This window comes from Daucus carota, chromosome 2 (assembly GCF_001625215.2).
Source record: "Daucus carota subsp. sativus chromosome 2, DH1 v3.0, whole genome shotgun sequence".
NCBI classification, from domain to species: domain Eukaryota; kingdom Viridiplantae; phylum Streptophyta; class Magnoliopsida; order Apiales; family Apiaceae; genus Daucus; species Daucus carota.
The window spans coordinates 50,535,965-50,638,017 of NC_030382.2; the positions used below are offsets into that span (position 1 = coordinate 50,535,965).

At 35.1% G+C, this 102,053-nt stretch overlaps 10 protein-coding genes and 3 long non-coding RNA genes across 24 annotated transcripts; 9 read left to right on the forward strand and 4 right to left on the reverse strand.

Moving 5' to 3' along the window:
• The first annotated feature begins 575 nt into the window (after positions 1-575).
• LOC108205797 (zinc finger protein CONSTANS-LIKE 2) lies at positions 576-3,124 on the forward strand. Its single transcript, XM_017375872.2, has 2 exons — positions 576-1,675; positions 2,578-3,124. The coding sequence occupies exons 1-2, from the start codon at positions 854-856 to the stop codon at positions 2,935-2,937; spliced, it is 1,182 nt and encodes a 393-aa protein (XP_017231361.1). The 5' UTR covers positions 576-853; the 3' UTR covers positions 2,938-3,124.
• Positions 3,125-5,186: 2,062 nt separating this feature from the next.
• LOC108205798 (uncharacterized) lies at positions 5,187-6,272 on the reverse strand. The gene is made up of 2 exons (XR_001804019.2): positions 5,994-6,272; positions 5,187-5,629 (listed from the first exon to the last, which is right to left on the reverse strand). It is a non-coding gene; the product is annotated as an uncharacterized LOC108205798 (long non-coding RNA).
• Positions 6,273-6,937: 665 nt separating this feature from the next.
• Positions 6,938-15,457, forward strand: LOC135150814 (uncharacterized). 2 transcript variants are annotated; one of them, XR_010289138.1, is made up of 3 exons: positions 6,938-7,229; positions 11,523-11,588; positions 11,843-15,457. It is a non-coding gene; the product is annotated as an uncharacterized LOC135150814 (long non-coding RNA). The 2 variants fall into 2 exon arrangements; XR_010289139.1 differs by having other exon boundaries at positions 6,940-7,229; positions 12,368-15,457.
• Positions 9,277-10,234, reverse strand: LOC108206484 (basic leucine zipper 43). The gene has a single exon (XM_017376799.2). It carries the CDS (start codon positions 9,992-9,994, stop codon positions 9,404-9,406), a length of 591 nt encoding a protein of 196 aa, XP_017232288.1. The 5' UTR covers positions 9,995-10,234; the 3' UTR covers positions 9,277-9,403.
• Positions 15,458-19,892: 4,435 nt separating the features above from the next.
• LOC108209264 (disease resistance protein RPM1) lies at positions 19,893-23,979 on the forward strand. The gene is made up of 2 exons (XM_017380084.2): positions 19,893-20,021; positions 20,777-23,979. The coding sequence occupies exon 2, from the start codon at positions 20,886-20,888 to the stop codon at positions 23,580-23,582; it is 2,697 nt and encodes an 898-aa protein (XP_017235573.1). The 5' UTR covers positions 19,893-20,021; positions 20,777-20,885; the 3' UTR covers positions 23,583-23,979.
• A 1,502-nt stretch (positions 23,980-25,481) lies between these two features.
• LOC108209265 (WPP domain-interacting tail-anchored protein 1) lies at positions 25,482-30,686 on the reverse strand. Of its 2 annotated transcripts, none has more exons than XM_017380085.2 (5): positions 30,534-30,686; positions 29,385-29,929; positions 27,724-28,895; positions 26,971-27,117; positions 25,482-26,040 (listed from the first exon to the last, which is right to left on the reverse strand). In XM_017380085.2, exons 2-5 carry the CDS (start codon positions 29,899-29,901, stop codon positions 25,864-25,866), a joined length of 2,013 nt encoding a protein of 670 aa, XP_017235574.1. In that variant the 5' UTR covers positions 29,902-29,929; positions 30,534-30,686; the 3' UTR covers positions 25,482-25,863. The 2 variants fall into 2 exon arrangements, with proteins under 2 accessions (XP_017235574.1, XP_063944086.1); XM_064088016.1 differs by having other exon boundaries at positions 25,827-26,040; positions 26,946-27,117; positions 30,534-30,673.
• A 674-nt stretch (positions 30,687-31,360) lies between these two features.
• On the reverse strand, positions 31,361-32,771 carry LOC135150210 (uncharacterized). The gene is made up of 2 exons (XR_010288491.1): positions 32,592-32,771; positions 31,361-31,499 (listed from the first exon to the last, which is right to left on the reverse strand). It is a non-coding gene; the product is annotated as an uncharacterized LOC135150210 (long non-coding RNA).
• Positions 32,772-34,471: 1,700 nt separating this feature from the next.
• On the forward strand, positions 34,472-44,751 carry LOC108207925 (uncharacterized). 10 transcript variants are annotated; one of them, XR_001804242.2, is made up of 14 exons: positions 34,472-34,984; positions 35,147-35,232; positions 36,276-36,355; positions 36,494-36,549; positions 37,035-37,083; positions 37,484-37,630; positions 38,341-38,436; positions 38,980-39,093; positions 39,284-39,426; positions 39,989-40,236; positions 42,840-43,667; positions 43,843-44,106; positions 44,232-44,313; positions 44,442-44,751. XR_001804242.2 is itself a non-coding variant. In XM_017378358.2 (12 exons), the coding sequence occupies exons 1-12, from the start codon at positions 34,623-34,625 to the stop codon at positions 43,890-43,892; spliced, it is 2,259 nt and encodes a 752-aa protein (XP_017233847.1). In that variant the 5' UTR covers positions 34,472-34,622; the 3' UTR covers positions 43,893-44,230. The 10 variants fall into 10 exon arrangements, 1 of the variants encoding a protein (XP_017233847.1); XR_010289141.1 differs by having other exon boundaries at positions 44,473-44,751; XR_010289140.1 differs by having other exon boundaries at positions 44,476-44,751.
• A 2,805-nt stretch (positions 44,752-47,556) lies between these two features.
• On the forward strand, positions 47,557-55,190 carry LOC108207923 (pleiotropic drug resistance protein 1). Its single transcript, XM_017378355.2, has 23 exons — positions 47,557-48,302; positions 48,395-48,515; positions 48,619-48,707; positions 48,812-48,896; positions 48,999-49,158; positions 49,263-49,339; positions 49,724-49,777; positions 49,865-49,955; positions 50,044-50,345; positions 50,432-50,713; positions 50,817-51,133; positions 51,261-51,421; positions 51,513-51,616; positions 51,702-51,858; positions 51,935-52,098; positions 52,214-52,546; positions 52,676-52,966; positions 53,186-53,269; positions 53,355-53,488; positions 53,618-53,845; positions 53,930-54,101; positions 54,211-54,465; positions 54,571-55,190. Exons 1-23 carry the CDS (start codon positions 47,944-47,946, stop codon positions 54,832-54,834), a joined length of 4,284 nt encoding a protein of 1,427 aa, XP_017233844.1. The 5' UTR covers positions 47,557-47,943; the 3' UTR covers positions 54,835-55,190.
• A 1,215-nt stretch (positions 55,191-56,405) lies between these two features.
• Positions 56,406-64,247, forward strand: LOC108207922 (pleiotropic drug resistance protein 1-like). The gene is made up of 23 exons (XM_064088017.1): positions 56,406-56,831; positions 57,136-57,256; positions 57,367-57,452; positions 57,521-57,605; positions 57,698-57,857; positions 57,974-58,050; positions 58,523-58,576; positions 58,664-58,754; positions 58,841-59,142; positions 59,241-59,522; positions 59,621-59,937; positions 60,048-60,208; positions 60,310-60,413; positions 60,505-60,661; positions 60,782-60,945; positions 61,040-61,372; positions 61,539-61,829; positions 62,130-62,213; positions 62,437-62,570; positions 62,855-63,082; positions 63,169-63,340; positions 63,447-63,701; positions 63,780-64,247. Exons 1-23 carry the CDS (start codon positions 56,533-56,535, stop codon positions 64,041-64,043), a joined length of 4,221 nt encoding a protein of 1,406 aa, XP_063944087.1. The 5' UTR covers positions 56,406-56,532; the 3' UTR covers positions 64,044-64,247.
• Positions 64,248-68,664: 4,417 nt separating this feature from the next.
• LOC108207924 (pleiotropic drug resistance protein 1-like) lies at positions 68,665-77,079 on the forward strand. Its single transcript, XM_017378357.2, has 23 exons — positions 68,665-69,261; positions 69,356-69,476; positions 69,712-69,800; positions 69,915-69,999; positions 70,113-70,272; positions 70,380-70,456; positions 71,030-71,083; positions 71,171-71,261; positions 71,355-71,656; positions 71,729-72,010; positions 72,133-72,449; positions 72,568-72,728; positions 72,827-72,930; positions 73,025-73,181; positions 73,275-73,438; positions 73,534-73,866; positions 74,026-74,316; positions 75,051-75,134; positions 75,359-75,492; positions 75,625-75,852; positions 75,924-76,095; positions 76,175-76,429; positions 76,546-77,079. Exons 1-23 carry the CDS (start codon positions 68,909-68,911, stop codon positions 76,807-76,809), a joined length of 4,278 nt encoding a protein of 1,425 aa, XP_017233846.1. The 5' UTR covers positions 68,665-68,908; the 3' UTR covers positions 76,810-77,079.
• Positions 77,080-78,799: 1,720 nt separating this feature from the next.
• LOC108207920 (pleiotropic drug resistance protein 1) lies at positions 78,800-87,395 on the forward strand. Its single transcript, XM_017378352.2, has 23 exons — positions 78,800-79,318; positions 79,428-79,548; positions 80,210-80,298; positions 80,387-80,471; positions 80,580-80,739; positions 80,849-80,925; positions 81,568-81,621; positions 81,709-81,799; positions 81,893-82,194; positions 82,299-82,580; positions 82,688-83,004; positions 83,121-83,281; positions 83,373-83,476; positions 83,571-83,727; positions 83,809-83,972; positions 84,067-84,399; positions 84,566-84,856; positions 85,297-85,380; positions 85,607-85,740; positions 85,888-86,115; positions 86,201-86,372; positions 86,468-86,722; positions 86,837-87,395. The coding sequence occupies exons 1-23, from the start codon at positions 78,948-78,950 to the stop codon at positions 87,098-87,100; spliced, it is 4,296 nt and encodes a 1,431-aa protein (XP_017233841.2). The 5' UTR covers positions 78,800-78,947; the 3' UTR covers positions 87,101-87,395.
• Positions 87,396-90,058: 2,663 nt separating this feature from the next.
• LOC108210224 (pleiotropic drug resistance protein 1) lies at positions 90,059-97,527 on the forward strand. Its single transcript, XM_017381522.2, has 23 exons — positions 90,059-90,566; positions 90,896-91,016; positions 91,124-91,212; positions 91,293-91,377; positions 91,502-91,661; positions 91,770-91,846; positions 92,117-92,170; positions 92,257-92,347; positions 92,432-92,733; positions 92,824-93,105; positions 93,178-93,494; positions 93,590-93,750; positions 93,853-93,956; positions 94,074-94,230; positions 94,313-94,473; positions 94,580-94,912; positions 95,116-95,406; positions 95,495-95,578; positions 95,668-95,801; positions 95,920-96,147; positions 96,237-96,408; positions 96,501-96,755; positions 97,040-97,527. Exons 1-23 carry the CDS (start codon positions 90,202-90,204, stop codon positions 97,301-97,303), a joined length of 4,287 nt encoding a protein of 1,428 aa, XP_017237011.1. The 5' UTR covers positions 90,059-90,201; the 3' UTR covers positions 97,304-97,527.
• Positions 97,528-102,053: the final 4,526 nt, after the last annotated feature.

Consider the following 102,053-nt stretch of genomic DNA (forward strand, 5'->3'; position numbering starts at 1 on the left):
GCAGAAATTGCTTATGGCTTTTGCTTATCTTGACCTGTTTGTCTAAATAAGTAGCTAGAAACATTTTTAAGAAAGTGAGAATACTAGGCTCTCCCTCAGAGCTTCTACTTATTTTTCAAACACTTGATTAACTTGTTTTTTTTTTCTCAAATCTAATCTACTTCTTTATTTTATATAAAAAATCATTTTTTTTAAACTTACCTAAACGGCTTCTTAGTTTGTTGTATCAGCAACCCTGCAAAAAGAATTAGTCGTGTAATTTAGTTTGTAGTAATACTAAGAATCATATTAATGCAACTCAAGTCTTGAAAACGTGATTTATCAGATGAAGCACTTTACCTAATGGTGTCGACTGTTGACCATTTCATGTAAGTTGATGTATGGATACGATTTACAAAAGCTTCTGGCAACAATTAATATTGAAGCAACCACAATCAAGTAGTGTAGCTAGCCAACCAACATCTAGCTAAATTTCAGTCAGTTTGGGATACCTAAACTTAGGCAACACCAAGTAACCAACATTAATATAACTTGCGGCTGTACTAGATCGGTCCAGTTACAAGATTGACACCTGGATTGCTCTAGAGATTTTGATATAGTACTCACATACTTATGGTTTCATCCACATCAGACAATGCCAGCTTGGAAATCCGTGTCAGCAAAGTGGAAGGGTCCCGCAGCTAAACACTAGCCAGCCACAAGTTAATTGCGCCACCCCTATCGATCGCCACGTGTCGGTCGCTGGATTCTCTCCGCTCCAACTTGCACTTGCCTACAGCTACCCTCCCCCATGACTCGAATTTCCCACAGCCACAGATTCCCAAACTAACAAAAAAAATCAGAGTCCGAGATAATGTTTAAGGAGGAGAAAAATGGCAGCACTTGGGCGCGTATTTGCGATACATGTCGCTCGGCCCCATGCACACTCTACTGCCGCGCTGACCTGGCCTACCTCTGCACCGCCTGCGACGCGCGCATCCATGGCCCCACCGGGCTCGCGTCGCAGCACGAGCGTGTCTGGATATGCGAGGCGTGTGAGCGCGCTCCTGCTGCCTTTATCTGCAAGGCAGACGCTGCGTCGCTCTGCACCACCTGCGACGCAGATATCCACTCCGCGAATCCCTTAGCCAGCCGCCATCACCGCGTGCCGGTGGCGCCTATTCCTGGCTGTGTCTACGGGCCGCAGACGGCGAAAGGCGCGATTCTCGGGCTGGGGACGCAGCTGGACAACGGCTACTTGACTCCGGAAACGGATGAGGTCATTGCGGATGATGATGACGAGAGTGAAGCGGCTTCGTGGCTGTTGATCCATCCTGCTAAGGATAATCCTCAGCAGATGACTAATGGGCTGTTGTTTGGCGGAGAGGCTGTTGATGAGTATTTGGACTTTGTTGATTTTAATTCGTGTCAGGACAATCAGTTCACGGCTCAGCAGCAGTATGATGTTCCTCAGAAGGCCTATGGAGAGCAGTACAATGAGCAGCAGAAATATTATGTTCCGCAGAAGAGTTATGCAGGTGACAGCGTCGTGCCAGTTCAGAATCAACAGATGAAAACTCATCAGTTTCAGCCGCCACAGCAGGCTCAGCCGAAACAAAACCAGAATTTCCAGCTGGATGTGGAATATGAAACATCGAACCCGGGATACTGTTATCCCACTTCACTGAGTCACAGTGTAAGTTTCTCTTCACCATATCACTATATCATGACATTCATTCCTATGTTCATGTGTCCATCTAGTTCTGCTCCTGATAAGTTTGTTTCGAATTATAAGGCTGTTATGCTAGGCTTCTATATTACGAGGCTCTTAAGCTTAAAAACTTGAATTCCACATGCTAAGCCTAGAGAATCAGACACCCCGCTCCTTGTACAGAGACAAAAATAACTGTCTTAACGACGTCTAAGGTTTTAGCAACCTTCAGATACTTTCTGTAAAGTTCCCTAGTACAAGGACGACTTATTACTCTTGCTATATGAAGTGAAACATTAGTTCTGCCTAGCTAAAGTAAGCTCCATATGAAATTAGTTGCCAAATTCAACTGATCTACAAAGAAGTTGCACCGATTAAAATTTTAAATTGTCTGATACAACCTTTTGATCCTTGATAGAAATAACGACATGACGAAATTGGAGATTTGGAGGCATATCCCATATTTTACTTTATTTCGCAGTTTTCTCCTCAAAAGTTAGTGAGATTCTGGATAGTTGCTATCTTTTCTCTTCTGTTTTTAGTAGGAAAGATTCACTTTAGTACCTCTCAATGTGGAGCTACCTCACTTGCTTTAACTGTATGCTCGGGTATATTTTCTGGTTAGAATCAATAAATTCTGAAGAAAATGGTCCACAAACAACTACCTGCTTAGCCTTCAACGAGCTAACTTGCAAGAATACTAGGAGAGTAGAACTTTCGAGTACAGATTGCTATGCTAATACAGAAGTGTAGTTCTTAACATGATCCTGATTCCTGTGGATGCTAAATCGGTTTAATAGTATATGAACTTTCACTTAGTTTTTGACTCATCACTCATCTGGATGATTATGTCCTAAGCACAACTAAACAATTATTTCCGCTATCAGGTTTCTGTATCCTCCATGGATGTTGGAGTGGTTCCAGAATCTACAATGATGGATATCTCGGCCACACATCCAAGACCCTCTAAAGGCACAATTGACCTATTTTCCAGCCAGCCAGTTCAGATGCCAACTCCACTCACTCCGTTGGATAGAGAGGCTAGAGTTCTCAGATACAGAGAGAAGAAAAAGACTAGGAAGTTTGAGAAGACAATCAGGTATGCATCAAGAAAAGCCTATGCGGAAACCAGGCCTAGGATCAAAGGCAGGTTTGCAAAGAGAGCAGATGCTGATACTGAAGTGGATCAGATGTTTTCCTCAACTCTGATGGCTGAAACTGGATATGGCATTGTCCCATCATTCTAAATCCAAGTGCAGCCTACACAAGAAAAGCCCTAAGCAATAGAAATTGTTGTACTATTGACATAATCTACTTCTGCAGCAATCTAACTAGTTTTGCTCATATAACAAGAAATATATGCTTTGTAATATTGTTTCGAATCACCCTGCAGTTTCAACGTTTATATCTATAAACCAAAATGTTTTTACTTCAGATCAATAATATAGATATTTTGATCTAGTTAGCATCAAAAACTTTCTGAAGTGCCGAGTCAGGTAAGTTTCGCATCTACAAGATAAACATCACACACAAGCCTCTTTCTCATCATCTCAAGTAAGAGCATAATATTTCGACGTTTCAATCAGAATCAATTTAGAGAAAGCATGCCCCCAAAATTAGAAAACACGCAGTCAGTCGGGCATAGAAAACAAATTTATGCCTAGATGAGCATCAACTTGTGGTCACAAGTAAAAGGAAGATATCCTAGATCTGAACAACTAGATGGAGCTGTAAAGTTATGTTATTTTCTGGACCTTCCTCGACCCTGCATTAAAAGGAGGCTTGTTTGCCATGTCGATTTACAATTCTGCTGATTATGATGGTTCAAGCACATTTTATGTCGACTAGGTTAAGAATAGAAAGGTTCAAGCACATTTTATGTCAGACTTCATTGAAATTACAACGGTTCCAGGCTTCCAGCAACCGCAACCACACTAAAACGACAATTCTATGTCATTCTCAGTTACAAACAATTAGTATATTTAATTTACTTAAAAACTTAAATGAACAGAAAATGTTGTTCAACATATGCACAGACACAGATGACTGGCCCAACTATAACATCTGACTTTACTCATGTCAGGAAATTAAAGGCCCAGTTACTCTAACCAATTAGAGTAAAGCTTTTCCAGAACAATTACATTTCAAATTCGAAAATTAAATTTGGGCCTCATTCTATGTACATGGTTCAGACTTGTACTTAAGTGCTAGGATTGCTACTCTGTTTTCTGGAAGAAAAAAAATGCAAGTCAATTACAAATCCACAAATGTGTTTCACAGAATGGTTTTTTTAATTATCTGCAAAGAGCCAATATCCATAGTACATATCAATAAAGGAATCTCATAAACTAGCATATATTCTGTAATTTTCTTGAAGGAATATTTGTGATTATATTATTAGCAATAAAATAAACCCACAGAGCATACTTTATGTTAAAAGATGCACTCATGGGCAACTATTTGACAATATAATAACACGTGATTAGTGAAAAAAAGATGTGGATTAGAGCAACAAGGGGGCAGAGCTAGTCTGAAGATCTGACTGCATGGTTCTTGTTCTAATCTAAATGATCCCTCCCTCCACTCATACCTGCTTTGCATATAATTATTCTCTGCATTAATTCCTCTTAATCCTCATTTACCTACAGATTCCATGGATTATCAACTTATATACAAAATCTTGTCCTAATTCCCTATTGTTCAGATACAGTTCTCAAGCTTTTTAGTATGTTTTGTGATAAGATACTTTATTACTTTGACATCTTAGAAATTTTTTAGTTCTAGAAGGTTCAGTCCCAGGCAGAAACTGTAACATTTCCCCTCGTTATCTATGCTTAAATAACTCTAACATTTCCAAGATATGAACACTGTAGAATACTGATGATATAAACAACAAAGATACTTCACCATCCTTAATGCCCTGGGACAATGTAACAAGTCACTTTTGTCCTCACTCAGCTAACCTGTACCCCTATAAATACAAAGATCCGGAACCTTATCAAACCATTGCACTCGACAGACCAAACAATAGATACTACAAAGCCTCTACGCATTTAAACATCATGAGGCCAAACCCTAGCCTTACCATACACACCATGACCACTGGAACAACCATGGTTGCAGCCGGAATTCACAAATGGAATTCACCGCTGCCTTATCTCTTTGGCAGCTTAGCTCTTATGTTGACACTCGTCGCACTGGCTCTCATCATTCTAGTTTGTTCTTATGTAAAATCTTTCACGAGTAGATCATTAGAAAATGATGTTGAGGACGTGAATTTTGGGAAGGCAGCTGCATATGTTATGGAGACGGAAATGGAGCCAAAGATTGTCGTGATCATGGCCGGTGATAAAGTCCCAACCTTTTTGCTCAAGAAGTCTTAGATGTCTTATCAATGTTCTAGAAACGCAATACACTTGCTCCTTCTGCTTAAGAGTAATGTTTGTATATAAAGTTATAGTTTTGTTAGACTGCAGGAATAGGTAAAGTGCAGATCTTTATAAAACTGGAATTGTTTTTTTTAATTCTTATTGTACTTCAGATAGTAAATTGCAGGGTTTCCGCTTCACACGCATATCTTTGTCATATCAGTAATCTATCTATCAGTACACTATATGCTTATGCTTTAAGATACCGCCATAATGAGATGTATAAGTGCTAAAGACTACGAGTAACTCAAAATAGACAGCAGTAACTCTTACTCGTGTTTTCCAACCTCAAAGTAGATGACGACGGCTTTAAAGATACTCATCAAGAGGCCAAAATTGCACAAAATCCTCATTAATGGCAGCATAGTTTGTCCAGAGATGCGTGACCTGGTTCATGGCAACGTCCAGACAAGCTTCGTGTTTCCATTGTAAAGGATCACAGCAGAGAGCGCCACTGAACTCATCCATTGTAAGACTGGGATTATAACCAACTCCTGATACGATTATTTGCCTGCTTATAAAGAAATATAACATGATTTCTAACAGAGATTTTTAACAGATCAAAATTCAAAGTTGGAAACATCATATGAAAGTATGCATTTGCATGATGTGTTATAATTTCCCCACATAACATGATTGTTAAGAAATACATGCTAATTTCTTTATACCTAATCTAGAAAGTACTTCATCAATGTAAGCATAGAAACAGAAAGGACCATACAATTATTCAGCTTGTTCATGATAATATATAATTAAATTTCACATCATAAATAAAGCTGCCTCCCCTTTAACTTAATTTTTTTGAACAAAAGAACTATGAATCTTTGCCTGAAAAATAAACAAATTATTTAATCAAGAAATTGAAACTGCATTACCAGTAGAACTACTTCTGACTTCTGAGTCTTTCGTCAGGCTTAATATATGGATTCGAGGGATCGAATACTCATTAGCAGATGTAACTGCATCAATCATCACTCATATCCAGTCAGATAGTAGCACGCCCAAAATCTATCCGGGGACAAAGTGGTTGTTTGTTTAGGATTTATAAGTCTAGCTTCTGGATTATAAGTTAGGAGAAGTTATTCGTACTGTTTGTATGACAAGTCAAGAATCATTTATAAAAAGTTAGGAATGCTTTTGTTTCGAGGCTTCTACTTATTTCTCGAATAAATCTTATCTTCCTTCTAACTACTACTCTACTTATTTATTTTAGCCAAGAAGCGCTTATTTTAAGTTCACCAGACACTTTCTATCGTCAACCAAGTGCAGACCTTGCAAGGGGTTTTTCACAATTCTTAATTTTATAAAATTTTAGAAATGTACCCAAAAACTTTCAGAATATGTGATTGTATTCCCAAAAAAATATTTTCAATCCTGTGATTTAGCCGTATAAAAAATTATTTCTATAATTTTACTGAAAAAAAAATGAAGACATTTGTTTTTATTAGAATATAAAGTATTTTAAAAATAATATATAAAAAGACTTTTTCTGATAAATAATATGCACATAAAATGAAAGAGACGTTCCTAAAAAAAATAAAAATGAAAAAGACGTTAATTTTAGTGCCCTATCGAGAAAAGATACTCCCTCCGTCCCGGTAGATTGTATACATTTGGTCTGGATGATAAAGTGAGATGAAAAGTGAGTAAAGTGGTGAGACCCATTTACATTTAATGATAGATTTGAGATAGTGGAGGAAAATAGTGGGTGTAATAGTGTTTATATTATCATATAATGGAGATATTGGAAGAAAGAAATAGGTGTAATAGTATTTTATATTATTAAAAGTTACTATATTTGGAATGTATAGAAATGATGGGACGTCCCAAAAAAGAAACTGTATAGAATTTATTGAGACGGAAGGAGTAGATCAAATCGGATCCACGGCCCTCAAATCCGTTAATTTTAGTGCCATATCGAGAAAAGATAGATCAAATCCGATCTGGAATAAAACCCAATTTTTTTAACAATATCCCAAGAATTCAAATAAGGTTAGGGTTTCTATTCCCTTTGCGGTTGAAGTGAGAAATATTCGATATTCAAAAATCAAAGCCGGCGCAAAGAGCTTCAAATATGGAACTGTAGTCGGTTCCGGATGAACATTAACAAGGTTAAAATTTTGAGTTCTCTCTTGTTTTGTTACTTACGGATCGCTATGCTGCTCCTGTTGATATTTGATCTTATGTTTTTTCTTTACTACAGTAATTTTTCGATCACAGACTTTTTCTTTACGAATTTTTTAATCAATTTATTAGTTACGGTTTCAGTAAGTTTATATATTACTGTATGCTTTTACCTCCTGCGACTGCTAGTATTCCCTCTGTCTTATTTAATTGTATACGTTTCTTTTCAACTGCTCGACACGCATTTCAATGCTCTTATAAAATATAGTTCCGTAACTTATCTTTGAGATTTTCTTTTTCTGAATAAAAATATAACATACAAACTTTAATTCAGAAAAAAAAAAAATTTAAAAATAAATTACACAACTACACTTTACAGGAGCATTAAAGTCCGTGCCGCGTCCCCGTCCCCCAATGTATACAACTCAGGGGGACGGAGGGAGTATATTTTATGCCCGAGGAAAGGAATCGGTTAGTACAACTGGGAAGAATCAAGAATCTAACAAAAATAGGACCATTTCTCTCGGTTTGTCAAAGAAAAGGATACCGACGAGAGGAGTGGAAAATCTGAGATAGAAAGGATTTAGTTTTGATTTTTAATAAACAGAATAGAGAAAATAATGTCAATGAGTAAGAGATACAAACTGAATAGATCAAATTTCTTTTCATACTAAGTTAAGTTTAGTTGTTTTAACCAAATTGAGAATTATTCAGTCCGGGATAGAAAGATGGATTATAATCTAGTGGATATCTCTCGTTGTTGGTAACAAAATGATTCGAATATTGAAGAAGGCTTACCGAAGTAAGACAAAACTTTGTCTTGCGCTAAGCCGGGGGTCTCACGGAAACAACCTCCTTACTCTAAATGAGTAGGGGCATGGTCTGCGTACATTTTACTCTAAATGAGTAGGGGCATGGTCTGCGTACATTTTACCCTCCCCAGACCCTGCTCTAAGCGGGATATACTGGGTTTGTTTGGTTTGGTTTGGTTTTTATTGTTAATTATTTGGTATGATACTGTTAGCACATATTTTATTTGTCGAGACGTTTAACTTATTCAGTTAAGGAACCTTCGGCTGTAATCTATATATAATGCAGTGGATTCCTATAGAAATCAGGCAGTATCAGCTGAACAGCTTGTAGTGCAAGTATGCAACCCAGTTTGGCAAATAGCTATGACACCATCAAAGATAGTGCTTCTAATAAACAAATATAGATTAATAGTAAGATTGTGATCAAGTTATTGCTAGTTTTCCTCATAATATTATAGCTTGTATGCAAAAGCTGGCAAATGAACTGACAGCAATATTCATTTGGACTGAAATTGAATCAAAGACTAGGAATGATGTCAGGTGCATTATCGACTGACAAATTGTGATAAAAAGAGAAACTGTTTTCAAAGCTCAGGTAAATCTTCTTTTTGGTTCCAGGAAAGAGTAGTGGCCATCTTTCTGGCTTCTGCTGGAGTAATTGCATAATATTGTAGAGACATACTCTTTGCTACACCAATTAAGCAAGTCAGGCGCAAAAAAGCTTGTTAACATAATGCTCACTGTTTACAGTTTAGGCTTTTATTCAAGGATAGTTAGACATGTCTTTCCTTGTCATATGTACTATAAAGCTTCTACCTCTGCATGTACCTTATCCTCTTTAGGTCTTCCTTATGTACCGTAGTAATTATATAACACCCCAGTACTACTGACAAAAGATTTCGTGTGCTTCTTGCTATAATCGATGTGCGAAGTGATCCTAATTTTTTTCATTTGATAATCAGTGGTAGGATTGGAAGTTTTTGATCTGTTTTGTGCCTGATTAATATTTGTATCGTGACTACAAGGTGTATCTGCTTATATATCATGAATCAGGGATACGGTGGTGGGTGCTCTCTGATGGTTAATTTGCTTGTTATCCTGTATGTTTTATCTTTGCGTTGGTGACTGTAGACCTGTTAGATGTAAAGGAATCTTTATTTTGAAGACCTGCAATTACAATCTAAACTAGCTTATATATCTAAAGACATAACCCAATAACAGATTACACAAAAGATTTATTTTTACTATTATAGGATCTCATACAGCTCAAAATGAAGGTAAAAATCCTCACCGACTTATAACGCTCAAATGACCCATAGTACGGATATTAAAAGTCAAAGTGGGCTCTTTTAGATAAGCAAATCTTTAGAATTTGAGATAGGAAGGTTTGGGGATTCAGATTTGAGATAATTTGTGTCGCAAGGGATGTCTTCTAGATTACTCAGATTATGGTAAGGACTATTAAGCTGCATATCAGTGAGCATCTGACGAAGTTCAGATGTCTCTTCTTTAAGCTGGGCATTTTCTTGAAGGACCTGATCATGACGCTCAGAAAAATCATTCAGTTTGTCTATGAGTTGGTGATTTTCACTTCTGAGCCAGACCACCTGTGACCAAAGTTCATCCAGGTGCTTTTGTTTTCGCATACGAGATCGGCGTGCAGACTCTCTGTTAGATATCATTCTTCTCTGCTTCCTCTCATTGATTAGACTTATTTGTTGGTCATCTGCTTCATCGGAAGTGGAGTTACTGCTGAAACATGTTGTCTGAGGGTTGAACTCCTGAGCTTGTGCATTTATCTGCAGATGATACAGTGGATTAGATAGTCTGCTATAATCAAATGTAGGTATGTTGTTTTGGGTGTAGCCAAAATGAGCAGGGTAGGAAGTTGGATTGGGTGGAGCAAGATAATGAAGGTCAGTGACATCAGTGGACTGCATGATTATGACCTTCTTCAATGGAAGTGCAGGACTAAGGTTTTTCAGAGAGAGGCTGGGTGGAAGAAGTTGGTATTGGAAGGCAAAGTGAAACTTGTGATGAGATTGTTCTTATAGGATGAAAAAGTTAACCAGGTCCCACTTATATCATTTCTGATTAATAGCAGGGGTTTCTCAAAGATGAGACCATTACATTGTGATGTCAGTATGCATGGACTAATGTAGCTTCACACATATATAAAAATGTATAATTTCAACACATAATTCTACATATAGAAAATATATATACATTTATACTTTTTATGGTCATGTATGTAGTGCTTGCATGCCACATAACTGCAACTGGACATTAATAATTGCACTTGTGCATGCATGGAAAAGATGCAAATGGGATATCATATGCAATTTTTTTTATATACTGAATATCTTTTGGAAGCAAAAAACTTATATAGGGATGAGGGTGAAGAAGTCAATCTCAAAAGTGCTATATGTGGTGCACAGCCAATCCAAGGGTGTTTTACTGTAAGATGTAGCAAAGTATGGTGATGTAAAGATTTAAGAGGAAGGTGATTGGAGAAGGCGAGCCTTTTCTATAAGTGGAAAAGATTATATATGAAATTGATGACTCCACAACCACTTTGATGAAACCCTGTCCAAATAAACTATAGGATATTTAAGAACTCTTTATAATATAGTGATTAGTAAAAATTGCCTCTCTTATGACAGTGTTAGATACCAATTAGTGCCCTTCATGGTAAAGAGGGGTTTCTTAGTCATTGTTGCACTAGTATGTACATAAAACGTGAATGGCTACATGTCCTTCATCTCCCTTGATAGAATCACAATTAGACTTTTCTGCTGTGATTTGTGAGTGGTAAACTTGGATTTTTTAGTTGAATTGTAATGATCCAATCTTTACTAGAGTACATTTTTCAATTTATTAAGATTTGTGTGATTTTGGTGAAAGATGGTGAAAACAGACACTATCTGGTCACTAATCCTAACCTGCCACATAGGAACAAGAGCATTATGGTTGAGTCTCAGAAGAATGCAAGATAGTAATGCTAATGAAAATTGCAGTGCTGAGTTGGGTTATGTTAAAACCTTTTATGATAAAGGTAGTGAATTATGATTTCTGTCATCTCCATTTTTTATGTTTTTAATCAATAGCTAGAACATTAGTTTCTCACGCACACCTGTACCTAGGATATATGCAATCTGCTCAGTAAGAAAATGGCTGGAGAACCGTAAAATTGCAATGTTACCAACTCCTATGGATTATATCCAGCCGCTAAGTGGATAACTGTTTACGGTATTGAGTGGGAAATATGCAGCTGACAATTTCTTTGTCCTGATAAACGTGATAAGCTGATATTGTTGGAAGCAGTGGTGGAACCTCTTGAAACCAAGGGTATGCGTGGGTACACGGCACACCTTGATATTTCTAATAATATCATTTATATATGTGACATATGTTAAATGTCGAGGTCATTGATTCTGCTCTGAGTGCAACTCTTGTACCAAATTGCAGGTGTTGAAATCCCCCTGTCAGTAAAGTACTTCCGGCCTACTCTGAAACAAATGCTAGCTCTGTCCGGTAAGAATCACTTTTTTTATATCTTGATCAGTCATGATGTTCTTTCTTTAAATCATGTGTAAGAGAGCTTATATTGGAGAACTCTTATCTTAGTTAAATCTCAATATTTATATACCAAACTACTAATATTTTTTGATCAAAATATATAGATTTAATCATAAAACATGTTAGTGGGGATAGGTCATAAAATTGGTGAGATATGGATGTACTTTGAAATGCAGTCTCCCACTAATGAAAAGAACTTTATAATGCAGCTAGAATTAGGAGTCTATGGAAGCAAATGTTCTCTTCCTTCTTCATCTTAGTTGAATGGACTGGTTGGTCAACAATATAATTAGACAGATATTGACTCCTCTTTCTTGTCATGTCCCCCGATTTTTCTCTTTTAACCTGTGTTCTAATCAGATGGTATAAGTATTCTATTTACATCTTCTATATGTTTACACTTTACTGAAGTATTCTACAGATAGTATGAGAGCATACAAGTGGCTGATTTAGCCCAATACACTATGTTCATTCTCTTGTCTATGTGCGCGTTTAGATTAAATGACTTTAGAATATCACTATTGTCGGTCTTTTTCTTTATTCTTTTCTGCACTGACTCGAAATCACTAATGTATGACATACTGATGTATTTGATGCCACAGGGTATGTGTTTAGTTGCTGAATATATTTAATCACTTGATGCGAACTTGCACTCTTAAACAATGCTCTTCTTTCCCCTTCTCTAGGTAGAAATTTCATAAAGCAGTTAGCTAACTCAGTTATATATTATTCAGCTAGTATGAAACGTCTGGATTCATCAAACATGATGTTAATCTTTCCACATGCCGTTGCGGCATAGTTTGGAACCAAATTGTCGCAACTCGTGGTTGAGTGAAGGGATCTAATCTTATCTTATCTTGGGAACTTTTAAGTTCCTAGTTTGTTTAATATGACACTTCTCATTAATCTTTTTTTCAGTTTAAGAGGACCATATTTGCTATGTTCACTGCAAACTTGATTACTGTGTGTAAAGACAAGACCAAATACTAATTATTTTAGGTGTTAGGTAAAGGCTTAACTTTAAAATATGTTTACTTGGCCACGGTGTGCAGGCTATGCTATTATAATCCAACTGATCAACGTCTTTTAAAATATACCAAGTGGCATCTATGTTATCTATTTTATGCTTGTAACAGGTTTCGAACCAATTTCTCATTACATTTTCTGTTTCAGCTGAGTTGGTTTTGAATAAGACTTGCAACTTGGTATTTTATCAGTAATCAGTCCTTAAGCATGACTGTTATATATCACGAAGAAGCATGCTAAGCTAAAGATTATAATGTACAACCTACTTTTTACTTTTGGTTTTTATAGCTTTGATTCAACCAACTTTTGTAAAGGTTTTTTGAGATGGAGGAACCATATCTTTTTCTCCGTAGATGGTAGATTGTACATGACTAAACATATTGAAATAACCCATCAAATAACTTTAATATGTACATATATTTTTTTGTAAGTTAGCAATACTGTGATATTGATATATTATATATACTGGTTAAATGATTAGAAAAGGGGTAGTGGAGAGAAGGTAAAAAGTGGGGCTGTCAAAAATATATGTATGGAATTAAATTTGTTTACCACCAGCCTCTTTGGAACCTGGATATCATCAGCGTGTCTTATCTGGTTTAAAGCCCTTGCAAATCTCCTGCCACTTACCGGATATATGTACCCTTCATATCGTTCAATTCTATCATTAGATAATTTTTACTGGCCGGGAGTCGAGGGGGAAGTCGTTGGGAATCTAGTAGGGAGGACACTGCCCTAAACAAGCGGAATGTGTCATGCACGGCCGATTACTGATTTTGATTTAACATTTGCACTAGAATAGTATCAGGCTTTGCACACTCCACAAATATGGTTGAAACAAATTAAGGAAAGCGACACACACCCAAAGCGGCAAGCATTACATACTGTTCATAGAGTAGGGTCAAGACTCAAGGCTGCAGTGGTGCCTCGTGCACCACCACAATTTAGCCTACTGTGTTAGTCCCACCCATCAGCTCAAGCAAATGGCCCCCTACCCAACGCTCTCCACAGGAGTAAAGAGTAAAAGCCTTCTCTCAGGTGTTCTTTTTTATAAATGGGGCTCATATATCTCTTAGTACTGTCCTACCAATTTGTGATCCATTGATGTACCCCACTGACGAGACCTAACAGTTGCTCTTCTGTGGTAATGTGGCTATAATGTTTTCATTCATCAACAACCGTGTATTCAATCCAATCTAGCTGTTTATTTCTCTAATTTTCTGGTCTTAGTTTATACTTTTCCTTCACATAAGCCTCCCTTTTGAAGTTGTTGAACAATATTTACCGTTCTGAAGTCGAACTTCAAGCTCATGAGCGTTAAACATAAATTTAAATAAGTTGCACTATACAGATTTGTTAATATTCGGAATTGGATCATATATCTATGCACGACAAACACATCATGATTACGATGAAATCTGTACTTACATATCAAGTACATACACAAATGCATATATAAACATAATGATTTTGATAATTATCATCCATTCCTTTGTCGTTTTGCTGGTATGGCTTTTGGGCAGAGTAATCCAGAGTCCGTGCAAACATGATAGATTTTTAGAAGTTTTTGTTTTCTTTAACAAGAAGTCAATATTTGATCTATACACTTGTGGAACCACAGTCTTATTACCGTGATACCTAATACATTAGAAGTGGACAGTGAAATTACCTTTGGTGTTTCTGGTCTTTTATGAGGTCATGAGATGTTTTGTTATTGGTTCAATAAGGATAAGCTCATCAACACTACATCTTTTCTCCTCTTACTTTTCGTCACACAGATGCTTACACATCCTGCTGCTATAATTCTTAGTTGTACTATATCAGTCCAAGTTGCTTAATGTTATTGCTATGTTTTCGCATCTGAGTAATAGATTATTTAGCTCTGGGTGGTGCATGCGGAAAGTAAAGTAATGTTGAACGCATTAGTGTTAAATGGCTTGCGTACTTGTAGTAAGGTCTTGTTCCACTACATTGTGGATAAAAAAAGGTGTTAAATTTTGTTAATTAAATCTGAATCCTCTTTATATTGATTTGTCGTTAACAGAACATCGTCTTGATCATTCTAATCATGTTTTAGTTTTGGCATGTCGTAATCTTGATCACGCGGGTAGTGCCCCAGGGATACAGTTACTGTTCAGCTTCATTTAACGCAGTGCCGTACAATTGAAAGCGTCTCAATTATTGAGAACCAGCGAATTAGAAGGTGGTTTCATCACTACCAGAAGGGAAGACAATTGCCACAATAATACTCTGGGGGTTTGAACTCTGAAATAGTGGTATGTCCTTTTCTTAGTAACAAATAACGCTATGTGTCTGGTGCATAAGGTTCCCGTCGGTATCACCAGGGATCGAAATTTGTATATACTAATTTTTGCGGATATGTCAGAAACACGCAAACTAATATTGCGAGAAGACATGGCCAAAGGCCGCGAAGTGCACAGAAAATCATGCAAACTGAAAACCCCACCGTGATGAATAATGAGGCTAGAACACAATGGAAGTACTTTCAAAGTAGAGAGGGGTGATATGCACCCTCTCCTGCAGACACTGTAATCCTCTTGTGCCCAAATGTTTATTTGCAGCATATCTGGTTTTTTTAATCTCAAACTCTATGCACTTATTGGGAGGGTCTTATCCTTGTCTTAGCTAATTAAGGACCAGAATATCATCAATGACGTTGGAAATCTTGTGTCTGTAGCTGTCATGATTAGAATAAAATCAATGCAGGATCTTCATCAGGATTCAGGAGTGGAATGTCTTGATATAAAGAGTGAATGCTTGTTATTATATTTTGTTTCCTAATAAAATATAACATTAAGTTGCATGTTGTATTTTCCTTCCAAATACTGCTTATCAATCAAAAAATTGGTCATAACAGTGCGTTTTGATTAAGTTTGGACCAAAAACGACTGAGATACCATTAAGATTATAACAGAAAATCCGGATTTTTGAGGGATAATTGTTCAAATTTATTAACAATGACTCAATCATATTTAAAGAGTTTTATATCAAACTAACCACCTGTTACGTCAAGATATCTCAATTGATCCACCAATCTCATCGGCGACCCATTTAAGCCACTATAAACCAAATATATATCATTTTACCCACATCACTATCCATACCTCTTTACTTAATCATCATTTATCAAAAATTAACCGTTCAACGTTTTACTACAAAACCACTTCGAGTACCTTCATAATTGTATATAATATATATCAAAATAATTTGGGAATATATAAAGAAACATAGTTAGGGTGTTCACATAAATATATATTTATAGCTATATATATTTTTAACTACATAGTTATGTTATTTTAGAAATTCCCAAATTATTTTGATGAATACTAGGGACAATTGCGGTAAAAAGTTAAACGGTTAATTTTTGATAAATGATTAAGTATATAGGTATGAATAGTGATGTGAGTAAAATGATATATATTTGATTTGGAGTGGCTTAAATGCGTCGCCGATGAGATGGGTGGGTCAACTGAGATATTTTGACGTGGTCAGTTTGATATAAATCCCTATATTTAAAGTACGAGAAGTATGTTGCACAGTCCGTTGACACGAGCCTACGAGTGAACAATAACTTGTTGCTGTCCTTTATATCCCTCGGCTTATTGGCTAAGCTTCATCTACTGTTGTTCATTCTGCGTCGTCTGTTCTACCCCTCTTTGGTTAATTGTTTTTCCCCTGTCACTCTCACGCGTTGAAGCATCCAACTAATCCTCCCACGATATATTCACGAAGCTAAAATTTTCAGGCGCAAAATGATTGAAGCAGCAAATCTTTCGGTTATCACCCTCCCACAATAAGCCTTAAACAAAAATGAAATGAAACAAAATCCACTCACCACCAATCCGATAATATAATCACTCTTAGTAAAAATTTTAAACGACTGAGATTGGTGCTTTGCTTGACTTTTCCCTTCGCATAAATGATGTTCTCGACAAGATTCTGCAAATCATATGGGGACGGAACCAGAAATATTTTCTTGGGAGGTGCGAAATTTTACTAAAAAAATTTTAAAGACAAAATATTACAAAATCATGAGTTTTGGAAGAAATAAATACTACTCCCTCCGTCCCTAAATACTTTTCTTTTTTCTCCTTTTCACGTTTGCCAACACACACTTTTGATCATTAATATCTTTAATTTTATATTAGTATTAAATATAAAAATTTCACTGTATTAAAGTACTCGTAAATACGAACCCAACAAGATCACTCATGATTATATTTAGTATTATAGATTCGACGTAAATTAGTCATTTGTCTCATGTTATGAACAGTCCCGACATATCAAACGAGAAAAGCTTTTTGGGACGGAGGGAGTACAAATTATGAATTTTAATCATATAAATTGATTATATATAAGGGGCTGGGAAAGGTTTTGGGGGGCAAGACCATCCCATACCCCCTTTCCCTCCGTCCCTGAATTAATCATCGGTTACAACTTTGATATTTTCGTTCCTAAGTGTTGCAAATTACTGCAGCATGGATATTTTGATGCACGGTTAACGGCTACTTGAAAACTTTAAAAATGTTTGCGAAAAATTGAAACCGAAAGATAAACGAAAATGAAATACAACTAGATTATAAGATAAAAGAAACATCCACTGTAGCTATGTTTGATGGATGCGCCAAGTATATATTTGGATGATGAGGTTGGTGCCTTTGTTAGCTGGAATAGATGATGTTTCGATAATGAGTTTACTTTATGTCACGTTTCACAATTATTTTTCACACTTTTTGTGTGTCAATGTGTCAGCAATTTCGGCCGGCCGGGGGGTTTTCGACCAGTGGAAGCCTTTATATTCTGGTTTCTTCATAAATATGTCTCCATGATTTTTTTTTCCCATGGGGCTCATACCTCACAATACTGGATATCTATCGATTGTGTTTTGACTTGTATGATTTTGCAAAATTATCATTCAATTATCAGGCTTTTGCTGTAAGACTCGAATGTCAAAGCGGTCTTGAGAAAAAGATTAGTTTTATATTTTTGTGATTTCTTTTTACAGAAATTTCTCTGTAATTTTGCCTTGCAAATTACTTCATCTGTTATTAAAAAATTATCGGAGATCATTTCGTTAAACTAATGAATCTTATGTGATGGGATAACAAGCGGTGGTAAAGTTTTATTGTGATTTGTGTCGACCTAGACCTTGAATTCAATTCGTCCGTGCCCAATGCAACTCTCTGTTAGTTAATATATTTAAATTTTTTTGTTTAAAAATTTCTTGAAAAATCCTTTTCATTTTTATTTTTTATCAGCAAATCCTTTTTATTTAATTCGAAGAAAAACAAATGAATTAAAAGTTTGGGTTTCTGAAATGCACAGCCCAACATTCAGTACTTATATCAGCTCAAGGACCGCAAGGCCTTCAATTTTAGGCCCATAAATTCAGTTCCACCAAGAAAATACCAAGCGATACTGTATAGTGGCCCTACTTGGGGCGTAAAAAGCTCATAATTTAAGATTTTTTGTAAAAAATATATTATAATTAAATATTAAAAATATATTTTATATTCATTATGTTATAAAAAAAGAACTTATATGAGAAAAATATAATTTTATATATTATTTTTCAAAATTAATTTTTTTTAAGTTAACCAAATGGCACAATATAATCTATCTCAAAATTTATAATCTATCTCGAAGTTGTAGATTGTGGTTTTTTTGTTTTATAAACATACAAAATAATCTAGCAAGATAGAATCATAGAAACAAATACTTGTCAAAAATTAAATATACCAGAAACTTAACGTGAATTGTGAAAAAAAATTGTTTTTCACGTGGCCTTTTGTTTTTAATTTTCTTTTAAGGTTACAGGTGAATGGAAAAATTGGAGCAAAACATAAAAAAAAATAGATAAAAATGAGATAAAATGATTTAGCAAAAAAAAAAAAAAGAAGAGATAAAATGGTTTCAGATGATGTGCTAGATTTTTTTAAGAAATATTATGTAATTATTTAATAATTAGATGGTAATTGTGATTTTTTCGAAATAAAGAAATGTGTTTTGGAATTAGATGTGGGCGTGAAAAGTGAAAAATATCAGGATAATAATATGAATATGGAAAAAGAAACAAGGAGGTACGCAAATTTAATTTAGTAATTAAGAATTCACAAAAAATATATAAAACAATGGTTAATTATCAAAATGTGAACAGACGATATCAAACTCATCACTGATCTTTACGGGGTCTCAAGTGGCTCACTAAACTTAATGGTATCAAACTCATCGCTGTCGTTAAGAAAAAGTAACGGAAGTTTAGACGTAATGGTATCAAACTCATCACTGGCGTTAAAAAAAGTAACGGAAGTTTAGACGGAATGACACATTGGCTGTAGGGTTTGACATGCATGCCACATAAATTTACATGAAAATAAAGTATGCAATCTTTTTATTAAATTACGATATAATTATCTAAATAAATGTATGGAACTATATTTTAATATATAATTAACTAAATAATTAAGATTAACTTTTATGTTTTTTATTAGATTATAACTATTTTTGAATAATATTGAAATATTTTTTCTTTTAATAAATTTTATTTATGTGAATATTATTGTTAGCAAAAAAATATTTTTAAATTTTTTTTTGGAGTTTCTTGTACCAAACAAAAACATGAAAATAAAACATTAATAAAACATATATTCACATAAATTTTAAACAAAAATATGAAATAAAAAACATTAATATTTTTTTCATGTTTTTGTTTGGTACAAGAAACTCCAAAAGAAAATTTTAAAATATTTTTTTGCCAACAATAATATTTACATAACTAAAATTTATTTAAAGAGAAAACATTTCAATATTATTCAAAAATAATTATAATCTAATAAAAAACATAAAAATTAATCTTAATTGTTTGTTAATTATATATTAAAATATAGTTCCGTGCATTTATTTAGATAATTATATCCTAAAAGTAATTTAATAAAAAGATTGCATATTTTATTTTCATGTAAACTTGTGGCATTAAACCCTACAACCAATGTGTCATTCCGTCTAAATTTCCGTTACTTTTTTTAACGACAGAGTTTGATTTTGATACTATTTTTCCGTTACTTTTTTTAACGACAGAGTTTGATTTTGATACTATTAAGTGATGAGTTTGATATCATTTATTCACTTCAGTGATTAGTTTGATAATTAACCTTAAAACAATCAAGAATCTACAAAGAAAGTGCTTATAAGATTAAAAATTATTATAGTGCATCCAGATCACCTATTCTATACAAAAGAAAAACTAATTTGTGAGTACTGTGTAGCTGAGCTTATCGATTGCTCCGTTGATGAAAGATATATGTGTGGGTTCTTTATTTCTTCGCATTTATCAAATATATGGTAATTATTATCTTCTCATATCTTCGAATTTCTAGCATATAAACTCATTTTATTTAACTATATCTTTATTCAAGAACATACGGTCTTGACTTTAAGCTGCAATTGTTAGGGTTAATCTGTTTGTAATGAATTCTGTTGGTTTGTGTAATGATAATAAGTATTAAAAATGCAAACTTGGGGCTTTGAATGAGATTAATAGGCACTGTTTGATAGTAGACTTATTGAATTATAGTTTCAGGATTATATGTAGTCATGTTTTATGTTGTTTAAGGTATGGCATCTGATTGCAAATGGGACTTTTAAAGTTTGTGATGAAGAGGGTGTTAAGTCACTGTTATGAAATCAGTAAAGCAGGGGTAATGCCAATATTAAAATTGAAATCACTGAAGCTTGTGTGGCTTCGTGTCCTATATCCAAATCGAATTTTGAGAATATTGGGGTTTAAGGAATGGTACCGTGTTAATTGTTAAGTTACTAGCTCACTAGAATTATAATATGGTAGGAGGGAATGTAGGTATATATCGAAAGAGGATACTGATTACTAATGTGTACGGTATACCGATACAGTTCATCAGCTTTGCTTTGTGTTATCACAATGTAATTGTTTTCTTTGAATTTGAGCCATGAGCTACGTGGAGGAGTTGGGAACCAGTGAGAATCATTATTTGGCTGTGATTCCAGTAGTGTATTATCTTTTTTCCAAGTTAATATTCAACAAATGTGCTAATTACTTTGTTGTTGACTTGTTTGTTCAGTGGCAGATCTTTATAAAGGTATGTAAGTGATAATTGCGAGGTTAAGAGAAGTGATATCGTATCAGAATCATCTTTGGAATTTGCAACTTATTGGCATGTATATCACGTAATGGCTGAAATTGCAGTTGTATACCTTGTTGCAAGGTTGGAGGATTGTATTTATAAAGAGGCTAACAAGAAGAGGGCAGCTAAATTAACTAAACTGCAGACCGAGTTCAATAGAGTTAGGCCATTTCTCAAACATGCTGATTGGAGATGGATAATTATGGAAGACCATGTATATGAAAAATGGGTTACAGATGTCATTGATTTGGCATGTGAGATAGAAAATGCCATTGACAGTGATTTTTGTACTAAAAGAGATACAAAAGAGTTTTCTGTGACCTCTTTTATGGATCTTGTAGGAGAATCTATAAACTACTTCTCTGAAAAAAAGATTACTGATAATTCTTATTTGGACATCTCGAATTTTCTTGAGAGAACCAGTAAGAAGCTCAAGGAGGTGGAAATTATGAAAAGTCTTCCTTTTATCAGTTTACTGGAAGATGCCGGAGGTGAAGGACAAATGTGGCATACAGATAGTTTTACCCGCAAGTTACCTTTGGACTGTATGGTGGGAAGAGATAAAGAGATTAAAATACTTGAGGAGTGGTTGCTCAATGAGAATGTAGATACTGCACTTATTGTAGCAGTAACCGGCACTATTGGGATTGGCAAAACTGCTATGTCAAGCACGGTCTTTGATCATTTGAAGATACATTTTGACTGTGCTGCATGGATATATGTTACTTCTCGTCCCGCTATAGATCTGTTGAGGGACATGTATACAGGTTTTCACAGATCTTCATTAGAGATCTCGGGTAAAAAACATCTGGATGACCTGGATGAAGAGGAGTTGACAAAGATAATAAGTTCTTACTTGGTTGAGAAGAAGTTCTTGTTGGTTGTAGATGACTTGGATGCATTAGATGCCTGGGAATATGTCAAGCGTGCATTGCCTTTAAATTGCAAAGGAAAGGTAGTTGTGACAACTCGCAACCCAGAAATTTCTGCTATTCTGTGTCATCATGTTCTCCATCTTGAACCACTGTCTACTGAAGATTCCCTTATATTGTTGCGCAGACGAAGTTGCTGGCAGCAATATGACCTAGATGACGTGCTCTGGCCTTCTTCAGGGGAACTGCTAGTGGAGGAGATTTTGCAGATCTGTCAAGGTCAGCCCCTAGTGATTGCAACAATTGGGGGGATGCTCTCAACAGTGAACATTAAGGAACCAAAGGAATGGGATAAATTTCTTGGTATACTAAGGGCATCCGTTGGGAGTTTGTGTCAATTCAACATAATCCAAAAGGCTCTTTTAGTAAGTTACTTTTCCTTGCAACCTATGTTAAAGTGCTGCTTACTGTATTGTGGCATTTTCCCATTACATCATGAAATCTCATGTAAGAAGCTTATTCGGGCATGGGTTGCAGAGGGGTTTATAGAAAAACAGCTATTAGGAATGACTGCAGAGGAAATTGGAAAGCTCCTCCTAGATGATCTTATTCGCAGAAATCTGCTTGAAGTGGCAAGAGTTGGTGCAAACGGGGAAGTGGTATCATGTAGGCTCCTGCGGCTCATGCAACATTTCATTCTTAAAACGCTGAATAGAGACTATATATCCATTTTATCCAACGAACTTGTTTCGCCATCCAAGGTAACTCGCATCCTTGTGATACATGGTGTGATCAATAATTTGATGCCTGGTGTGAACACCAACTCAGTTCGGTCCCTACTTCTTGTTAGACAAAATGGCCTATCTACTCCTTCTGTGTTGCAGAACTCGTTTTCAAATATAAAATTTTTGCGTGTTTTAGAATTGCAGAATAGTCCGATTGATGTTTTGCCTGACTCAATTGGAGACCTTGTATTATTACGTTATATAAATCTAAGGGGTACCAGGATCCATAATATTCCCCCTACTATCAAGAGTTTGCGAGAATTACAAACCCTTGATATTAGAGACACTTGTGTGAGAGCTTTACCTGGCGGCATTGATGGCCTCAAAATGTTGAGGCACCTCCTCCTCGCAGATTCATTTAGCAATAGACTTGTGAAGCTTGATGGTGATGTCATGTTTTGCAAAGATCTTCAAACACTTGCAGGAATTAAGCTAACACAACAAATTGCCTATGGATTACCATACCTTCCCCAGCTCTTGAAATTATCTGTGGGCGATGTAGAAGGTCGAGCAACATCGTTGCAGCTCTCTAAATCTATTGACATGATGAAAAACCTGAACTCCCTGACCATAAAATGTGCTTGGAGAAAAGAAATCCAAATACAAGCATCAAATCCTCTAGAGAATTTGGAAAAATTACGTATTAGTGGCTGGATTAAAAACTTGCTTGGTTGGGTATGCAGATTAAAATCTCTCAAGTATTTGTACCTGCGGGATTGTATGTTGATTGATGACCCGGTTTCAAGCCTCCAGGGTCTACCCAGTCTCTGTGTCCTGTCATTATATAATGCCTACAAAGGAAGCCACATTCATTCTGTTGATGCATCAGGATTTCCTAATCTCAAGGAGCTCTCCCTTCAAAACTTAGCAGGACTCGAGGAATGGATGAGGATAGAGGAAGGATCTATGAGGAGCCTCTATACGATAAATATTGCAAAATGTCCACTACTGAAGTTGCCTCCAAAAGGTATGGAAAACCTTGCTAATTTACAGAAAGTGCAAGTCAAGACTATGCCTGCAGAATTTATCATGAAGACGAGAGAACTACTTCTGCATACAAATGTACACTTTTCTGTTGTCTGCTAATATACAGGTTGGTCCATCAAATGAAACTCAATATAGTAAACATTCTACGTTTTCCAAAAAGCTTCTCTTCATATTAAGCTAGTGATCAAAATGAAATTTTGTGGGTAAGAAATACAACTAAAATTTTAAATTAGAATTTCACTTCTGCGCAGCTTCTTTCCACTATTTTCCTATCCTGTATTTGTGTTTTAGTTTTCCTCACTCCTTCAAAACTCGTGTTTCCCTTCCACTGAAAGTTTGTTTGGGCTTGCAAAACTACTTGTTGGATTCAGATATATTGACTTCTTGTCTGAATGCCTATTGGTATGATGTGGCCACAGGAACTGCACTATTAGATATGTATGCAAAATGTAATATCTGGAAGATTTGAATAATTAATACAACCTCTTTAATGAAATGCCTAGAAATATTTGGGTTTCTTGGAGGACACTAATTTCTGGTTGCATCTAAGATAAGAATTTTGACTTGGTTTGAATTTGTTGGACAGATATGCAAATTGAAGTAACTGGGTTAAGTCGGTGAAATAAAGTTAGTTTTCTAAAATTATGCGGAAGTGTATCTGCCCTGAGCTTTGATATATGCATGGTAGTTAGGTCATTAGGAACTTTGGGTCTGACATTTTTGTAGGAATTGCCACTTTAGATATGTATTAAAAGCGTGGAAAGTTGTCTGATGCTAGAAAGCACCCACGTTTGTTTACAAATTATGACCTGCAATTCTATAATGTTAAAACCATTCTCATTCTTGAGGTGATCAGGCTTTGAAGTATCACATTTATCTTGTTGTTGGGTGAAGTTGGGTCTTCGTCGTGAAAATTTAGTTTGGCAGATGTAATTAGTGCTAGTTTAGCAGATGTAATTAGCGCTATGGCATTACCATGTGATGGCCTGCAACTTCATGCACGAGCTAGGAAGAGTACTTTATGGTCCGGCGTTTGTGTTCCCATGTTAGATATGTATTGCAAAATGGAGCTTACAGTTTGTGTTCCTACTTCCCATGTTTCACAAACATGGGAACATGTTGAAAGTTCTTAGGCGAACTCCAACCATGAATCCAAATTTGGATCACTTCCAAATTTGGGACGGGATCCAAATCCTATTCCAACCATTTGATCCAAATATAGATACAAATTCATCCATCCTTATAATATTCATATACTTTGATTTTAAATATTTTAAAAAATGATTAACTAATGTCATCATTAATTATATTATAATTAATGAATAGACAAAGATAAAATATTATAAAATAATTCGAAAAAGTTAAAATGGTACATAAAAAATAAATTAAAAATATTAAAATATCACATTAAAATACTAATTCTCAGAATTAGTATATTTTTCCCACAAATGCTCAATTAGTGCATTTCGAAGTTCAAGATGAACAATATTTGTCTTTGATTTTTCTGTAGCGATTGAAAAATTGTTGAAATTTTATGTATTCTGAAATTTTATTTATTTTGAAATTTTAATTTGTAATTAATTATTGTTTTATTTATATTCTAATCTTAATTAATCTATCTTTAATAACATGCATTAACAAAATCATCAAATGATAAAAGTAATAATATTTTAATGATAAAAAGATTTGGATCAGTAAATAGTAGTGATCCAAATTTGGAATCCAAATTTGGATCACTTTTTAGTTTACCGTTGGATTGATTTGAGCCTTTGAATTTTTGGATCACGGTTAGAGATAGCCTGACAGTGTACTTTTATGAACTAAAATGATAAATAGATACAAACATGAAACGCTTGTTCTTTGATGCCACGTATTTTACTTGTTCATGGCTGCCTTTTCTTCTTCTTCTTCCCACAGTCTTTTCATTGTATCAAAAAAATCATTTGTTTCCCCAAAAAGTCTTGCAATTCATGGAACTGCACTCAGGTAAGTAAAATATGACAGTGAAAATTTTAAATAAATTAACTTCGAATCCAAGTTGCACTAGATTACTCGTATGCCCAAGTCCCAACTACAACAGGAACATCAAACAAAGGCTAAATACACATTTGGCATGTACATCTTACAAGTAACCAAGAAAAGAAATGCTGAATCTCATTTTTTTTCATACAGGTTAAGACCGGGACTTCACTAAGATAATATACTAGCAAACTTAGAGCTTGCTGATATTGAAGGGGTCTCAGAATTAAGTACTGAAGGTAAAACAGTTGCATATGGAAGCTGGGATGTTCAACACGAATGCTGATTTCATAACGTGTAAAGGTCCATTTTTTCGCCCAAAAGCGAAGAGCAAGATCTCCCTTGAAAGATAACTAGTCAGCTAGAAACCGCTGTCAGGAGGTTTAAACAGTAAAGCTGCAAAGATGGAGATCACCAACACAAGGACCATTATTATCAAATATTTCACATTCAGCTGTCTTGCATCAATATTTTTAACAGTTTCGAAGTCCAATCTGCAATCATCTGGCTCACCATCAACATCGTCCTTTCTGTCCATCTAATATGAAAAAAGCAAATGTTATTACAGAAAAAGAATGACATAGTTTTCTTTCCTAATAAAATTAATTGAAACAATCAATACTGATAATTTACCAAGATAATGGCCAACAGACTGAGGGAAAGAAAATCAGAATAAGGGGCTTATATAAAAAAAATAACTATACTACACGGTAAATAAAAAATATCTGTACTACAGGACAATTTCATTTATTAACCCACAAGATCATAACTTTATGAATGTGGCAATGAACAGTCCTAGCAACTACAATCTCAAGCCTAAGCAATTTGAAATAATGTTTAAAGACGGGTTAGCAGCAAATCCGACACTCATATAATCATATTAATAGTCATGAGTAACGTCAAGTAGTACAACAATATAGGAAAGGTATTGTATAGTCAGAACTTATGACCTCGTCCTTGTTTACCCTGATAATGTTCACTAGGTATATAAACTTTACTCAGTGCAGAAAAGAGTTTTGGCTTCTACTTTGTCAGATAAAAAAAAATCATATCGAAGTCCAACAGGCATTACATGTAGTAACATTACAAGTCAGGTGAAGAATTGTATAGGTTATTTAATGACATTCATCGTCTCCGAAATAAGTAAATTCAAAAAATTCGGCTTCAACGTGGCCATTACATCAGGTACTAACTGTTTTTGGGAAATCAAACTCACGGATGCATCTCTTTGCTCATGTAATAGAAGACTACAAAATGTCATACAGATGCCTCAGAAATTGTGTAATATATATTCACAAACGCATCTCTGTACTCATTAAATTGTATAGTGTATAAACGACAACTGTAAAATGTGATCCAGATGCCTCAGACATCTCAGAAACAGAAGGCATGTCTTCATTGTGCTCAGAGTAATTTAACAACTGTGAATATTGGTTTCCATACCATATTTTTGGAGATGAGCACTTACATTAGCACTGTTGCTATTCCTCGTGTTAATTGTAGAAGTCAAATTATCAGTATCTTCTTTCACGTTATGGCTCATATTCACTTGATTTTTGCTTGTTTGCTGAGACTGGTTCACCAATATCTTATTCTGCTTTGTTAATGAAGATATCTGCACAGGGCAAAACTGTCAAATTTGAAGGGGGAAATGACAATAATCAAGTTTCAAACAGGTTAACTATACGATCATTGCCAAAATTTTGACATTGTAATATTAGGGTCTGGTTCAGCTCATAAGTATGGATAACATGGTTTAAACAACATTTAAAATTGTAATCGTGGGAGATGAAGTTCTTGTCTATTCATCCAAGTACTAATGCATGACTAGTGTGGAGGTATCTATGTATATGCATATAGTTAAAAAAATCTGCTTACAAAATTTGCAATTTATAAGATATAGTAGATGTGGATTCTGCATTTTTTTTGTTGAGCTGAAAGAAGAAAAGTGAACACCCTTGGAAATTCTAATTAGAGCGCAAAAGAATTATCTGACTCACTTCACAGTTAAAAAAATACAAGAATTTGCAAGGTAGTGTTCAACTTTCAAAATTGGTTTGAGCTGCATAAATTTCTAAAATTCTCTGCATCAAATTTCTATAAGATATGTGCATTTAAATTAACTAAATATTACCAAATAGGGAGTTGTTAATATGGGGGGCAAACCATGTTACAACTGATACAAATTTGTATAAAGATCAATAATCCAACAATTTGATACCTGCTTCTGAAGGCGCTCTCTCTCAAAGGCCAGCTGCACGACCATTTCTGTTATCAGTTTAGTTCGAGCTCTTATGTCCTTTGCAGTTGCCTTTTTTGATTCCTCGGCTTGATGCAAGGACACCTTCAAGCAATCCATTTTACCCTTGAGAGAGTGAAGTTTTTCAGTAAGTTCCGAGTTACGCTCTGACAGCTCGATACACTTATCTTCTGCACTTTCAGCAAGATTTTCAGCTTTCAGAACCTTTGACTTCAAATTTTCGATCAGATTATCCATATCCTTTATTGTAGAATTTAACATGTTTTCTTTCTCCTGACTTGCTTCAGCAGATGCCATAGCACGCTGTAGCACAATATCAGATTCACTCATCTTCCTTTCTAGTGAATCAACCATTACAGTGGTATTGCCACTAGCTTTCAGAAGATTCAGCTCTTCAGTCAGTTCAATGTTAGATTCTGTCAGCAATACACATTTGGACTCTGCCCTAGCAGCTCTGTCTTCTTCTTTCCGTATTTTTTCTTTAAGATCATCTTGTGTACTTCTCATTTCATGAAGCTTCTGCAATAAATTTTGGTCCTTGTCCCCTGCAATCTTCGCTGTCATTAGCTGCAGTTCATACTCTTTCAGCTCGTTCTCCAAAGAGCTTACTTTTTCCCTCAATGTAAATGCCTCAGAATCCACAAGAACCAGCTCATCCTTTACTTCTTTTAGATTTCCTTCTAAGATATCTTTCTTAGCTAAAAGATCCTCATTAATTTTCAAATTGCTGCTTTCAGTCCTCTGCAAAGAAGCATCCTTCTCTTTCAACTTGTGGATAAAATCCTTAAGCTTTGTTTTCAGTTGGTCCTCTCTGTTTCTTGAAGCATTAAGACTGAAAATCAGTTTCTGGATCTGGCCTAATAACTCTTTTGAAATTCCCATCAGAACCGCTGCAGCATTTTCTCCCTCAAACAACCTTTCCAAAACTACTATATCTTCCTCCTCTATGAACAAATTTCCATGATCTGAAGAATGCAGACTTAGCTTCAGAACTTCTTTGATTTCTCTTGATTCAGAGATGCTTTTGTCAAAGTCTAGTTCTTTTGCCAAAGATCTCTCAAGCATCTTCAAATCCTTCCTTGGAACAGATATATTATCATCTTCCAGCCGCTCTATGACTTTGCCGCCTCTCCCTAAGAATTTCATGCACAAGCAGATTATTGGTAACTACAGCTTACTACCTAGCAGGAAATATACACAGCACTTCTATTTCCACATACATTTTCCCATATAAACCACATTTTATGGATATGACGTTTAGAAGCATTCATTCGCATTACTCTGTCTACATCATCTGTTATTCAGTTGCTGTAGCAGGATTCCAGGTTTGGTGGACCAAACCTGATAGTTTCTAGTCCAGTTTTTGACAGAATAAGATGAGCATTGTAAACTTGCCATCTGGACACTAGTTAAGAAAAATATTCTTAACCTCAAAGTAGAGTGCATACTGCATAAATATATTATTTGTGCGTGCAACTATGAAACGTCAATTCCACAAATAAGATAATGACCACTTCTAGGATATCCACGCAACATTTTCAACCTTGTTTATAGTCAACTTCTAATTATTAGTTTAGGCATTTATGTGTTCAGAAGAAGATAATTTAAGAATAATAGCTTACAAGTATCTTCTCCAACAGATCTCAACAAATTCCTCTGGATGTCAGAAGATTGTGCCTTTATATCCGAGACCTGCTCCAGTGATTGCCTCAATGATCCTTCAGCGTCTTGTGACATTCTTTTTAGGCTCTCCAAATCATCACCCGAGTACTTGTATGACACCATAAATTTACGGGCCGCAATAATATCTGTCTGAACCATAGAAATGAAATGTTCTATTTCACTCACCTCTGAATCCAAAATACCACATAAGAGATCCAAATAAAGCACTTTTTCAGAAGAATCATTCAACATGAGCTCTTTGTCAAGAATGAATGCCTCGTATTCACTCTCCTTAGTTGCCACATGCATCATTAGCATGCTCAGATTATTTGACTTTTCAGAAGAATACGCTGCCAGTTCCACTATTGTACGAATATCGTTGACACTTTCTGTATCTTGCATGACATTGCCGCTAAATAAAATACTGCCAGGTACATTGTCATCAATAATACTAACCTCTTTTCCACCCGTATCCATTCCAATGGTATCGCTATTGCCCTAACACCTAAAAACAAAATATATTTAAAACAGAACTCTTACTATCACACGCCAATAAACAGCACGGAAAATTGTATTCATAGGCAAGTCCAAACTTTCCACACCCTCGAGATAAAGGCACAAACAAGTATACTAGATTCTTTGTGACAGAAAAAAAAAGTATACTAGATTCTTTCAATTCACCCACTGCCCATAATCCATAATGGCGAAATGTATAATGATCAAAATTACAAAATCAAACGTATATAATCCACTACATAGTAAGCATAGATGTGTTCAATAAATGAGAATTTAGCAAATGATAAATTTCCAACTTGTGACTTCATTAATTGTTACCAAAAAGTAAACAAAATCTAAGTAAATCCACTATATCACATGACTGAACAAGACAGACAAGAAACATACATACATATCCACGACATATTAACAATAAATAACATCATAGTCAAATATGAATAGCCCAGATCAAGATTATGAATTCTAGTAACACAACAATCATAAAAATTAGAACTTGTGAGTTAAACAAACATTTTGGGGTTATGAAGATGGAAGCAAGTATATATAAAACATAAAATTAAAGGTGAAGAAGAGGGTTTTGAAGCAGAGATTACCAGGATGAGTATGAATCTGGGGAATATGTGAAACGAAGAGACAAAGTAGAAATTACAGAGTAGAGTGAAAAACGGAAATGTTTGGAGAATCAAGAAAATGGTTGAGATCGAGATCGTGTTGGTGGGCCTCTTCGGGGACACGTGGGGCGTCGTAGGAAAGGCGGTGGGTCATGTTGGTCGGATGAATTTATGGTCCAATTAATGTTAATGGGCTTTACTCAACAGCGAGAACCAAGTATGGGAAGATTCTGCTCTTTGAAATACGGTTTAAAATTTGGCTTGAATCCGGAATTTCAGCCTGATTCGAAAAACTTTTGAAATTAAAATTTTTAGAAAAATGTTAAATAAATAAAAATATGTAATATATATTACGTATAATTTAATGGCGATATTTTTTGAAAAAAAAATCAATTGTATGGTCAAAACACTTTAAAATGTGTGTAGGAGATCAAGAGTATCTCCAATAGTCTCTTAAGCCCCTTTTCAAATATAATATAAAAAATTTGACTTTTAACAATTTAATGTACATTCATCTCCAACAACACTCTTTATATTCACTCTCTAAACAATATTCTACTTATAAATTATTTTTATTAAATAGGAGTACAGTACAAAAGTAGAGAGAGAAAGTGGGTCCTTGTATTACTTTACAATGAAATATAACTTAAGAGTGGCCGTAGACTTTTAAAAGAGATAAGAGAGAAGAGGCCCTTAAAGTTTTGAAGAGTCTATAAAAATCTGAAATCTGTTGGAGTTACAATTTTGTTAATACTTTTTTGATTTTTTTTTTTTTTTTTTTGACTGAAATGCACTTGCCCGCAACGAGATACAACAATACTCCGAGGAGTTTCTTTCATTCAAAAAGCTTATTATCTAACCGAAAGACATGAAAATGTCTCCGGAAGTTTAGACAATAATACTTAATGTCCGAAAAGAGAAACGTCCCATCTTGTATGATCATGCTACCTGAAACAAAAACAATCCATTAATAACATGAAAAGTAATTATAAATTAATTATTAAGATAGTATAGTTCGTCAAAAAAAGTAGTTGGATGAAATAATAAATATAAAATAATCTGTCAAAAATAGAAGATAAATATAAAAACAAAATATATCTAACCAAAGGGAGACCCTTTGGCTAGATATATAACAAGCTGAATAATTACTAAGAATATAATTAAATTAAATAATTAATAAGAACTAAAATATAAATATAAAAATATAACTTTGATATTCAAAATGATATTTAAATTTTAGATAACAAGTTAAATATAATAAATAAGCCAACAAAGTGGCACCAAATTGCCCCTACTAGGCCAAGAATTTACGCCATCAATCATGGCCACCCATATATGGTACATAAATTTAAATGCATTCATTTACAAGATTCAAAATTCAAAACACCCATAAATGGTGCAAATAGATTTAAATGCATTCATTTACCAGATTCAAAATCCGAATATTTTAATTAATCTTCTAATGAATACATAAAAGTTGAAATTAAAGCATGAAGAGAAAATTCAAATTTCAAAACCAAATAAATTAAAAGAGTCAACTTGCCATTTACAAAACTAAAATTAAGATTAACATTTACTACTATTAAAATCAAATAAAGCCAAATTTTCAAATCTAAACTAAAATAATGCAACAAACTAAGTCAATCAGAATAATCTAATCTAATATCAAAACACCCGCTAATTAGGTCACCACTACACCACCTCCGTCGTCACCGTGCAAGAACCGGAAAACTACAAACATTCATCATGGACACTAGCGAAAACTAAGAATCGAAAAGAATCGAGAATCAAAAAGTAACTAATCATATAATATAAAAATGGTTACATATACCCAATCTCCTCCAATTCAGACAAAACAGAATAAAAAATGACAAAAGAGGATACAAAACAACACATACACTAAAAGATTCAAGCACATTACATCAATATACTTAATCATGAAAAATGAGTGATGAGCCAAACTATAATAATATATACCGTGAATTTATAAATAATCACACAACCATAATCATGAAATTTTATATATTGGAAAGATCGCACCTGTTTTTCTTGTTTTTAATTGTATTTCTGTAGATATGAGCTTTGACAGCTGTGAGCATTCGGACTCATAACCTCCGTTGACTCGGACACCATTTCTAGTGATGCGTTGATGACTATACATATCATAGTTTTCATCAGAGAAATTGAGAGAGGAGGGAGGGAGAGAGGATTTCTCACTTGCGGGGTTTTAATACTTTTTTGATTTGAGAGCTTGTTTGAAGAGTTTGTTGGAGATACTCTAAGAGTTACATAAATTTAAAGAGATTTTGTATAGTAATATCGTAATTGGTAAAATAAATGTACATGTAAGGGTTTTATTACATTTAATGATTTAATATTGTATAAACACCAAAATCATGACAAATGACATTTGAATTTATTTTGATGATGAATTTGGACGTTGCAGCATTTTTCATAAAGAATAAAGAATGGAGAGAATATTTGTATCATGATCCGTGATATTTTTGACAAAATACAATACTAATTTATTATTTTGTGTAAAAGTAATTTTGTGACCCACAAATTTGAATTTGACAGAATACAACATTAATTTATTGTTTTGTATAAAAATCAAAATTATGTCGATCTATATTTCTTATTCAATAAGTTCTCAATTTATTCGGATTTTGTTAGTAATTCCTTCTTATGAGAGTTGGTTTGTTTTGGTGTATTTTAATGTTTTTCATGACCGGGATTATAGATCGGCATGATTTAGGTTATTATGAGATCGCATATTTGGTCGATTGTTTAGAACACCCAGGTGAAAGCCAATCAAATGGAAACAAGTGTGTGTATTCAAATTATCTTCAAATTGCTCAGTTGTCTCTCCAAAAAAGAAGGATTCAACAACGATATTCTTCAGCGTATGTCCAATTTCGATTGTATTTGTAGATGCCGTATAACTTTTAATTAGAGAATTGATTCCTTTTTATCAAAAAAGATAATGATCAAAGAAAAATATTTTAAAATTTTATATTAGTAGTTTTATAACTTTATTTATAAAAGGACAATTTTGAAAATAAATTATTATTCCCTCCGTCTCAATTTATAGGTCCACTTTGAAAAAAAATTGTCCCAAAATACTTGTCCCTCTCTTCTTTCAATACAGATTTATCTGCGTACTCCCTCTGTCCCACTCATTTCTTTACAATTATTATTTTGGGATGTCCCTCTCATTTCTTTACGTTACTATAAATAGTACTCCCTCCGTCCCTCCCAATTCTTATCGTTTGGGTTGGGCACGGAGGTTAAGAAATATGTATAAAGTAGTGAAAAAGAGAAAAAAAAGTGGGTGAAGTGGTGGAACCCATTGATTTTTAATGTATAAAAAGAAGATAGTGGAGTAATAGTAGTGTGAAAAGGAAAATAAAGTGAAGAAGTGGTGGGACCATTGACTATTTTGGGTAAGTTTTGAAATGTAAAGAATTGGATGAGACATCCCAAAAAGGAAAGTGTAAAGAAATGGAAGGGACGGAGAGAGTAAGTTTTTCCCATCATCACCCACTATCTTCCTCTACTATCTCATATTTAACAATAAAAACTATTACACCCACTACTTTCCTCTACTATCTCAAATCTAATATTAAATATTGGTAGGTCCCACCATTTTACCCACTTTTCATCTAACTTTACTCATTTTTCATATATTGTCTTGACAATTGAGGGGGATGGAGGGAGTATTAATTGTGATTATTTTGAAACTCAACATTATTCTCATTTTTCAATGCACTAAAACTCTATATTTATTGTGATTTTTTTGAAACTCAACTATATTCTCACTTATCTATACACTAATTAATCATACATGAGATAAGATTTTAATTAATCAAACTTTTTTCTTTTTTTCTTAATATGCGTGTTTATTTCAAAATATACCTGTAAATCGAGGCAGAGGGAGTATCCCAGAGCAGAGTACCCTGCCGAAAGTGTGGAAGCAGTCCGATATCGATACATAAGTTTGTACATAATAACCAGCTCCTGTTGGGTCGGCTCCGGATCTTTTTTCCGATTACCAATTTTCAATTCTTCCAAATGACGACCACCATGGGACCGCCGCCTCCCAGAACCCCGGCCACCACAACCGCCCCAGAACCCGAACCTTCAACATCCACACCAAAAGCAACTGTCCCAATGGGCCCACCACCTGCTCCCCTAAACCCTAACCCTCCCGTCCCTGAAAACCCTAACTCCGCCGGCGATGCAACCGCAAACACCGAGGCCGCAGATCAATTGCAGTCTACCGATTCAAATAGCAACGACAAGCAACCAAAATCACAATCGCAGTCGCCAAACGCTGCGGTGCCGTATACGATTCCGCCGTGGAGCGAAGCTCCGTGCCATAAGTATTCTTTGGAAGTTCTTAAAGAAGGCGCTATCGTCGATCAATTCGATGTGTATGTTATATGTATCTATGGATATTGTTTGTTGAATAAGAGGATTTAGTTTTCTAGTTTTCGAATACAAATGTTATACTGTTCAATTACTCCTATTGGCATTTGTTAGTCTGTTGTAGTTATTTATGAATTGAATTATATGTTTTTCTTTGTACAACGCAGACACGAGAAAGGAGCTTATATGTTTGGTCGTGTTGATCTTTGCGACTTTGTGCTAGAGCACCCTACCATTTCTAGATTTCACGCAGGTAGGTAGTGCACATTTTTCAGAGTCCAGTTTTTTATATTGATATTTCTGCACGTAACTTGGTGTTAATTCTGGAACGTTTTATTACTATATGTCTGCATACTTAGTTCTTTTGTACAAACGAGTAGCTATGTCAAGAGGAAGGTACTTCCTCTAACTGCAGTAAGAATGATACTACATGTTGTTTGCCAATGAAGTTCTATTAATTCGTTAATGTGAACTTCATATGGCAACTTTGATCCATCAACTAGCTTAGAGACTTATCATGAAGGCGCCCTGAAACAAAATTCTTGGGATTTCATGTATCATGGTTATAGCTATTGGGATTTGGTTTACTTGCAAAAATGATTCTGCCGAGATAATATTTTTTAACTTGGAAAATTAGTGCTCTGCTATAGTGGGTTTTTAATGTTTTCTGCTGCTAGAAGAATTTGCCGTTTATTATAGGGGCCTTTTAAACAACTTGAAGGTATGGATATTGAAAACACTAAAAGATTTGAAAGGTTGTTTTATGGATGTGTTTGTGGACATATTTCCAAGCCAAAGTACAAACTTAGACTCCTCTCGGTGCATGCTTCTTATTAAGGTCTGCAACAGTTAAGCTAATAATCTGTTTTTCTGACGCATGATTATAGCATGTAGGTTAGTAGACTGTAGAAGACCATTAGCAGTATTGTCTAATTTACAGCTTCCTCATTTGTATCGTGATTGTAATGATTAGTGATTTTTTGCTCTTTACGGTGGTGTTTGTCCATATATTCATGTGTGGAAGTATGTGTTTTTGTGTGTGTGTCCACATATTTATATGTGTGGAAGTTGAACCATAGCAACCAAATTGCTGTGAAGTGTAAACACAAAAGGCTGGTGCAAATTTGCACAGCTGTTAGAGTAGTGGAAGAAGAAGGTGATTGTCCCAGTAACTGTTGCTTGTATATATGTGTGTGTATGTAATATTGGACCTTTGTTCTTAACTTCTTATTGCCTGGCTCTTAGTTTCGGCTTGTCTTCTTCTTTAACCATATTTTGGGATTTTCCTATTATTAGTTCTCCAGTTCAACAAAAATGGGGATGCCTATATCTATGATCTCAGTAGCACACATGGAACTTTTGTCAATAAAAATCAGGTACATGTTTCAAGTAAATGGTTTAGCATCACATTTGTATGCCTTAATAATATCTGTTATGTTTGAAGCACTAGATGAATCAATTTAGCATAACATGGAGTGTCTTCTTTATTTGTTTTTCAATTTTCTTTGTTGCAGGTGAAGAAAAAGGTTTATATGGAGTTGCATGTTGGTGACGTTATTCGATTTGGCCAGTAAGTACCAAGTAGTTGATTTGATTCTTTTCATTTCGTACTACTAGATTACTAGTCTATAATTAGGTTCTGCAATGTTCAATCACCTCTCCGTGTTTGGTGTTTCATGTTTGAAATATTCTTGGTATGATTACATATGTTTTAGAAGGTTTTCTGTCCTAGTCAAGTAATATTTCTGATTTGCTGACTGTATAATCTGGGTAGAGTGATCTTCGGAGTTAATAATTATCACTGTCTTTGTTCGGAGTATTTATTTTCATTTTTGTACCTCGGAAGGGATCTATGCAATCCCGTGTACAGAGACGTACCATATAAAAGATCATATTACAGTTTTTCTGCTAATCGTTTCTGTTTGTTTAGAGAAGGCAATAAGCACTTCAGTTTATTTATTTATGTTACATAATTTTATTTAATACATGCATGTTGTTGGGTACATAGAAATATAGAATATGTGATCGCTGATGCTTTAATTCCTGTGTGTTCAGTTCCTCAAGACTGTACATTCTTCAAGGGCCATCTGATTTAATGCCACCGGTGAGATATCCTATCATTTATTTGGTCTATAATTTTATTTTTATCTGTTAAGTAATGGAAAGCCATGAAGATTAGTATATTTTTACTCTCAAGGATCATCTAATTTCATATTTAAATATACTTGTTTTGTGCCACTTTTTGCTTATTGATTTAACTATAATACTATATTTTGAAGGTTAAATACATACCTACTGTTACTTTATGTAGGGTCCGTATTTTTTTCTTCTTTATGTTAGAAGAAAAAAATGTTGTCGAAGTTGTGTCTGTTATTGCTATATATTCCACTAATATCTTCATTGTTGTGCAGTATATGGTGATATATTGTATTCTGCTTTTGCGTGGATTTTTTTTTTTTTGAGTCAAATTTTTATTTATTTATTTATTTTTTTTTTGTGTCAAGGAAAAAGACTTGACAACTAGTAGAAAGGCTAAGGTTCACGAAGAAATGAAAGATATGGAGGCTTCGCTCCGACGAGCAAAATTGGAAGCATCTCTTGCCGATGGTATTTCGTGGGGTATGGATGAGGATGCTATTGAAGAAAATGAGGTTGGTGCAGTTTATTTATCAACATTAAACACCATGGAGCTGCTTATGCAGCAATTCATAAGTTTGTCTTCCAGTTCATAGACCTTGAGCACAAGGGAAAGGAATGTAATAGATCAACTGATCAAGTAATGGGTCCTCTTAGGCAAACTAAATAGCTTAATTGCATTGCGACCCCTCGTCAGGAAGTTACATATACTTAAATTAATATGGTCTAGGAGAGTCTGAATTCAATTTCAAAAAAGGTTCTCTTTTCTGTAAACAGTTTTCTGGATAGTTTGTCTACTGTCTCCTAGTTTACTTTCTTATCCGTCTAAATAAAATACATGACATGAGATAAATGCCTATGTTTTTACTGGCAGTGATTGTTATGAGCAACCAATTCTTTTAGTTTGTTCTGCTATTTATTGTATCTTTGATCTATTTTTGCAAAAGAGTATTGTTATTGGGACTTCCGCCAGGGATAACTGAAATACATAGTTTCTGCCTTGATAAAATTGCACATGAATTTGATTTGTGAGTACTACTTTTCTGTTGACAGCTTCTTTGTTAATATAAATGCAGCGTTTTATACTATGAATTTATTGATTGTAAATTTTTGTTTTCAAGAAACTCCCTATCAGTTTGGCTAGTTGTTATTATATGTGCCTTGGTAAAGAGAAGCGAGATATTTTAACAGTATTGTGCTAATTCTATCTTTTATTCTCATGTAGGATGACATTGATGAGATAACTTGGCAAACTTACAAGGGACAGCTGACTGAGAAGCAGGAAAAAACGCGAGATAAAGTTCTAAAGCGGCTTGAAAAGGCAAGTGTTTTGTAACACTGCTTGGGAATGGGTATTGGTTGACCTTTTTGTTATCTTATCATGATTACTTGTCCACTGACTAATTACTAAAATTCTAAATTAAATTCGGTATATCATTTTTTGGCCTCTTCCCTTAAGGTACTTGAATTGCCAATGTTATCTATCTTTTCGGATCTTTTTTATATATATTGTTTTAAGGGTATATCTGTGTGAGAGAGATGACATGACACATTGAGGGTGAAAAGTTGTTCTGGTTCACTTTGGTATTTCTAGCCATTTAATTTCCTTATGATTGATTCTTAATATATTGATGCATGTGGGGGACTTATTCGTATGGGTGAAGTAGGCTAACTAAAGTAATTTAGTTGACAAGTGTGACTTTAGTTGTTTTTGGTCCAAACTGAGTGTTGGGGGGTAGTAAAATGTATTCATATCCAGGAAGGACAACTCATGCATCTACACGAAATGCATAACAATTATATATTGGTACATGAAAACGAGGATGCATCATTTTTTTATTACTGATACTGTTCTCTGGTTCAGGTTTCCAATATGAAAAAAGAAATAGATGCTATTCGTGTCAAGGACATTGCTCAGGGTGGCTTGACACAAGGCCAACAGACTCAGATTGCTCGTAATGAACAGAGAATATTGCAGGTACTATATTACATGAGGATTTTTACTTTGTGCCTGTTTATGCTTTCTTTTACCTATCAATGAAACTATAATAGTTTTGTTTTCTCTTAGAACAAAGTCTGCAGAGGTTGGTTTATATTTGGAGCCAACTGCCAAGTAATATAATCTTTTGTATTCCTCTCAGAAATATTTAATCTATTAAATTTTGTAGATAGTTGAAGAGCTTGAAAATTTAGAAGAGACTTTAAATGAAAGTATAAGGGAGAGTTTAGGTGCACGTTCTGGTAGAAAGGTTCATGGAAAGAAGAAAGGTGCAACAGGAGGTGGCGAAGATGACGACGATGAATATCTAAGGTAATTTTTATGTTCAGTAGTTTGATGAGATTTGAAGACATGTTAATTGCTATACCAACTAAGAGAAGCACCTGTTATCATTCATTTTGTTTATATCCCTTATATGTGTTCCATCATCCTCATAAATTAGCAGCATGAATATTTCAATCCTAGCGGACAGGTGGGGATAAATGGCAGTGATCAACTTATTATCTTCCTATAGTTTTGTATCCTTCATGACATTTTAATTTGACAACATAGTATTGAAAATGCTGGACAAGCACTTTGTAACTTCAGACTAAGATAATATATAATAGTGCAAGAATGCACGTACCACGTATAATGATTATTGAAGGATTCAACTTTTAGATTTGCAAGGACTAGTACGGTATACTGCCCTTGGAATAAACTGTCTACATGAATACTAATTTGTTTAATTTGTTGATCACATTAAAATTATGTTTTCTAATGCATAAGATGACGTATATGATTGCAATTGATGTGCTTCTTCCTATTTATGACAAAAATGACATATGATGAAGCTAATGCATCACTGAGCACAGCTGTTTTTTATATTGAGCAGTGATGATGACGAATTTTATGACCGGGCAAAAAAGAAAACACCTAAGGGATCTGAAAACCATTCCGTTGAAACTGCTGACTCTCTTCTTGATAAGAAAGAGGCTATAGTGAAGGAGATGGAAGATAAAAATAAGTTGCTAGTAGATGAGAAGGGAAAATCTGTGCAGGGGAATGAAGCTGCAACTCAGGTTGAACCTGAAGAGGGAGATGCATTAGATGCTTATATGTCTGGGCTATCTTCGCAACTAGGTTACTAATCTGCCAAAAAATTTCTCATTCTTCCTTGATTCTTGTACTTTTATATGCTTATATTGTCCTTGGACCGACTCGATTCTCTTGAGATTCACCGATATTTGAAGCTTTTTTAGATATCCATGCGTGACTGAATATTAGAATTCTGTAAGACTCCACCTGGTTTGAATGAAAAGAGTGAGCTTTGTTGGGGGAGACGGGAGGGATTGTACTCTGTCCCAGTGATCTGATTGTCATTCTAATTCCTTAGCGAACTAGGTGTTCTATAGTCAGATAGTTTTTATTAAGTTATTATTATGATAACTTGAATTGTACTGTAGGTAAAAGTGCCAGTTCAGTTCTGTTACCTTTGTTGTTCATATTAATATAAAATTTGAACAAAATAGTAAAACCAACTCTGGACTTTGTCAGTTTTACAAATATGCAAGAGAAGATTAACTCATGTTATTAAACATATCTGAAAATTATTAAGTATATACTATATCCTTTGTAGCCCTGTTAGACTGCTTAAGTATATCATGCTACCCTTAAAGTAAGGAGTTTTAGGTTGGTCATCTTCTTACAAAGATGAGGTATCTTGGTAAGTACCGATATACCGGAAGTTGTATTAGTACTTTGGTTCTAGTAACCTAGTGCAGAATCAGTTATTTTTTAGAGATATATTTTTTTCGCTTGATTAGTGGTGCGTTTTCTTGTCATTATGTGAGATATTCTTTAGTCTGTATTCTATTGAGGTATATCTGTAATTTTTAGTATACATAACGGGTTCTTCGCTTAAACAGTGAAGATGTGATCCTTAGTGCTCGTTTGGTTGGATGCAGGAAGTAATTTCCCTGAGATATTTACACTTCCTTTCCATAAAACTACCTGGGAAGTTTAATAAACATGTTTGGTTGACAAAATTATATGGGAAGTCTAATAAACATATTTGGTTGATAAAAGTGAATTCTATACTAATTATGTTCATTATTTTGTTTAACTAAATTTTAAATTTATTATTAATAAACTTTGAATAACATTTTTATCCTTTAATTTATTATAAAAATAATTTGATCAATATTTTTATATATTATTATTCCTTATTATAACATTGACCTAAGATGTATTTTATATAAATATTTACATATTAATTTATTAAACAAATTAAGTATTCAATTTATTCCTGACTTTTGATATTTATAAGGTTTTGACAAAATAATATTATTAATATGTTGTCATTTTCTCTTTATTATTTTATTAGATTAAATAAACATATTCTATAATTTTGTTAATGAAGAAATACAATTTAACAATTATATTTTGAGTTACATAAAATAACAATAATAATAACAATCCTATATTTTTTTGAAATTTACTAATTATTTCTACTATTATATGTGTCAACAATATATTATTTTAGAACAACTTATGTTTTTTCCCGGTATATCAAATAAAAATTAAATTTGCGTGTGTCCCACAATAATATTTTAAGTTGCACATAATGAATAAATAAATAAATAATAATTATAATTTTTAAATTTAATTAATTATTATTAATATTATATGTATATGTATTAGTATATTATTTTAGAGTGGATTATGTAGTTTTATGTTATATTACAAAAAATTTAAATTAGGTGCGTGATGCAGGAAGTCTGACTAACCGAGGGGGGAGTGGGTAAGTAACTTCCTACGTTCTGCAGCTAATGTAACTTCCTGGTGACTTCAATTTCCTGTGTTTTAGGTCAACCAAACAACTGCATATATTAGCACTTCCTAGGTATTTTAAATACCTGACTAATTTCCGGTCTACCAAACGACCTCTTAGTAGTTAGCACTTTAGCCCATTGGATATCTCTCATCCTTGGTCATATTAATATAAAATTTGAACAAAATAGTAAAACCAACTCTGGACTTTGTCAGTTTTACAAATATGCAAGAGAAGATTAATTCATGTTGTTAAACATATCTGAAAATTATTAAGTATATACTATATCCTTTGTAGCCCTGTTAGACTGCTTAAGTATATCATGCTACCCTTAAAGTAAGGAGTTTTAGGTTGGTCATCTTCTTACAAAGATGAGGTATCTTGGTAAGTACCGATATACCGGAAGTTGTATTAGTACTTTGGTTCTAGTAACCTAGTGCAGAATCAGTTATTTTTTAGAGATATATTTTTTTTCGCTTGATTAGTGGTGCGTTTTCTTGTCATTATGTGAGATATTCTTTAGTCTGTATTCTATTGAGGTATATCTGTAATTTTTAGTATACATACGGGTTCTTCGTTAAACAGTGAAGATGTGATCCTTAGTAGTTAGCACTGTAGCCCGTTGGATATCTCTCATCCTTGGTAACAAGAGGTTTAGGGTTCGAGTCTCGGTGGTGATAATCCCCCCAACCCAACCCCCCCATACACACGCAAACAACAAATATTGATCCCGTCACTTCTTTTTTATTCTTCAGGGGTTTCTTTGTGTACAATTCTTTTCCCTGCTTCCACCACTTCCTTTTCCCTGACCTCCCTAGTGTTGAGTCATCATGATTCACCAACTCCTATCTTTTTTTTTTAATTATTACTGATGCTTAATATCTTTGTAAATGGTATATTTATTTTGTTACAGTGCATGATAAATCTGAGCAACTTGAGAAGGAACTGCATGTTTTGCAGTCTGAGCTAGATAGGATACTTTACTTGTTGAAGATTGCTGATCCTACTGGAGAAGCTGCAAGGAAAAGAGGATTGCAGGGACAGCTATCTAAACCTGTTTTGTCTAATATTCCTGCTCCTTCCATGGTAAAGAAAGTAGCATTGCAACAAGACAAACAGCGTGGAGTGGAAGCAAAAACAAATGGCTCGGGTCAGAAACAGGGTGTTATTGCTTCAATCGTGGAATCAAGCAAGAAGCCAGAGAACACCGAAATTGTAGCTGATGCAGTAGAGAGCATAACCACTACATATACTGCTATAAAGCCGCAATGGCTTGGAGCTGTTGAGAAAACAGAAGTAAAATTAAGTCAAGGAGAAGCTCCTCGGAGTATGGTGGAAGGTGACAAGTTTGTTGATTACAAAGATAGGCAGAAGGTCCTGGGAAAACCTGATACTGCCCAGGTGGGTGCAGAAACTGATCTTGAAAATGCAGCCCCAGGTTTATTGATAAGGAAACGCAAGCTTGTTGAGAGGTCAGATGTCAGTGAAGTTGAAGGTTCTGAGTCGATATCTACCTCGGTGGGAACAGAAATTAAGGTGGAAGATGCCGTGGCATTATTGTTAAAACATAAAAAAGGATATCATGCGGTCGAAGATGAGACAGAAGCTGAAAATGCACAACCGAAACAAAGAAATCCTTTGAAGAAGAATGACAAAAAGCCTAAAAGAATTCTTGGTCCTGAAAGGCCTTCATATCTTGACAGTGAAGGCAATTATGATGAGTCTTGGGTGCCTCCTGAAGGTAAATTCCCATCTCCCCTGCCCCCTTGCAAGAGAAGTATCGAGTATATGAACCCGTGTGTTCCATTGATAAGGCAAATGGCACATCTTTTATTTTTATTATTTGGTTTTGCATTTTTCTTCCATATATTTAGTCCCAGTTTTTGACCTTTGTTGAACTGCTGATGCTTTATCAGGTCAGTCAGGTGATGGACGGACCTCATTGAATGATCGATTTGGATATTAGTAGACGGCCCGCCCCTAAAAGCAAAATTGGATGAACGAGTTAGATGCAACTGAAGGTTAAAATTTACCATGCATATCTTTGTATTAAATACAAATATACAGCTAAATTGTAATATCTTTGTAGTAGATTTCAATGTAGCTGTAGAAATTAATAAATTTGGTAGTTAGTATTATATGACTGAGCAAGACTGAGCAACGGGGATTGAGTTTGCCCTGTAAGTTTTCCTGTGGAAATCTGTGACTATTTCTTATGAAGTTAAAATTATAGTCTTGGTTCAGTGCAATTGCATATATATGTGTATATTTCGTGCAATAACAAAATATTTTGTTGATTTTCAAGGTTATGTCTGCAACTGATATAAATATGGTTTCTGTTTACAATACAGTGTCGGCTCCAACCCCTGCCAATGAGTATCACACAGGTATCCTTGAATATTTATCAATAAATTCATGGATGATGCAGCTTAACTTGTTTCACTGAATCTGTCATTTATGCCCTGTACACGTACATGCATCAAGCAAAATAATGTTTTCTCATTTAATCATACAGGTGTATGACACTAAGTTTGCGCTCACTTTAGCAGGACATGAATGGAATGGAATGCATGTGAGATGGATGCGCTCACTTCGCAAGAACGGAGGAGGACAGGAATGTAATGCATGTGAGATGGAATGAGACATGAATGGAAAGGTCAAATAATCATTCCATTCATTTGTTTGTTTAAGTATAAATCAATAGAATGAATGAAATTATTATGGTATTAATTTTTTTTAGAAAGAGTTTGTGGATAAACTTCTAGAAATGAAAATGTTTTTAGAAAATATTTATAAAATAAAGTTTCGGGGAAGTTCTTGGAAAATCTTCTCAGGAAAAAGCTCTGAGATTTTTTTTTTTTGAACAAATTATAAAATTTTCACCTTTTTTTTATTATAAATGTTGATTTTTAAATGTAAAGAAATTAACTCATTCATTATGTTCTGGATGGAACAAAATTCAACAAGTTAAATGGAATTGAATAAAAGTGGGATGATCCATGCCTTCAGTCCAAGTAAACGCCCTAAATTTTATCTTACCTGTCAATATTCATTCAATTCCTATGGAAGTGGGAGGCTAAGATTTGTGAAGGAAAGAAGAGATCCTGAATTTTTTGTTCTGTTGCATGAATTATAATCCGTGGATGTACGTGTACAGAGAATTAACGAGAATAACCATTAACCAACTCTCTAATGAATATGCTTAAAACTTTAAAGTCAGACACTGTGCCTACTATTTCTCCAAATTGACAGAGGCCAGAGGGTAAGGTGATCAGGATTCATGGTCATAGTAATATTTCCTATTCGAATAGCAATAAATTCCGTAATTTCTTGTCACTCCTGACGTCCCAGTGCTTTGTTTTGAATTGTATCTTCAGTAAAAACGTCCACATTCATTGTTTGTTTAATATTCTTTGCATGACGATGAGCAATAGAGCATTGAATATTGATACGGATCCATCAACTTATTCTTCTGCTCTATTTTCCCCACGGAAGTAGTAATTTTGAAGGTAGGCTTCAGAGCAATAAAGGAAATTAATTCCCTATAATCAGTTAAAGGAATACAAGTTATTAGTAAGGATAATAATAGTACTTAGAGATATAAATGGTCGGGAAAAGGAAAGCGGTAATGCTAGGGTCTAGGGACCCCAACATTTGTCATTAGTATGAGTGTACACTGTAGCCATCACACATTGCCATTTTGGGGAAAAAAATTGGGAACAAATTGTGAGGGTACTTAACATTTTTCAAAAGGAAAATCTTTTTGGTGGCGCTTTCTATATTAACAGATACAGTATGTGTTTTTTTACTAGTTTGGTTGGATTTATTTCGACTAATGATGAAAGTGGTTCATATAAGAAAGTTAGATGTAGTAATAAAAAACTTACTTTTCTGATTATTTTAAAATCGATATTTAGATATTTAGTTGCAGAAGCCTTTCAATTGCCAATTTCAGTTTTAGAATTAATTTGCCACTGTAAAGAACATTACCACTTTTTCAGGAGGGTCCACGGCTTTAAATTGGTAGGAAAATATATTGTTGACGAATATTAAGTGGGAGGGGCACTAGGTTAAAGGGGAGAACTGCTCGACAAAAGCTAAGTTATATTAAAATGTAATATATTTGATTCAAGATCATAAAAATATATGAAATTTTTGTAAAATATATATGAAATAGACTATTAAATCATGCCGGAGTCAAATGGGAGATACAAATAATCAAAGTTGGGTTATGAAGTTGAATATATCTCACTCATTTGAATTTTGTTCACATGATTTAAATATCTGCTTCATAACTTTTTTTCTAAATATTTTAAACACATTATTTATTTTGCAATTTAAAATGAATCTTATTACGTTTCACATAACCTAACATAGGTATTATATGTGGAAAAATAAATATACAAGATCACAAGTAATCACATGCCATAATAAAAACCAATTTTATAGTGGTGCATCAAGAATATACCCCAAATATATTATTATTATGTTTTTTTTTTGAAAGAGATATTATGTTTTCTTTTCAAATTATTGTAAAGATTGATATTATTTTACCTCTCATAATTATATCAAATGCCTATTCCTTTCCAGCCATAATTTTGAAAGTTACATTTACATCAGATTATTCTTCGAAAATAAATTTGTAATATATATTCCAAACTGTTTTAAAAGTTTAAATATAAAAAGGTAACGAACAGGTCTTATTTTTTTTTTTTTGACAAATATGGCTTATAGCCTTACAAATAAGAGCCATCTTTATCGTGCACAAACAGATAGTCATTTCGATCTGGAATTATTACTTCAAAGATATATTCACGGTGTCAGAGGTCATATCTTAATATAGAAATTTTCTGCTAGGTTAAAGTTGAGTATATAAAGTAAATAAAGTAAAACACAATTTTAAAACGTAATTAAGTGAACTAATCAACCAAGAACCTCCGGAAATAGAAAATTTTAATTCATCCGAAACACCAATTTTGATTATTCATTCAATCGCACAAGTAGAATTTCTATTCTTGAAGAAAGTATTATAAAAAAGGGAGAAAAAAGAAAGAGGAGAAAATTGAAGAGTTGTCCCAAGATAACTGTGGATGTGAATGTATGTGAGAAGATATGGGATTGTAATCGACTATTGCTCGTCATATCTAGATGTTCAAACTTTGCTACCATAATTTTCAAATATACCAACCAAAGAAACTACCAACTCTGATTGCCTCAACATCACTTATGTTGCACCTGTCTGGGTGATTAGTGATTACATATGAATTTCATGAAAATACTTGAACCCTACCGAATTTTAAAAAGAATTTTCAAATATCATAGTATAACATGATATTTTTGTAATTTTAGCAGTAATTTTTTTTTTAGCCTTCGAGGTATAAAATTGTGAGTAAATTACAAGTTCGTGCAGGATCAGTATGATTTTCGATAAATTTAGGCACCATCTCTATCTTATTAAATGTTATCGATGAATTCAGTGACATGAAGCATAGAAAGTATATGTACAATGACATGAAGCATATGATTTAATTTGTCAAAATATAAAATTTGAAAATAGATACTTTTTGATAAGTTTGGAAAATATAAAGTTGTGAAGTGACAAGGTTTGAAAGAATCAATGTACACATAATAACACTAGTCAAAAATATTGAAAGTCTCGGCGCCAAATACTCAAAGCCATATCAAGGTACTAGATTGTTGGAAGCCTTGCTGAACAACGTTTCCCAGTTGAGCTCCCACCAATCTTCTTCTTTTTTCATATGTGTTTCTGTCTATATCCACACATACCCTAACACTTTCACATTGTATATACCACATAATAATCTTTATAAATTACACGCCTTCACATTTGTTGTACATTATTAACACATAATCTTGGAAAGTGAGGCTGGGGAGAAAAAATAAATAAATTCCCACCTCTGAATTGTATTCTTTTTTCCTATAACTTGTGGGGTTTTGACATAGAGAGTTATATATTGAGTGATTGATTGGAGGGTTGAGTTGAGGAAATCAAGAAAATGGATGGAGCAAATTTATACAAGGCAAGTCATAGTGTGAGAAGGAGTAGCAGGGAATCAATGGGGAGTTTGAGAACAGGTAGTTCTGCATGGAGGGATCAGGGTGTGGAAGTTTTCTCGAAATCGATAAGAGATGAAGATGATGAAGAGGCTTTGAAGTGGGCTTCTCTTGAGAAGCTGCCTACTTTTGATAGGCTGAGAAAAGGCTTGCTTCTTGGCTCACAAGGTGGTGGTTTTAATGAAGTTGATGTTGATGATCTTGGAGTCAACCAGAGAAAAAATTTACTTGAGAGGCTTGTGAAGATTGCTGATGAAGATAATGAGAAGTTCTTGTTAAAGCTCCGGGATCGTATTGATAGGTACTATTATTTCAATTGATTTTATGTTTTTCTTTTGTTAAGTGTTTCCTGTGTTTTTCCTGTGCTGTTTGTGATTGGATTGATTCTATTAGAGTTGGAGTTGAGATACCCACTATCGAAGTTAGATTTGAGAATTTGAATATTGAAGCAGAAGCTTTTGTAGGGAGCAGAGCTTTGCCTTCTTTTATCAACTTCAATCGTAGTATGGTGGAGGTAAAAAACACTGTTATATATCTACTTGTAATTGTCTTTCCATGTTCTTGCTACATAGTTATTCATGTAGTTATGTTTGGTTTCTGTTCTTTGTCTTCAATAGGCATTCTTAAACATTTTCCATTTACTTCCGAATAACAAGAAGAAACTAACTATCCTTGAAAATGTTAGCGGGATCCTCAAGCCTTGCAGGTGAGCTTTGATGAAGAAAATTCAGATGATATATTCTTCTCTTATAGGGTGAATATTCATGGAAGTTTTACTGCAACACTGATTTTGTGTGTGATGTGTTTTAGGATGACATTGCTTCTAGGTCCTCCCAGTTCAGGGAAGACCACACTGATGCTTGCTTTAGCTGGGAAGCTAGATCCTACCCTTAAGGTAAAATCCATAAAGATAATTTAGTCTTAGCCAAAGAATTAAACTTTTCTGGTTAGATTTGGATATTAATCCGGGAAAATTAAAAAAATCATGCAATACCAGACTTCTGGAAAGGTGACTTACAACGGCCATACCATGAAAGAGTTTGTTCCCCAAAGAACAGCTGCTTATATCAGCCAACATGATCTTCATATAGGAGAAATGACAGTGAGAGAAACCTTGGCTTTTTCTGCAAGGGTCCAGGGGGTCGGATCACGATTTGGTTAGTATTAATCTTACCTTTTTTCTGTCATTTTTAAGTGATATCTTTAATTTCCTTCTATGGTGAAGTGTTTGGCTTAATATAACTTCGTCTTCCTCTCTCAGAAATGTTAGCGGAGCTAGCAAGACGAGAGAAAGATGCAAACATTAAACCAGATCCTGATGTTGACATCTACATGAAGGTAAATTCGTGTGGACCTTATAATTCCAGTATGGAAATATGCATCTACGCATCATTTACACATCACATTGAAGAATATCATCAGACTTGAAAGTCTAATCAGAAAGTGAAAAAGATGGCTGTAAACTTATTATCTATTTCTGTTCCCTACATATCAAATTTTGTACTCATTTATACCTTCTAAAGAGCGATAATTAAAAAAAGATGATACTGAAAGTTGCTAAAGATCAATGAGTAGAATTTCCTGCTAACGTTAAAGTCCAATTTTCCATATACTTGCTAAATTCGGTACGAGTAAGTGTATTGTGCTTAATAGAGTTCAAGAACAATGTATATGTGACTCCTTCATCAGTGTAAAAGTTGGCATGTTTTCACCCTAATTCAGGCAGCCGCAACAGCAGGTCAAGAGGCTAGTGTGGTCACAGATTACGTCCTGAAGGTATCATAGTTCTGTGGAACCTTTACAATTACATTCGGAAAAGGTAACACACAGTAAGTGAATTGATGCCTTCTCCTTAAATTGCAGGTTTTGGGACTCGATATATGTGCAGACACTATGGTAGGAGACCAGATGATTAGGGGTATATCTGGAGGACAGAAGAAGCGTGTTACGACAGGTTGAACAAACATTGCATATACCTAGAGCAAGTAGATGAGTTCTTAGGCTTATAAATGTGAGTTGATAAATTATATCGTTAACTACAGGTGAGATGATGGTGGGACCATCAAGGGCACTTTTTATGGACGAGATATCTACTGGTCTGGACAGTTCAACAACATTTCAAATTGTAAAAGCTCTCCGGCACAGTGTGCACATTCTGCAAGGAACTGCTCTCATATCTCTCCTGCAGCCAGCACCGGAAACTTTTGATCTATTTGATGACATTATTCTTTTATCAGATGGCCACATAGTGTATCAGGGTCCCCGTGAACACGTGCTTGAGTTTTTCGAATCTATGGGTTTTAAATGTCCACAAAGGAAAGGTGTTGCTGATTTCTTGCAAGAAGTAAGTGATCCATGTAGATATTGTTCAACTGCTTGCTTGAATGTAACTTACTAGAAATTGATATACGTTATCTGACTGGGGTGTAGGTGACATCAAAGAAAGATCAGAAACAATACTGGATAAACAGAAACCAGCCTTACAGATTTATTACATCGGAAGAATTTGCCGATGCTTTCCGGTCCTTCCATGTTGGACAACATGTTCGCAATGACCTTGCAACTGCATTTGACAAAGGTAAAAGCCATCCAGCTGCTTTGACTACTAATAGGTATGGCGTCAACAAGACAGAACTCTTGAAAGCCGTAACTGCCAGAGAAATTTTGCTAATGAAGAGAAATTCATTTGTTTACATGTTTAAATTGTTTCAAGTGAGTTTCTTATACATTAGCAATTTTACATGTTTTCTTGTTTATTCACGCGTTAATTCTGTCTATAATGTGACTGACAGTAATTATTTGTGAAATATTTCAGCTTACAATCATGGCTTTCATAACTATGACATTGTTCTTAAGAACTGAGTTCAATCAGGATAATGTCACTCAAGGAGGGTTTTACATGGGTGCTTTATTTTTTGGTGTGGTTATGTTAATGTTTAACGGTCTGGCAGAGCTTGCCATGACAATTGCAAAGCTTCCTGTCTTTTATAAGCAACGAGACCTTCTCTTTTTTCCTACATGGTCATATGCTCTTCCAACATGGATTATCAAGATACCTATAACATTTTTGGAAGCTGCTGTCTGGGTGGTCCTTACCTATTATGTTATTGGATTTGATCCAAATGTTGGAAGGTGAACAATTCAATTATGACACTTTATCATAAGAAATTGTTTGCAGATTTATTTGTTATTATTTTATGTTCATATGCTGGTAGCGTTGATAATGATATATATATGATCCTTATGATCCTCATTGCAGATTCTTCAAACAATACCTGATACTCTTGCTAATCAATCAAATGGCTTCTGCACTATTCCGGATGACTGGGGCGTTGGGTAGGAATATGACTCTTGCAAATTCATTTGGAGGATTTGCATTGCTTATACTTTTCGCATTAGGTGGTTTTGTCCTAGCTCGAGGTACTAAAATGTCAACTAAATGTTGTCAATTTTGTTCTCCACTTGTTTTCTGATATTGGGTTAACCTGTGCTTATATTTGTAATGCTTCAGGGGATGTACCGGATTGGTGGCTATGGGGTTACTATAGCTCCCCTATGATGTATGGTATGAATGCCATTGCAGTAAATGAGTTTCTTGGTCATCAATGGAAAAAAGTAAGTTGGTTGTACCCTACTTATCCTACTTATTTCCTTTGCATTTTTGGAAAAAACTGATTTGGAATCATTTTTTTTAAAAAAGTTAAATCCAGATGGAACTGAGACCATTGGAGTTGCACTTTTGAAATCTCGAGGCTTCTTCCCTTATTCATACTGGTATTGGATAGGGGCAGGGGCATTAATTGGATTTATTCTCATACTTAACGTCGGCTACACGTTGGCACTCATGTTTCTTAACCGTGAGTGTTTTACTTTCTACGACTGCAGTTTTCATCTTCTTAATACATATAGCTGATCTGTCACTGTACCATGCAGCTCTGGGAAAGCCTCAAGCTATTATACCAGAGAGCAGTGATGCTGCTGAGGGTGAAGAATCCAATACTGAGAATAATCAAACCAAGAAGAAAGGAATGATTCTTCCCTTTGAGCCGCATTCTATTACATTTGATGATATTAAATATTCTGTTGACATGCCCCAGGTAGGTTATAATTTAAAAAGGAGAAATCATGGTTCTTTGCATTCTAATTATAAAAATAAAATAGTTTCTAACTGGAAGTGCATAAATATGATAAGTGCAACATAAGTACTTGTAGGAAATGAAAGAACAAGGTGTTGTTGAAGATAAGCTATTGCTTCTGAAGGGTGTGAGTGGAGCTTTTAGGCCAGGTGTTCTTACTGCTCTAATGGGTGTCAGTGGTGCTGGTAAAACAACTTTGATGGATGTGCTTGCTGGTCGGAAAACTGGTGGATATATCGAGGGAAATGTTACTGTTTCGGGGTATCCAAAGAAGCAGGAGACATTTGCTCGGATAGCTGGATACTGTGAGCAGAATGATATTCACTCACCTCATGTTACTGTGTATGAGTCATTGCTTTACTCAGCCTGGCTGCGATTGTCCTCAGAAGTTGATACTGCCAAAAGAAAGGTCTGTCGAATTATCGAACGACTCAGTTAATTCTTGAAAGCTGTATCTGCTTTTGTGCACAGTCAAAACTGTAACAACAGTTTGAGATGGAGCAAAGAACTTTCTACTAAATATTTCTGTTTTCTACAGATGTTTGTCAATGAAGTCTTGGAACTTGTTGAACTGGACAACTTAAAGGAAGCGCTTGTTGGTTTGCCAGGTGTAAATGGTCTTTCTACTGAACAACGCAAGAGGTTAACCATTGCAGTTGAATTGGTAGCAAACCCATCAGTTATATTCATGGACGAGCCAACTTCAGGGCTGGATGCAAGAGCTGCCGCAATTGTGATGAGGACAGTTAGAAATACTGTCGACACCGGAAGAACAGTTGTTTGCACTATCCATCAACCAAGCATCGACATATTTGAAGCTTTTGATGAGGTGAAAGCTTCTTACTTATGTACACCTACTTATAAAAATAACATCCAAAAATATAACTGCACACATATGCATGTAGACATTCATATTGAGAAGAACATCATATTCAAAGGAAAAACTGAGGGCAGAAGGGGAGTGTACATCTTGAAGATACCTTCTGTTATTTGTTGAACTCTGTGTATAAATTATATAAACTAAAAATTATCATTACATTGTTCACAGCTATTCTTAATGAAGCGAGGAGGCCTGGAGTTATATGCAGGGCCAGTGGGTCGGAATTCTTGTGAATTAATCCAGTACTTTGAGGTGAAATTTAATGAACAAAATATACATTTGATTCTTTGGCAATATGATTATACTAATTTCTAAGACTTGAATTATTCTCTAAAAGGGAATTGACGGAATAAGTAAAATTAAAGACGGATATAATCCAGCCACCTGGATGTTGGAAGTTACTGCATCTTCCCAAGAAATAATTCTGGGGATTGATTTTACAGAAATATACAAGAATTCTGATCTGTACAGGTACGCCAACTTAGCAACAGCTGTTGCATATCATCAGCAAACTAAATTCCCATTTTATGTTTTTTGTGCGAGACTTCGCTTAAGATTTTTACTAATTTATTTATATATATTCATGTATGAATGATACAGGAGAAACAAAGCACTTATCAAAGAATTAAGTACACCTCGTCCTGGTTCCTCAGATCTCAGCTTTCCTACTCAGTACTCGCAATCTTTCATTGTCCAATGCGTGGCTTGTCTATGGAAACAAAGATGCTCGTACTGGCGAAACACATCATATACTGCAGTGAGATTCCTTTTCACGACTGCTATAGCATTAATTTTTGGATCGATGTTCTGGGACCTTGGTTCAAAAATGTAAGTTACAAAATTCAGGGTAACAAACGGAACAAGTTTAAGCTAATTTCACATCTTGTTTAATTTCTATAAATATTTGGCCAGGAATACGCGGCAAGATCTCTTCAATGCAATGGGTTCTATGTATGCTGCTTGCCTCTTCCTCGGTGTCCAAAATGCTTCATCAGTGCAGCCAGTGGTTGCTGTAGAACGAACCGTGTTTTATAGAGAAAGAGCAGCTGGAATGTATTCCGCTTTGCCATATGCCTTTGCTCAGGTAGTTTTTCCTTTTGTGTCAGTTTTTCTATTGCGATGTCTTGTGCATGCCCTTGCTGTGTATTTTTACGCGCATGTTTAATAAAATTGATATATTTGTTCCTCTTCAGGTTTTAGTAGAAATTCCATATGTCTTCTGTCAAGCTGTTGCATATGGTCTTATTGTATATGCAATGATCGGATTCAAATGGACGGCTGTAAAATTCCTTTGGTACTTGTTCTTCATGTTCTTCACATTCATGTACTTCACCCTCTATGGTATGATGACTGTGGCCGTGACTCCTAACGCTGATGTTGCTGCGATTATTGCTGCTGCATTTTATGGAATTTGGAATCTCTTTTCTGGATATATTGTCCCACGACCTGTAAGTTATATTTCCTCGGCTTAGCAAACTTTAATACTAGTTTTTTCATGGAAGTGAGAAAAAAAAATATTAACATGACCTCTTATCGTAAAATTTTATTAACAGAGCATGCCTCAGTGGTGGAGATGGTACTCTTGGTTATGTCCAGTTGCTTACACATTGTATGGTCTGATTGCATCACAATTCGGAGATATCGATGACAAGACACTTACAGACACAAACCAAACTGTGAAGAAATTCATTGAAGATTACTTTGGGTTCGAACATGATAATGTCTGGGCAGTTGCACTTGCAGTCGTTGGATTTACACTTCTTTTTGCAGTCACATTTGCCTTCTCCATTAAATCATTCAACTTCCAGAGAAGGTAGAAAGTTAAGGCAGAGATTTGATCTTGCTCATTACAGGATCCCCAATCAACTGATGACTTATCTATGTGCATATAGTGTATCATGTAACTTGTTGTGAGGTTGTGAAGCGACAGGCCTTAAATAGTTTCCTACTACGACGAAAAATAAGACTAAATAGATCTCTAGGAGATTTTTAGACATTTTTTGACTTTTTTCAAGTTGTATAAACAGGTGATTCATGATTGTATAGGCTTTATACATTACATAAACCTCTGTAATGATATTCAGACCACCTGGGACGAGACCTTTGTTTTTAAATATTTAGAACCGAAGATCCATGACTAGCCAAGGTTCTTTGGAATCCTGGTATGGCAAACTTTTGTGCTTCTCAAATGTTACGCTTCTACTTGCTATTTGCTAATATTTTTTTCTTCACACTTTTAACTAACTAGTCAAATTGATTCTGGCAAAAAAAAAAAAAATAGTCAAATTGATTATAATGAATTTATATATATTTAATTAAAAACACATATATTATCTGAAAGTATATCTAGTATAATTTAAAATATGATTTTTAATTTTCTAAAATAATATATAAATATTTTTTATTTTTAAAAAAACATATAATTTGAAACTGAGAAAATATTTATAATTTCCGTATTGGTATAGATTTAGAATTTAAAATTTTTCCATGGTAAATTTTGTGGTGGACTATCATTGTCTTTAACGAAGGTGGTACACAGTGGTGCCATCTTGATTTTGGAAAAATAATCAACCCATTGTCCCAGATATTTTCCAAGATAAAAATAATAGAGTTCACAATAATAGAAATACTTCTAATTTCATGCCTACACATGCAAAATATTGTATGAAAAAGTCTAAAACCCCTGGCTAACAATTTTGATATGTTTATTGTTTATAAGGTGTCAATTATTCATTTTACAATTTTAATATGTTATATGTTTATTGTTTACAATTATTCATTTATGAGGAAAATTTGTCATAAAATTTTCAAAAAAAAAAATTACAAATTTCAAAGTCTTTTAGTTTTCCCTTTTCTTTTGTTAGGGACTCATGAAATATTTAAATTTTAAAACTACGAGATTATTATTTTAAATTTATTGTGATAATAATTTTCAATAAAATAGAAATTATAATAAAATCATGACTCTAAGATTCTGAAACCACCAACCCGAGGGAGTAAGTGTGAAATTTGTCAACATTCTGAAACGGTATCAGACTCTCTAAGATTGCACCGATGGGTTTCCAAATTCATGCAACCTATCTTTCCCTTTTCCTTCATCACACCATCATCGACACATACTCTAAATGCATTATAGGATTACAATATTCCACAAAAGTGTTCCATTTGGTGAGAATATGTATGTGTATACTGTGTACTGAGTTTCGGAAGAAACTCACGTTTAATTCTGACATACTTTGGCCAAATAAAGGAACATAAGGATTTATCTTTGAAAGAAAAACAATTTTTTTTTACCTTAAGCTGTTATATTTTATTAAATAATTAATATAAAATATTTCTTTAATATTTATATTCACAAAAATCATAAAAAGTTACATTTCTTTAAGAAAATAAATTTTTTGGTTACCAAACATGCACAACGTGGTCTTTGATTTATAAAAGAGTTGTGAGTTGAGTTTAATTTTGTGAGCGAATATATACATGCAAGTCATAGTATAACAAGTTGAAGGGAAAAAATGGCAAGCGGTAGTACTGCAAAATGGAGAGATCATCAGGGTCTAGATGTTTTTTCAAAATCAACAAGAGATGTTGAAGATGATGAAGAGGCTTTAAAATGGGCTTCTCTCGCAAAGCTTCCTACTTTTGATAGGTTAAGAAAAGGCTTGCTTCTTGGATCACAAGGTGCTGGCTTTGATGAAGTTGATATTGATCATCTTGGACTGCAGCAGAGAAAGAATTTACTGGAGAGGCTAGTAAAGGTGGCTGAGGAAGACAACGAGAACTTCTTGTTGAAGCTCCGACATCGAATTGACAGGTATTTACTTTTACACCCACTCATTTCTATACATTTTTTTTATTGCTCGGCTCACACAATTTTCATAACTTATTTTTAATTGATTTTTTCTAAGAAAATCTTTAAAAAAAGTTATAGAATTACATTTTACAGGAGCATTAAAGTGCGTGACGCGTCTCCTCCCCGTCCCTAATGTATACAATTTAGGGGATGTATACAATTCAGGGGAAGGGATGGAGTATTCAATTTTGTCATTTCATTGATAATTTAATGCTAAATGAAATTTGGACATTTCTTCTGATTGTGGTTGGTATAATGTTGTTAGAGTGGGACTGCAGTTGCCTACAATTGAAGTTAGATTTGAGAATCTGCATGTCGAAGCAGAAGCTTTTGTAGGGAGCAGAGCTTTGCCTTCTTTTACCAACTTCAATCTTGAGATATTGGAGGTATCAACACCTACGTGAAGACACTTGCTTCTTCATTTTAATTTTTTTAATGTAAGTTTTGTTTAATGTTTAATCACCGGTAAATAATTCTTCACCTTTGATCTGAACAGGGGCTGTTAAGTATTTTCCATATATTCCCAAACAAGAAGAAGTTAACTATCTTAGAAGATGTTAGCGGAATCCTTAAGCCTAGCAGGTAGTCTTAATTAAGAGAATGTGAATAATTTAAACTTCTCTGATGCTGATATGTGTGGTGTGTTATAGGATGACATTACTTTTGGGTCCTCCCAGTTCAGGGAAGACCACACTGATGCTTGCATTGGCTGGGAAGCTAGATCCGTCCCTTAAGGTAAATTTTTATTAGACTTGTCAATCTTAGCTGAAGGATTTTGCATTCTTGCTGAACTGGGAAACTCATTTAACATGTTCATGCAATATTAGACCTCTGGAAGCGTGACTTACAATGGCCACAGCATGCAAGAGTTCGTTCCTCAAAGATCGGCTGCCTATATCGGCCAAAACGATCTCCATATAGGAGAAATGACCGTGAGAGAAACCTTGGATTTCTCTGGAAGATGCCAGGGGGTAGGATCACGCTATGGTTAGTAGTAAACGTATCTGATTTCTTTATTCCTTTATAATGAGCTTGAATTTGGAAGATTGATTTGCTTTAAACACAAGGTGCTTTGATGCATAATACATGTTTATACTTCCCAGAAATGTTGGCAGAGCTGGCAAGAAGAGAGAAAGACGCAAATATTAAACCTGATCTTGATGTTGACATCTTTTTGAAGGTATAAAGTTGTGAATATTAAAATCTTACAAAATAATTATGATGTTAAACTTCGCAGTTCTGCTGAAAAGTGTGATCTTAACTTTAGGCCACATTGAAGTAATATTAGCTAAAACACCTATTTCCATATATATAATCTCTTTCCTCCTTGACACTGTTTCTAAAATTTGGCAGAGAACTGAACAGCAAAAAAGTAAAAGATAAATAACTCTTGATTAAACCGAGTCAATATATTACAAAATCATAAAATACTGTTGTAGAGATGATCTTGTGATTTGAATACATTCGGTTAATTTATTTGCAAAAACCTGGCTGATGACCCCCCACCTCCGCTATAATATTCTTTGATGCCAAGAGATGAAATGAAAAATCATAGTTGTTCGGTTGTGCATGAAAGGAATGAACTGTTGGGATAAGTAGTTTATGCGACTTTTTATTTAATTTTAGAGTGACAACCTTGTTTCCACTTCCAGGCAGCTTCAACAGCAGGTCAAGAGGCTAGTGTGGTCACAGATTATGTCTTAAAGGTATTTAAACTTGTAATACAGTCTTTATAGTAACACTGAGGAAAGGTAGCATCACTGGATGAACTTATGCCTCACATGAAATTGCAGATTTTGGGACTTGATGAGTGTGCAGACACTATGGTAGGAGACCAGATGATCCGGGGTATATCTGGAGGACAGAAGAAACGTGTTACAACAGGTTAAACAAACACTTTACAGCTTTCTCAAGCAAGATGATGTATAGTCTGAAGGAAACAAGCTAAGAAATTATATTTTTGATTGAAGGTGAGATATTGGTAGGACCTGCGAGGGCACTTTTTATGGATGAGATATCTACTGGTTTGGACAGTTCGACAACTTTTCAAATTGTAAAAGTGCTGCAGCATACTGTGCACATTCTGCAAGGAACTGCTCTTATATCTCTCCTGCAGCCTGCTCCGGAAACTTTTGAGCTGTTTGATGACATTATTCTCTTATCTGATGGCTACATAGTGTATCAGGGTTCCCGTGAACACGTGATTGACTTTTTTGAATCTATGGGTTTTAAATGCCCAAAAAGGAAAGGTGTCGCAGATTTCTTGCAAGAAGTGAGCCATGTTCACTATGCTTCACAGATTGCTTAAGTAGCAGCTTAGTAAAAGAATAATATTCTTTTTTCTCAAGTCGAAATCATCTATGGATGCAGGTGACATCAAAGAAAGATCAGAAACAGTACTGGCTACACAGAGATCAACCTTACAGATTCATTACATCCATGGAATTTGCTGAGGCTTTCCAGTCATTCCATGTCGGAAAACAAGTTGGCAATGATCTTGCAACCTCATTTGATAAAAGCAAAAGCCATCCAGCTGCTTTAACCACTGATAAGTATGGTGTTAGCAAGTCTGAACTATTTAAAGCCGTGACTGCAAGAGAAATTTTGCTTATGAAGAGAAACTCTTTTGTATACTTATTCAAGCTGTTTCAAGTGAGTTTCTTTACCCCGCGATATTTTACACATATCTTCTATTATGTTTGTATGCTTTGAAATAATCTTATCTTAATTGTACCTCTAATCAATTGTAGCTTACTGTTATGGCAATGATACTGATGACACTGTTTTTAAGAACTGAGTTGAACCATAATACACCTACTGAAGGTGGGTTGTACATGGGTGCTTTGTTTTTTGCTGTTGTTATGATCGTGATTAATGGAATGGCAGATCTTGCCATGACAATAGCAAAGCTTCCTGTTTTCTACAAGCAAAGAGACCTCCTTTTTTTCCCTGCATGGTCATACGCTCTTCCAACATGGATTCTCAAAATACCCGTGTCATTTTGGGAAGTCGGCGTGTGGGTAACCCTAACTTATTATGTAATTGGATTTGATCCAAATGTTGGAAGGTAAACAAATGAATCAGAACAGTTCTGATACTTGCCTACTTGCATTGAGAGGAGTATAATTGATATATTCATGGCCTGTGATATATGACTATAATTGATCCTCATTGCAGATTGGCTAAACATTACCTGATACTCTTACTAGCACACCAAATGGCTTCTGCACTCTTCCGGATGATTGGGGCACTGACAAGGACTCTGATACTTGCAAACACATTTGGTGGAATTGCAATGCTTTTACTATTTTCGTTAGGCGGCTTTGTGATGGCACGAGGTATAGTAACATGTCTGTTGAGTGACGATTTTCGTTGTTGCTTATCTTACTTATTTTTGGACATGTATTTACCCTATTTCCTGAATTTTATAATGTTGTAGGGGATGTGAAGGACTACTGGGTATGGGGTTACTATAGCTCCCCGGTGATGTATTGTATGAATGCCATTGCGGTGAATGAATTTCTTGGTCACCAGTGGAGCAAAGTGAGCATATACTTGAACCATTTCCTTCCAACTGTGCTTCTATCTACTCAATGTAGAACTAGTCTGATTAGAAATCATTGTTTATGTAAAGTTAACTTCATATGGGGGTGAGACCATAGGGGTTGCAGTTTTGAAATCTCGAGGTTTCTTCCCCTATTCATACTGGTACTGGATAGGCGCTGCGGTACTTGTTGGATTCAAATTTGTATTTAACTTTGGGTACACATTGGCACTTACATTTCTTAACCGTGAGTGTTCTACTTTTTCCCTTTTTATAAGGGTTGATTAGTACTCTTAAAATGGAATTTCCGTTTTTAACTAAGGACATGATAGCTAAGAGTTTACTTAAATGTCATTGTACCCTGCAGCTCTGGGAAGGCCTCAAGCGGTTGTAACAGAAGAGAGTGATGCAGCTGGACAAGCTGCTGAGTTGGCTGAGAATAATCAGAACAAGAAGAAAGGAATGGTTCTTCCATTTGAACCACATTACATCACATTTGATGATATTAAATATTCTGTTGACATGCCACAGGTACTTATAAGGATTGGAACATATGTTGCAATCTAAATGTAGGTAAATGTCCAAGTACGTGTACCTGAGCTGTCAAAATATGTAACTCGTACAGGAAATGAAAGAGCGTGGTGTTGCAGAAAATAAACTGTTGCTTCTGAAGGGTGTAAGTGGATCTTTTAGACCAGGTGTTCTAACTGCTCTAATGGGTGTCAGTGGTGCTGGAAAAACAACTTTGATGGATGTTCTGGCTGGCCGTAAAACTGGTGGATATATTGAGGGTAACATTACTGTTTCTGGTTATCCTAAGAAGCAGGAGACATTCACTCGAATAGCTGGGTACTGTGAGCAGATTGACATCCACTCGCCTCATGTCACTGTCTACGAGTCCTTGATCTACTCAGCCTGGCTGCGGTTGCCTTCAGAAGTTGATACAGACAAAAGAAAGGTCCGTCCGAACTCTGAAACATATATAGTGCAGCACAGTTTACTCTTGTTAAGCATATCTGTTTATAGTCCACACATGTTTCTCACCTGTAACTTTTATGGAGTTCAGGAAGTAGGAACAGTACCATGACATGAAGCAAAGAACTATATTTTCCGTTCTTTTTCAGATGTTTGTCAACGAGGTCCTGGAACTTGTTGAACTAGACATCTTGAAGCAAGCGCTGGTAGGATTGCCAGGTGTGGATGGTCTTTCGACTGAGCAGCGCAAGAGGCTAACTATTGCAGTTGAACTGGTATCAAACCCCTCGATAATATTCATGGATGAGCCAACTACAGGGCTAGATGCAAGAGCTGCTGCAATCGTGATGAGAACAGTCAGGAACACTGTTGACACGGGAAGGACAGTTGTTTGCACTATCCATCAACCTAGCATTGACATATTTGAAGCTTTCGACGAGGTAATCCCAAACGGACCTATAACATATAAACACAAAATTAATTTTCATTGTTATACACATGCACCAATATGGATATGCTTAAACATAATATACATGTGCATGTAGTCGTATAATCGATTCCTTTATGACAATTGGAGATAAAGTTTGGAGAGATGAGAAGGGGTCCATTTGGAAGAAAGTGAATATCTTTAGCCAGTCTCTCTAAACATAATGAATTAGAATTAGCTTCTTTCTTTTTTTTTCTCTTCAACTCTGAGCAAACTGTAAAGAGACTAAAAGCTATTGTTACACGAGTCGCAGCTTTTCTTGATGAAGCGAGGAGGACAGGAGTTATATGCAGGGCCAGTGGGTCTCCATTCTTGCGAATTGATCAAATACTTTGAGGTGAGGTGCATTGATTGTGCGCTGTAACTTTGATATTTACTGTCTCCGAGTTGTGCACCATCATTCAAAACTTTTTTTTTTGGCATACTCTGAAAAAATATTCCGAAAGCATATGTTCTTAAAATTATTTGCATATGGAATTTCCTAATATGGCCAATGTACTTCAGACGGGGAAGTGCTATTTGAACAGTTATGCTGACTTGATAGTTTAATTTTTCCAAAGGCGATCCCAGGAATAAATAAAATCAAAGATGGATATAATCCGGCAACCTGGATGCTAGAAGTTACTGCATCTTCTCAAGAATTACTTCTGGGGGTTGATTTCACTGCACTTTACCAAAATTCAGATCTGTACAAGTAGGCTCTTTTGCAAGACTCTTTCCATATTACTAGCAAACTGATATTGTCTTGTATATTGTTGAAATATGTACTCGACTATTCTTTCCTTTCCCTTTTTTTTGCTACATAATAATATCTCTACACCTCTATATATATTGCAGAAGAAACAAAGCGCTCAATAGAGAAACAAGCAAACTGATATTGTCCTATTGTGAAAATTCACTGTTCCATTTGCTGGACTTTCATTTCCTTATTTTCTTTCGCTGCATAATAATAGCTCCACTTGTGTATATATATTGCAGAAGAAACAAAGCCCTTATTAGAGATTTAAGCACACCAAGTCCTGGTTCTTCAGATATTAGCTTCCCGAGTCGGTACTCCCAATCTTTCATGGTCCAGTGTCTGGCTTGTCTATGGAAACAACGATGCTCGTATTGGCGAAACACATCGTATACTGCACTAAGATTTCTCACCGCGGTAGCTATAGCATTATTGTTTGGGTCCATGTTCTGGGACCTTGGTTGCAAAATGTAAGTACAGGGTAACAACGTTACCGACTTTTTAAAAGTCCAAAACTTTTAGTATAGTCTCGGTTTAGTCAATTATATGTATGCAGGGATACTCAGCAAGATCTGTTTAATGCAATGGGTTCGATGTATACGGCTTGCCTCTTCCTTGGGGTCCAAAATGCTGCTTCAGTGCAGCCAGTTGTGGCTGTAGAACGCACTGTGTTTTACAGAGAAACAGCTGCAGGAATGTATTCAGCTTTGCCATATGCCCTTGCACAGGTGATCAATTTACTCAAGTTGAGCCTTTTGATTGTTGCAGTGTTCTGTTTGCTTGTGTATATCGAACATTTTATGAAGATTGATTTATATCCCCATCCTCACCCAGGTTTTAGTGGAACTCCCATATATCTTTTTTCAAGGTGGAGTATATGGTCTTATTGTTTTTGTGATGATCGGATTTGAATGGACAGTGGTGAAATTATTTTGGTATTTGTTCTTCATGTTCTTCACCTTTCTCTACTTTACTCTATACGGCATGATGACTGTGGCCTTAACTCCTAATGCCGAAATTGCTGCCATCACTGCTACTGCATTTTATGGGATATGGAGTCTCTTTTCAGGATTCTATATTCCTCGACCAGTAAGTTCTTCTAATACCTCAACCCAATATTCTATCTCTCGAAGATTCTGAGATTGATATTACAGTTTTTTGATACAGAGCACGCCAAAATGGTGGAGATGGTATGTCTGGCTAAATCCAGTTGCTTACACCTTATACGGTCTGGTTGCCTCACAATTTGGAGACATCGAAGACAAGAGCCTTACAACCACAAACCAAACAGTCCGGGAATTCATTGAAGATTATTTCGGATTTTATCATGACAAGGTATGGGCTGTTGGAGTCGCGGTAGTTGGATTCTCATTTCTCTTCGCATTCACCTTTGCATTCTCCATAAAAGCCTTAAACTTCCAGAAACGCTAGGGAGGCTATGCTACATCTACTCCTAGCATAATTTGCTGATTGATCTTAATGGGATATCAACAGGTTGTAATACTATTAGGCTGCCTAGCTAGTTCCCAGAGGTTAGCAAATAAAGCAAGCAAATATTGGTTTCCTTTACGTATGGATTCTCATTTATAATTTCATCAGACTTCAAATGTGTGATATACACATGAATGGATTAAATATGGTTTCCAGGTCGTCTTAATTTAGAGCTCTGCAACTTTCATCCCATCTTCAACTAGGATGCGCGTTAGGTAAAATTTAACAACAGGAAGTGGTATTCCCCGACCTGGCAGTGATTTTCGAATCTGCCCAGATCTTGTAATCCGTCTAAAACGAGAATATTATATTTTTAATAAATTTTATTTATAAAACATAGAGTAGTAATATACTTTTCCTCAAAAAAAAAAAAAGAGTAGCAATATACAACAAGTTTGTAAAATAAGATTTAAATCAAATTCTTCACTAAAATGGAAAGCAACTATAACTTTAAGGGAAAATATATTTTTTTGCAACTCAACTTATAGCGTTTTTAGAAACTTACCACCCAACTTATTTATTTTTGCTTTTAGTCACTAATGTTAGGTTTGGTTTTATTTTTAGCCACCAACTTAGGTTCGGATTTGATTACGAGCATTTTAATAATTTTTTGTAGCATCATTTATACATAGTGATAGTATGTAATATTTTGATGATGTGTCGTATGTTTATATCTTTATATATAGCAATAATAATATAAAATGAGCCGATGAAAATTAAAATCAAGAAAAATCATAATTAGATTCCAAAAATTCAATAAATCATGAATATGAAATTAATGACTTCAAACAATTGACCTCCTCTCATAAGATAAATTGTAATTGAGTGATATGACGCATCACCTTTCGCTATTAAAGTTTCAATCGACTAGCTTAGTCTAAGATCTCTTTTAAATTTATCTTTAAAAATTTTAATAAATTTGTCTTATTACAATTTTCAAGATAAATAAATAGAGAGGAAAACTTAATTTTCGATGATTGTCCTCTATATATAATACATCATTTTATATTATTATTACTCCTTCCGTCCCTCTCATCAGTTTACAGTTTTTTCTACTGCTTAGCACGTATTTAAAACTCTTATAAAACATAGTTCCATAACTTATTTTCGTGATTTTTTTGTGTGTAAAAATTCAAACGCTAAATTTTCATTCGGAAAAAAAAAATAAAGTTAAATTTGAAACTACATCTTTTAAAGGCCATAAAATGCGTATAACATTCTTATCATCCAAGGTAAACGGCCTTGTAGACATAAAAAGTACTATATATAAAAATACAAACATATATCAAATTATCAAAATATTACAGACTACCACTATATTTTAATAATGCTACACATAATATGTAATGCTAATAATTAAATCCGAACGTAACTTCAATGACAAAAAAAACCCGAATCTAACACTAGTGAGTAAAATAAAAAAAATTATAGTTGAGTGGTTAGTTTCTAAAGACGCAATAAGTTTAGTGACAAAAAAAATTATCATAATACTGGTAATCAAATCCGAACCTAAGTTAGTGGCTAAAAAAAACAAACCAAACCTAACATTAGTGACTAAAAGAAAAAATAAATTAGTTGAGTGGTAAGTTTCTAAAAACGCTATAAGTTGATTAGCAAAAAAATCTACTTTTCCTAACTTTAAACATTCATCTTAGCGAGATATAATTTGAATAATTAAAATTACATTAAATGTAACAAGGTCGATATATGTGGGTAAAAAGTACTAATAATTTTTTATTGAGTTATTAAAATTTTCTTGCCATGCTATTATGACCAAACAAAAAGTTGTGAATTATATATCTATGTTGAGATTTTAAAAAATTATTAAATATTTTTTAATATTATTGTTATTTTTCTTTGATTTTAATAGTATAAAATGTCAAAATTAGTTAAACTCTTTTTTTACACGATGCCAGGTGACACCTGGACACAAATTTTTTCTGTAATTTGTCTGTCAATTATTTTTAATTTTTTTAATAATTGTTAAATATAAATTTACTCATAGAGCGTTTCCAACTTTTCTTTCCCTACTCATAGACCGTCTCCAGGCAAAAAGTAATCCCGTCCCGCTCAATCCTCATGTGATCTTCGTTCTGTTCAGATCGGGAATTTGACCAATTTTTTGGGATAAACAAGAAAAAAAAGGATTTTATAAAATTTTGGGGATCGTGCCTTCCAATCCCAATTGTATATATACGCAAATAAATTCCATTCGTCCCGTTGGATGGTTAACATTAGTTTTAACACGCTTTTTAAAACCTATTTAAAGTTTCATGATATTTTATTTCTGAATAAAAGTTTGATGTTTAATTTTTTGTTAAAAAAAAATAAATTAAAAAATATTATAAAACTGAACTTTATACTAGACTCAAAATAGGTGCAAATAGTGAACTTTAACAAGCTCATGCGATAGAGGGAGTACCATTTATAATATTATTAAAATTAAAAAAATAATCAATATTTTTAGTGATCAATTTTTTATATTAAACTATATAATATATTTTTAATTTAAATATTATCGTTTATTTATATTATAAATTAATTTAATATGATTTAATGTTAAAAGTATGAGATAATATTATTTATTAGTATATTATGAATTGATATATTATTGTTATTAAAAATTATATAACTCAATTTTTTTTTCAAAGTTAACCTTTTTAGATCCAAACCCTATTTGAATCCGTTGTATGGAGCATCTAAGGGGTCGTTTGGTTGGAGAAGGGGTATGGGGTTGGAATGAGCATCTAAGGGGTCGATTGGTTGGAGAGAGAGTATGAGGTTGAAATGAGGAATCGGATTAAGCTGGTATGAGTTTGAGGTATCATTTCTGATATCAGGTGTTTGGTTGAGTGGTGGAATGAATATGGTTGAATTATAATATTTATGAGTTATTAATTGTAATTAATTTAAAATATTATAATATATATATATATATATATATATATATATATATTCGAGTCATTAATTTCATTTTGTATTAATAATCTACCTGAAATGATAAAAATAGTAATAAAAATAAAAAGAAAGAAGTTTGATTCATGAAACTCTATGTTTCATACCCACCTCGCCCTTGGGTATGAAGATCTCATACCTTTTGGTTTGAAGAATGAGTTTGATGAAAGAAATATTTCAGCTCATATCTGATACCAAAAAACCCGAACCAAACGACCCCTAAAACACTTCAAATCTGAAATATGAGTATTTGGAGATTGTACTCTGGGTTATGTCCAGTTGCTTGCGCGTTGTATGGTCTGACGAAAAGACACTCACCGACGTACGCAAACCAGACTGTCAAGATAATTATGGAAGATAATATCAAGTATGAACACGATAATGTTTGGGCAGTTGCAGTAGTTGGATCCACACTTCCTTCTGCAATTTCCATTAAATGGGTTCAACTTCCAGCCGCGGAGAATTTTGACCTTGCTCATCTCAGGGGGTGTTTGGATGATTGGTGGGAATGGGAATGGGAAATGGGAATGGGGTATGGGAAATGGTAATACAAGGGGTGTGGAGGTATTGATTTACCGGAATGAGGTCCCATTCCAAGCAAAAATTTTACTAATCCAAACACAATATATGGGTATTAGGTTCCGATTCTCGTTAACCGGGTTCATTAACCATCAACCAAACGCCCCCTCAGTATTCCCGCAGGTATTAACTCTTGACTTACTTGTGCGTCTATATTGTATCATGCTGTGTGTTTTACAGGCCATATATTTTCAGTAGAGTCGTATATCATATGACTATGAAGATACAGATATTTATTAGAAAATAGGATGCACAATTTTGAATATTTTATTTTATTTTTATAATTTTTATTTAAATAAAAAATAATTTCATTATTTAAATAAAATAATTTTATAAGATTTATTTTTGTTATCACATTGTAATAACTTATATGTTACATGTCATATTAAATTACTATAAATTATTATTTTAGTTATACCCTAGCTGATTTTATAATTTAAATATCTTTTACTTCTCTCTCCTAAGCTCAAACTAATAATTGTATTGTTACAATTTTTGTTTTAGTTTGTTTTCCAAGATATTTTTGTCTACAGTGGAGAAAAATAATTGAGCTCAATCACCACATTATTTTCGTTGAGACTGAAAGAATCGTCAGCACTTACATCCATACATACACATCCACATCAAAGATAGTAAAAAAGTCTAAAATTGACGGCTAAGCTTTTTGACATGTTAATTGTTTAAGGGCTTTCAATAATTCAGTTCACACTTTTTCAAATGAAACATCCTACTGTAGTATTAAGTCATGAGGTCAATTCAATTTCACTTGAAACTCAATCCTTAAATTGTTCTCTGATTGTTCTATTGCCGACTTGCTGTTGGAATAATATAAAACAATATAACAATCGACCATTTTATAGTTGTTTTTTAAAGTTAACCACATAATTAAATTTGTTACTTGTCAATATTATCGATACATGTTCAAATTATAGAAGCTTCTAATGCCGAGGTATCCACTGGTAAGTGCAGCAACGAATTACAAATATACCAGCACATGGTATAATTGATCACTGAGCTGAACAAAACTGTGCAACAAAATATTATTTTATTTTATATATATAGGGGACTTGTATCTCCAAGTGTCTATATTACAACATCCCATACTCACTACTACGTTGTACGATAACTATTTTTCCATATTAATGTTCTATACAGAGATAAGATGCACATGAGTCTATACTGAGAGTTTCAGAAGAAACCTACGTCCAGTTTACATTCTTTGGCCTAATAAGAAGGTTTTGCCTTTTTACAAGAGTTCCGGGTTCTTAGCAATGAGTATAATGATGGACGGAGCAAATATATACAATGCAAGTCATAGTATAAGAAGTTCGAGGGGTGGTAGTACTTCGTTATGGAGAGATCAGGGTATCGGTGTTTTTTCTAAATCTGTGAGAGATGAAGAAGATGACGAGGAGGCTTTGAAATGGGCTTCTATTGAAAGGCTGCCTACTTTTGATAGGTTGAGGAAAGGCTTACTTCTTGGATCACAAGGTGGTGGCTTTGAAGAAGTTGATATTGATGCTCTCGGAATGCATCAGAGAAAGAATTTAGTGGAGAGGCTTGTAAAGGTGATTGATGAAGATAACGAGAAGTTATTGTCCAAGCTCCGAGATCGAATCGACAGGTAATTATTATTTCTGTTGGATATCTTGAATTTTGTCATTTCATTGATAATTTTGGGTCATTTCTTCTGATCGTCGATGGTATGATGTTATTAGGGTCGGAGTGCAGTTGCCCACAATTGAAGTTAAATTTGAGAATCTGCATGTTGAAGCAGAAACTTTTGCGGGGAGCAGAGCTTTGCCATCTTTTATCAACTTCAATCTTGATATATTGGAGGTATCAACACATATATATAATATATGTGCAGACACTTGCTTTTTTATTTAGATAACATATGATTTCAATGTTTACCTGTAAGAATAAGGGAAGGGGAAGAGGGGATGATTTAAACGCATGACTTCAACAGCCTTACTAAATTTACCTCTGAATCCTCACATATGTTTTTTTCGATTTCTTGTCACATGGTTGTCTACATTCATAGGCACGCTTGATTTTTTTGTCTCATGAACAGGGGCTGTTAAGCATTTTTCATATACTTCCAAATAAAAAGAAGAGATTAACCATCCTGGAAGATGTTAGTGGAGTCATCAAGCCTTGCAGGTAGGCTTTAGTGCAGACGTCAAGATAATTCAAATAATTTAATTCTTTTTCTTTTTAAGTTTGTGATTTTAGAAATAGTTCTCTGATGCTAATTTAATATGTGGTGTGTTATAGGATGACATTACTTTTAGGTCCTCCCAGTTCAGGGAAGACCACACTCATGCTTGCTTTGGCCGGGAAGCTAGATCCGACCCTTAAGGTAAATTTTTTTAGCAAACTATAGATTCTCTTACAGCCTTGTCGATCTTAGATAAATGATTTTGCCATACTGATGAGCTTGGAAACTCGTTTAATATGTACATGCAATATTAGACTTCTGGAAGCGTGACTTACAATGGTCATGGCATGCAAGATTTTGTTCCTCAAAGGTCAGCTGCCTATATAAGCCAATATGATGTCCACATAGGAGAAATGACTGTGAGAGAGACTTTGGCTTTCTCTGGAAGATGCCAGGGGGTCGGGTCAAGCTATGGTTAGTAGTATACGTATCTGATTTCCTTATTCATTTATAATGAGCTTAAATTTCGAAGATTGATTTGCAAGGTGCTATTATGTATAATACTTGTGTATACATCCTAGAAATGTTGGCAGAGCTCGCAAGAAGAGAGAAAGACGCAAATATTAAACCTGATCCTGATGTTGACATCTTCATGAAGGTATAAAAATTGTGGGTATTATATTTCAGAAAATATATTTTTGATGTTTAACTTTCCAGTTTTAGTGAAAAGTGTAAAAATACAGTTGTAAAGATGATATTGTGATCTCTTGGGGCACATTTAAGTAAAATTATTTAAAATCACGTATCTACATATATATTTTTCCCTTTTAGAATATAGCTGTTAGCAGAGAACTGAACAGCTGAAAATAAGTTAATCTAGACCATTTCATTTGGATCCATTCAGTTAATTTGTTTGCCAAAACCTGGATGATGGATCCCGTAATCATGAAGGCATTCTCGAAGTTGGTTTACTGGATAATATTTGAATTTGTGATTTGACTATGATTATAGAACATCGATAAAACAGAATTTCTTTAAATGTATTTGGAGGAATCTATTCTCTCTCACACAGACGCACACACATGCCTCCACTATATCCTCCACTAAACCTTCAACCCGCAAAATATCATAGTTCTGTTGCACTGTATGAATGGAATGAATTGGTGGGATCAAAGTAATTTATGCGACTCATTCCTCATTTTAAGAGTGAAAACTTTGTTTCCGCTTGCAGGCAGCATCAACAGTAGGTCAAGAGGATAGTGTGGTCATAGATTATGTCCTGAAGGTATCAAAGTTTTTAATAAGGTCTTCAAAATCACAATGAGGAAAGGTAACAATAATGGATGAACTTATGCCTCACATGAAATTGCAGATTTTGGGACTTGAAGAGTGTGCAGACACTATGGTAGGAGACCAGATGATCCGGGGTATATCTGGAGGACAGAAGAAACGTGTTACAACAGGTTAAACAAACATTTTAATTAACTTAAAGCTCTCAAGCAAGATGATGTATAGGCAGAAGTAAACAAGATAAGAAATTATATTTTTAATTGCAGGTGAGATATTGGTAGGACCTGCGAGGGCACTTTTTATGGATGAGATATCTACTGGTTTGGACAGTTCGACAACTTTTCAAATTGTAAAAGCGCTGCAGCATACTGTGCACATTCTGCAAGGAACTGCTCTTATATCTCTCCTGCAGCCTGCTCCGGAAACTTTTGAGCTATTTGATGACATTATTCTCTTATGTGATGGTTACATAGTGTATCAGGGTTCCCGTGAACATGTGCTTGACTTTTTTGAATCTATAGGTTTTAAATGCCCAGAAAGAAAAGGTGTTGCAGATTTCTTGCAAGAAGTACGTGAGCCATGTTCAATATGCATAACAGATTGCTTTATTTTTTTCAAGTCTAATATTAGTTGGGTACAGGTGACGTCAAAGAAAGATCAGAAACAATACTGGCTCCATAGAGATCAACCTTACAGATTTATTACATCCAAAGAATTGGCTGAGGCTTTCCAGTCATTCCATGTCGGACAACAAGTTACAAATGATCTTGCAACCTCATTTGACAAAAGCAAAAGCCATCCAGCTGCTTTAACCACCGATAAGTATGGTATTAACAAGACTGAACTACTGAAAGCCTTGACTGCTAGAGAAATTTTGCTAATGAAGAGAAACTCATTTATTTACGTATTCAAGCTGTTTCAAGTGAGTTTCTTAGATTCACGATCTTATAATATATCTTCTTCTATGTTTGTATGCAGTAATTTTGTCTGGTCTTGCCTATACCTGTATTGTTAGTAGTGATATCTACCTGTAATCTTTTGTAGCTTACTGTGATGGCATTGGCACTCATGACACTGTTCTTAAGAACTGAGTTAAACCAAAATACAACTACTGAAGGAGGGTTATACACGGGTGCTTTGTTTTTTGGTGTTGTTATGATCATGTTTAATGGAAGTGCAGATCTTGCCATGACAATAGTAAGGCTTCCTGTCTTTTACAAGCAAAGAGACCTTCTTCTTTTTCCTACATGGACATACACTCTTTTAACATGGATTACCAAGATACCGGTGACATTTGTGGAAGTTGGCTTGTGGGTATCCCTAACCTATTATGTGATTGGATTTGATCCGAATATTGGAAGGTAAACAAATAAATCAGAACAGTTATGAGTTAACTTAGCAAATTGCATTCAGAGAAGTATGCCTGATATATTCTTGAACCTGTGATACTTAAAAAATGATAGTCGATTCTCATTGCAGATTGGCTAAACAATACCTGATATTCGTACTAATTAATCAGATGGCTTCTGCACTATTCCGGATGGTGGGGGCACTTGGAAGGACGATGATTCTAGCATACACATTTGGTGGATTTGCAATGCTTGTACTATTTTCATTAGGTGGATTCGTCCTAGCTCGAGGTACAGTAACATGTCTGTTGAGTGACGCTTTTCGTTTTTGCTCATCTTGCTTATCATTTTACATGTGTTTACCCTATTGCGTATATTGTATGTTGTAGGGGATGTAGCGGACTATTGGATATGGGGTTACTACATCTCCCCAATGATGTATGGTATGAATGCCATTGCGGTGAATGAATTTCTTGGCCATCAATGGAGCAAAGTAAGCATATTGTACTTGACCATTCATTTTGATTTGTGCCACTATCTGCTCTTTCTAGACACTAAACTGATAAGAAATGATTTTTGTTGCAAAGTTAACTTCAAATGGGAGTGAGACCATTGGGGTTGCAGTTTTGAAGTCTCGTGGTTTCTTCCCATATTCATACTGGTACTGGATAGGCACTGCGGCCCTTGTTGGATTCATTCTAATATTCAACTTTGGGTACACAATGGCACTTATATATCTTAACCGTGAGTGTTCTACTATATATTTTTTTTAAGTTTCTGCTTCTTTTCTTATATAGCTAATACAGTAATTTACTAATATGTCAATGTATCCTGCAGCTCTGGGAAGGCCTCAAGCTGTTATACCAGAGGAAAGTGATGGAGCTGAACAAGCTGCCGAGTTGATTAAAAATAATCAGAACAGAAGGAAAGGAATGGTTCTTCCATTTGAACCACATTCTATTACATTTGATGATATTAAATATTCTGTTGACATGCCACAGGTACATATAAGAAAGTGGAATATAAGTAGCAATATAAAAGTATGTAAACGTCTAACTACATGTACCTAAGCTTTCCAAATATATTACTCCTACAGGAAATGAAAGAGCAGGGTGTTGTCGAAAATAGACTATTGCTTCTGAAGGGTGTAAGTGGAGCTTTCAGGCCTGGTGTTCTGACTGCATTAATGGGTGTCAGTGGTGCTGGCAAAACAACTTTAATGGATGTTCTGGCTGGTCGTAAAACTAGTGGACATATTGAGGGTAACATTACTGTTTCGGGTTATCCAAAGAAGCAGGAGACATTTGCTCGAATATCTGGATACTGCGAGCAGAATGACATCCACTCGCCTCATGTTACTGTGTATGAGTCATTGCTCTACTCCGCCTGGCTGCGGTTGCCTTCAGAAGTTGACAAGGACAAAAGAAAGGTCTGTCTGAAATATATATAGTGGAGTGCAGTTTACCCTTGTTCAGTTTATCTGCTTATAAATGCACACATGTTCCTAAGCTGTAACTTTTATGGAGACAGGAACAGTACCATGACATGAAGCGAAGATCTTGTGCTAATATGATTTGGTATTTTTCAGATGTTTGTCAACGAGGTCCTGGAACTTGTTGAACTAGACACCTTGAAGGAAGGGCTGGTAGGGTTGCCAGGTGTAAATGGTCTTTCGACTGAGCAGCGCAAGAGGCTAACTATTGCAGTTGAACTGGTATCAAATCCCTCGATAATATTCATGGATGAGCCAACTTCAGGACTGGATGCCAGAGCTGCTGCAATCGTGATGAGAACAGTTAGGAATACTGTAGACACGGGGAGGACAGTTGTTTGCACTATCCATCAACCTAGCATCGACATATTTGAAGCTTTCGACGAGGTAATAGTTCCTTTGAGAAACAGACTGGAAAATACATACATAGAATTTGTTTGTACACTTATTATTATGCGCAGATATAAAACAAGTGTGAGGAGGGACCTCATGTTATGGGTCCTGGTCCCTGTCATACATGTGCCGGGGACCCCTTAACTAACACTCACTTTTCTGCCGTTGGATGAATATCTATAACCTACCTAATAGAGTAGTGTAGTGAGATATGTTAAATGTATGCAGTAGAGTAGTGTAGTGAGATATAAGTATGATTATCATATTCTGAGTGAATAAGCACAAACAAATATTTTAGTAATTATAAGCATGGTATCATTAAGTTTATTTATATAATTAGGTTTTTGTTTATATTTTCATTTCATTGGATACAGTTAAACATAACATAAATAGTTTCTTTTTTCAAGCGATTGTCTAAATTTTCAAAATTTCTCCTTAATCATTAATCTAGTTAACTAGTTTAATTTATTTGAATTGGAAGTATGTTTCTTGATTTTATATTTTTGCGGTTTTAAAACCGAAACCGAAACTGGCGGTTTGATTGCGGTTGTGGTTTTCAATTTTTAAAACCGAGGACTTACAGTTTCGGTTTTACCCCCCAAAACCGAACCGAACCGAGGTTTGCTCTCCCTAGAACTAGGATAGTGCCCACAATTAGAATTAGCTTTTTTTCCTAGCTTTGTGTAAATTGTAAAGAAACTAAAAACCTATTGTTACATGGGTCGCAGCTTTTCCTGATGAAGCGAGGAGGACAGGAGTTATATGTGGGTCCAGTGGGTCACCATTCTTGTGAATTGATCAAATACTTTGAGGTGAGATGCATTGAGTTGTAACTTGATATTCTCTGTCTCCAGGTTCTTGTGCCTTGTCAGACAAAGCATGCTGTTTTAGCATGTTCATCAATTTTTCCATATTTACAGAAAGGCAAATATCATAGGAATTAATTGCCTATCGGTTTCTTGAAATGGCTATGTACTTTACACAGGGAACTACTCTTTGAATAATTGTACTGACTTTATAATTTATTTATTTCAAGGCGATCCCAGGGATAAATAAAATCAAAGATGGATATAATCCGGCAACCTGGATGCTAGAAGTTACTGCATCTTCTCAAGAACTAATTCTAGGGGTTGATTTTACTGCACTTTACCAAAACTCAGATCTGTACAAGTAGGTTCTTCTGCAAGACTTTTTGCATATTACAAGCAAACTTATATTATCGGTCCTATATATTCTGAATATAAAATATTGCTACTTTTGCTTCATAATGATAGCCCTACTTGTGTGTGTGTGTGTATGCAGAAGAAACAAAGCCCTTATCAGAGATTTAGGTACACCTCGTCCTGGTTCTTCAGATATTAGCTTCCTGAGTCAGTACTCCCAATCTTTCGTGGTCCAGTGTGTGGCTTGTTTATGGAAACAACGTTGTTCATATTGGCGAAACACATCCTATACTGCAGTGAGATTTATCTTCACGGTAGCTATAGCAACTTTGTTTGGGTCGTTGTTCTGGGACCTTGGAACCAAATTGTAAGTTACAAGTATAGGGTACTAGGGCTCCCAAAAGTATAGTCTCCGTTTAATCAAGTATATGTATGCAGGGATAGTCGGCAAGATCTGTTTAATGCAATGGGCTCGATGTATTGTGCTGTCCTCTTCCTTGGATCCCAAAATTCTAATTCAGTGCAGCCAGTTGTGGCTGTAGAACGTACAGTATTTTATAGAGAAAGAGCTGCAGGAATGTATTCTGCTTTGCCATATGCATTTGCGCAGGTACTCGAGTTGAAACCTGTTGTTATAGTGAGTGTCAAAACATATATTTTTGGGAATTAACTCATATTTGGCTCTGCAGGTTCTAGTGGAAATCCCGTATATCTTTTTCCAAACTGGAGTATACGGTCTTATTGTTTATTCCATGATGGGATTTGAATGGACAGTGTTGAAATTCTTTTGGTACTTGTTCTTCATGTTCTTCACCTTTCTCTACTTCACCTTCTATGGTATGATGGCTGTGGCCATAACTCCCAGTGCCGATATTGCTGCTATCGTTGGTGCTGGAGTTTTTAACTTCTGGAATCTCTTTTCAGGATTCTTCCTCCCTCGACCTGTAAGTTGTTCTAGTACCTCACCCCGATATTTTACCTCTTTAAGATGACTGATATTTTTCTAAAGAAAAGTTAAAGTAGAGATATTAATGTTTGTTAATTGTTAATATAACAACAGCTTACGCCAGTATGGTGGAGATGGTATATTTGGCTATGTCCAGTTGCTTACACCTTATATGGTCTGCTTGCATCACAATTTGGTGACATTGACGACAAGACCCTCTCAGACACAGACCAAACTGTCCAGAACTTCATCGAAGATTATTTTGGGTTTCATCATGATAAAGTATGGGCCGTTGCACTCGCTGTAGTTGGATTCGCAGTTCTCTTTGCATTCACATTTGCCTTCTCCATAAAAGCATTCAACTTCCAGAGACGCTAGCCAGGCGATACTGCATCTACACCTAGCAAATATTTCTTATGGGAAATCAACTGTCGAAATTGTTGTAATGCTATTGAGCTTCCCAGACAAGAGATTAGTTGGACCAAGTAAATTTTCAGATCGGAGGATCAATTCAAAATTGTAATAAATGTGGACATGTGTATCTCTAACAGTATGGGTGTGAACTATCTTAATGTATAATAAACAATCTAGAAAATTAAATTATATATTATTTTAAATAATAAGCAGTCTGACGATCAATTTTATGAACTGTTCTTAGATGATTCCTTATTATTCTTGTAGTACTAAAATTAATTTATTAGTAAGAATATCATGTGAAAAAAGTAGGAAAGTGTGAAAAAAAATTAGAGAATGAATATTTAATTATAAAAATAAAACAAAGAAATGTTGGCTGTTACTTGTAAGTGAGAAACGAAAGAGAAATTCTAATTTTCTAAGAAATGACCGACTCTTTTTAAATAATTTATATCACATGTTAAATTTTCTTTCTGTCCTACTCATTTTTATACATTTTTTAACACTATTTAGTACGTATTTTAATATATTTATAAAATATAGTTTTATAACTTATTTTCTCACTTTTATTAAATGCCTCATACTCATCTTTTGATATATACAATTATGAGAAACTGGAGTATAATTGAAGGGAGGATAATATCATATAATTAATTCTCCGGAGATGTTTTTATTATTTTCTATTAAAACATAGCAGGAGATAAATAAATGTTTAAGTTGCTCAGCGAACCTTTTACACACACAAAAAAAGTTATATAATTATTCAGCCGAAAGAAGCATGATAATCACTATATTTTTTTTACATTTTTCACATTGCTGAAATACCGATAAAATCTTGTCTTAAAACACTTGGTTGAAAATATATAAAAATAATTGCTATAAATAAAAATGATAAATAAGCAAAAATTTCATCACTCCAACCGTTCAACGCGATTTTCTCACACTTCAAATTTATAATATTGTTTGTATCTGTTGAAAATTTATCTGAAATGATTTCACATCATCTAATTATTATATTAAAATATTAAATTATATTTATAATAAATTAAAATAACAATAATATATTATTTTATAATCTATTGGATCATTGTAAACCAATCAGTGAATATTCTCTTTATCGTTTTCTCTGTGATTTTGAGCAATTTCAGAAGAAGGCAGAGAATCGTCGATGAAGAAAATGGTGGCCCCCCACACTCTACATTTGAAAAAGAAAAGGAAGAGAATCGTGGCCACAGTATACATCCAATCCAAATAATTGGTAAAAAGTCTAAAAGTGCGGGCTAAGGATCTCGACATGTTTATTTTATTTTTCTTGAAGAGAATCCGTATATTGTTTATTGTTCCAGTTATTCTTTTCAGGCTTTCCAGATTTGGGTTGTTGATTTTGCCAAAAAGAATGGGTTGCAAAATTGGTTTGAGAAAAACAGAAGAATATAGTACCTGGAGTTTTATATATTTTTAAAACAAAAGAATAATCAGGTAAATAAATATATTAAATGTTGCTTAAAATATATCTTATTTCGTTTTTCATCTATTAAATAATTATTTTAATAACAAAATCCAAAAAAAAAAAAATTAAACTAAAGCTTTCTAAATCACTAAAATATAATATTCTCTCGTTTCAGAACACGTCTCTTTTGATTTTGACTAATTAAATTAATTATATTCGACTCAAATTTATATATTATAGCAAACCTTACTAGTCTCATTTAGTCTATTTTAAAATATCATTTTTATAATAAATAAATATTTTTAATATATAATGAAAAATGGGTTAATTTCATTTTATATAATTTTGGACGGAGGAAATATTATTACATTCGTAAGGAAGACAGTGATCTGCCCAAAGGATCTCGGATTTTCTTCATCAAGTTTCATGCAATATCTTATTTCATTGCACATGTACTTAAATACGAAGCATGTGTTTCGTGAAAATATTACAAAATCCCATACAACTGTGACTGTCTACCGGTAGTTGATTATAGGATAAACTAAAAAAATCCCATATCAATGTTGGCCTAATAAGGTGGTTTTTCTTGCTCTTCTGTAAGAGTTGTGTGGGTTGAGGCCATTTTTGTACTAATATTTGTGGCTTCTTAGCAATGAGTGTAGTAATGGAGGCAGCAAATATATACAATGCAAGTCATGGTAAATCAAGTTCTGGAGATAAAAGCCTGAGAAGTGGTAGTACTTCGTTTTGGAGGGATCAGGGTATCGATGTTTTTTCGAAATCTGTGAGAGATGATGAAGAAGATGATGAGGAGGCTTTGAAATGGGCTTCTATTGAAAGGCTGCCTACTTTTGATAGGCTGAGGAAAGGCTTGCTTCTTGGATCACAAGGTGGTGGCTTTGAAGAAGTTGATATTGATGCTCTTGGAGTGCAGCAGAGAAAGAATTTAGTGGAGAGGCTTGTGAAGGTGGCTGATGAAGATAATGAGAAGTTCTTGTTGAAGCTCCGGGATCGAATAGATAGGTGATTATTGTTTCTGTTGGATCTCTTGAGTTTTGTCATTTTATTGATGATTTGATGGTGAATGAAATTTGGGTCATTTCTTGAAATTGTGGTTGGTATGATGTTTTAGGGTTGGAGTGCAGTTGCCCACAATTGAAGTTAGATTTGAGAATCTGCATGTTGAAGCAGAAGCTTTTGTAGGGAGCAGAGCTTTGCCTTCTTTTATCAACTTCAATCTTGATATATTGGAGGTATCAGCATATATATATATAAGAGTAGACATTTGCTAATTTTATTTCTCTTTGAATACTATCTTATTCTTCAATATATTCGTCTAATTATAAGGGCTGGTAGTTTTGGGGGAATGATTTGAACCCCTGACCTCAACAGCCTCACTGACCAGGACTCTGTTCAGCAATTAGCGGTAAGCGGACTGAATTAGTTGTTTAAACACCTTCCCTCTAGAGCCCGACTCGCTAGGTTCTGCTCGGCAATTAGCCATTAGCGATAGAGGAGTGATTTTAGTTGTTTTGACTATTGAGTAAGTTATTTTGACTAGTGGCTGAATTAGCTATTTGTAATGAAATAGTTTGATAAATAGTTGTTTGAGTCAGCTGTCACGTATTTTTACTATAAACATGACAATGGTCTAACTGAAAAAGCTCCTCCAAGCGGTATTTTAAAGTTAGCGAAGTCCAAACAGCTATTTCAATACGCTAACAACTAAACACCAATATCAGAGGATTAATGTAGTCACACCTCTAAGCTGCTTTAATCCTCTATATTTTCTCAAAACTTTAACTTCAAAGTAGGGCTACCTCCAAATCCTTACAGATGCTTTTCCATTTTCTTGTCACTTGGTTTTTCATGGGTATTCATGCGCAAATGCTTGTATTTCGTTTATCTCGCCAGGGTCTGTTAAGCATTTTCCATATACTTCCAAATAATAAGAAGAAGTTAACTATCCTAGAAGATGTTAGCGGAGTCCTCAAGCCTTCCAGGTAGGATTTAATGCAGAGAGGATTCAAATAATTTAATTCCTTTCCTTTTTAATTCTCTTTTGCTAATTTTTTATGTGGTGTGTTGTAGGATGACCTTACTTTTAGGTCCTCCTAGTTCAGGGAAGACCACACTGATGCTTGCTTTGGCTGGGAAGCTAGATCCAACCCTAAAGGTATTTCCGCAACTATCACATTTTTATCAGACTTGTCAATCTTAGCTGAAGGATTTTGCAATTCCCGTTGAACTTGGAAACTCGTATAATATGTACATCCAATAGTAGACCTCTGGAAGCGTGACTTACAATGGCCACAGCATGCACGAGTTTGTTCCTCAAAGATCAGCTGCCTATATCAGCCAATACGATCTCCATATAGGAGAAATGACCGTGAGAGAAACTTTGGCTTTCTCTGGAAGATGCCAGGGGGTAGGATCAAGTTATGGTGAGTAGTAAACGCATCTGATTTCCTTATTCCTTTGTAAAAATCTTGCATTTTAATTTGCTTCAAACTCAAGGTTCTTTGATATATAATACTTTTTTATACTTCACAGAAATGTTGGCAGAGCTGGCAAGAAGAGAAAAAGAAGCAAATATTAAACCCGATCCTGATGTTGATATCTTTATGAAGGTAAAAAAGTTGTGAGTTATATCCTAGAATATCTAGAAAATATCAATGAAGCTAAACTTGCTGTTTTACTGAAAAGTGTAAAAATACTGTTGTAAAGATGATATTGTGATCTTTTGCGGCACATCTAGGCAATATTAGCTAAAACACCTGTTTACATATAATCTTTTTCCTTTTTGATGTTGTTTTTGAAGTTGGAAGGGAACTGAAAAGCTTTAAAAAATAATAATCATAACCTTATGATTTGGATTCATTCAGTTCATTTATTTGCAATAACCTGGCTGATGAATCCTAAAATCATGAAACCAACCATGGAGCTGGTAACCCTACCTATACTCAAATTTGCAATCAGTAGAACATATTTTATTTTAATGGTAAATTGGGGAATTTATCCCCCCCCCCCCCCCTCTCTCCCCCTCCCTCCCTCCCTCTCACACACAAACACACATACCTTCTCTAAAGCTCGAACCGTCATCCTCTTGTTACTAAAAGGAAAGGAGAATTCACAGGACTATAAGCCATGATGCCAAGGGATGAAAGAAAAATATTGAAGTTGTATTTTTGTGTATGAAGGCAACAAATCTAAAAGTAGTTTATGCGACTCTTTCCTTATTTTTAGAGTGACGACTTTGTTTCCACTTTCAGGCAGCTTCAACAGCAGGTCAAGAGGCTAGTGTGGTCACAGATTATGTCTTGAAGGTATTAAAGTTTCTGATAAAGTAGTCAAAATCACAATGAGGAAAGGAAGCATTAATGGATAAACTTATGCCTCACATAAAATTGCAGGTTTTGGGACTTGATGTTTGTGCAGACACTATGGTAGGAGACCAGATGGTTCGGGGTATATCTGGAGGACAGAAAAAACGTGTTACAACAGGTTAGACAAACATTGCAATTAACTTACAAGTCCCAAGTAAGTCGATGTTTAGGCTGAAGTACACAAGCTAGGAAATTGTATTGTTTATTGTAGGTGAGATGCTGGTGGGACCTGCGAGGGCACTTTTTATGGATGAGATATCTACTGGTTTGGACAGTTCGACAACTTTTCAAATTGTGAAAGCACTGCAGCATACTGTGCACATTCTGCAAGGAACTGCTCTTATATCCCTCCTGCAACCGGCTCCGGAAACTTTTGATCTATTTGATGATGTTATTCTCTTATCTGATGGCTACATAGTGTATCAGGGTTCCCGTGAACATGTGCTTGACTTTTTTGAATCTATGGGTTTTAAATGCCCAAAAAGAAAAGGTGTTGCCGATTTCTTGCAGGAAGTAAGTGATCTATGTTTATCATGCTTAACAGATTGCTTAATTAGCAGCTTAGTAAAAGAATATATGCTTTACTTTTTTCAAGTCTAATTTATCTATGGGTGCAGGTGACATCAAAGAATGATCAGAAACAGTACTGGCTACACAGAGATCAACCTTACAGATTTATCACATCCAAGGAATTTGCCGAGGCTTTCCATTCATTCCATGTTGGACAACAAGTTGGAAATGATCTGGCAACCTCATTTGACAAAAGCAAAAGCCATCCAGCTGCTTTAACCACCGATAAGTATGGCATTAACAAGACTGAACTACTGAAAGTTGTGACTGCAAGAGAAATTTTGCTTATGAAGAGAAACTCATTTGTTTACATATTCAAGCTGTTTCAAGTGAGTTTCTTATATGCTCGTGATCTTTCACATATCTTCTTTCAAATTATTTGGTCATAACTGTACCTCTATCATTAGAAGTAACACTTACCTGTGATCTTTTGTAGCTTGCTACAATGGCATTGATACTAATGACACTGTTCTTAAGAACTGAGTTCGAGCAAGATACAACTACTGATGGAGGGTTATACATGGGTGCTTTGTTTTTTGGTGTTGGTATGCTCATGTTTAATGGAATGGCAGATCTTGCCTTGACAATTGCAAAGCTTCCTGTCTTTTACAAGCAAAGAGACCTTCTTTTTTTTCCTGCATGGTCATACGCTCTTCCAACATGGATTCTCAAAATACCCATTACATTTGTGGAAGTTGGTGTGTGGGTAGTCCTAACTTACTATGTGATTGGATTTGATCCGAATGTTGGAAGGTAAAAAATGAATCAGAACAGTTATGAGATAAGTTACCAACTTGTGCTGAGAGAAGTTTAATTGATATATTCTTGTGCCTGTAATACTAAACAACAATAGTCTATTCTCATTGCAGATTCGCTAAACAATACCTGATACTCGCGCTTATCAATCAAATGTCTTCTGCTCTGTTCCGGATGATTGGGGCACTAGGAAGGACTATGATTCTTGCAAATACATTTGGTGGATTTGGATTGCTTGTACTATTTGTACTAGGCGGGTTCGTCCTAGCTCGAGGTACAGTAACATGTATGTTGAGTGATTATTTTGTTTTTGCTTATCTTCTGACATGTGTTTACCCTACTGTCTATATTGTGTAATGTGATAGGGGATGTGAAGGACTATTGGACATGGGGTTACTATAGCTCTCCGATGATGTATGGTATGAATGCCATGGCAGTGAATGAATTTCTTGGTCACCAATGGAGCAAAGTAAGCATATTGTATTTGAAATTTCATTTCCAATTGTGCCCCTACCTACTCATTGTAGAAACTAAACTGATTAGAAATTATTGTTAATGAAAAGTTAACTTCAAATGGGAGTGAGACCTTAGGGGTTGCAGTTTTAAAGTCTCGAGGTTTCTTCCCGTATTCATACTGGTACTGGATAGGCGTTGCGGCCCTTGTTGGATTCATTCTAATATTCAACTTTTGGTACACAGTGGCACTTATGTTTCTTAACCGTGAGCCTTCTACTTATTTTTTTTTCTTCTTTTTATTTCTCCATTTTTGCTTCTTTTCTTATATTTCATTGTACCCTGCAGCTCTGGGAAGGCCTCAAGCCATTGTACCAGAGGAAATTAATGCAGCTGGACAAGCTGCTGAGTGTGCTGAGAATGATCATAACAAGAAGAAAGGAATGGTTCTTCCATTTGAACCACATTCCATCACATTTGAAGATATCAAATATTCTGTTGATATGCCACAGGTACATAAAAGGATTGGAACATACGTTGCAATTTCGAAGTATGTAAATTTTGAAGTACATGTACCTAAACTGTCCAAATCTATAAATTTTACAGGAAATGAAAGGGCAAGGTGTTGTAGAAGATAAACTATTGCTTCTGAAGGGTTTAAGTGGAGCTTTCAGGCCAGGTGTTCTAACTGCACTAATGGGTGTCAGTGGTGCTGGCAAAACAACTTTGATGGATGTTCTGGCTGGTCGTAAAACTGGTGGATATATTGAAGGTAGCATTACTGTTTCAGGTTATCCAAAGAAGCAGGAGACATTTGCTCGAATAGCTGGGTACTGTGAGCAGAATGACATCCACTCACCTCATGTTACTGTATATGAGTCCTTGCTCTACTCAGCCTGGCTGCGGTTGCCTTCAGAAGTTGATACAGACAAAAGAAAGGTCCATCTGAAATATATGTAGTGTAGCGCAGTTTACTCTTGTTAAGCATATCTGCTTATTAGTGCACATATGTTCCTGAGCTGTAACTTTTATGGAGCCAGAAAGTAGGAACTGTACCATGACATGAAGCAAAGAACTTGTGCTAATATGTTTCGGTCCTTTTCAGATGTTTGTCAACGAGGTCCTGGAACTTGTGGAACTAGACGTATTGAAGGGAGCGCTGGTGGGGTTGCCAGGTGTAGATGGTCTTTCAACAGAGCAGCGCAAAAGGCTAACTATTGCAGTTGAATTGGTATCAAATCCTTCGATAATATTCATGGATGAACCAACTTCAGGGCTGGATGCAAGAGCTGCTGCAATAGTGATGAGAACAGTTAGGAATACTGTAGACACAGGAAGGACAGTTGTTTGCACTATCCATCAACCAAGCATTGACATATTTGAAGCTTTCGACGAGGTATTCGCTCCTTTTATAAACAGACTACAGATCTATGAAATCTAGACACAAAATTTGCTTATAAATATGCACCAATATATCAAAATATATGAGGAATGGGACCTGACCCCGAAGGTCGGCATGAGTGTCAGGAGGGCAATTATATAGCAAATACACTGCATATGTTTATGCAAACGTATAAATACCCGATCAATTGTGTAAGTTAGTACATAGATGCTTAAACATTGTATACATGTGCATGTAGTCATATTATCAAATTCTTTTATGAAAAATGGAAACGAAGTTGGGAGAGATGAGAAAGGGTCCACGTGGAAGAAAGTGAAGGTGCCGCATGATATATGTAGTCAGTCTCTTTATATGATGAATTAAAATTAGCTTCTTCTTTTTTTACTCTGTGCAAACTTTAGATAGACTAAAAGCTACTGTTACATGGGTTGCAGCTTTTCCTGATGAAACGAGGAGGACTGGAGTTATATGTGGGGCCTGTGGGTGACCAATCTTGCGAATTGATCAAATACTTTGAGGTGAGATGCATTGATTATGAGCTGTAAATTTGATATTCTCTCTGTCTTGCACCGTCATACTAAGCATGTTATCTAGCATGTTCATCAAATCTGTCCCTATTTATAAAGAAAGCATATATTATCAGAATTAATTGCATATCGATTTTTTGATATGGCTAATGTACTTGAGACGGGGAAGCACTGTTTGAATAGCTATACTGACTTTATAATTCTATTTTCTTTTAAGGCGGTCCCAGGGATAAATAAAATCCAAGATGGATATAATCCAGCTACCTGGATGCTAGAAGTTACTTCATCTTCTCAAGAATTAATTCTGGGGGTTGATTTCACTGCACTTTACCAAAACTCAGATTTGTACAAGTAGGTTCCTTTCCAAGACATTGTGCATATTACAAGCAAACTGATATTGTCCTATTGTGAAAATTCACTGTTACATTTGCTGGACTTTCATTTCCTTTTTTTCTTTCGCTGCATAATAATAGCTCCACTTGTGTATATATATTGCAGAAGAAACAAAGCCCTTATTAGAGATTTAAGTACACCTCGTCCTGGTTCTTCAGATATTAGCTTCCCGAGCCAGTACTCCCAATCTTTCATGGTCCAATGCGTGGCTTGTCTATGGAAACAACGATGCTCATATTGGCGAAATACATCCTACACTGCAGTGAGATTTCTCTTTACGGCAGCTATAGCAATTATGTTTGGGTCTATGTTCTGGGGCCTTGGTTCCAAAACGTAAGTTACAAGTACAGAGTAACCAACTTTTAAAGGACCAAAACTTTTAGTATAGTCATCAGTTAATAGGACTATATCTGTGCAGGCATACTCGGCAAGATCTGTTTAATGCAATGGGCTCGATGTATTGTGCTGTCCTCTTCCTTGGGGTCCAAAATTCTGCTTCAGTGCAGCCAGTTGTGGCTGTAGAACGTACTGTATTTTATAGAGAAAGAGCTGCAGGAATGTATTCTGCTTTGCCATATGCATTTGCGCAGGTGAATAATCCACTCTAGTTGAATCTTGTTGTTACAGTTTCCTGCCCTAACTGTATCAAACAGTTATGGGAATTAATTTATATTTCCCTGTGCAGGTTTTAGTAGAAATCCCATATGTCGCTTTTCAAACTGGAGTATATGGTCTTATTGTTTATTCCATGATCGGATTTGAATGGACAGCGGTGAAATTCTTTTGGTATATGTTCTTCATGTTCTTCACCTTTCTCTACTTTACACTCTATGGTATGATGGCTGTGGCTGTAACTCCGAATGCCAATATTGCTGCCATCATTGCTGCGGCATTTTATGGGTTGTGGAATCTGTTTTCAGGATTCATCATTCCTCGACCTGTAAGTTCTTCTAGTACCTCAGCGCAATATTTTACCTCTTTAAGATGGCTGATATTTTTTTAAAAAAGCTAAAGTAGAGAGATATTAATGTTTGTTTTATTAATATAACAACAGAGTACGCCAGTATGGTGGAGATGGTATGTTTGGCTATGTCCAGTTGCTTACACCTTATATGGTCTGATTGCATCACAATTTGGTGACATTGACGACAAGACCCTCTCAGACACAGACCAAACTGTCCAGAACTTCATCGAAGATTATTTTGGGTTTCATCATGATAAAGTATGGGCAGTTGCACTCGCGGTAGTTGGATTCACGTTTCTCTTTGCATTCACATTTGCCTTCTCCATAAGAGCATTCAACTTCCAGAGACGGTAGAAAGGCTATGGTACATCTACTCCTCGCAAGATTTGCTGATTTGGATGGAGATGATCAGAAGAAAGTGTTGTAATGCTATTAGGCTTCCTAGTTCCCAGAGTGATAGGGGTCAAGTCAATACATTTCAGTCAAATAAAGTCGATACACTTTTTGTGGTTTGAGAAGTAGTTACTTGGCGCCAAAATCAGTTACAAAAAGACCATTACTTTCATTTCGATCAGATTTTATTGTGCATTTCAGTTTACAATTGTATAAATAGTTCCAGAATGTATTGATGCAGATTTTTATCAAGAAATCTCTCCCTCTCTCCCTCTCTCTCTCTCTCTCTCCCCCTCATTTCTGTTATCTCTCTCATTTCAATCCATCTCTATGTTCGTTTCTGTAAATCCCTATTAAGATCTGTTTAGATTATTAATGGATTGTACAGCTTAACAGTATCACAGACACAGAGGTTGGCAAAAAGCGCTAGCAAGCAAGCAAACATTCATTACGGATTCTCGAATGTTCAAACTTCAAATGCGCGATATACACAGGAATGGATAGAATCTGGTATTTAGGTCTTCTGCAGAAGTTCTAAAACCTCATCTCATCTCATGGGTTAAGGGTCTCCGTAAAATTTGTATAATGCCTTGGTTTTTTTTCAAGGGTCTTGAAAAGAATTGAACGAATTGGATAAGGGGATAAAAGGAATGAATAAAATTAAAATATTCTTTTATGACAAAAAAAAATTAAAATATTCTTTTGACAGTATAATTTTCACTTAAATAAATGGGAATTTAGTTGTGTGCAAGCTCCACGATTATATTATTTATTCTATCTGATAATCCGTGTTTATTTTTGAAATATATGTTTATTTTAGTAATTTGTATAATGTATATATATTTTATATATATTATTTAATATTAATATATATGATATGATATATTATTAATTATTTTATTTTATAAATAGGCTGATTTGTACATAATTAAATTTAAATTTTCATTTTAGTGAAAATAAAAAATTTCCAATGATTTCGTAATTATATTTCAACTAGAACAAAAAATTGTTGGTAGAAAAAATAGTTTTGAAATTTATAATAAGAATCATAATTTAAAAATAGTTATAAATTTTATATTAATAATAATCATATTCTAAAAATAATTATGAATTTTATAATAAGAATTTTAAACGTATATCAAATAAAAGATGCAACGGGTTTGCTCAAAAAATAATACTATAATAAGATGCAACGGTTATGTCACGAGACCTCACAGTTTAGTTAGCCGTGTGTATAAAGCGAGATACTTTCCGAATAATAATTTCCTGGAAGCAAAACTGGGTCACAACCCCAGTTTCATATGGAAAAGTTTGATGGCAGCTAAGGGAGTCGTGGCGGAGGGGGCTAGATGGAAAGTGGGGTCAGGAAAAGATATAAATGTGTTGGAACAGCCTTGGTTGTGTGAGGAAAACCCATACATCACTTCAGTCTCGCCATCTTTGGTGAACTGTAAAGTTAATGCTATAATGACAATGGATCAACTAGGCTGGGATGAAGAGATTTTATCTGATTTATTCAATGAAAGAGATCAAAGATGCATAAAAAAGGTTCCAACAGGTGGTATGCATGCAGAAGATTTGGTGTACTGGTTGTATGAAGTACATGGTGAGTATTCAGTGCGGAGTGCGTATAAAATGTTGCAGCGTCAGAAAGGTAATTGGAGAGAGGAGTACGTTGATAGTGTGTGGAGAAAGGTTTGGCGGATTAAAGCGCCTGCAAAGATCTTAAATCTGGTTTGGAGATCTCTTGCGTTTTGTTTGCCTACGGTGACAATGTTGCAGCAGAAAGGAGTTAGGGTGGAGTCCATATGTCCAGTATGCAAGATGGAAGATGAAACAGTCGATCATGCCTTCCTTCGCTGCCCGATAGCCATGCAGTGTTGGAGGTTGATTCTTCCTGAAATGCAGTATAGAGGGCAAAGCTTATTTCATTGGTGGGATCAGGTGATAGGGAAGACGGACAAAGCAAAACAAGCGGAAGTTGCAGCTGTTTGTTGGGCTCTCTGGAGAGCGAGGAACGAAGTGGTGTGGAACAAACGGTATACCAGGGTTTATGTGGTGATTGCTCAAGCCAAGCAATATCTTGATCAATGGAGACACGCCCAAAAGAGTGCTGCTTGCACTAGCTTTCCTCAGTTATATGAAGGGGATGGCAGTTATTGTTGGGTGAAGCCACAGGAGTCAATGATCAAGATCTCGGTAGATGCAGCCACATTTCAAGAGTTTAATGCGTCAGGGATTGGTATGGTGGCCAGAGATGATAGAGGCGATGTTATTCTTGCTAGGACAATGCTTCTGGAAGGCCTGCGATCTGTAGAAATGATTGAAGCTATGGCAGTTAAAGAAGCGCTCAGCTGGATTAAGAACCAGAGGTGGCAAAAGGTTATAGTTGAATCAGACAGTTTGGTGGTGATTCAAGCAGTTCGCAGTAAGGTGCATATGAAGTCCCCATTTGGTGAAATCATCTTAGCCTGCAGAAGCATGTTACGCGAACAAAACACAGTGTCGGTGTCATTTATTAGACGATCTGCTAATATGGTTGCACATGAGTTAGCTCGTGCAGCATATTCATTCCCAGATCGAATATTCGATAGGAGTTCTGTTCCTATTGGTGTAGCTAATATTTTGGATAAAGAGTCCTATTAATAAAATTTCTTCCTTGTTCGTCAAAAAAAAAAAATTGTAATTCTACTACATATAATGACCGTAGCCGCGACAATCTCACAAAATCGATACCTACAGACAAACAAGATATGATCTGTAAAAAGCCTGACTGAAGCGTATGAAACGGGTCTGAGTTCGTGTAACGCGGCCATTGCAGCCATGCACTACGGGAACAACATACCAACGGACGATTCTCGCCTTTCTCGCTTCCTATTTTTTCGCCTAATTAAACACCTGTGCACACACACACAATCTCACTCAACCATGCTTTATTTAACAACTTCTTTCACTGTCCGATCCCAAACTATATCACATGATTCACTCAACTCCCATGTTGTCACATTCTACTTATGTCTTGATTCTAAGTTCTTGATTGTTAATTTGTTGCATGCTCAAGCATGGATATTGGGGCTGATTTGTTTAGGGCAACCAATAGCTTGAGACAAAACAGTGGAAATACTAATCTCGATGCGGTGCCTCGGGCTAATAGTAACTCATTCTGGAGGGATGGGAATGCACAAGTTTTCGCGCAGTCTGTAAGAGAAGAAGATGATGAGGAGTCTCTTAAGTGGGCTGCTCTGGAAAAATTGCCTACTTATGATCGTATAAGGAAAGGCTTGCTTTCAGGATCGAAGGGGGCTACTGAACTCGATGTCGGTGATGTTGGGAATCAGGAGAGAAAGATTTTGTTTGATAGGCTTCTCAAGACTGCTGAGGAAGATAATGAGAAGCTCTTGAGGAAGCTCCGGGACCGAATTGATAGGTAATGGTATTTATATTCCCGTTCTGTTTGTGAAAGATTTTGTACCCAATTTTGGAACAATGATTTAGGTTGCTTATTTTTAGAGGTAATTGCATACCAAGGGTCAGCTCAACAGTAAAGCAAACCATTTTACGATTTTTAACATTAACGGCACAAGGTTATGCATATTTAACGGAATGGGTGCAAACTGTTTTCGCGGGTTAAACTAATAGGGTGCGATTTGAATTATTTAATGTTGTGGTACAGAATCGTTTTTGAACAATAGTAAGGGGTTGCGATATGCAATTACCTCTTATTTTTATTTATTTAATATTATTGTATGGTTTCAGTGTTGGAGTTACTTTACCAACAATAGAAGTTAGATATGAACATGTGCATATTGAAGCAGAAGCACATGTCGGAAGCAGAGCTCTGCCTTCTGTGGTGAATTTCTATATAAGTCTGTTGGAGGTAAGTCATTTCATATTCATTTTGTAGGCATTGAGGGCTTTGGCCTTTGGTTGTAATTCCTTGGAAATTTTGTGCTGATATATTCGCATCTTCTTGATGTTTGTAAGGATTTGTTCAATGTGCTCCATGTACTTCCAAATAAAAAGAAACGTATAACTATTCTCAATGATATCAGCGGAGTCATCAAACCTTGCAGGTAAATTTACTAATTACTGTAAGAAAGATCCCTCGTATTAGGGACTTCCGGATTTATTTATTTTCGTGTGTTTTTTGCAGAATGACATTGCTTTTAGGTCCTCCAAGTTCTGGGAAAACGACATTGATGCTTGCTTTGGCTGGGAAGCTTGATAAGGCCCTCGATGTAAATAACCTGCCCTTTTAAGTTTGTCAATGGATTCTCAGTATTTAGCATTTAGCATAAGAGTTTTACGATTCAGTTTATTAAATTAGTATGTGAGAGCTTATAATGTAATATTGCAAACCAGTTTTCTGGGAATGTGACTTACAATGGACATACCATGAAAGAGTTTGTGCCTCAGAGGACAGCGGCTTATATCAGTCAGCATGATCTTCATATGGGCGAAATGACAGTTAGAGAGACCTTGACTTTCTCTGCAAAATGTCAGGGGGTTGGCTCACGCTATGGTTAGTCTTTAGATATATTGCATTTTTCAACAAATTCATCTCTAAATTTCCAGTGTAGTTTTGTTTTAAGTGCCTCAAAGTATAATGCTTGTTCTTTTTTCTTTATAGAAACGTTAGCGGAGACTTTAAGAAGAGAGAAAGAGGCAAATATCAAACCTGATCCCGATGTTGATATACTTATAAAGGTAATTGACATAAACATAAATTCCAACATGAACATGTATATTAGTAAAAGTTGGGTGATCTTGTTTTCTTCAGAATAATGTTCGCAATAGAGGATGGACTAAAAGATGTTCATCTTGTATCAAATTAAACTATTAACTATAAGGGACTACTGTATAGGCGATGTGCTTGGAATAGTGAATAGATTATTCATAGCAAAGAAGCTATCAAGTAAGAAAATATTCAATTTTTTGCTTCAGTTGTAAAGTATTGTTTCTGTACTCATAATTCAGGCTGCAGCAACACCAGGTCAACAGGCTGATGTGGTTACTGATTATGTCCTAAAGGTAATATAAGATCACCAGAGAACCTTTAATATTCTTTCTAGGTAAATACACAGCATTAGATAGAATAACACCTCAGTGTATTGCAGGTATTGGGACTTGATATATGTGCCGATACAATGGTAGGTAATGAGATGCTTAGGGGTGTCTCTGGAGGACAAAAGAAGCGCGTTACAACAGGTTAAACAACACACAAAGCAAATAATTAATGTTTTAGCATAGCAAGCCGTGATGTCATGTTGTAAATTATCTGCTTAAATGCAGGTGAGATGTTGGTTGGACCGTCAAGGGTACTATTTATGGATGAGATATCTACTGGTTTGGACAGTTCGACGACTTACCAAATTGTGAATTCACTACGACACAGTGTTCATATTCTCCAGGGAACTGCTCTCATCTCCCTCCTGCAGCCGGCTCCAGAAACTTATAATTTATTTGATGACATTATTCTCTTATCTGATGGTTACGTAGTGTATCAGGGTCCCAGAGAAAGTGTGCTTGAGTTTTTTGAACATATGGGTTTCAAATGCCCCCAGAGGAAAGGCGTTGCTGACTTTTTACAAGAAGTAATTAAGTGTCTTACATTTAGCTCATTTGTCTGCTTGATCTAGTTATTAGTTTATGTTGAATTAGGTGAAATTTTACTTTGGGTGCAGGTGACATCAAAAAAAGATCAGAAGCAGTACTATATGCATAGTGATAAGCCATACGCATTTGTTACAGCCAAAGAATTTGCTGAGGCTTTCAAGTCATTCCATGTAGGAGAAAAACTAGGAGCTGAAATTGCTACACCCTTTGACAGAAGCAAAGGGCACCCAGCTGCTCTGACTGTTAAAAAGTATGGGACTGAAAGGAATGAACTCGTTAAAGCTTTGACTCAAAGAGAAATGTTGCTTATTAAGAGGAACTCATTTGTTTATATTTTCAAGTTGGGCCAAGTAAGTTTTCTCAAACCCTCCTCTATAGACCATACATGTAATCAGTAATGATGGTTGCTTTATTATTTTCAGATTGCCGTTATGGCAATTGTAGCCATGACGGTTTTCTTTAGAACTGAGATGGACAAAGATACTAGCCAAGATGGATCGCTCTACTTTGGTGCTATATTTTTTGGTGTGGCTACTTTCATGTTCAATGGAATGGCAGAGTTTCCCCTGGTAATAGGAAAGCTTCCTGTATTTTACAAGCAGAGGGACTATCTTTTTTACCCTCCATGGGCATATGCTCTTCCAATGTGGTTCACCAGGATCCCCTTTTCAATAATTGAAGCTGCAATATGGGCAGGCCTCACTTATTATCCTATTGGATTGGATAAAAATGCTGGAAGGTATTCGCACACATTTCACATAGTGATGATACGCTATCTTAGTAAGCTTCTTCTAGCTATATATAATGATGACAGATAAATCCTCCTTGTCACAGATTCTTAAGATATTACCTAGCCCTTGTCCTCACCAACCAAATGGGTTTTGGGTTTTTCCGTCTCATCGCAGCAATCTGTAGAGACATGATCATTGCAAACGTATTTGGGGGATTCGCCTTGTTTATACTTATCGCATTAGGTGGCTTCGTCCTGTCACGAGGTATAGAAATTCATTGTATCCTTGGTTTTAGACACTGACTGAGGCTTACCACTTTTTTCTTATGATTTTTTAACAAGAGCCGTACATATTATGATGTCACAGACAAGATAGCTGATTGGTGGATATGGGGTTACTATATCTCACCGCTGATGTATGCGATGAATGCTATTGGAGTGAATGAATTTCTGGGGCATTCCTGGAACAAAGTAAGCTAGATTTTGTAGTATTAGTACATTAGTTTCTCTGGGTTTCATTGTCCTCCCGTGCCTCTGCATTTTCTTTAAAGACTATAAGCTGACATCTGAGCATTTTTCCTGTTAAAGCCAAATCCAAGTGGACCTGGGTACTTAGGAGCTTCTGTTCTGAAGAGTCGAGGGTTCTTTCCATATTGGTACTGGTACTGGATAGGGGTGGCAGTATTGGTTGGATTAATATTTATCTTTAACGGCTTCTTCACAATGGCACTTCAGTTTCTCAACCGTAAACATACTCTTTCTTTACTTTTACATTTAAGTATAAGTATTTAAGAAAGTTGATAACAATAATGAATCAAATACTGCAGCTCTGAAATCAGCTCCAGCAGTAGTCGCAGATGATGATGTCTCTGAAAAAAAGGAAGAATCCAAAGATGAGACTGGTCAGGAAAGTAAAGGAATGGTTCTCCCATTTGAGCCACATTCCATCACGTTTGATAATATTAGGTATTCCGTTGACATGCCACAGGTTAGTTCTAGGGTAACCTGAATAACTATTGTTTTAATTGAAATAAAGTTGTTATAATTAGTCCAGATACAAGAATCTTAAACTCTAGAGATGTGGCTTCATGAAGGAAATGAAAGACCAAGGTGCCAGTGAGGAGAAACTGTTGCTTCTGAAGGGTGTCAGTGGAGCTTTTAGGCCAGGTGTTCTAACCGCTCTAATGGGTGTTAGTGGTGCTGGTAAAACTACTTTGATGGATGTGCTGGCTGGTCGGAAAACTGGTGGATATATTGAGGGTGAAATTAAAATATCAGGGTATCCAAAGAAGCAAGAAACCTTTGCTCGGATATCCGGGTACTGTGAGCAGACTGACATCCACTCACCTCATGTTACTGTTCACGAGGCCTTGGTTTACTCAGCCTGGTTGCGGCTGCCTCCAGAAGTTGATGACGAGAAAAGAAAGGTTAGTACATCTAGACATTATTTAAGTAAAGATATATATAGTTGTAATTAGGAAGACATTATGGTCTTATGATGCCTTAGTCTATTCTTACAAATGACTTCTGTGATACAGCACGAAATGTTCATTTACGAAGCACTGGAACTACAACATGGGTGGAGTGAAATACTTACTGTTATTTTATTTTTTTATATATACTTTTGCAGATGTTTGTAAATGAGGTCATTAATCTTGTTGAATTGGACACATTGGTGGATGCGCTAGTTGGTTTGCCAGGTGTAAGTGGTCTCTCAACCGAGCAGCGGAAGAGGTTGACAATTGCAGTTGAGCTGGTGGCTAACCCCTCGATAATATTCATGGATGAACCAACTTCAGGGCTGGATGCTAGAGCTGCTGCAATTGTGATGAGAACAGTTAGGAATACTGTTGACACAGGAAGGACAGTTGTTTGCACAATTCATCAGCCAAGCATTGATATATTTGAAGCTTTTGATGAGGTGAAATATAATAATTAAAATGAATGATCATCCTATCACAGCTAACACAGCTGTAATATTCACTAAAACTATTGAACATGTGTGGCAGCTTTTCTTAATGAAGCGAGGTGGACTAGAGTTATATGCAGGGGCAGTTGGTAAGGAGTCTTGCGAGCTGATCAAGTACTTTGAGGTAAGATGAAGTGAATTAATTTAAGCCATCAGCTATAAGTTGCTCCAAGTCATAAACTTGAGTTCTGATCCTGAATTGTTTTTCAAAAGAGTATTGAAGGAGTAAGTAAAATCCCCGAAGGCTATAATCCCGCTACCTGGATGTTGGAAGTCTCTACAGCTGCTCAAGAAGTAGCTTTGGGGATTGATTTCACCGAAGTGTACCAGAAGTCAGATCTGTGCAGGTGGTTTAGATAGCATTATACCAACACTCAACTTCATGAACTACAGTTTATAGCTATGAAATTTTCAAATTAGTTAGTTTCCTAAGTGCTGCTCTATATCCACATTGACATATTACAGGAGAACCAAAGATCTTATAAAAGAGTTGGGCACACCTCGTGATGGTACACAGGAACTTCAGTTTGCTACTAAATACTCACAATCTTTCATGACCCAAGTCCGAGCTTGCCTGTGGAAACAAAGATGCTCGTACTGGCGAAACACAGCTTACACTGCAGTCAAACTGGCCTTCACAACAGTTATAGCATTGATGATCGGGACAATGTTCTGGGACCTTGGTTCAGAGATGTATGTTCTGATATTACTTCTGCTACCATTCTTAGGCTTAAAATTTTATCAGAGTTACTATTAATCTGCTTCCCGTATATATTCTGCAGAGGCACTGTACAAGATTTGTTTAACGCAATGGGTGCTATGTATGCTGCATGCCTCTTCCTAGGGGTCCAAAATGGTTCATCAGTGCAGCCGGTGGTAGCTGTAGAACGCACCGTGTTTTACAGGGAAAGAGCGGCTGGGATGTATTCTGCTTTACCATATGCCATTGCACAGGTAAATAGTTGTTTCGTGTTAATCAGAGTGTACCTGCACACTATTAGTTTCTTAAAAAATGTCTTGAGGTTCGATGACTTTTGTGTTTGCAGGTTTTGGTAGAAATACCATACATATTTGCTCAAGCTGTAATCTTCAGTGGTGTTGTATATTCTATGATCCAATTTAAATGGACCCTGGTGAAATTCGCATGGTTCTTTTACTTCTCGGTCGTCACATTCATGTACTTCAGCTTTTATGGCATGATGACTGTGGCCATGACACCTAATTCCGCGGTGGCTGCCATCTGTGCTTCTGCATTTTACGGAATGTGGAACCTTTTTTGCGGATTTTTGATTCCAAGACCGGTAAGTTGTGGCAACACCTAATTAGCGGAAGTTTGAGTGTTTTTCACTGAAGGAGAATTTTTTTTTAAAAATACTCATTATGCTCTCTTCCACATTATGGTCTATTTAATGATAGTCAATACTTAGTAAGACGAAATCGAATTTTAATCACATTTTTACTAATTTTAATATTGAGTCACATTTTTGCAAATCGGGCTAAGATATAGCCACCCATGAAATTTACTCTTTAAACAAGTAAAACACTCGGGGTACACATACTAATGTTGGATAATTATGTTGAACAGAGCATTCCAGTGTGGTGGAGATGGTATTACTGGGCATGTCCAGTGTCATACACACTGTACGGGCTGCTTGCGTCGCAATTTGGAGACTATGATGACAAGATTCTTGAAGATGTGAAAGTACCCATCAAGGTATTTCTCAAAGATTATTTTGGGTTCGAACACAGTAAGATATGGTGTGCTGCAGTTGCTGTGGCTGCTTTTGCCATTCTTTTCGCAATAGTGTTTGGTATAGCTATAAAACTTATCAACTTCCAGAGGAGATAAGAAGCAAAACGCAGCCTCCAAATCATTGGCAAAGAGGCGTGAAATATCAAGGAATATTTCAGGGGATTTTGAAATTAGAATAAAAAATCAAGTGACGTCAATTCAGACGTTGTATCGGAAATTTAGAAATTAGAATTTTAAAATGTACGGATTCATGGGTTATTTCATTTTTTATTATGGGTCAAAGTTTTTGATTCACAAATGACGATATTAGGTTCTGAAAATACTGCTTTCTAAACGCAAAGAGAATTCTTGAAACCTATTTAAAATAATAAAAATAATAATATTGGGATTTATGAAAAAATATTATTTTGTCCAGAGGAAAGTACACTTACATATTATGTCGAGGTTCAACTGTTATCGTAGCACAACTGCACAAGTGATAATAATACACATGGATAAAATCTTTTTAAATTTTTTAGTTAGTGCCCGGGAAAACCTTAAATCCAATTTAAATATTTTCTTTTTTTCTTTTCATGTCCGAATCAATTCAGAAGCGCATCAACAAACTCCAAAAATAAAAAATTGACCATTTTAAATAACTTTAATATTTAATTCTGATGCGACCATCATTTATCAAAATTTATACTAAAAAAGGTCGGTTACCTTTTCTTGGTAAAACCGTAAAACCCATAGAAGCTTCTATAAATTTTGTTATAGCAGGGTATGCTAACATTTGTTGTAATAATGTCATTTCCTTATGTTTTCTTTTAGTAAATTGATGTGAAGCGTTATAATCACAGACATTGAAATAGAATCAACAGAGATTCGGCTTCAACTTTGTTGGGCATGGTCAATAATAGTATTTCTGTCTGCACACAGGAAAGACAATAAATGACTAAAATCAAAATAAGGACTGTGAAAAATGCACCTTATTCATCTTTGTTGCTTTGCACGAAAAATGCATGATAAACGTTTAGACTCATCCGTGAAAAAGTGAAGAAAGGAACAAAAAGTAAATAGGAAAGTGAAAATGTGACTGACTCGAATATTGCGAATTTTATTTCTAGTTGGTACAACGGCATATATAGGAAGTTTTAAGAGATTTGTTAGGCCAATACTCAATAGTCTCCGCAGATGCAAATATAGAGACGACTTAAAGGGATGACTCATATGATTTACAGTAATTTGTGTGATAAGTGAGTAAATTATATTTGGATAATTGATTTATAAGTTATTAAAAGTCTAATATCCTTTTAAAAAATTAATAATATTTGTATTCGACATCAAGAATTATAAAAATTTATTTTAAAAAAAATTGTCAGAATTTATCAACTTTTTAAATATTGATAAAACTTCCGTTATTAGGTTCTAGATTCATGTCTTTTTTTTGCTTTTACCGGCTCATCATATTACTTTCATTAAAATCTTCAAGCTGCTCATTTATTATTTCCAGATCACTCTATTTTAAATCACACAGTCTAAAAATTGTTCTCTTGTCTCACACTACATTAATATGTGGATCTCAGGCAATTAAGAAATTGTTAATTTGTGTTTTCATGGGCTCCATAATTGAAAAATATGTTGCTTGAGAGTTTGGAGTTTTCTTTCAGCTAACCTAATTTTTTAAAAAAGCAGTGGACATCCAAAGTGATGGACTAAACTGACGGATGATTAATATACGAAGTATTAGGTAGTACAGTAATTTTTATGCTTCCAAGTTTGAAGTCTTGGAGGGGTATCAATTATCATGCTAATTGCTGGTAAACGTGTAAAAATGACTCAACCTATTAAAATAACCAGGTGTATGCATAATATATCACATCTCAAGCTAATATTCTCTTCTACATCATATATTTTGTGTTAGAATTAAAATTTATTAATTACTTTCTGGACATGAAAATTTTGAAACAAACTGTTTTCCCATGTATTTAATTAAATATGAGTAAAATAATAAGCACCAAGTCGAAATGAATGTATAAAATAAATTAAGGAAATATGAGTCATCTGTTGATGTGGCCTGCAGGAGGGTTGATGTGCTGTTAAAAAATGTTTCAATAAAGAAAACATAATTACACAAATTATATGTTACATGTTTGGTGATAATTTTAATAATTGCTTGTTTCGTGATATAGCATAAAATAATACTCCCTCCATCCCATTTTAAGTGTCCACTTTGCCAAAAAAAAAATTCCCAAAATATGTGTCATACTCTTTAACCCATGCAAGTTTTTACTAGTTCCAATACAGTATTAAATACAACCAACTAGTTCCAATATGAAGAAAGGTCAAATACATAGTAGGAGTGGTGTTACACGTAATTAATATTTATAAAAACAAGATGAATAGGTGTGTGAAGATAATGATAAAAACATTACATTAATTGTTTCTTAAGATGTGTGAAATTTGCAAAGTGGACACTTAAAATGGGATGGAGGGAGTAACGATTTTGATGAGGGTTTTCCTAAAAACTCATTTTAAATCAAAAGTTGTTAAAGAAACTGCTTTTGGTTTATTAAATAATTTTTTATTACTGTCAGAAAAGTAGTTTTTACTCTGTATGAGCAAACAAGATAGCAGTAATTTGGGAAGAGATGAATCGGACAGAATACAATCTGCGGAAGTAGTTGAGAACAGAGGCACGCCTGCCTGTTTATATCGTGCTTGTAACATGCAATGCAACATTTAAAATGAAACAAGAACAGCACAGTACTATAATACCTCCAAATTATGAAATGGCTAGCTTTGGTGTCGAAGCCACTAGATTCTCATCTATCCATTATAATACGGGTGTTTGGGGAGAATTTAAAAGTCCGACTTCTCGATTATAAATTAGAATCATTTATTCGTATCGTTTGTGTAAAAAGTCAAGAAGCACTTATAAAAAGTTAGAAATGCTAGCTTTTGTTTTAGAAATTTTGCTTATTTGCCAAATACTTTAACCACTTATAAGTTTTAAATTACTTCTAATTTCTTCTCATTTTTTTACTTTAAGTAAAAAACACTTATTTTAATTTTACCCAAACGCCCGCAATGTCTTCGGCTATGAACATGGGACTGCGAATGTACAACAAGAACACGATAGGCAGAGCTTACGATTAACCATCAACTTGATATCAAATTATATATTATTACATCTCGACATCAAATTATATATTATTACAAGTTGATATCATTATTGACTTTTCTTGGATTACAATACTGTGGTAGTGATTTTTACAAAGTATAACTTCCTAGATGAGGTTGTTGAAGTACATGAAATAGTTCATAAAATCGATTATAATTAACATATTTTCATGGGAAAGAATGGTGAAAATTTATAGAATAAATGATTTTTTCGCTGAAAAATAATGGAATTCCGGTATATTTGCATCGAAAATGTAAGATTAACATAATCACCAAAAAAATTGCTGAGAGTATGATTCGGACCCGAACCTAATTATATATATTCTCCCGTTCCTTTTTGTCATCCATTAATTTTGACTTTCAACACTCAAATTGATCATTTTTTGATGAAGACAATTGTTTTATCATTTCGAGAAACCGGAAATTATATTTTAAAAAGAATTGTGTGCACATATAATTTTGTCAAATTTTAATCAATTTGATACATACTACTCCTTCCGTCCCCTGAATTGCGATGACGGGGACGTGAGCTCATATAAAATATAATTTTATAATTTATTTTTAAAATTTTTCTAATAAAACTTTAATACTCGAATTTTTATTAAAAAGGTAAAAATAAATTATTAAATTATATTTTATAAAAACAGTAATATACATGTTGAAAATTCCGTGCGCCGGCATGTTATGTCTCTCTTAATGTTTGGAAATGTTTTGCAGTCTACTACCTGTTCATAAGATTGTGTTAATTTTTTCCACAAAAGAACTTTTAATTAAAACAAACATGATTTTGACCTTTTTAAGCATGTTAAAAAAATCATCCTCTACGACTTGTGTAGCGTTAAAATACTTTCTTTTATTTATATCCTATATATTATGTAATTGAAAATAAAGGTTTGAAGAAAGCTAGGTAGTGTGGGGATACTGGATAGTGGATACATACGTGCTTGAGCAAAGAAAAAAAGGACGTCAAAACAATATTAAAGTATACAATACTAAAATATTAAAATATCATCACAGGCCGAATTCATATTTTCAAAGCTTACGAAGATAAACATGAAGAAAATAGTGGACTAGTTTGAAATTCAAACTTTCGCCGTAATTTTAAATGATAATCGCAAAGTCGAATATATAGAGTGCAAGCGACGTCAAAAACTACTAGAAGAATAATGATGTCAAAAGATGGAGACTTGGTTCTGAGTAGGGGTGGCAATATTGGACCCGACCCGACAACCCGACACGAATTCGACCCGCAAAATACGAATTCGGGTCGGGGTTTTTCGGGTTCGGATCGAATTCGGGTTGACCCAAAATCAACCCAGAAAAAACGGGTCATTTTCGGGTTGAATTCGGGTTACCCGAAATTGACCCGAAATTACCCGAAAATTAATATATAATATAAATATTATATTTATTTTTATTATTTTTATAAAATTTATTAGTTAAATTTAATATAAAATTATTTAATTTAATAAATATTAATTTATTTGGATTAAAATATTATTTATTTATTATTTAAATAATATTTTTATTAATAAATATTAATTTTCGGGTCGGGTTCGGGTTACCCGCGGGTAGTGCGGGTCGGGTTCGGGTTGGGTATTCTGACCCATTAAACTTTCGGGTCGGATTCGGGTTGGGTAAATTTTTTGACCCGCGACTATCAACCCGACCCGAACCCGACCCG

What these genes read in the sequence shown, in the direction of transcription:
- LOC108205797 (XM_017375872.2), top strand. Translation starts at nt 854, where the DNA reads ATGTTTAAGGAGGAGAAAAATGGCAGCACTTGGGCGCGTATTTGCGAT. An exon ending in CCACTTCACTGAGTCACAGT is followed by an intron (nt 1,676 to 2,577) that starts GTAAGTTTCTCT and finishes TTCCGCTATCAG; the next exon opens with GTTTCTGTATCCTCCATGGA.
- LOC108206484 (XM_017376799.2), bottom strand. Translation starts at nt 9,994, where the DNA reads ATGCAGTCCACTGATGTCACTGACCTTCATTATCTTGCTCCACCCAAT.
- LOC108209264 (XM_017380084.2), top strand. Translation starts at nt 20,886, where the DNA reads ATGGCTGAAATTGCAGTTGTATACCTTGTTGCAAGGTTGGAGGATTGT.
- LOC108209265 (XM_017380085.2), bottom strand. Translation starts at nt 29,901, where the DNA reads ATGGATACGGGTGGAAAAGAGGTTAGTATTATTGATGACAATGTACCT. An exon ending in ATCTGTTGGAGAAGATACTT is followed by an intron (nt 28,896 to 29,384) that starts GTAAGCTATTAT and finishes TGAAATTCTTAG; the next exon opens with GGAGAGGCGGCAAAGTCATA. An exon ending in GGAATAGCAACAGTGCTAAT is followed by an intron (nt 26,041 to 26,970) that starts GTAAGTGCTCAT and finishes TTTTCATATTAG; the next exon opens with ATGGACAGAAAGGACGATGT.
- LOC108207925 (XM_017378358.2), top strand. Translation starts at nt 34,623, where the DNA reads ATGACGACCACCATGGGACCGCCGCCTCCCAGAACCCCGGCCACCACA. An exon ending in CTTTTGTCAATAAAAATCAG is followed by an intron (nt 36,356 to 36,493) that starts GTACATGTTTCA and finishes TCTTTGTTGCAG; the next exon opens with GTGAAGAAAAAGGTTTATAT. An exon ending in ATGCTATTGAAGAAAATGAG is followed by an intron (nt 37,631 to 38,340) that starts GTTGGTGCAGTT and finishes ATTCTCATGTAG; the next exon opens with GATGACATTGATGAGATAAC.
- LOC108207923 (XM_017378355.2), top strand. Translation starts at nt 47,944, where the DNA reads ATGGATGGAGCAAATTTATACAAGGCAAGTCATAGTGTGAGAAGGAGT. An exon ending in CTCCGGGATCGTATTGATAG is followed by an intron (nt 48,303 to 48,394) that starts GTACTATTATTT and finishes TGATTCTATTAG; the next exon opens with AGTTGGAGTTGAGATACCCA. An exon ending in TGCCATATGCCTTTGCTCAG is followed by an intron (nt 54,102 to 54,210) that starts GTAGTTTTTCCT and finishes GTTCCTCTTCAG; the next exon opens with GTTTTAGTAGAAATTCCATA.
- LOC108207922 (XM_064088017.1), top strand. Translation starts at nt 56,533, where the DNA reads ATGGCAAGCGGTAGTACTGCAAAATGGAGAGATCATCAGGGTCTAGAT. An exon ending in ACTTATTCAAGCTGTTTCAA is followed by an intron (nt 59,523 to 59,620) that starts GTGAGTTTCTTT and finishes AATCAATTGTAG; the next exon opens with CTTACTGTTATGGCAATGAT. An exon ending in GGCACTTACATTTCTTAACC is followed by an intron (nt 60,662 to 60,781) that starts GTGAGTGTTCTA and finishes TGTACCCTGCAG; the next exon opens with CTCTGGGAAGGCCTCAAGCG.
- LOC108207924 (XM_017378357.2), top strand. Translation starts at nt 68,909, where the DNA reads ATGAGTATAATGATGGACGGAGCAAATATATACAATGCAAGTCATAGT. An exon ending in GGAGTCATCAAGCCTTGCAG is followed by an intron (nt 69,801 to 69,914) that starts GTAGGCTTTAGT and finishes GGTGTGTTATAG; the next exon opens with GATGACATTACTTTTAGGTC. An exon ending in AATTGATCAAATACTTTGAG is followed by an intron (nt 75,135 to 75,358) that starts GTGAGATGCATT and finishes ATTTATTTCAAG; the next exon opens with GCGATCCCAGGGATAAATAA.
- LOC108207920 (XM_017378352.2), top strand. Translation starts at nt 78,948, where the DNA reads ATGAGTGTAGTAATGGAGGCAGCAAATATATACAATGCAAGTCATGGT. An exon ending in TTTGATCCGAATGTTGGAAG is followed by an intron (nt 83,005 to 83,120) that starts GTAAAAAATGAA and finishes TTCTCATTGCAG; the next exon opens with ATTCGCTAAACAATACCTGA. An exon ending in CGGGTTCGTCCTAGCTCGAG is followed by an intron (nt 83,282 to 83,372) that starts GTACAGTAACAT and finishes GTAATGTGATAG; the next exon opens with GGGATGTGAAGGACTATTGG.
- LOC108210224 (XM_017381522.2), top strand. Translation starts at nt 90,202, where the DNA reads ATGGATATTGGGGCTGATTTGTTTAGGGCAACCAATAGCTTGAGACAA. An exon ending in AGCTTGATAAGGCCCTCGAT is followed by an intron (nt 91,378 to 91,501) that starts GTAAATAACCTG and finishes ATTGCAAACCAG; the next exon opens with TTTTCTGGGAATGTGACTTA. An exon ending in TGGGACCTTGGTTCAGAGAT is followed by an intron (nt 96,148 to 96,236) that starts GTATGTTCTGAT and finishes TATATTCTGCAG; the next exon opens with AGGCACTGTACAAGATTTGT.